This window comes from Choloepus didactylus, chromosome 4 (assembly GCF_015220235.1).
Source record: "Choloepus didactylus isolate mChoDid1 chromosome 4, mChoDid1.pri, whole genome shotgun sequence".
NCBI classification, from domain to species: Eukaryota; Metazoa; Chordata; class Mammalia; order Pilosa; family Megalonychidae; genus Choloepus; species Choloepus didactylus.
This window is the reverse complement of record NC_051310.1, coordinates 78,921,958-79,043,853: the sequence shown is the minus strand read 5'-3', so window position 1 is coordinate 79,043,853 and position 121,896 is coordinate 78,921,958. Positions and strand designations below refer to the sequence as shown.

The 121,896-nt window shown below is 40.2% G+C and overlaps 2 protein-coding genes across 10 annotated transcripts; one reads left to right on the top strand and one right to left on the bottom strand.

The window, feature by feature from the left end:
• Nucleotides 1–532: 532 nt before the first annotated feature.
• On the bottom strand, nt 533–23,903 carry LINS1 (lines homolog 1). Of its 9 annotated transcripts, none has more exons than XM_037832900.1 (8): nt 23,559–23,903; nt 10,484–10,989; nt 10,283–10,372; nt 9,252–9,393; nt 8,235–8,825; nt 3,771–3,942; nt 3,138–3,182; nt 533–1,943 (listed from the first exon to the last, which is right to left on the bottom strand). In XM_037832900.1, the coding sequence occupies exons 2-8, from the start codon at nt 10,880–10,882 to the stop codon at nt 1,061–1,063; spliced, it is 2,322 nt and encodes a 773-aa protein (XP_037688828.1). In that variant the 5' UTR covers nt 10,883–10,989; nt 23,559–23,903; the 3' UTR covers nt 533–1,060. The 9 variants fall into 9 exon arrangements, with proteins under 9 accessions (XP_037688828.1, XP_037688826.1, XP_037688832.1 ...); XM_037832898.1 differs by having other exon boundaries at nt 23,576–23,903; XM_037832904.1 differs by having other exon boundaries at nt 10,484–10,740; nt 23,576–23,782.
• Nucleotides 23,904–24,018: 115 nt separating this feature from the next.
• ASB7 (ankyrin repeat and SOCS box containing 7) lies at nt 24,019–77,773 on the top strand. Its single transcript, XM_037832906.1, has 6 exons — nt 24,019–24,502; nt 24,679–24,777; nt 31,449–31,571; nt 33,500–33,761; nt 59,533–60,138; nt 74,402–77,773. The coding sequence occupies exons 4-6, from the start codon at nt 33,551–33,553 to the stop codon at nt 74,539–74,541; spliced, it is 957 nt and encodes a 318-aa protein (XP_037688834.1). The 5' UTR covers nt 24,019–24,502; nt 24,679–24,777; nt 31,449–31,571; nt 33,500–33,550; the 3' UTR covers nt 74,542–77,773.
• Nucleotides 77,774–121,896: the final 44,123 nt, after the last annotated feature.

Here is a 121,896-nt window from a genome sequence, read left to right as displayed (position 1 = left end):
TGACAAACAGAAGGAACTCAGAGCAACTGAGAGAGACATTTTGAAGATGGCCATTGAAAGCAGACTTTGGCTCTGGAGAAGCTAACAGAGGACAAATGCCCCAAGAGCAACATTTTGAAGAACTCACAGCAACTGAAAGAGGAGCTAGAACACAATACGGGATCAGCAGGTGCCAGCCACGTGCATTCCCAGCCTAGAAGTTTTACTGGATGCTACTGGCCTTCGTTCGATGAAGGTATCCGATTGTTGATGCCTTACCTTGGACACTTTGTGGCCTTAAGACTATAACTGTGTAATGAAATAAACCCCCTTTATAAAAGCCAATCCAATTCTGGTATTTTGCTTAATGGCAGCATTAGCAAACCAGAACGCATGGCATCTTCTTATTTTAATTAGTAACCCTCTTTGGCTGATCTTTCCATTTCTATGTGAGTACTAAACCATTTTGCTTATCATAGCCTTAAAATATATTTTAAGGTCTGGTAGGTGTCCCCCTGCCCCCTGCCTGAAAAAAAAAAAGACCACTTAAAAATATTTTAACAATAGCATTTCCATTTGCTTTAATAACAGACTCATCAGCAAAATAAGTGCTGCTCATGTTAATCAAATCCAATAAAAACATTATTTTAATTTACTGCCACCCCCAGGAAAGACAGAATTATTCATATCACAAACATTTAAACAGGAAAATCACCTAGTGATTTAAAAATTTTAAGAGACTCATGTTCATCGAATAGACCATGTACACAGAGCTATCACTTCTCTTGCAAAAACTGCTAAGATCTTAAATTTGTTACATATCACAAGACACTTAAATACCTCAGGGGAAATAATAACCATTCCAAATTTTGTGCAAGTTTGAATTACCATAAAGTTCATGTGGCGTAAACCTGGATCCCTGTCATTTGATGGATCTTTTTCAGTCATTAGGCTGTTTCCAATGAGGCAAAAAGACTTGACTTTAAAAACCCTTTTGAGCTAACTTTTTTTCTTTTACGATTATCTCATGAGGCAAATTTGTTATTAAGGGGAAATAGTTCCTGGAAGTAAAATGCCAGTTTTACAAAGCATTCTTACTCTTATATATTGTCTCAATAAGTTTTAACAACTTCAAAAGTGCTTTTGGGTTATATGGGAAAAGATTTTTTTTCTGCAAACGGTTAACAGCAGCTTGTAGTTCTTCAAAGCATTTAACTGTTCTGTAGGATATTCCCATTTCAGAAGCAATATTATTTGGAGCTACTTCATGGTCAATGGAGAAACAAGTTTCAGAGCCTTTTGGCACCAGAAGCCTTGACTCAGGCTCTAGTACAAACTCTTTATCCGTTCCTGACCCAGCTGTGTGTTGAATCTTCTTAATTGTCTCTTGGTGTAGAGATGTCTGTTTGCTGTTTGCTAAATGCTGATCTGTGGATTCCACTTCAGAATCATCAGAGCTGTCATAATCCACCAGACTTTGAGAAGTTTGAGGGGAAGTCAGGCTATCAGCCTGGAGAAGGGTGGGGGTCTCCTGAGATGTCACAACCTGGTTGGGCGGTTCAGAAAAATCAGAGGCCCAGGAGCTCCAAGCATTAGCATGTATGTGACCATCAAGAGCAGTCAAATAGAGTGGTTCCATTTGGTTGGTATTCCTTTCTTGGATAAGTGAAGGCAAACAACCACAAACATCAAAGTCATCTTCAGATTCAGTTGCATCAAAGTACTTGGAAATGGTGAAAAAATTACCCCAGTCTTTTTGGAGTAATTTTAAATATCTAACAAAATATTCAAGAAAACAGGTTTCTGATGAAATCAAAAAGTCAAGAAGAACGGTAGAATCAAATCCTATATTTTTTAAGAAGAATAAGAAAATACAGTGAGGATTATAGCCATTTTCATGTGTGTGATGGTTCCACCTTACTTTTTCTTGGGTCAGGCTTCTTTCAGTAGCTTTACAGCAGTCTCTGAGATTAAAGATGATGGAGAACCAGATTAATTACCAAAAAAAAAAAAACCCAACACAGCAGCTTTAACAGATGTACTTTACATATAATGTAATTATTCACCCACCAGATTATGTTTTAATCTACTAAAAAAAAAAAACTTGTTGAATTTTTTTTCAAAACCAATTTCTTTCCCCACACACTCTAAATAAATCTGTTTCAGTAAAACAAATGAAGTCCACTGACTTTTGGTAGCTCTACTTTTTGCCTACCCTTCTTCCTGATAACAGACTCTCTCCTTTTTCTGGGTAACTAATCCCATGTGGTACAGTGGGACTGGAGTTTAACTTCCTCCACTCCTTCCACACCCCCCAGGAGGGATGGGCCTATGACCCAGAGTGACCGATGGGCTCCTGGCCACAATGATTGGTTCCGATAGGAAATCTGTGACCCAAGCCAGGCTAATCACATCTTCCCTGGGACTTTTGCTGGAGCTATTGAAAATAACTATAAGACCTGTTGTCTGAGAATGAATTAAGAGATGTGAGGTGGAGAAAAGGAGGAAGATTAATCAATTATATGACTGAACCTCTATATACAAAGTTATGTCTGATGTCAACTTGAGACTCCTTGGAATTACCAAATCACAAGCAATAAATTCCTTTTCTTTCTACTTATACTAGTTTAAGTGTATTTCTATCATTTACAACCAAAGAATTTTAACTAATACAACTAAGTTAAAAAGAAAACACACACAAACACGACACAAGGACATGTTTCTTTGGACATGATGAATTATGTTCAGAAAGTTAGAAATCCATCTATAAAGTGAATTTAATTCAGAGGCTTCACATTTCCTGAGGAGAAAGAAGCCAATTTTGAGTACAACTAAGATATATTCTAAAAGCTTGTGCCTTGTCATACTAAATTTGTATTTGACTGGTTTTTGAGCCTAATTCAAATCACATGCAGGAATTTTGTGTTCTTGATTAGAACTTTTTGAATATTGGCCTCCAACATTTACAGTTTGAAAGCAGCCATTGCCAGCATTGTCATAATACAAGTACTGGCAGCAAAATACTGCACCACCAATCATTAGTAAGAAATCCCTATTTCCCAGGCCAAGAAAGAAATGAAAATAAAGCAAATGCTTTAGGGTTTTAATAAAGCAGAAGCAGAAATAGTGTAAAAGGTCATCAGTTATTAACTTCATACCCAATTATAGTTATCTGCCACAAGAAGATATTACCCCAAATATACCTGTTTTAATAAAACAGAAACAGCATCAGTATAAAAGGTCAATCAGTAATACTATAACTTCATAACCAGTTTGGGATATTTCCCTAAACAATATATTAGCTCCAATTCAACTGTATATTCAAATGAAAATCTGGAACAATTCCCTTGATCACCTACAAGTATGTACTCACCATAAAGGTAAAAATCAAAATTCATGTTTGTAGAAGCTCAGTACAGAAAAGTAAGTCTTAGAGGTGCAAAGAGCTCTTAAACACCAATTAAATTAAGATCTGGAGAAGTATTTATTAACTTACTCCTGATCACACAGGTAAACCAGAGGCAGAGAATAAACCAGAACCCAGGTTTTCTGATTCCAGTCTAGTTCTACTTCCCCAAATCTGCCCAGCCAGCCAAGTTTTCATAATGAGAACTCAATGTAATCTCATTTTCACGTAGGCAGGATTAATGAAAGGAACTGGAATTCATAAGGAAACCACAATAATTTTCCTTAACTATGGAAACTAAATAATATACCCAGCTCATTATTAAAAATGCTTTCTGCTTTCCTGGCAGGTAGGTGGCACAACAATTACTTTAAAAAACACCAACTTGGTCAACTTGAGGTAGATGCCCAGGGATGCCTTGGCAGCCTCCAGCATGTCATCGTCTTGTTCTATGAAGACCCTGGACAGCCACTCACAGGGATTGTGCAATTGCAGAGAGGGCTGGAGATGAGGCTTTAAGAAGGTCAGTAACTCAGACATCAATCTCTGTAAATCAACTTCAAAAAATGCAAATTTCAAAGTGTAGGCAATAGTAAAGAATATATTAGTAACACCTTGCCTATATATAAAATTATAGTGTCTAAGGTACTTTAAGATGCATTAGGAGAGTTCACACTTTGCAAAAGTCCTGTGAATTAGGGATTATCTCTATATTGCACAGAAGAGAACATTATGAAGCTCAGAGAAAAGTGACTTGCCCAAGAGTATATAGTAAAAAAGGGCAGCCATGCTGTCTATTTGCTACAGATGCCAAACAACTAATTATCTCTGAGAAATAAAAGTATACCCATTATGTAAATTGTTGCTAAAAGCATACGAATAAATGAGTAGACAATGGAAATAACTTCACTGGATGTTACGACTGTCTGTTAATTAGAGGCAACAATGCAACCAAACAAAAATAACTTTGCCTTAAATCATTGGAAAAAGATTGTTCTGTTTATTTGTTTAAAGCATTAAGATAATGGGCACAAAAAACAAACAGGTATCAGGGAGTTTTAATTGCAACTTAAAACTCTGAATTGCATGACACATGCCACCTAGTGTTGTAAATTATAACTGCACAGAATTATAACTAAAGTATAGTTATTAAAAGCTAAACGATAGGTGCTTTCTGCTCTTCACTTGAGCTCCTGTAAGAAAGGCCTGTGGTTGTGCAGTCCAGCTCTGACTTTATGAACAGGAGTAATGCTCTGAAATTGATCATGGTGATGAATGTACAACTATATGATGATACTGTGAGCCACTGACTGTATGCTTCAAATGGATTGTATGGTATATGAATATATCTCAATAAAACTGCATTTAAAAACAAACAAACAAAAATAAAACAAAACAAAAAACCTCCCAATAAAGAAAAGCCCACGATCAGATGGCTTCCTTGGTTAACTTTACCAACACTCCAAGAATACACCAATCCTGCTCAGACAATTCAAAAAAACTGAAGAGGAGGGAACACTTCCTAACTCATTCTATGAGGCCAACATCACCCTAATACCAAAGGCAGATAAAGATACTGCAAGAAAATTACAGATCAGTATACCTTATGCATAATGATCCAAAAACTCTCAACAAAATACTAGCAAACAGAATCCAACAGCACATTAAAAGAATTATACGACATGATCAAGAGGGGTTTATCCTAGGTAGGTAAGGGTGGTCAACATAAGAAAATCAATTAATGTAATACACTACTTTAAGAACAAAGGGAAAAAACCACTAATCATCTCAATTGTTGCAGAAAAGGCATATGACAAAATCCAGCACCCCTTCTTGGTAAAAACACTTGGATAACTGGGAATAGAAGGAAACTTTCTCAACATGATAAACAGCATATATGAAAAATCCACTGCTAACATCATACTCAACGGTGAAATATGAAAAGCTTTCCTTCTAAGATCAGGAACAAGACAAGGATGTCTACTCTCACCACTGTTATTCAACATTATACTGGGAGTTGTAGTCAGAGCAATTAGGCAAGAGAAATAAAGGCATCCAAACTGGAAAAGAAGAAGTAAAATGTCCCTTATTTGCAAGCAATATGATCCTATATAGAGGAAATGCTGAAAAATCCACAGAAAAGCTACTAGAACTAATAATAAGAGAAATAGAGCAACATGGCCAGACACAAGATGAACCCACAACAATCAGTAATGTTTCTATATAGTAATAATAAACAATCTGAAGAGCAAATCAAGAAATTCCATTTGCAGTAGCAACTAAAAGAATCAAATATCTAGAGATAATTCTAACCAAGGAAGTAAAGAATCTGTACACAAAAAAAATGTAAAATACTGCTAAGAGAAATCAAAGTAGACCTAAATAAATGGGAGGACATTCCATGTTCATGGATTGGCAGACTAAATATTAAGATGTCAGTTCTAGCCAAAGCAATTGACAGATTCAACACAATCCCAATCAAATTCCAACAGCCTTCTTTGCAGAAATGGAAAAGTCAATCCTCAAATTTATATGGAAGGGTCAGGGACCTGAATAGCCAAAGACACCTTGAAAAAAATGACATGGGAGGACTCAGATTTCCTGATCTTAAAGCTTATTATAAAGCCAAGGCAATCAAAACAGCATGATACTGGCATAGAGACACATACAGACAAATGGAATCAAACTGAGAGTTCAGGAAATCAACCCTCACATCTATGGTTACTTGATTTTTGACAAGGCTGCCGAGCCCACTCAACAGGGAAAGAAGAGTCTCTTCAACAAATGGTGCTAAGAAAAGTGGATACCATATGTAAAAGAATGAAGGTGGACTCCCTATCTCACACTGTATACAAAATTCAACTCAAAATGGATCAAAGTCCTAAATATAAGAACCAGAAGTATAAAATTCCTAGAAGAAAACATTGGGAAGCATCTTTAGGACCTTGTGTTAGGCAATGGTTTCTTAGACTACACCAAAAGCACAACCAACAAAGGAGAAAAACTGATAAATGGGACTTCATCAAAATTAGAAACTTTTTTGTGCATCAAAGGACTTTAATCATGAAAGCAAAAAAAGACAACCTGCAGAATGGAGAAAAATATTGGAAAACCACCTATCTGATAAGGGTTTAATATTCAGAGTGTATATTAAAAACTCAACAACAAAAAGACAACACAAGTAATTGGCAAAAGACTTGAACAGACATTTCTCCAAAGAAGCTATACAAATGGCCACATAGCACATGCAGAAATGCAAATCAAAACCACAATGAGATACCATTTCATACCATTAGAATGGGTACTATTAAGAAAAATGGAAAATAAATGTTGGAGTAGATGGCAAGAAATAGGAATACTCATTCACTGTTTGTGGGAATGTAAAATATTACAGCCACACAGGAAAACAGTCTGGCGGTTCTTCAGAAAGTTAAGTATAGAATTACTACATAACCTGGCAATCCCACTTCTAGGCATAAACCCAAAAGAACTGAAAGCAGACTTGAACAGATATTTGCACACCAATGTTCATAGTGGCACTATTCACAATTGCTCACAGCTGGAAACAACCCAAGTGTTTATCAACTGATGAATGGATAAACAAAACATGAAATATGCATACAATGTACAATAGAATACAGCTGTGAAAAAGAATGAAGTTCTGATATATGTAACATGGATGAACCTTAAAGACATCATGTTGAGTGAAATAAGCCAGACAGAGAAGGACAAATACTGTATGATCATACTGACATGAAAGTAAGAATATGCAAATTCATAGAGTCAGAAACTAGAATACAGTTATCTGGAGATGGGTGGGGTAGGGAGTGGGAAGTTAATGCTTAATGGGTGCAGAGTTTCTGTTTGGGGTCATGGAAAATTTTGTAATGGACAATGGTGGTGGTAGCACAACATTACGAATGTAATTAACTTCACTGAATAACACATTTGAATGTGTGCCAAATGGGAAATTTTAGGTTATATATATGTAAACCAGAATAAATTAAAAAAAAAAATGACTGTACAAGGCAAATAGTGAACCCTGATGTAAACTGTAGTTAATAGCATAATTATATAATATTGTTTCATCAGTTGTAACAAAGGTACCACACTAACACAAAATGTTAATAAGGAGAAGAGCAGATGTGAGAGGGGATTAAGGGAACTCTGTATTTTCTGCAAACCTACAACTTCTCTAGTAAAATTAAAAAAAAAAAAAAAAAAAAAAGGCTAAATGATATCCAAAGCAACTCAGGAAAGTCACTGCTTACAATTCGAATAAACTTTACATTGGATATGTAGGAAGCTTATTTAGAGCTGTTTACTCTTCATTTTTCTCAGGAGAAATGGAGAACATGACTTCCCCAACGCCTAAATCTAATACCCTATTTTAAATGGCTCTTGTGGAATTTAACTCAGAAAAATCATTTCCAATTAACATTCCGGAAATTATATGCAACAATTTCTTTGCCAATTTAACTTCTCACACATTAGTTTCAATTCAATTTCAAATTATCAATAACCTTTACTAGTAGGTATACTAATTTTATGAAGGTCAATTTAAGTAATACACTATAAAAATCTGAATACGAATTGACTTACATCACTTATTTGAGGTGACTCGACAGCAATTTCTTTTTTTTTTTTTTTACCTACATCATTCACAATCGCAGTTTAGCCTAGAAAAATTGAACATGCTCCTTAAAGTAATTCCAGATCTCTATTTTGTTTTAAGAAAATTTAATAAATTCTAACTAGGATAACACATAGCTTAAATAAATTAGTGACATTTACACTAGTCCTGAGATTTGGTAATTATGAATTATTTTACTTAAGTTTGGATAATTACCTTCCATTTCATTTGCTGGAGTACAATTCTGAAACTTGATTTCTAAGGATTTAATTAAAACTAAGCTCACTGCTCTAAGGATTGCTTGATCTTGACCAGAGATACTTTTACATCCAGGCTGAACTTCATCGCCACCAAAGAAGGAAGGTTTTCCATGAACAGACAATGTTCTCAACAACCCCAAATTCACAGCTTCCAAAACGGCATTAGCTAAAGCCAACATGTCCACATCCAAATGAAGATCTGGTGGCATTACGGCAGGGGCAGATCCAGGAAAGAGGTCTTCACCCACTTTACAAAGAAGGCACTTTTTAACAAATAGGATGAACTTCCTTTTGACGAAAGCCTGAACTGGCCAGGTAATAATGTCTAACACACAAGAAGGTCTAAAAAATAAAATCCTCTGGCAAGCGAAATGCAATTTCAGGTAGATTCTGGAGGCTATAAGAAGTTCAAGCAACTCCAGGAAACTCATCAAGCTGTTTATTATTTTAGAAGTATCTTGGCAGTTTTCAAAATGCTGAGAAAATAGGGAGTTGTAAAATACTTCAAAAACACTGTCAAAAGGAGCCAGGAACTGCTTTAGAATTTCTGGAATTATAAACAACAGGGAAAACAAAGACTTCTTAAAACACAGTATTACACTTTAATTTTCATAAATATTATCACTTTACAGGATGAAGAAATAGATTTGGATTGTTTACCTCTAACATGAACAAATAAGTATACAAAGAGTAACTGTTAATAACTACCATTAACATAAATTTTTACAAATATAAACAGATCAAACCATGCAAGGGATAAATATACATATATAATAATAATGAAAAGCTTTAACGTTTTTCCTAGTAACTTTTTTTTTCTTTTAAAAAGGCACCTTCAATTAACAAATAAGGGGAGAGATTCTGACAAGACAGACCAGACATTGTAAAATAAATTTTATTCTTCATTATAAATATAATGCTCCTTGGGAGCAAGATAATGGTGGTTGTTTATGGGGTAACATATAATTCCTACCTGTTTTTTGTGAACATGTATCTTTAAAGATTTCTTTTATTACCATTGTAAGAGTCCAGAGACAGGATGCTATCTTATCACTCTCAGTGTACTCAGAAAGATTTTTTTGACAAAAAGCTATCCAGGAATTACTTAATGTTATCTATAAGTAAGAAAACAAAAAAAGGTAGTAAGTTATGACACAGCATTTTCATTACAATTACAAATTAGCTATTATACACAATGACTTCATACAACATTGTTCACATAATAACATACCCACTTGCAAAAATACGTATGACACATTTTGATAAAACGAGAAAGAACAGAAATATCCTAGCATTCTTTAAGTCAGGAAATTCAATATGCCATAGAAATAAATGAACAGAAGGAAACATGAAAATATTAGTAGTGTTCATCTCTAGGTGGTGGCATGATGTGTAATTTTTATTTTATGCTTTATACTTTTTCTCATTTTTCAAATTTTCTACTATAAATTCCACCTCTTATATTCAGGAAAAAAATGTTACTTTAAAAGAAAGAAGCAATTATAGCTGAAAGAAGTCAGAAAATGCTTAGATTTGTTTATTAACTGATTTAAAAGAGAAAAATCTGATGGTGCATTCGTTTATATTGTTTTTCACCACACTGAGGACCATTCTTAGACTTTATTTGTATCAAATCTGTGAAAATGATTTTGGTCTCAAGCAGGAGATCTGAACATTTTTTTTTTTTGGCAGGGATGGGGGAGTGCTACCCACTCCTTTGAGAATCTAAACAAATTCCTGGACTCTTGACCTAAAGATACGTACTGCTCCCTTGACACTCACACCTTGGGTTAAGAATCTGATTTATCATGATTTACAATAAATTTAAGACTCTAATCCTTGTTACCTTATTCCATTTTTCCACTTTTGTGGATTTACACATGTATCATGTGAGCAAAACATTCTATTAATACAAGGATCTGAAGGATAAAATCAAATGCCAAAGAGCAGTTTTAAAGAAACTGTAAGAACAATAATAATGCCTAATGTTATTACTTATCTTACCTCCTCTCTCAGTTGGAAATACAGAAGCAACGCAAGGCACTTTGCAGTCATGTGGGATAACAATTTATCTGAATTCTGGAACAGAGAGATCTGCAGAAGAGCAAATACTTAACTGCTATTGCTGTTTTTAAAACTTTTATTTTAAAATCTACATCTCAAAAACAGAAAAAACAAACAAACAAAAAGAAGCAAATGGCTTACCAATTTAGAATCCACTTCAGATGATTTTAAAAGAATTTTAACAATATCGCTGTATTTCTCCTTTGTGTGGAACTCAGTTTTGCTAGACACTATTCTGGTTATCATCACTTTGATCACTGTCAACTGAAGCAGTGTAATCTCTCGGGCACTGCCCATCTGGGGCTGTCTCTTCAGACATTTGGGAGCCACACAAGAGGCAGCCAAGTGGGCAAAGTGTGGCTGGTTCTTCTCCTGGCTCCCACGGGTGTCCGGCCATTCTAGGGAGGCAGATGGAGAGAAATCTTGATCGGAAAACGCGGGATTGAGATAGAAGACGTACTCCTGGCTGTGTTTTTCAAGTGAGGCTCCAATTAGTACCTTTTTGTATAACTGTTCTAAAACTTCACTGAAAGCTTTCATTTCGACTTCTAAAATGTATCTTTTATAAGAAGGTTGACAACTCCAAATTGTAAGTACTATGGATCCTGGAAATGAGATGACTCTCTAAGACACTTCTTCAGTAAAACCTAAAATAGGAAAAACACTTTTAAGATATTCATTATATTACAGAGGCGACCATTTCTATTTAATCACCAACTCCCTCCAGTTAAAAGAAATGCTGATTGTTTAATTTATTAAATGGAAAATTGGTAATAAGAATCTTATTTTAAGACCATAAAAATGATATGTTTGCTTTCCATACAAAGTTGCAAACATAAAATTACTTTTCATTTTATCACTACTGAAACTTCAGCTTTCCTCTTCGGTTTCTCAAACTCTGCCCTATTAACATATTAGGATGGGTAACTCTTTGTGGTGGGGGACTGTCCTGTATATCACAAGATGCTTAGCAGCCTCCTGGCCTGGAACCCACCACATGCAGGTAGCACTCATGACCTCTCCTTCCCCCCCATCAGCTATGAAATCCAAAAATGGTCTGCAGATATTATCAAATTCCCCTTTAGGGTCAAAAGTTCCCTTGGTTGAGAACCACTGGGCTAACTCTAAGTCATTAACCTTCATTCCCGATTTATAAAATCTCAAGTTATACTGCTATGTGGTCAAAGGTATAAACTTCAAAAAGTATTAACTGTATTATGGCTATTGATTAATTTCCAATTTAAAATTATATTATAGAAAGAACCCTTGGTCATCACCTATACCATTAAATATTTACAAAATGCCACCCTGAGAAAAGTTGTTAACCAAAAACAATCCAAATATCAACAAACTGCACTTGTAGCTGAATGCAAATTTAGGTATTCTGGTTGTGCTGAACTCCCCACATGAAGGGGACTTATAAGAGTGGGGAGAAGGGAATGGTCATTTAGGTTCAGGCATGGCTTTTAAAGCAGAGAATGTGGGCAATCAACTGCTATAAATCAGTATCAGAGGAAGCAGGCAATTACTACAGAGGAACTATGTTAAGGAGACATTTAAGACTCCGGAATAAGCAAAAGAAGGTCAATGGAATGCTGGAACCTAAGGGAAGTAACTGATCCTATGGGGCTCAGCTCTTTCACTGCCTTATCTATTTTATAGCTCTGTAAATTGTAGACAACTGAAAGCAGTGCAAATAATTCTTGTTTAAAGATATGCAAATAACTTGTCTAATAGAGGGATAATTCTCCTTCCAGTGGAAAAAGCCAGTTTTGCTTCCACTTGTAAATTCATTTCAGCATTCCTTTATTCCATATAAATTCATAGTTTTGACTTCTCTTTTGAAAAGGTTGTGACATTTGCCTGGTTCCTTAATTAATTAATGAGTGTGGCGGTATCCCTGATATGTGCTCATTTTACAAGTCATGATTTTCTGTTCTCTTAAAATTTATCCCTTAACAAATTTGCTACCCCGACCCGTTTATAAATGCCCTGCCCATTTTTAACCTCCTTCCTCATAGGAAGAGATGCGAGAGGGCAATCTTAATATTGGGTCTCATTTCTACAATATGGCCCACTGACCTAGCCTTGGTCTTTAACCTCTTTCCACTAGCTTCTTCCTCTTGTTTAGCTTCTAAAGAATTTCAGTTGCTGATCACTATCACCAGATAATGCTGCCTTGTCTCAATTCTCTAGTGCAGAAATAAAGAAAACTACAGATTTTGATTCAAAGTTACGAGTGAAACTCTTGGTAACTTTTCAGTGAATCCTATTTTCAAACTGTAATGTATATTCCACATAATTAGCACAATTAATGAGTAATTTGCACAACTAAATATTGGTAACTTTGTTCCACCTGATAATGTTGAACTTGACCTGAGCTCGGTCTCCAAGGGATGAGCACAAAGGACCAGCTGGTCTTCCATCTTCTCAGATAAGACCCACCTGCGCCATTCCTCAATGACTACACTGTTTTATAAAATCCCCAGTTTTCTCTTCTTTGGGAAGTTCCTTACCCATAGATGTTCTCCCTATGGCAAGATCCTGAATAAAATCATCGCTCTAATTGTTTGGTACATTCTTGGTCTTTCAGTTTTGATGTCCTGACTCGGATGAGACTTATGAGATTGGTCTTTGCCTCTGGATCCACACTTACTCCGCCCAGATCAGGAGGCCTCTTGGGGCCCTTTCTGCTCCGTTCCTGACTGGCAGACTCAGGACCCATTGGTGAGTCCAGTTCTTGTTCCTGTGCTTTGCATTCACGTCCGCTGGTAACATGGTAAGAATCTGATCTTGATTCTTTTTGAGTCCTTTATTGATATTTTGTGCCAGCATCTTTTGGTTTTATAGATTATTTGATGACCTCTGTAAGTGGATTAATGGGTTACCTTGTCTCTGTTGGGTGAGACAGGACAGCGAATCTGGTTTGTTAGTCTTGCCTATTTTGAGCTAATATCAATTAAGAACTTCAAGCTCATTGGGGAGTGGATATATGGATTGGGGAGCTTTGTATTTCTATGTTTATGCTTAACTCATGGCTGAAATTTTAGAATTGAAGCTATAAGCTATCTGCTTTACCTCTAATTATGTGACTGTGTTATATTTTCCTACCTCTGGATGGCATTAGCAAATTAAACGTAAAAATCTCTTAAAGGAGCTCTATTTTGATTAGTTTACAAATAAATAAGCACTTACATAAATTAAATTCAACAGTAATTATGTCAGCTTGCAGATAATTTCCAAGTTCTTTATGTAACTTAAAACCTCAGACTTCTACTAAATTGGGTTAATTAATGGATAGTTATTTGATACATAAATCATTTCTAAGTAAGACAATACTGAAACACTGATTACTAAACATGATTCAAGTTTACACACTTTGCTTCTTAATTTTATGTGCTACAGAGAGGCTATCTATTTGCATCTGCTAATGAAAATGTTCATTTTTGCCACTTTCAGAAGTTGGGCTGTAAGGGCTGTGTATGAGATGTTCATATGCTCTGTCAGCCAGCTGCAAATGCTGGTGTTTGACAGTTCACAATTTACTGCCTCCTACTTTTCCCTGTGAAACAGAAGTGGCTGGGTTACAAGTTAAAATCAATACATGTGAATGAGACTAACTAGAAGCAATGGTGGCAGTACTGTGTATGCAAGGTATGCAGAATGCCTATCTGTTAAGGAAAAAGGCTTCCATGTCTTACTAGAACAACCTTCTCTGGTTTATGTTGAGTTTATGCCCTTGATTTAAGAAAACAAGCATGGCTCACATAGAAAGACCTAAGGTTCTTTACAATCATGTTACCACCTCTGTTTACTTTTAAAATCTTATTCTGTCAATTTGGTTAAACAGGTAGCCATATGTTGTTGGTCAGTAACTGACGATCCAATTCCTATCTCAAATGTCAAATCTGGCAACTTTTGATATTTTGCCTTCCCAAAACTGAATCCTAAATTATATCTTTTGCACCTAAAATTGTCTTTGAGATTTCCCAGAGGGTCCTGGAAAATCAGAACGGATTTGTTCTTTCACTTTGTAAAAAGGGAAGTGCTGGAAATAACTAGATGTATTTAATATGTGACACGGGAAGAGCTGTCAAATCAAAACAGATGCTCAGCCTTCATTAGGTAAATCGTAGGGGTAAAATGTTAAATATATATAAAATTTCAGAAATTGTATGAGGCATGAAAAGTTCCTGGAGAACTTCTAATGTCCTTGTTGCCTGTGATCCTCATCAGGGTCCTGATGCTGTTTTGCCTGAACAGTTCCCTCAATAATAATGATCAATAATGATTTATGATCAATAATGATTTATGATCAATAATGACTGATGATCAATTAATGATCAATAATGGTCAACAGTTCCTTCAATAATAATGATCAATTATCAATCATAATCTCAGTTACTTTCTAAGATGTTAACTTGATGGCAACTTCATTTTATCTGAAGCTTGCATTTCATGGGCCAGTGGTTTTTAGCAGTGGATTCACATCACTCACTGCTGGAATTTTATTAATATATAGATTTTTTGGAACTACTCCAGACTTAGTGAATCTCTTTACTCAATATTCTCCATATATTCTTGGTATATTCCAACCATATGCTTGGTATATTCATGGAATATTATGCCAGGATTACAATATGTTAAATCTGAAGATTTTTTTCCTTTGTAAAGATTATGTTCAAACATTTTTATAAATTAATTATAATATCCATTCTTTGAAAATGGGATTATTCATTATGCTTAAAGAGATTATATATATTATATACAGACATTATATATTTTGTCTAAAATTTTTTTTTGGATTGACTTCTGTCTTGTTTTGCTTGCCACAGAAACAGCTAAATTTTCTCATCAGTTGCATTATTCTTGTAATGAACTCTCATCACATCTTTCGTTTTTGAAAATTATCAGTAATAAATTAACCACATCCATTAAAAGTCTTTTGTCATTTACAGATAATTTTTTAAATTTACTCTGATGCTTTTCTGAAAGTACCTGCAATCAGCTACAGCCAGTCTTCAACAAAGGACTGTGGAAAAGGACTATACCAGTTTTGGCATTGTTTAAACAATTTTGAGAACATACCAGTGGACTGAGTTAGGATTTCTAGAACTGTAATTGAGAAGCAGATGGGTCCCTGAGATTACAAACCCAAGATCAAGTAGAACAAGAATTATTACATATTAATGATCATCTGAATGATCTGATGAGGAATGATTATGGCTTTTCATTATGAATATTGTTGATATTTTAATGTTTTATTTCCTGGGTATATAAGGAATTCCTTTACCTTTTTTCTTAAGCTATCTATAACTCACAAGAATTTTAGTAGAGTATGCTCTTGCAAACAGAAATGAACAGAATTTCACTGGAGAGGGTATAGAGGTAGGCAATAAGCACATGAAAAGAAATCATTAGCCATGGGGGAAATGCAAATTAAAAACATGAGATACCACTACATACCTATCAGAATGGCTAAAATAAAAAATAGGGACACCAAATGCTAGTGAGGATGCCGAAAAACAAGCTCACTCATAGATTGTTGGCAGGAATGTAAAATAGTGTAGTCACTCGGGAAAACACAGTTTGGCAGTTTCTTTAAAAAGTAAACATGCATCTACATATGACTCAGCCATTACACTCCTAGGCATTTCTCCCAGAGAGACGAAAACTTAGGTTCTCACAAAAACCTATACATGAATGTTTACAGAACGTTTATTCATAATTGCCAAAAACTGGAACCTACCCAGATGTCCTTCCATGGGTGAAAGCAAAATTTGGTATGCTCCTACCATAAAAAGGCAACGACTTAGATGGATTACAACAGCATTAGGCTGAGTGAAGAAAAAAAAAAAAACCTCACAAATCTAAAAGGTAACATAGTATATGACCCCATTTATAAACGTTATTAAAATGACAAAATTAGGTAGATGGAGAGCAGATTATTGGTTGTCAGGGGCTAGGGTTATAAGGGGCAGAACAACGGATCCTAGTGATTATAAAACTGTCCTATATCTTGACTGGTGGCAGACATGCTAACCTATATGTGATACAATTGCAAAGAACTAAATATACACTATATACAAGTGAGTACAAGTAAAACTGGGGAAATCTGAATAAGATCAGCACTATGTATCAAGGTCAATATCCGGGTTGTGATTTGTACTATAGTTTGGAAGATGCTATCACTGGGGCAAACTGGGTAAAGGCTCTCTATGCATGTGACTCTATAGTCTTCTCAAAATAAAAAGTTTAATGAAAAAAATAATTTCAGCTACAGATTTTAGCCTTCTGATCCCTAGCGTTAACATGCATAGAATTTCATAAGATTAAATGGAAACATAAACATATTGTAATTTTAAAACTCTCTGGTCAAAAACTGAACAGATTGGTAATTTAAGAATATATTAAAAACGTCTTCTTTTAAGACACATTTCTAAGTAAGAAACAAGTAGAACTTCTAAGTGCACATTCTATTTATCCAGAAACATTCTCCCATCATTTAACTTCAAAATTATCAAAGAACAAGTTGCTAGTATGTGTGAAGGGGGGGAGGAAAGAGATGCCACTACTATGTGGTTTTCTTTAGATAAACTCCACATTTATAAATTCGGGATACAGAAGAATTACTATCATGATTAATATTATAAAGTGAAAAAATTACTTTTCTTTATATGAATTACCTATTACAGTTTGCTAATAGATTGGGAAACCCTCAATACTGGATTTGAGCCTAATTCAACAATAATCTCAAATCTGCCCAGCCTGAGAAGCTACTTAATTTATTCTGCTCCATTAAGGAGGATGTTGTAATACTTGAGGCAGAAGTTGCACTCACTTCCTTTGCTCTGCCAGTTTCAGTCTTCATTCCTCTCCACCCCCAAGAGGCTCCAACAGGAAATGCGAGGGAGGAAGGAGGGTGGTTCTCATGGGCTTGGTTACCTTGAGCTGTTCTTTCAAGTCTCCTCTCCTTACCTGCAGGCTTGCACTATCCCAAGTAGATTTCCTTAAAACAATGGTGCTCAAACTAGCTTGCATCAGAATCCCCTGAGGCTTGTAGAAACAGGACACAGGGCCCTGCCTCAGGAGTTTCAGATGCAGTCGAGGTTACTGCCGAGACACTGAGAACCCTGCCACAGTAAATTATCCTCCATTAAGTTAGGTTTCTGACACAGGCCCCCAATTCCTCTTGGTATGAAGGTAAAGCCTGCTAGTCAACAATTACAGATAGAAACAGTGGTTATCAGATTCTTGATAAAGAATGCAAAAAGAATCAGCTAACAAATATTGGGCCTCTGGAGGGGGGGAGGGACAGAGGAGTGGGGCGTGGTCACAAAGATAAGAAAGTACAAAAGCAGCCCAATTTGACAACTTGCATTTAATTGAGAAGGCTGCAAGTATCAAAAAATGCCGCACTGCTTGATTCACGCAGAGCCTGGATTGGTACTGAAATAGTTTTGTTCTCAGGGGACTGGAATAACTGAGGGATCTCAGCATTTAACATAAATCTGAGCACTGGAAAATATCCATGAGTATCTTTCCCAGATGGCTCTATTGAAATGACCACTTCAGGTGAAAACTTTTTTTTTTTTTTTTTTACACAGTGCTTATTGATGCTGGACATTAGAATCCTAACAATTTAGTACCAGAAGACACCTCAGAGATAATCTGGACCAGTGGTTCTTCAACTCTAGCAACAGGATAGCTTGGAAATCTTGCTAGAACACAGACGGTTGGCCCCCATCCCCCAGAGATTCTGATTTGGCAACTCTGGGAAGGGTCTGAGAACTGGACTGGGAATTGAGAACCACTGACCTATCTGCTCAACTTTACTAATAAGGAGTCTGAGCTCATTAGGCTTATATTACATTGCGCTAATGCTAAGCCTTTTTTATCCCCCATGGAAAATTTCCTGTCTATCAATAGGAAAACCTTTTCATCCTCAATGGTTAAAATATGGTTTTATGTTTTTAGCGGTGCTTCAGAATAAAATGTTTAACTGAAAGGTTTTCTTTAATCTTTCCTCTTCACCAATCTAGGCTCTACCCATCCCCACCCCCCCCCACTCCCAGCCCCATTTCAAATATCCGCACCAGTCGCTGGGTTTAGCGAATGTCTAAAGATACAAGAACATTATTATACAGATTTTACCAAACTAATCTGAATTTTGTACCCATAGCCAGACAATAAGATTTGGTTTCCAGTTCAGAAAATAAGGTTATCCACCCTACCTAAGCAAAGTAGCACCCTCTCAAACGATTTGCAAAAAGTACAAGTCTCATATGGTGAAAAACATTTATACAACTTAAGTAGGAGGAAACCAATACTCCTTTATTGAATCATCTTGAGAGGTTCCTTCCTGACCTTGTTGCTCCCTCTGCTTAGAAAGCTCTTCTACCCACTTTTCCTTTCGGTTTAAGCTTACTTATGACTTTCTCACTTTCTCAGGAAGTCCTGAGCCATACACTCGATCTCACAGCACAGTGCTTTGTCTTAGGGAACACGCCACAATTGTAATTCAGTAATCCGTGCCAAGATTCAAACACATCTCCCATGCTAGAGTGTAAACTCTCTAAGAGAATTGTTGTCAGTTTTGGTCATTGCTTCTTCCCCAGCTCCTAGCACAGCCCTGACATACAGCAGCTACTTAATAAACACTTGTTGAATGCATTTGTGCCTGAAGATATTGTTTTGGTCAAGCTCTCAGTCTTCATTAACTTTAGTCATTTAAGGCCAGTTGAGTAGTAGTGTATGTATCTTAAAAACTCTAAAATTAGTTCCAAAGTATTTTAGTACTACTATGATATCAAAAGATTGAAACATTCCATGTGATTTTTATCTTCTGAATTTTAAATTACAGTAACAATTTCATGTCGAAAAATCCTAAATAATGTCCACACTGTCCATAGTACGAATTGAATTCTAAGCTTATTCACTCTTTTCCTATATACTTGACAAAGTGCTCAACAGAAGCTGCACCAGTTGAAGTCACATCTTATAAAAAAGTGAAAGGAAAGTGAAAATGAAAATTACCCTTGAAGAAAAAAAAAAAATCCCTTAAATTACCAGGGCAAGAGTTACACAGAAGTTGAAAAGCCACCGATTAGCTTCCTTTCTTTTGTTAGCATCCGTTTTGCTGGGGCAGTGGGCCAAGGTTTATGTAAAGTGGAATGTCTCCCCTTTCCTGCCAGGTAGAGCTGAACTGGATGAGGCTAAAGGGCAGATGATGGGGCTCCACCATGCTGTACCCATGTCCCTGGCGGCTGTATCACAACACCCAGGTCTGGAACCCCCTCTGTGGTCCCAGGAACAGTGTCTGCTGACATCTAGGCATGGAGAGCTCCTCTTTCCACCATGAAGCACTGGAAGAGCCAGGACACAACCCCTGGGTGGCAGGGGTTCTCAACTGCAGTCACACACTGAAGTCACTGGGGTGCTGGGAAAATCTCATTGAGCTTGGACCACTGGCCACCAATGGAATCAGAATCCAATGTTAAAGTTTCTTTCTACTCAGGGTATAAGCTTGATTCTGATTGAGGCAGGGTTTTATGAATTGAAACATCATAAACATTTATGCTGAATTACTTCATGCATATGTTGTAAAATTAGTTTCAAATTTTTGTGCTTTTGAGATTTACTTAAATGAGGGGGCAATGAAGTTGACTGTTAAAATCTAATCAATTTTAACTTGTTTAAAAAGCATTTTGCAATCTAAACTGCTCTTAAAGAAATGAAAAGTTATCATTTAAGAATTATCAAACTTGATAGCATCAATTAAAAAAAGCAATTTAGAATTATCTGGCAGCACATCCTGTGAAATTTTGGCAATATGATGTTCTGGGTATAATATAATTATATCCCCCAATAATTAAAAAAATTGTTTTAAACTTGAACAAGGGATTTTAAGTGAAAACAAATGGCCAGAGATTTCAAAGAGCTGGGATTTAGGAGACAACTCTCAGTTTCCTCACTAAGAAGCCCCGAGACCCTCATCTCTTGGTTGAACAAGCATTTAGCAAACATTCCACCCGAACTGACTGGGTGCTTGGCTGACAATGTTCTCCACAACTAGTTAGTTAGTTTGTTCTCTCTCTCGTTTGCATTTTTGGAGTTCAAAACAGCCTGATTCTATAATTAATAAGTGTTATAAACTGAACTTGTAGGTTAAACACATGATACTACAATACCACTTTTAACATTTTTTTTTAATTGGCGTTTCAATGCTAAGAAAATTTCAAAATCGCTGGCTAGATGAATCCTAAAGCCTCTTGCAACTCTGAAATTCCATAACCCTAAAAGGAATGGTGATATGATGTGATCAAGGTTCCCACTAAGAAAGGGTCAACTACTTTAGGTGGAACTTGCAGGTTACGTCTAGGAAAAAATGTGTTTAAAGACAAAAAGAAGTGTAAAAACAAAGCTGGTAGTTGTATTAATTGAAATATTATAGGTGTTTCCCAAACTTTATGTGATGTTATTTTGTTTTTATAATAAGCCAGGAAGAAATCATGGTACAGTTGAAAAATCAAAAGCTGCTAAAATATAATACCATTTAATATTCCTGAATATAACTGGTTTCTAATTATAATTCTGTTATATACTTGGAGGAGAAAGGGACATTTAGTAATTAATATGAAATATGATTGCTTAGAGTATAAAGGAAAACAAAATAACTGCTTAATAAATAGCAGAAATTGTACATCCAAAAAATGTGTGGTATCCTTCAAAGTAGCTTCTTTAGGAAGTTACTTTATTCCAAATAGAGTATCATTGTTCCAGACTCTTGTTGAAACTTCTCTTGAAACTGCTGAGGCTGGCACAGATTATTTTGAATATATGGCCAGATAACTATACTTTCTGGATGGATTTGGCTTATAGAAACAGTGAGAATCGATTAAAAATTTTCCTTTTATGTTTAGCAACCTGGCTCTGAATGAAACAAAACTTTCATTTTTCACTGATTCAAGCAGATGTTCAGCAAGAATGTTCTTTTAAGCATTTTTACACAGAACAAGGGAAAGAAACCTTTGAAGTTCTCCAGATGGTGGAATATTAATTTATTCATTATTATTATTATTATTCTCTATGGTGAGGGTTCAGACTTTAAAATGCACCTCTTACTCTCCTCCCCCTACAGCCTTTTTGTTTTTTTTATCTTTAAAAGAGGTTCCCCTCTTACAATATCATCAGTAGATTTACTGGCCAAAGGGGTAAATTCATTAAGGTGACTTCTTTTGGCATTCCTTCTCCTCTGGAGGTTCCTTCTCAGTCCCATTGCTAGATCCTTTGCCTTTGTTAGTCTCTTAAATGTTGGGAGCCTCTATCCTTAGAGCAATTTCATGGTCTCTTAATATCTTTAAATACTATCTCCATGCTAACGATCCCGGAATTCACAGTTATGGTCTAGCTCTCAGTTAAAGGCCTCCTAGAGAGCTCCACTAGGAAGTCTCACAGGAATCTTCAGCACAAATTCAACTCATTGTATCCCCCCAGCCCCCAAACTTGCTTTCTCTTACACTCACCATCTCAGTATGTGGCATCTGTATCTCCTAGTTACCTAAGCTAGGAATCTGGGAATCTTCATGGACCCCTTCTCACCCCACTGTTCTCCATCCTCACTGCCACTACTATGGTACCTTGCTCCTGCCTTGGATAAGTGCAACAGATTCAAAGTGGTTGTTTCTTGCCCACCATACACCCACTTCTTTCCGAAAAAACCTCTCCATTTTAAGATAAATGCCAAACCCCTAAACATGGCTTACCAGGCCCTTCAAGATCTGACTCTTGGGGTCTTCTCACCTCTGTGATCTTCACAAACTCTGGGTAGTTTTAGGACTTCTGGCCTTTGCTCAGGCGATTCTCTGGAACTGTACTCAATCTTCTTCTCTCCCTTAACCTTTAACATGGAAACCTCCAGCTCCAGTATGCCTTCCACATATCTAAGACAGGATTAGGGGGCCTTGCCAAGTGCTCTCCTAGAATTAAATATCACAGTACTGATCTCATTTCAATGTCCCTAATCATTTTCTAGTTTGGTTCCCCCACACTCAACTGTGAGCTTCCTTGTATTGAGCCCAGGGTCCTTTCAGGTACAGAAGGCACCAAACAAATAATCCTGAACAAAAGACTGGTAATGTGAAGGAAAACGTCAGGGGGGAAACTGAACACTTATGACACCCACTCTCCCAAAACATCTTAATATACTTTATAACATAAAAGAAGTTGCATATTCAAATATTTCTTTTTTATACAATTAGGTAGGCCTTTCTGGGAAACCTACCCATGAGAATGTCATCTGGACTACTACAACTTTCCATGTTTGCATTAGTTCCACTTCTCTGTACAGTCTTCTCCATTGAGCAGCCAGATTATTTTGGAAAGTAAATAAGATACTGCAACTCCCCTATCACAGCCTATAAGGTTTTAGGAGATCTGCAGTTTGCCCCACAGGACCCAACCTCATTGCCAATCATTCTCCCCTCTATTCTCTCTGCTAACTCACACTGGCCTTCTTTCTTGCAGTTCCTGTGAACAGCCAAGCCTATTCTAGCATCACAAGCGTTGCACTTTTGATTCGCTCTGCCAGGAAAATTCTTCCCCCAGATGTTGGCATGTCTGGCTCCACCTCATTCAGATCGCTGCTCAAATGTCACTTCTTCAGGGACCTCTCCTGCCTCTCAAAAGCAGTCCATCATCTACCTCCTAACCAAACTCTATCCCATGATTCTGCTTTATTTTCTTCAACTCTATCTGACAATCTGCCTCTCTTGTTATAGGGAAAGCTCACGAGGACAAGCGATTGCATGCATCGTTGCATCTGTTGTCTCCCCAACGACTAGAACAGTGCCTGGCCACTCAACAATTACTGAATAAATGCGCTTAATAAATCTTGCCTTAAAATCTCCACCTCGCATTTGCCCCACTCCTCCTTTCTATTCAATCACAGGAACCCGTGAATGCTGCTATCCTTTAACGAGCACCACCATCACAGAGAGTCCCTTCTTCCACGCCAAGTCAGGCACCCCCCCAAGCCTGGTCGCTAGCAGGGCCTCAGGGACCGAGAGACACGCGGAAGGACCGGGCACTACGTCCGAGAAGCGCTGAGATGGGACGGCGGAATACGGCGCCCTTTTCCAAGGCCCCCCCCAACCTCAGGTTCCTGGAACAGTCCCTCAGTCTGCAGCACACACGCGTTCCCCGCTGCAGAGCTCACCGGCCGTTCCCCGTTACCTGCCAAGGATCTGGTTGGCCCATGCCACTTGGTCTTTGCACCGCCATTCCAGGGAACACTTGCCTCCTCTGGGCCACCGTAGTTCACGGAGAGTACCAGCTGGTCCTCTCCTTCCGCATGCGCAGTGACCCCCGTTCGGCGTACGGCGTCTCTTAGCAACGGCGTCGTGTCCCCCTGCCAGGGGCGGGGCTTCGGAAGACACAGCGGGGAAGCCTAGGGGAAAGAGAGACCAACCGGAGACGAGTCCTAGTCCGGATCGGCACGCCTTCTCTAACTGTCGTGAATGCGCAGGCAGCTTTACGGCAGTCAGCGGGTGGGGGCTGCTGAGGGGAAGGAGGGGAGAAGGAAGCAACCAACCAACCAAGTCGTACCCACCCCCCCACCTCCACCCACCCCGGACCTGGTTTACGGCTCCGGGCTTAGACTCCAGTGCGGCCGCTGATTGGCTGTTGAAGGCTTGGTCCCATCCCAGTGACCCCGAAGTGCTGGAGGGAGGGGGTGGGGTGGCCCAGTGCAAAGTGCATCCCGAAAGCCCCCTGCCCAGAGCCCCCGCGACTGGCACTTCGGACCCTGTATGACCCGGGACTTCGCTGCCCCGAGACTGCCTGCGTCCCCCCGTAGCTGCGAGTCTCCGGCCGGGAGAGCGACAGTCCCCTGCTCCGAGCCCCCAGACCGGGACTCCCTCCCCCTCTCCCCCGAGCCGGGACTTCCTCCCTGCACCCCTGCCCCGAGCTTGCCCGGCGGCCGGGACCGCCCGCTCCCGCCTGCTCGGCTGTCTGGATGCTCTCCGGGCTGGGGCCGTGAGGCGCTCTAGGAGGAGCAGGGCTACCCGTGTCCGGCCCTGCCTGGGGTGTTTCTTCAATGGAGAAGTTGGTGAGTGTGGAGGAGGCTGAAAGGAGGAAGAGGAGCAGCAACTGAGGAGACAGGTAAAGTCAGTTACCTCCCCTGAGGGTAAGGGGGCCAGCTGGGAGGGTGGGGAATCACTGCTCCTCCCTGCCTACCCTTGCCACTTCCCAGCCCCTTCCTCTGCCTCCCCCTCCTCAGAGCCTGCCTCCTCTTCGCCCCTGGGGTACTGCACCACTTACTCATTTCTGTTTTCCAGGTTTAAGCTGGCTGGAGGAGACGAGATTGCTGGAAGAGCTCTGCCTATTCACCGGAGAAGCAGCAGGCAGGGTGCCTCTGACCAGCATCCTCTGTAAAGGTAATGATCGCAGACCTCCCCTCCCCCATTGTTTATTTCTGTCCCCTACCTCATTAAGCAGTGCTTTATTTTCCGAGTGGTACCTTTAAGAGCCCCCAGCTTTTGAGCAGAAACAATAACACTGTCTGTGCTGCCCTGATCCTTCTCATCCAGTAACTTTTCTATCTCAGAGACGAATTTCACCCCCCTTCCTCTCTGTACGGTGCGTTTCCGTGTTTTGCGTTATTTTTTGGTACACTGTGTCGTTTACCTTGCTCTGAGGTCTCAAAGCCCCACCCCCCCGCCCCCTCTTGTTCTCATAGGAATACCACAATTCCTTGTTAATTGCTTGTTAATTCTGAATGACTCTGCTTTTTAATTAAACTACAATTTGCTGTTTTCTCCCATAATTCCTCTCATCACCTTTCCTTTCCTTCCATTAGGAAATCTTTTGATCTACTTAAGTGACAAGGATTTGGTAAGGGAAAGTAAAAGAATGGGTTCGAATTTATGCGTTTCAGGGGAAAAAAATGTTTTCCCAGTAAAAAGTAAACCGGTATACCTACTGGTATGAAGGCAATATCCGCTCCAGAAACATTTACATATAATTAACTGTTTGAGTGCTTATTGTGTGTGACAGATGTGGATGTGCTCTGTAACTGTTACAAGAAGATAATATTCGATACACTTCAAGTTTTCTAAAACATTTACACACTTTTGCTAACAATAATTTGCCGTTCAGGAATTCAAAAACAAAAGATGCTTTGGTGTGTTTGGAAATCTGGGCCTTTTTTTGCGTAGTCTTCGTAAATAAGATATCTTATTTCAAAACTCTGTACAGAGAATTTGCTAGAACAAAATTAAGCGACTAATTCATGTGGTCACATTTCTGCCCTACTTTGTTGCCGCCTCTGAAAATGCACTAAAGGTAAGTTTAGGAATTGAATGTAATTCCTAAGGAGGGCATATGAGTCAGGAAATTATACTACAAGAGTTAACTTGGAAATTGGTCAAATGAATGGCTTGTTTAGCATCCACATGACCTGAGAGTAAAGTGATTTGCTAATTTCAAAGTTATTTTAATGTCTTAGATTGTTCAGGAAATTTTAGGAACAAAGATGCACTTAAAATAACAGAAGTTATTAAGGAGTCTTTGATTTACTTAGTTCCACTAGATTTTCTGCCCTCCACAAAAAGAAATTATGTCCTTATTGATCCTTCTAATTGTGAGGACCCAGCTAAAAATAACTTCTAAGGGGATTCCCTTCTGAGGGCTTGCATATTCTTGAGAGCTGGAACTGGTCACCAAAGGGAGCTTGTATTCTACTGAATGGGATTTAGGATCAGCATCTGCTAATATTCTTTTATGGTGAAAATTTAGGGCAGCCTTTGTATGTATGCAGAAGTAATGAAAGGTAATTGACCACTTCAGTAAATGCTAGGCAGAAGTTAAAGGCTGAATTTCATTATTTGAATGTGGAAGCCACCAGACTGATAACTAATGATTACTTTAGGACTTAAAAAATGCCAAAATATTTAAAATGTGCCTTTGTGATCAAAAGAAAATACGTATTTTCTTTTCAGGCCTTATCAGGTAAATGTTTTTGTCTGATATAGGTTTAACCCTAGGATGTTTTCATTTCTGAAGGGTCTTTTCACCTGAGATGGTAAGGGAGTTGGCTAGAGTCAAGCATGTGAAGTAAAGAGAGGTTTCCAGCCTGTTCATTTGCATTGCTTAAATAATATTTCATTGATCCTCTCAGCCTTTAATAGTGTTTCTAAGATTAGGGAGTGTATATAAATTGTTGTCAGATATATGTTCCTCGTATTAGCATGTTTGAGAGTGTTTGATCTAGGTTTTGCCAAGCATTTAAAGTATTCACTTGGAGTATATATTTGCCAACATAGGTTGTTTATATTTTTCACTCTGGCAAAAATTAACTTTGTGTTAATTCTGTTGGCAGTCACATGGTTTTGAAAAAAAAAAAAAAGATACATTTTTTAAACAAATACAGATTTATAATCAGGGAGAATAATTGATTTTAATTGATGACAGTAGTGATGAATTTTCAGTACCCTATGCCAGTACTTAATTTCTTTACACCTGAAGTGATGACTTTCACAGATATTTAATGTTAGTGCATGTACAGTATCTCTGTATTTATTTTGTTTACATTTAACTTTGGTAACATGGAGGTTACACACCACTTATAACAAGTCTAAAGTAATAAACAGTTTATATAAGCATATCTAATACCTGACTTTAAGCCTTTCACTTCATTCACACTGAATGTACTCCCTAAGCATGATTATCTCCTTTCCTAGCAAACTTTGCAGGCACTGGCAAATGAAGCTGCTAAGATGATGCCTCCAGACATAGGTTAAAAAGATGATACTGATTTAAACTTTGAGTTTGGGTCTATAAAAGTGAATTATAGAATTTCCTCGATTGCCTCATTCACATTTCATGAAAATTGTGATTCTTTTTCTATTGTGAGTTGTATGTGAGTTATAGATAAGCTGTGCATGATGATAAATCCTTATGTAATATAGAGGTCCAGTAATCTGGAGGAAATAAGAATGCCCTTATTTGTTTTGGAATATAAACACTATGTTGACGATGTTGAGTTGTACTAAAATAACACTTCTAATTTATTTTGGGTCCTAGGCTGGTAATCACACAAGTAGAGCTCATCCTTGTACATGTCAGATACCTTGCACCCCTTAATTCTGCCTTGTAGTGTTCTGCATCAATCTTTTTCCTCTTACGTCTTGTGAGCCATTGGTGGATTTTTCTTATCAGGGCCAATATTGGAGTTGCTGATTTTATTTCCTTACCATCCTTTATCTTTGTTTACTCTGCAAAGAAATGCTTATTTCTTTTTTTGAGTAGCAAGCTGTTAGCTTGTTTCTAGTTTGTGTGAAATCAGAAAGCACAGTTCCAATTTGCATCACTTAATCAAAAATGTGTGGACTTTTGGTGAAAATAATATGCAAATAGCTATTAATGACTAATCACTTATGCCGAAGGAAACTGGGGAAGTGTGGTAAAATTTGGCGAGAATTAATTTTAGACAGGTCTTAAACATATTTTGTTTTAAGGTTATTTTATTTTTCACTCTCTTCTAAGACTATAGACTTCTTTTTTTAACTGTGTGAAGTGAGAAGTTTTTGTTTTAGCTCAATGAAGTTCACTTGGTATCTATATGGATTATTTATTTTAATTCTTAAATATGTAGTTTCTAATACGATGAATAGTACAAAAGTTTAGAAGCCTGGATTGCTTTCCTTGAGTCCCATGTAGAGTGGAAAAGATGAATTAGCCAAGTTTAAAAATAGTATTAATATTAGGCTAAATGACCTTCCCATATAGAAATGATAGATTTGGAGAAATGGTTCATTTTGATACATGATTCTGAAATCTTGCTTGATTGCATGCTTTTATCTTTTTCTTGACTGTGAAACCTGGAGTGGAATTTGTAAAGACTGCCCCCTCGGAGTTATCAGTGGTTCTGAGTCCATAAGTCATCATTATTTTAAAATAACTTACATTGAACATATTATTTAGGCAATTACCTCCTTAGCCACATTCCTTTATTTTACAGGTGATCTTCATGAACTGTCATATTTTAGACTTGCATTCCCTGAGGGGAAATAGGCTTTTTCCATTCTCATTCTTATCTTTTTACTAACTTTGTCGTTTTCAGTAGCCATCTCTACCACTTGACATTGTGTTTACTTTTCAAGTTCAGTAGATATTTAAAATTTTTATTTGTACATACACAATAGCTATACTTTATTAGGTACTGCTCTCATAAAACAACACCAAGAGAGAAACTTGCTTTGGACTCCTGATATATTTTGATAATAAATCATTGTCCTTCATAATTACATACGATGTAGCTGACCTGTCAGTGTGTCAGTGGTGTGTGTATGGTGTATGTGTGTGTGTGATTTTTTTCCTGTAAAGATCACCGTACCAGGTACATGTAAGTAGTGCTTTTTTGGGAGGGTGTTTAAACCGATGGTTGTCATTTATAGCACTTGGTGGTGTTGGAAAAGGGAAAAAAAACCCTTAAAATTCTAGGATTATTTGATTTAAGTATGCAGAACTTTTTATTAAAATATCACCCACAGGTCCTACCTGTGGCCAAGTTCTAGCACTGGACCAAGCATGTCAGGTCTTCAGTAGGCATTCGGTTGTCTGACATATCTCATTTGGAATTATCATGGGCTGCCATCGTTTGTACATCTTTCTTGTGGTGAGAAATAATTTAGGTACTTCATTTAAAAATAAGACACATTTTCTTGATATTATCAATAAATTAATAAATACCATTTTATATTCTCCTCTACTCTCAGGTCTTTGGTCCTCCTCCCTGCCGCCCCCACTGCCCCCATGGAAGAGGCGATGGGTGGAGGGAAGCCACCATCGCCAAGAATTCTTAAAGGCTTGAAACCATATGGGGTCATTTCTGTTCCTCTTGGGAGCAGGTTGCTGAGGACACTTAGAAATAAGGCATCCAGCATTTTTCATTCTCTAGATATACCTGCAGCTCCTGTGGAAAATGATCACAGGTTCTGTTGGAAATGCTTGAGGCCCATCTTTGGGGCCTTAGTTTACATTTTTTAAATAAACTTGGTTGCAGTGTAAGTTTAGATTTATAGAAAAGTTGCAACAATAGTACAGAGCTCTCATATACGCCCCACCCCCAGCTTCCCTCTTATTAACATCTTACATTGATAAATATTTTATTACAATTAACAAACGATACTAATGCATTATTATTAACTGCAGTCCAGACTTTATTCAGATTGCCTTAGTTTTCACCTGATGCCCTTTTTCTGGTCCCAGACCCCATCCAGACACCACATTACATTTAGTCATCATGTCTCCTTTTGGCTGTGACAGTTTCTCAGACTTTTCTTGTTTTTGATGACCCTGACAGTTTTGAGGAGTGCTGGTTAGATATTTTGTAGAATGTCCCTCAATTGAGATTTGTCTGATGTTTTTCTCGTGATTTGCCCCAAGTTACGGGTATAAGGGAGAAGGACCACAGAGGTGAGGTGAGGTGCCCTTCTCATCACATCATATGAAAGAAACATACTCTCAGCATAACTTATTGGTGGTGTTGACCTTGATCACCTGGCCGAGGTAGTGTTTGTTAGATTTCTTCATTGTAAAGTTTTCTTTTTTCACCCCTTTTCCTCTTTGAAAGGTAGTCACTTTGTGCAGCCCACACTTAAGGATCAGGGATTTATGCTCTACCTCCTTGCAGAGAGTTGTCTAATTACTTGGAATTCTTTGTCATGGGAGGTTTAGTTTTTGTCCCCCATTCATTCATTCATTCATTGATTTATAACAATGTGGACTCGATACTTATTTTATACTTTAGGTTACAATACAGTACTACTTTATTTAATTGCTCAAATTATTCCATCTTTGCCATTGATAGCTCTTTCAGTTGGCCCTTCTGTCTGACTGACATATCCCTATCATTGTGTTTCAGTTGAGCACTTCTTTACTTTCTGGCAATACAAGATACCCCGGGCTCATGTCGCATATTTCCTGCTTTAGTCTTAGAATCATCCATGTCTGTAAGGATGATTCTCCTGCAGCTTGCCCTGTAAGAGTTGTTCTGGTCATGTCTAAATCATTTCTTTAGAAACAGAAATTCAAATTTTACTTCCAAGTGAAAATCGGCAAAACCTTTGTCTTCTTTGAAGAAGTTTGACAAAAATAAGGTGCTAAAAAAAGGAAAGAGTAGAAATAGAGTACGGTAATTTGGATAGGCTGAAAATTCTGTTGTGCAGCCAGCAGCACCTGTGAGTACCCCTTTTGCCCACAGCACATCAGGTTGTTAGGGGACTGACCTTTCCTTGTCTGAAGGGTGTCTGTGGTGGAGGATTGGTTTCACTTAACAACCACTCACAAGAGGTGGCAGTTCCTTCCCCATTTCTTCTTCCCAGTAATTGCTAGAGTGATTGTGGTGTGTTGTGTGGAAGTCAGTTTCTTTGTATGCGTCCTTGATGGAATTCAATTGACATGGACAAAGAGTCCTGTTTTTTTAGTGGTAGAGAGTCTCTTCAGAACTGATGTGGGGAAGCTGGCAAGTCTTGCTGTTGTATTCACCTAGTTTGCTGTAGGCATAACAGTTTCAAAATGATTAACATGATGCCTTTAGGGCATAAGAAGAATGAGCCAATTTCCTTTTAGTGTTGGACCTTATCATCTACTGTATTGAATGCACACACATTCTCACATTAGTCTTGTATAAAAAGAGCAAGTGACTGTGTCAGTTTGATAATATTTCAAGTCTGAAAATAAGCAAGTCTGAAAATATATTCTGAATAGAAGAAAAAGAATCTGCTTGCATCTATGTTCCAAATGTGTGATTTATTCATTTCTTTGTTTACTCTTTTAAAAAAATATAAACACTAAACAAAAACGTCCTTTTCAGGAAAAAAGAAAATTCCTGAAAAGAAATCATATTAGATACTACCTTGAAGATTAAATGTAGGTAATGAGATTGTTTTCTTTAAGAATTGATCTGAGGTGTTTTTCTACTCTAGATTTTCTTTTTTAAGTGCTGGAATTTAAGCTCATCAAATTGTAGATTATGCCGGCAGCTAGGATTCTTTTTTCTTTTTTGAGGAGTTTTCTTATTATTTATTTTTTTTTTTATCTTTAGGTTAAGAAAGCTTGTTTACTCTGCAGCCTAGACACACACTGAACCCCCTTCCTCATGATGCTGTATGTGCACCATGGTTATTAGACAATCCATACATCAAGAGAAGGGACACTCTTCCGAAAGGTAAGTGTTAGAGCTGGGCTTGGCGTCACCCCTGCAGTTCTGGAGGGAAACCTACTCAAGCTTTTATTTTTCTCCTTTAAATCAGCTGCCATATTCTAACCACAGCTCGCCAAAAGAAAATCCAGGTTTGTTTGACATTGTTTGAATAATTTCCTTGTATGGTAGACCTCATTTAAGTGCAAAGACAATCATCCCATTAAAATAAAAGCTGTTAAAGGTGATTATTATGAGCATATGAGCATATAATAATAGGTTCAATTGATTTCCTTCTCAAGATCATCAACCTTTTTTTTCTTATAGCATTAAAAATCAGCAAAAAACTTATTCCAAAAGGATTCTTGGTTTTAAAATTTCTAAGACAAGTGACTTTGGTGGCAATTGAAAAGAATATAATTAAGTGAAGAAACGGGGAAATCATGTTTATTAAAATTGTCAGGGAATCTCTCATTTCCCAATTTTCTCTGAGGAAATAGCTATTTGTAGCAGTAGGCTATTTTTTTCTTAATTACATCACTTAGTAGTATTACTTATGAATTTGTAATGATACTATTTTCTATACATAAAACAAACTAGACATTGTACTGTTACGTTGTGATGATTTGACCTAAACTAGGCTTGGTACAATCTATAATGAGCAGTTTTACAAGATAAATTATTATTGGTAACAGGATTTTCCCAAGATGTCTAACCTACATATGAGAATAAAAATGTCTTTAAGGAGCTTTATCACATAAGTTTTTTTATTTTTAGAAATGGAAGCTACTAATTAAGAGATGAATCTAATCTATTCCTTAAAATTAGCCCAGATGGAATGAATTCCTAAAAGCTTGTTAGTTTAAGTTTCTATATGTACTTGAAGCTTAAAAAATGCACTAAAGCAGTGTTTGTACACAGACACGTAAGATGTAAATTTTCACCAAATCAATTTGGACTTTTCCTATTTGCATGAAGAGATGGTCTCATTTTATTTTGGTTTTGAGTATATACCCCTTTTGTGACCTAATAGAGAGTGTAGGAATTCAGTATACTACTTTTCCGTTAAAATATTTTTTTTCTTGTGGTTATCCAAACAGGTTGTTTTGATTCTTACAAATATTAAATATTTTACATGCTCTTGATAGTTTGAATATTTAGAGTGAAATTTTGGAAAACCTGAAATTAGAAAAGTGAAAAAAGAGGATTGGGTAACAAAAGAGGGATAGTAAACGTAACTCAAATGACATAAAATGGGGGAGGATAGAGAGAGGAGCAGAAATAAACAAAAGAAATGTGACTGTAATCCAAACATTTTACTCTAATATATTTACCCCCTCAACTCTCCTCTTTCTCCTCCCTGTCAAACCTCCCATCCTTGGACCAAAAATAAAATAAGGTTGAATAACTTTAGGGAATCAGCTTCAAGTTTTTTGCCTTTTTTTTTTTTTAAACTCCTTCTCATAATGTAGGATCAGGGTCTTTAGCTTTTGTAGTCTATGAATTGTCCAGTTATGAAATCCTTGAATGGTTTAATACTTAAATCTTAGGGGTGCATCAAGTAAATCAGAACTTCTACAACAGTAGTCATCTGACCCATCTTCTGCATTCCATCTTTTAGCTGCCCAGCTTCACCTCCCATGTTACCCAGAATCACACTGTTACGTTCATGGATCCTTTGCTTTGAGTGTCAAAGGGCTACAGAAGAAATGTCCTTTCTTGGGAGTTTTGAGATTTATGCCTGGCTTTCTTTCTGCAATCCTTTAAGATCTTAGGGAAATTAAAGTTTTGGTCTTAAAAGATACGTTTATTAATATTGATTAGTATTAATTAGTTGTGGTATGAACTGTTACAACTAGGGTTTACATGATTTAGCAATGGAAAATTCTGTGATATTTAGTGGACTCAGTATCAGGAGCCAACTATTCTAAATTTCATGCTTTCTGTCTTCAAAGGCTGATCCCTGTGACCTAATGAATCCTTTGTAAAAAGCGGACTCAGCTAGGATGTTACACCACCATTGCCGAAGGAACCCTGAACTCCAGGAAGAATTGCAGATTCAGGCTGCAGTGGCTGCTGGGGATGTTCACACAGTACGGAAGATGCTAGAGCAAGGGTATTCTCCAAATGGCCGAGATGCTAATGGCTGGACCCTGCTTCATTTCTCTGCAGCAAGAGGAAAGGAGAGATGTGTTCGAGTGTTTCTAGAACACGGAGGTAAGTTTAGTAGGGAGAAACCTTTTTTCCCCGAGTAGAAACTTAAAATGAAATTACATTTAGTTTAAAGTGGGTGTGTGTGTGGAATTTTTAATGCTTTCCTTTCATTAGTACTCAACATCTTATTTTCTCTTCTTTGTGAAGATTTGCTCTAATTTCCCTGAGTTTTGTTTAAAACCAGATTGTTTGAAAGTTCTGTTTGGTGAGTGTTCTTTTTTCCTGTAACTGTAGTTTATATACAGCCAGGTTTTTCCTCCCTTATTTCAATTTAGCTACCCTTAGGTTTGTCTAGTTGCTTTTGTTTCAAAAGCAGAAGTGCCTGTGGTACCCACAATTAGGGAATTGCACAAGTTTCCCCCCACTGACAGTTGCTCAAGCAGACAGACCTAGCCAAGGCCCTTTTAAACATTATAGCCTACTGATACCCTATCCTTGGAATTTATCTCTTTTTTTGAGGTCTCCTTTTGTTATTATTGTTTGAGAGCACGATTTTTCCAGAATTGTACATAAGCTCTCTGAGGTCTAATTTTATTTAAATACAGGCAGTTGGAAACTTCATTTGACATTATGTTTTTGCTTGGAAGGACTCTCCATTCCCATAAATTTTTTTAAACTGTAATTTGTCCTAACTTAATCTACCCTTTCCCACAGTTGAATTTCAATTTACTTTATTTTCCTAAAGATGGATTATGTGTATCTTATCATTGATACCCACATTTTCTTTCTAAATTGTGTAAAGCAGCTTTGTTGGGGTTCAAGTTATATATGTGCCGTTCTGGGGCCTTAATTGCTCATCAGCCGTAATTCATTTTTATTTCTAGTGTGTACTTTGTTAGAACAGCCAAGCTTCCTTACAGAATGAAGTACATAAAATGTTAGAAATTGCACAGCTCTCAGATATAAATACTAAGGATGTGAGCATGGACTAATTGCAAGGTGGTGCTGAATCTGAGACTGGGGGTAGGCACATGGCCAGGGGGCCCTGAAATGGAAATTATAGGCCAGAAATAGTTGACTTTTTGCCAGGACCCAGCATTCGCTGACCTGTGCTTTCTTTATAGCTGTCTTCTATCATCCCTGCCTCTCTTGCTCATAATTCATTTCACCTTAAAACTTAAGCTATCATCAACCCCAGTTTTCTGACTTTAATAAGGAAAAATATAAGAGGAATGCCTGGAAAAGATATGAAAAAACTAAAAGGTGGGTCTAGGATTGGAACACTTAAAATTCTGGCAAAGTAAAATTAAGGTCAAGATCAGAACTCAAAATCACGCGTCCCTGTCTGCCAGCCTCACTTTAAAAAAAAAAATAATTAAAACCAAATGTTTGGTTACTCAGGTAATACATGGATATTATCTCCTTTAAACAAAACAATTTCTCAAAAATTATAAATAAAGTCAAAGTCCCCCTTGACCATCTCCCAGTCCTGGTCTTCGCAGCCCTGATCAGAAGTAACCATGGTTTTGAGTTTGGTTTGTGTTTGTCCTTCTGGATCATCTGATACTATTTCATATACTCAGAAAATATGAAGTATTATGTTGTGTGTGTTTTTAACATAAATGGTGTCTTAGTGACCATATTATCCTACAACTTTTGTTTTTCACTGAACCTTATGACTTGAAGATATTTTTATTTCTGGGATTGGCAAACTTTTTCTGGCCAGATAGAAAATATTTTAAGCTTTCCTGGCCAGTGTAGTCACAGCTGTTCAGCCCTGTGATTGTAGTGGTGAAAACAGGCACAGACAATATGCAAACAAAGGAGTATGACTGTGTTCCAATAATACTTTATTTACAAAAACAGATGCAGGGCCGGATTTGGCCTTTGGACTACAATTTGCTGAACCCTGTTCTACAGCTATATGCCAAGTATCGTTTCTTTGTAAGTTGTCTAAACAAGTCTTTGTGTAGGTGCCGTAATAACTAATTTGTTCCTCATAAAATGCTGCCTTCTCATTAAGTGCATTCAGGGTCTGCCGATGTTTTGCCAGTTCAGCTTTTCAAGAATGTCTTATATATATGCAGGTATATATATGTGTATATACATAACAACTTTATTGAGAAATAATACTGCCATACAATTCACCCATTTAAAATGTACACTTCAGTGCTTTTAGTATATTCAGCACCACAAGAGTTTGGTTAATTGCTAGAAGTGCAATTGCCAAGTCAAAGAGATGTAAAATTCTTTTTGATGGATTATTGACAAATTGTCCTCCAAAGAGGCTGTGTAATGCTTATGTCCTTACTAACCAGGTGGGATGGGGCCCTTTTCTCCATCTTTGCAAGGAGTATGTAACCAGATGATATGCTCTTCTCCTTGTGTGATATGCTGCCTTCTCTTTCTTTTTTTTCCAAAAATGACATATACAATTAACAAGACTTTGCAAGACTGAGCTGTTTGCCTTTTTCTTCTTGATTTGCAGAAATTGTTTTTATGTTTTCCTTTGTTATCTGGTGCAATGATCTCTCAGTTTTTAGCTCTTTCAGAGTTGATGTTGTTTGTTGTTGCTGACCAGAAGTCTACATTTTAATGAAGGTGAATTTTATTATTGTTTCACTTTCTGGTTTGTGCTTTTTTTGTCTTGTTTAAGAAACCCATCATACTCTAAGGTCATTATTTGCCTATATTTTCTCCTAAAAAAATTTGTGACGTTTAGGTCTTTATCCAGATTTTAATTTTGTGTATAATGTGAAGTGGTAGGGGGTAGAATGTCACTTTTTTTTTCCCCCATAAAAATTTTCTCTTCTCTTCTAAATCTTTTCTTCTCTCACTGCTGGCACTGCTGGCTCAGATACCAAGTTTTCATACATGTGTAGTTCCATTTCTGGTATCTATGGGTCAGGATAATCTTGTCTTAATTACTTTTGCTCTGTAACAAGTTCTGATATTTGGTGGGCAAATCCCCACCTCCTTATGGCTGTCCTGTCTATTCTTTACTCTTCACACTTCCATATTCACTTTTTTTGCCATTTTTATAAATTTTTAAAAAATTGTGGCACAGTATACATAATATAAAAACCATTTTAACCATTTTTGTATGTACAATTCTATGACATTAAGTACATTAACAATGTTGCATAACTTTCACCACTATCCATATACATTTTTAAAACAACAATTTATAACATTCCGGAGAAGTCCTGCGTTTCTTCTTGTGTAGTACCTTTTACCTACTCCCCTTACCCTTGCTGAATAAGTTTCAGGGAGTATTTTTCCTAACACATTCTGAGTCAAGCTGAAAAAGTTAGCAGGACAGAAAACTGCCTTCTCCCCCTATCCCATGGCCATGTGTGATGATTAGCCTCATTAAGTATCCAGCCCCAGAGCTGCCTTCTGATGTCTAGACCTGTGCATCCAGCTGTCTCTTCTACTCTTCACTCTGATAGCTCATGGACATCATAAGCACAGCACCCACTGTGGAGTTAATGGCTCCACTGTCTCTGATTGCCATGTTAGAAATCTAGAAACCATCCTTGACACCTGCTCCCTCACCTCCTATAAGATCCATTGCTAAGTCTTGTTATTCCAGTTCCTAAATACTGTAGTTGTAAAATCTTGTCTTTAAGTTGGAGACCCTGCTCCTGCCTTGTGCAAGGTGACATCACCCCTCACCTGACTGATTGCAGGAGTCTCCTGCATGCCTGCATCCAGTCTGAACCCCCTCCAAGCCAGTCTCCAAATCATGTCATCTTTTTAATATGAGAGTTGAAATATTTCCTTTTAAAAATCCACTGACGGCTTCCCGTTTTTCTCAAGAAAAAATTCAAAGTCCTTAATGCCATCTACAAGGCCCTGCAGTCTGGCTCCTCTTACCTTTCCCACTTTGAAGATCTTGGAGCTGTAGCCCCCCTGCCTCCTCCAACGGTATTCCTTCCGACTGTCTGAACTCAGGAGCTTTTGCCCAGGACCTGCCTGGGTCCCCTCGTGCTCACCCCTCCCCCGACCCCTTTGCCTTGGCCTTTGCACCTTGGCCTTTGCGCCTTGTCCATGGCTACTCTTCCCTCCCAGCTCACTTACCTTTCCTTAGAGAAATCTTCTCTTACCACCCAGACTAGGGCACATTCCTCTGTTTGATAATATTGGTGTCCCTGTATCTTATTGTTGCACCTTTCACAAGCATAGTGAATTTTCTTGTTACTTTTCAGTTTAGTATCTTTATCTCCAGTTAGTCTGAAGTGTCATGAGGGTGGAGCCTATGTTTGTTTTTGTTCCCAGGGAGTGAGTGAAAGAGTGAGAGAAGAAGGACTTACATGATAATTGCTCCCCAGTCTCGCAGAGGAGACTGCACCTTTCTTTTATAAAATAATGATTAAAAGTGAGTCAGCCCTATGGTGGGATTTAAAAGGTGCCTGAATTCCTAACATCTGCTCTTTTTGTAAAATCACCTAGTTTCTTTAAGAGCTTGTAAACTCCCAGTGAGACTGGCTGCTTCTGTTCATAAACTTATTTGTGACTGACAGTAAACTGAAATGAAGACAAAGGTCCAAATAGAGGAGTGAGTGAAATCACCCAAGAAACAACGGTGCACTTTTTCTCTCTTTCTATGTCTGTGTGTATGTGTTTGCGTGAATGTATGAGAGAGAGAGAGCGATAAAAAATACAAGGAAAGAGAATTCATAGAAATAGATGAGGTAGCCACTTGGTCTTCTATAAGTCATTTATTCATATCTTTATCCAGCAGATATTTATTGAGCACTTAATATATGCCAGGGTCTGTTCTAGCCACTGAGATACAGAAATGAGCAAACTAACAAACTAACATGGTGCCAGCCCCTTGGCACTTCACAGTCTAGTGGGTAGATTGATTTACAGCCAAAGTTTTTGAAGTATTTAATATATACCTAATTCCTCATAGTAACTCTGTGAGAGTAGGCACAGATTGTTATTTTTGCCAGTTCCCAACTGAGAAAACCGAGGCGCAGTATAATTTAAGTGATTTTTAGCCCAAGGCCATTCACTTTGTAAATAGTGGACCTGGGATCCAAACCCGTTTCTTAACTGTGATTCTGTTTTGCCTGTCAGAAACAGGGTAATTCCAAACGAGTGAGACAGGTACCAGGTTTCATAAGGACCCCTCTCACTATCTGCTGGCAAGGGGTGGAGATGGTCAGCAAGGAAGCCTTCCTAGAGAAAGCAAGCTTTGAATTGAGATCTTGAACGGCAAGAGGCAGGGCTGGAGAGCTGGAAAGATGGAGTTGTGGAATTATTACAGGCAAATAGGATACTGATTGTGAAAGGTTATAAGAGAGAGGGAGCATGATTAGTTTTAGAAACTCAAAAGAGCTCAGTGAGTTTGGAGCACATCCAGTGATTTATTCTAGGAACAGTGCTAAGCTGGTGAAGCATTAGTAAGAGAGGGTTAGAGAAAACGGCCTTGTGTTTTAGGAAGTTCACTCGTTCTAGCGTGTGACTGTACTGGAAGAGTCCAAAACCTAAGGCAAGAAGAGCAGGTAGGGGGGCTGATGCCTGGTGAGGACTGTGGTCTTGTTTCTTTCTCTACACCCCGTGGTGAATGCCTCTTGACTGTATGCCTAGTATGGATGTGCCAGGCACTGTTCTGAGGGCGGAGAACGCGGTAACAAAATAAAGTCCCTGCTGTCATGGCACTTCCACTCCTACTGGGGAGAGACAGATGATAAATAAATGCACAAGATTTGGTTGTAATAAGCACCATGTAGAAAATGAAGCAGAGAAAGGGGATGTTCTAGTTTGCTAATGCTGCTGGAATGCAAAACACCAGAGATGGATTGGCTTTTATAAAAGAGGGTTTATTTGGTTACAGTTACAGTCTTAAGGCCATAAAGTGTCCAAGGTAACACATCAGCAATCGGGTACCTTCACTGGAGGATGGCCAACGGTGTCCGGAAAACCTCTGTTAGCTGGGAAGGCACGTGGCTGGCATGTGCTCCAAAGTTCTGGTTTCAAAATGGCTTTCTCCCAGGACATTCCTCTCTAGGTTGCAGTTCCTCAAAAATGTCACTCTTATTTGCACTTGAGATATTTGTCCTCTCTCACCTTCTCTGGAGCAAGAGTCTGCTTTTAGCAGCTGTCTTCAAACTGTCTCTCATCTGCAGCTCCAAGTATCCCTCTTGGCTGTAGCTTCTCTTCAAAATGTCACTCACAGCTGCACTGAGTTCCCTCTGCCCGTCAGCTCATTTATATGGCTCCACTGATCAAGGCCCACCCTGAATGGGTGGGGCCATGCCTCCAGGGAAATATCTCATCAGAGTTATCTCCTACAGTTGGGTGGGGCGTATTTCCATGCAAATCTAATCAGATCCAAAACGTCTGCCCAAAGAATATGGCGTTTTCTGGGGGACATAATACATTCAAACCAGCACAGGGGATAAACAGGTACAGGCTGCTCTTTTAAATAAGGTGTTCAGGGAAGATGTTGAATGTGACATCCGAGCCCTGGCCTGAAAGAAATGGAGACCAAGAAGCCATGAGTATCTGGGAGAAAGGTGTTAGAGGTAAAGGGGTCAGCAAGTGCTGCAAAGGCCCTAGGAGGAGATGGTGCTTTGGGTTTTGGACAAAGAGCAAGGAAGACAGTGCAGCTCAAGCAGAATGATGGGGTGAGGGGAAAGTGGGGTTCAAGAGACAGCGTGTTATTAGGTCCTTGAATGCTCAGCAAATGACTTTAGACTTTGTTTTGAGTGAGAATGGGAAGCCATTGAATGCCTTACAACCAAAGAATGATATGAACTTTAAAAAAGCTCATGTTGGGTCTCCTGTGGAAAAGAGATTGTAGGGGAACAAAGGAAAAATAGGAAGACCTTTAGAAAGCTTCAGAATAGTTCCAGCAAAAGATGATGGTGGCTTGGTCTAGATGATGGCAGTGGGGATGGGGGCAAGGGGGTCGGGTAGGGGGCGGGAGGGTGTGCAGTTAGATTCTGGGTATATTTTGAAAGTGGAGCCAACAGGATTTGCTGATGGATTGGCTGTGAGATGGGAGTAAAGGAAATCAAGAATAACTCTTGAGATTTTTGACCTGAGAATCAGGAAGAAAAGAGCTGCCATTTACTGAAATGGTAAATATTAGGAGGGAAGCAAGTTTCTAGGGGAAGGTTAACCAGATGCAATTTTAAAAAATGAGACAGTTGTTTAATACAGGCCATTCAGTGAACTAGAAGAACTAGAAGTTATTTCAAATATATGAAAGGGCCAGATTTAGCGGCTGTCAGATATATTCACCTGCATAGTCATGCCACGGGTAGGCCATCATAATGAAACTAAGAGCTGAGAGCCTGCCTGTGACCTTGCAGTATGGTGAGTGGTGATAATAATGGTTACACAGGAGAACCTGATGGGAGAGCTCTGCAAAGCCATACTAGCTACTGCTGTGGGGAACCCAGTTTCTCCAAGATGAGCAAGTTTGAGTTGGATAACTGGTACTGTGTTTATTTAGGGGAGGAAAAAAAAAAAAAAAAAGTAAGACACTCTCTGGTTTAATCTAAACCTGGGCAGGTGTGGCTATTTAAATTGAAATTAAAATGAAGTTAAATAAAAAGTTCAGTTCTTCAGTCACACAAGCCACACATGACTATCAGCTACGTATTGGATAACAGATGCAAAACACTCCCATCAGTGCAGAAAGTTCTGCTGGTCATCGCTGACTGATGATGTTAGGCTGCTTTATTTTCAAACATCCTATTTCTAAAGGATGAAAACTTCTAGGGTTTTGTAGTGTCCAAAAGTATTTTAGTTTTTTAAAACACAAATAGGATTCATGTTTCCAATATTCATAGCTGTGTACAAATCCTAGTCATGTTTCTGACCATAGCAGTGCACTATTGTAGTTAATGGAGGAAGAGTATTATGACAGTGGGAATTATAAGAAACTCATTATTTTCCCATTTTGAATCTTTCTAAAAATTCCAAGACCATGTTGAACTTTTCAAGAAAAGAAGATAAGGAGACCATTATCTTGGTGCATTCCTTTATCTTCAGATTCCATTAATCTGCAAATTGACCTGAAGTGCAGTTCTCAGAGCTCTCCAGGCTGTCTGTCCCGGAAATTCCTATAGGAGCCTGACAAAAGCATCTCAGTTCTCATTTTGATAAAGTGGATAAAATCCTCTAGGTGGAGCACATGGACATAGGTAAAAGAGATAAGAGAGTAATCAAAAACATCCAAGATAGAATAGTGATAAACTATTTTTAGCTTTTCAGAAATCAAATATTTTGGAAATAACACCCTTAAATGTGACGAAGGTAATTTGAGGGTGGGAATTTGTGAGAGCACTTTTGGAAAGCAGTTTGGTAGTATGTTTTAGAGTCTTTAAAATGGTAGATCCTTTTCCCCGATAATTTCCACTTCTATTAATCTCTCCGAAGGAAAGAATCTTAAATGCAGGAAATACTTTCTGTATAGAATTTTTACTCCTCATATATAATTTAAAAAATGAAGACATTCTCAATCCCCAAATATAGAGAAAAGGTTAAGTAAATCAGAGTATGATTACAGTTATATATAATTTCTAAAAAATGTATAGAAGAAAAGCTGAAAGTCATCAGTGCTGACAGTTGTTATTAGGCAGTGCTGTGTGTGGGTTTTTTTCCTTGCAGCTTTTCTAAAATTTCACTTTTTCATTAATGAAAGAGTATTATTTTTGTAGTGGGGTGCCTGTTTGGAAAGAATAGCCTATGACTTTCCGACTCCTTATTTTCTGCTCACTGGTTAACAAAGTTTTAGGTGTTTGTCTACATTTTTTTTTCTGAGTCACTTTTGCTTTTCTTTCCTATAATAGTACTTATGACCTAATACGTAAGTACTTTTGAAACCTCCAAGTAGCTCCTGAGAGCATTTTTACTTAGTTAATGGCATTTGGTACTTCCCAAAACTTTTAAAAAGAGTAATCACATATGAAGCAAACTAAGGTACAGTGCTTATACATGGGCAATTCCCACTATCAAATTGCCTTGACTTTTATAAGAACTGTAAAACAAACAAATCAATAATTCAGGCCCAATTTCCATATCACTCTGCCTGATGACAGAGTTACCATGCATGATAACAAGCTTGATTATTTTTGCATTTCTAATTTTGTTAAGTACAAAATAAATGTATTTATTTTCTGGAAATAATTCTTACATAATTATGTTCATTAAAAAGTGTAAATCACCCTCCTTCCCTTTTCCCCTTTGGCAGTTTGCATTTTTGTTTGTACCATAGAGAAAAATCTGAAAGGGCATATACTCCAGGCCTTTCTCTATGGCACAAATCAATGTTTGTTTCCTCAAAAACAGTCTTTATTCTGCAGCTTGCTTTATTCTACTCAACTGTACGTTATAGACATCCTTCCAGTTGATCACATATGGAAATACCTTAGGAAGGCCTTTCTCATTCCAAGATTATAGACATTCTTAACTGTATTTTCCTTTCGTATTTCCTCAATTTTATTTTTTAAATATTCAGTCTACTAATCTGGGTTCTTTTTTGTATATATGTGTGTATGAATGCTTGAAAAGTATATTCTTCCTTTCTGTAAAATTCCCACATATTAATTCCTTTGTTTATTCAGTAGGTGCTTATTTGTCATTTATCATGCTACAGGTACTATTTTAGCTACATGGATCTAATTCTGGAGTCTTTATTCTGTTTCACTGGTCTATTTGTCTCTTGCTGTGCCAACTCTCTTATTTAGTCTTACTTTAAAATAAGTATTGCTATCTCCTAGGTAAGTCCCCCTTATTTTTCTGCCTTTATACAACATGTTCTTGGCTAGTCGTGTACTTTTTTTCATTCAGATATATTTTGGGGTTAGCACAAAAATCCTTCTAGGATTTTGTTTGGATTATATGATTTTACAGAGTTAGGAAAAATTGAGTTTACTCATCCAGGAATGTATTAAATATCTCCATTTATTCAGACCTTTTGATCTCAAGAACATTTATTTCACAGATATTTATGGAGCATCTATCATCTGTAAGCTACCATTCTAGGAGGTAGATGGTATAGCATTGGACAAAATTCACAGATCCCTGCTGTCAGAAAGCTTTTTAAATCCATCTCCCTAGTGAGAGGAGATGGATTTTAAAAATGGAAAAACAGATAGATATATCTGGTAGGAAATGTGCTAATTATATAAGTAAAAATAAAGCTGGGACTTATTCTTTTGTTAGTGGCAACTGGATCTACTCTCTCAAGGATAATTTAATACTGCAACCAGCTATCTTAAAGTACTGAAGAATGAATAGAAGAGGGCAAATTCTATTCAGGGGCCCACAGTCTAAGGAGAGGAGTTACATAGAGTGAATGCCCTGTTTTAACTGCTTTTAACTTGTAGGCAGGAGCAGTTGGTGTCATGTCAGGCAGAGGCGGGTAGGAACCAGTGGAAACTATGGTCATTCTGGCCTGGAGAATCCCTAGAAGCCTGAGCCATTGGCAGCCACAGCTGCATTGGAGGTGTTCTAGTTTGCTAATGCTGCTGGAATGCAAAACACCAGAGATGGACTGGCTTTTATAAAAGGGGGTTTATTTGGCTACACAGTTACAGTCTGAAGGCCATAAAGTGTCCAAGGTAACACATCAGCAATCAGATACCTTCACTTGAGGATGGCCAATGGTGTCCGGAAAACCTCTGTTAGCTGGGGAAGGCATGTGGCTGGTGTCTGCTCCAAAGTTCCAGTTTCAAAATGGCTTTCTCCCAGGGTGTTCCTCTCTAGGCTGCAGTTCCTCAAAAATGTCACTCTTAGTTGCACTTGGGGTATTTGTCCTCTCTCAGCTTCTTCAGAGCAAGAGTCTGCTTCCAACGGCCGTCTTTATACTCTCTCTCATCTACAGTTACTCTCTCAGCTTCCGTGCATTCTTCAAAGTGTCCCTCTTGACTGTAGCTCCTCTTCAGAACATCACTCACAGCTGCACTGAGTTCCCTCTGCCCATCAGCTCATTTATATGGCTACACTGATCAAGGCCCAACCTAAATGGGTGTGGCATGCCTCCATGGAAATCTCCAACAGTGTCATCACTCACAGCTGGGTGGGGTGCATCTCCAAAGAAACACTCAAAGAAATCTAATCAAAACTGATAACGTCTGCCCACACAAGATTACATCAAAGATAATGGCTTTTGGGGGACATAATACTTTCAGACTGGCACAGGAGGGAAGTTAACCAGAAGGGAATAGTCAAAGAGGGTATCCCGAATTCTGTCTTTTCCATCTGGCTGACCCTAAAACACCATAGAGCAGCCGCAAAGTGGCATAAAGCAGCTGTTACATATATCCTTAATGATGTAAAAGAAAATGTGTTCACAATGACTGAGAAGCTAGGAAATATCAGATATTGAAATGATAAAAAGGAGCAAGATGGAAATTCTAGGACAGAAAAGTAGGAGATCTGAAATTTAAAAAAAATAATAATTTGACACACTCAGAGGCAGAATGGAGATGACAGATGAAAGAGACAGTAAACTTCAGGATAATTTGATAGAAATTATCCAATCTAAAGAACAGTGGGGGTGGGGAGATTTTTATAATGACAGAGCCTCTAGGGTCTATTAGATAATATCAAATGGTCTAACGTATATAATTGGAGTTCCACGAGGAGAGGAGAGAGAGAAATAGGGCAGAAAAAAATATTTGGAGGAAATTTGATGGTGGCCTAAGTTTACACATTTAAGCTGCTCAATAAATCCCAAGCTGGATAAACATAAAGCCTGGGCACCTCTTAGTCAAACTGTTGAAAGCCAAAGACAGAGAACAGATCTTTAAAATAGAGAATAATGATTATATTCAAGGGAGACACCAATTCAGTTAACTGTCTTCTCATTAGAAACTATGGAATCCAGAAAAGAGTGGAACATCATCTTCAAAGTGGGGAAAGAAGGGGAAAAAAAGAAAAGGTTAACTTGGGATTCTATATTTAGTGGAAATGTGCTTCAAGAATGAAGGCAAAATAAGGCATTTTCAGATAAAAGGAAACCAAGAGTTTATCATAAGCAGACCTGAACTATAAGAAATGCCGAAGGAAGTTAGTTCTTCAGGCTGGTGGAAAATGATAACATATGGAAACTTGGACACTCAGAAAGGAATGAAGAGCGTTAGTAATGGTTACTTACATGTGTCAGCTTGGCCAGGTTATGGTGCCCAGTTGTTTGGTCAAGTAAGCACTGGCCTTATTGTTACTGTGAGGACATTTGATGGATTTAAATCGTCATTAAGTTGATTACATCTATGGCTGAGCAACTGAAACGATTGCTTTCAACAGTGAGAGAAGTCTCATCCAGTCAGTTGAACACCTTAAAAGGAGAAGTGATGATTTCAGCCACCAGAAGAGAAAATTTCCATCTCTACTTTAGCCACCCAGCTTCTTCTGGGGAATTCATCAAAAACCTTCCTCAGAGTTCCCGGCTTGCAGCCTGCCCTATGGAATTTGAACTTGCCCATCCCTACAGTTGTGTGAGACAATTATTATAAAAATCTTAAAATGTTTACTGATACCTCTTGTTGGTTCTGTTTTCCCTAGAGAACCCTGAGTAATACAGCTGTGGTACTGGGAATGGTTCTTTAGAAACAATCCTAAGGCTGAGATTTCTGAATTGCTTCTAGGGTTTTGAAATTGGTTCTCTAATTTGATTAGATTCAAAGAAATTCTATTTCCAACAGTTAAGACTGCACTTAACAGTATATGCAAAATATCGCCACTGGATACAACTACTCAGATGCTTATAAGAGGCAAGGGTTTCGGTGAGAGTGTTTTTGAAACCTTAACAGAGTTTTGTGTAGTATAATGATCTTGTTTGCTTGTTCCTAAATATGCTGGATACAGTTGTAAAAGAAAGGGATGAGCTCAAGACTTCCAATTTCCAACTTAAGCACCACATGAAGGATGTGAAAGTTTCTATGTGTGTCTTGAAAGAAAGTCTTATTTCTTGTAGCTGCAGACTTGAGTTTTCTGAAAACCAGACCCAGAATCTTATTTTGCCAGTGGCTGAATTACAATGTTAATTAAATTCCCAACCTGGCGAGGTGTCTGCTGTTAAAGTAAGGGCATTGATTGGAAAAGAATGGGATCCTGAAAATTGGAATAGGGACATTTAGTTTGATAATGATGGCGGTAGCCACTTTGAAACTCTAGATTTTGCTGAGTCTTTGCCAGACAAACCTGTACTGGTCTGCCCTAAGGAACCAGCCTTGACCTCCATTCTACCATGAGGAATCTGCTATCAAAAGATTAGCTCTGCTGTGCCTGTTAAACCTGTAATACCTCCCCTGAGCAATCAGTCCTCATTCCTCTGTCTGGAGAGAGAAATCCTATTTCACCAGACAAAACTGCACTGGAAGCCCTTAGGTAGTTGGCATGCAAGACACTTCTAAATCTTCTCTTCACCCAACCCCACCACCCCTCTTTTCTTCCAGGACTGAAGTCCCAACAGCCCCCAAAAGGTGAGGTACAAAGTGTGACCCATGAGGGAGTACACTGTACTCCAAAAGAACTGCATAATTTTTCCAGTTGATACAAACAGAAATCAAGGGGAGTATGTGTGGGAATGGATATTAAGGGTGTGAGATAATGGATAAAGGAAAATAAAGTCAGATCAAGCTGAGTTTATTGATATGGGCCCACTAAGCAGAGATTCTGGATATAATGTTGTAGCTTGAGGGGTTAGAAAGGGCTCTGACAGTTTGTTCCCATGGTTGACTAAAACATGGACCAAAAGGTGGCCTGTATTGTCTGAGGTTGAAAAGCCAGAACTGCCTGGTTTAATATAAATGAGGGGATCCAAAAGTTGAGAGAGATTGGAATGTTTGAGTAGGTTTTTCATATAAGACTTGCTCACCCAACCCAAGAATGTCTAGAGGATACACCTTTCACCAGGACTCTGAGGAATAAATAAATTCACCAGGACTCTGAGACAGATTCTATCAACCCTGAAGAGCTCTGTGGTCACTCTTCTCTGTAGGTCATATATTTCTGTGGGAACTGCTGTCACTGAACTTGGATCCTTAAACACAATAGGCATCAGATCTTGGGTTGGCAGAGGCCATGTGGCAGCGTTTAATCACCAGTACAAGGTGGGCATGGCTACCATAATGGACAGCAATCAAAATAGTCTAACTCGCAGAGATCTGTGGTGCTGGCTAAGTAGATCATGGGGTACCTCAAAGTAAAATAGATGGGCAGTCTACCAAATTCTTGCTTGATCTGTATAAGTGGAAGAGTTCTATGTCAAGTGAACAAAAGTGAAACTCTCAGACTTGAGACTGTTTACAGACCCAGAGCCCTTTTAAGGGAGGGCTGGGTCCCTTGGGGAAGGATCCTGCTATACAGCCAAAAATTTGTACTGGTACTCTTCCTCCCAGCCTTCCCCAAAGGGATCTAGGGCCTTTCACCAGGGTAACTGTGCATTGGGGAAAAAGGAAATGATTAGACATCTTGGAAATTATTAGGCACTGTCTCAGAAATGACATTTATTTCAGGGACCCAAAACATCACTCTGGTCCACCAGTCACAGTAGGGGCTTATGGAGGTCAGGTGATCGCTGTAGTTTTAGCTCAGGTCCGTCTCACAGTGGATTCCTGGACCCATTCTGTGGTTATTTCCCCAGTTCTGAAATGCATGCTTGGAATAGACATACTCAGCAACTGGCAGAATCCCCACATTGGTTCCCTGACTTATGGAGTGATGGTTTAATTGGTAGGAAAGGCCAAGTGGAAGCCACTAGAACTGCCCCTACCTCTAGAAAAATAGTAAATTAAAAGCAATACTTGGATTCCCGGAGGGGTTGCAGAGATTAGTGCCACCATCAGGAATTTGAAGGATAAAGGGTGGTGATTCACACCACATCCCCACTCAGCTCTCCTATTTGGCCAGATGGATCTTGGAGGATAACATTGGATTATTGTAAACTTAAGCAGGTGGTGACTCCAGTTGCAATTGCAGCTGCTGTTCCAGATGTGGTATTGTTGCTTGAGCAAATCAGTACATGCCCTGGTACCTGGTATGCAGCTATATATCTAGCAAATGCTTTTTACTCAATTGCTGTTAGTAAAGACCACCAGAAACAGTTTGCTTCCAGCTGGCAAAGCCAGCAATATACCTTCACTGTCCTAACTCAGGAGTATATCAACTCTGCAGCCCTATGTCATAATCTAAGCTTCAGAGACTTTGATCATCTCTCCCTTCCATAAGACATCACTGGCCCATTATACTGGTGATATCATGTTGACTGGATTTAGGGAGCAGGAAGTAGCAACTACTCTAGACTTACTGGTAAGTCATTTATGTGTCAGAGGGGATTTTGGTGCAAAGTATTGCCATCCTCTGCAGATATGTACTCTTCTTTGAAGAAACAGCTTTTGGCCTGATACTGGACCTTAGTTGAGACCAAACGCTTAACCATGGGCAGCCAGGTTACTATGAGACCTCAGTTGCCTCTCATGAACTAGGTGTTGTCTAGTCCACCAAGACATAAAGTTGCGTGTCCACAGCATCACTCCATAATCAAATGGAAGTGGTACATATGAGGCAGGGCTCCAGCAGGTCCTGAAGGCACAAGTAAGTTATATGAGAAAGTGACCTAATTGTCCAAGGCTTCCACTCCTGCCACATTACCTTCTCTTTCCCAGCCCATAGCTATGGCCTCATGGAGTGTTCCTTAGAATCAGTTGACTGAGGAAGAGAAAACTTGGGCCTGGATTGCATATGGTTCTGCACGATGTGCAGGTACCATCTGAAAGTGGACAGATGGAGCACTGTAGCCCCTTTCTGAGAAATCCCTGAAGAATGGTGGTGAAGGGAAATCCTTGCAGTGGGCAGAACTTTGAGCAGTGTACCTTGTTGTTTATTTTGCTTGGAAGGAGAAACAGCTGGAGATTCGTTTGTATATTGATTCATGGGCTGTCGCCATTAGTTTGGCTGGATGGTCAGGGACTTGGAAGGAACATGATTGGAAAATTGGTGACAAAGAGGTCTGGGAAAGAGGTATGTGGTTAGACCTCTCTGGGCAAAAACATAAAGATAATTGTGTCCCACATGAATGTTCACTAGAGGGTGACTTCAACAGAGGGAGATTTTAATAAGTGGATCAGATGACCTGTTCTGTGGATATTAGTTGGGTTCTTTCCCCAGCCACTCCTGTCATTGCCCAGTGGGCTCACAAAGTGGCCATACTTGTAGGGATGGAGGTTATTCTTGGGCTCAGCAACACAGACTTCCACTCACCAAGCCCGACCTGGCCACAGCCACTGCTCAGTGCCCAACCTACCAGCCGCAGAGACCAACACTTAGTCCCTGATATTTTCCGAGGTGATCAACCTCCTACCTGGTGGTAGCTTGATTACATTGGACCACTTCCATCACGGAATGTGCAGCATTTTGTTTAGACATATGCTTCAGATACGGGTTTGTCTTCCCCGCACACAATGTTTCTGCCCAAACTGTCATCTATGGACTTACCAAATGCCTTATCCACCATCATGGTATTCCACATAGCATTGCTTCTTATCAAGGAACCTTCACAGCAAACGGAGAGCAAGAATGAGTGCATGCTCATGGAATTCACTGATCTTACCATGTTCTCCATCATCCTGAAGCAGCTGGATTGATAGAACAGTTAACTGGCCTTTTGAAGACTTAATTACAGTGCCAACTAGGTGACAGTACTTTGCAGGGCTGTGGCAGTGTTTTCCAGGAGACAGTGTATGCCCTGAATCAGCACCCACTCTGGTGCTGTTTCTCCATAGCCAGGATTCACAGGTCTAGGAATCAAGGGGTGGAAATGGGAGTGGCACCACTCACTACTGCTCCTACTGATCCACTAGAAAAATTTTTGCTTTCTGTCTCTGCAACTTTAAGCTCTGCCAGTATGTAGATCTTAGTTACAAAAGGAGGAATGCTTCTACCAGGAGACTGATTCCTTTGAACTGGAAGTTAAAACTTCCTCATGGCCACTTTGGACTCCTCATGCCTCTGAATCATCAAAGAAGGGAATTACTGTACTGGCTGGGGTGATTCATTCTGACAATTAAGGGGGAAAAGGACTGCTACTACACAGTAGAGGTAAAGAAGAGTTTGCTTGGAATACAGGAGATCCCGTTGGGCATCCTTAGTACTACCGTTCTCTGTGATTAAAGTCGATGGAAAACTGCAACAACCCAATCCAGGCAGGACTGATGGCCCAGAAACTTCAGGAATGAAGGTTTGGGTCACCTCATCAGGTGAAGAACCATGGTTAGCTGAGGTACTTGCTGAGAGTAAAGGGAATATGGAATGGGTAGTGGAAGAAGGTAGTTATAAATAACAGCTACAACTGTGATCAGTTACAGAAACGAGGACTGTATTGGTTATGAATATCTCTTGTTTTGTTACGAGTATGCATATATATATATATACACACACACATATATATATGTATGTATGTATAAAGCAAAAATCTTTGTTTTCCTTCCCATCTTATCCCCTTATCATATGACATAATTTGTACTAAATATAGTATTTAAGTATAGGACATCAAGTTTAAGAGTGACTGTTACCCAAGAACTCGCACTCTCTTCTGAGGAAAAGTTAGTGCATTTCTGACTGTACACAATACAACTGAGTGTTACTACCCAAAAATATGAATATGTTTGTTTTTGTTTAGAGATGAAGTATGCTTTAGGAGATATTCATAGGTGCCAAGTTGACAAAAGGTGGACTGTGATAATTAAGTTCATGTGTCAACTTGCCCAGGTTATTGTGTCCAGTTTGGTCAAGCAAGCACTGACCTGGTTGTTACTGTGGGGTTATTTCATGGATTTAAATCATCAGTAAGTTGATTATATCCACAATCAACTGAGGAGAGATTGCCTTCAACAAGGGAAGACATCTCATCCAATCAGTTGAAGGCTTTAAAAGGAGAAGTGATGGCTTCAGCAGTTAGAAGAGAGACTTTCCATCTCTGCTTCAGTCACCTAGCTTCTCCTTGGGAATTTATCTAAAACCTTCATTGGAGTTCCCAGCTTGTGGCCTGCCTTATGGAATTGGGACTTGCCCCTCCTCACAGTCATATGAGACAATTCTTATAAAAATCTCATAATATTTACTTTGCATAATATATATATGTATATGTGTTATATACATATATCTGCTGTCAGTTCTGTTTCCCTACAGAACCCTGGCTAACATTATTAGAAATGGTAAATATCTGGGTATACAAAAGACACAGTATTTTCTTTAAGGGTGTTAGCCTTACTGGCTCAAGATGCTTTAAGCACAACCTATAAACCAAACATGTGTCATGTTGACCACAAGGAACCTGTAAGAAGCCAGGCTTTAATAATAACAACAGCTGAGCAGAGACAAAAATGACTGGACACTGCAGGGGAGACATATGCTATAGAATTAGTCTAGGCAATTTACAAAACCAACAGATAGTTTTAGCAGCTACCCAAAGGGTTGGGAGGAGGGATAGGGATCAAAATTCAGAGTTTCCACAATATACTATGTAAAATCTCCAGTTTTTGATAAAAAATTATAAAGCAAGCAAAGAAAAAGTGTAGTTTACATATAGGGAAAAAAATTTTCAATAGAAACTTTTTGAGGAGACCCAGATGTTGGACTTAATAAAGAGTTTAGAACAGTTATTATAAATATGTTTAAATAATTACAGAAGCAATGTTCAAAAAAATCAAAAGAAAGCATGACAGTAGAATCACCAAAGAGAGAATGTCAGTAAAGGAATAGAAATTTTAAAAATAAAAAGAAAGAAACAACAAATTGAAATTCTGGACTTGAAAATTACAGTATCTGAAATGCAGAATTTATCAGAGGGGTTCAGTAGCAGATTTTAGCTGGTAGAAGGATGAATCAGAAAATTTTAAAATAGATCAACAGAGATTATCCAGTCTGTGGAACAGAAAGAAAAAAGGATAAAGAAAAACGAAGAATATCGGAAACCTGTGGGACACCATCAATCAACAATACATGCATAATGGAAATCCTGAAAAGAGAGGAGACAAAGGGGCAGAAAAAAATATTTGGAGAAATAATGACTGAAAACTAAATATAGTTGATGATCACAATGAACTCCACCTGCATAAATTCACTTACGCACATCATAGACAGAGTGAGTCATGATGTACAAGGGATCCTCAGTAAGATTAACAGTGGATTTCTCAGAAACAACAGAGGTCAGAAGGTAGTGGGTTGGCATATTCCAGTTGCTAAAGGGAAGGAAAAACAAACAAACAAAAAAACAAACTGGTCAACTAAGAATTCTAAACCTAGCAAAACTGTCATTCAAAGTGAAGGTCCATATAATCGATAAATCTCTTGCTAGACTGATGAAGAAAACCAGAGAAAAGACACAATTATCAACATCAAGAATGAAAAAAGAAACAGGATGTCCCTATATTTCCTTCAGATATTAAAATAATAATAAGGGATATATGAACATCTTTATGTCATTTAAATGAAATGGACAGATTTTTTGAAAGACACAAATTGCCAAGACTAATTGTCTTACTTTGCCAGGCTGCTGTGATAAATACCACACAATGGGTTGTTTAAACAATGGGAATTTATTGGCTCGATTTTTGAGGCTAAGAGACGTCCAAAATCAAGGCCAGAGCAAGGCAATGCTTTCTGCTTAAAGTCTGTAACGTTCTGGTGCTGGCATTTCGTGGGGTTCCTTGTCTTGCATCTGTGCTTCCCGTCATTACATGGCGGTGTCCTTTCCTTTCACTTTCAGGTTCTGTTGTCTTCTGGTTCTGGCTCCCTGTCATGGATTTCTCTCACTGTGTCTGAATTTCTTCTGCTTACACAGGACTCCAATAGTCCACCTCAGGGCCTATCCTCATTTGGGCCACATGTTAACTAAAATAACATCTTCAAGAGATCCTATTTTCAGTGGGTTCATACCCACAGGAATGCAGATTAAGAACATGTCTAAATCCAGCTACACAGTTCAATCTACCATACTGAGAAGGAAAACAGAAAAATTTAATAGCCCTGTGTGCCAGTTTGATACTGTTATGAACCCCAGAAGAGACATGATCTTTAAATCCAATCTTGATGGGTGGAACCTTTTGATAAGATTCACCCTGCTGTGGGTGAGACCTTTGATTGAATTATTTCCATGGACATGTGACCCCACCCATTCTGGGTGAGTCTTATTTAGATCACTAGAGTCCTTTAAGAGAGCTCACAGAAACAAGCAGCTCAGAGAAACTAAGAGAGAGATTTTAGAGTGAAGGGAAGATATGTAATCCAGAGTTTGCCCCCAGGAGAAGCTTAGAGCTGACACACACCCAGATGCTTGGAGACGCTGGAAGATGCAGACTGAAGAACATTTGGAGATTCTAAGCTAAGAGATGAAGCCCAGAGTTTGCCTCAGAGAGGCTAAGAGAGGACTCCCAGATAAGTATCTGAGTAAAGAGAAACACCCTAGGAGAACCAAGCAGAAAACTGAGAGAAGGTAACAGAGACAGAAGCCCAGAGATGTTTTGGAGAAAGCCGTTTTGAAATGCAACCTGAGAGCAAAGGACTGGAAGATGCCTGCCATGTGCCTTCCCAGCTGACAGAGGTATTCCAGACATCATCGGCCTTTCTTCAGTGAAGGTGTGCTCTTGTTGATGCTTTAGTTTGGACACTTTTTGGCCTTAGAACTAGAAATTTGTAACCTAATAAAAGTCAATCCATTTCTGGTATTTTGCATAATGGCATATTTAGCAAACTGGAACACTCTATATCTATTTAAGAGATTTAATTCATAATTGAAAGTGTCCACTATAAGAAAACTTTAGTTCAGATGGTTCCATCGGTGAGTTATTTCAAATATTAAAAGCATAAATAATAATAATCGTACACAAACTCTTTGAAAAATACAGGCAGAAACACTTTTGTGTTAGTATTGCCCTGATAGAAAAACCAAACTAAGACATAACAAGAAAAGAAAACCACAGACCAATATCCTTCATAATAGTAGGTATAAAAATATTTAAAATATTAGCAAATCCAATCCTCAATATATAAAACATGTATTACATCAAAATCAAATGTGTTTATTCCAGAAACTTGTTTAATATCCAAAAAATAAAGGATTAATATTAAATAATTATTTCAATAGATGCAGAAGATGCATATGACAAAGTTAAACACCATTTATTATAAAGATTCTCAGCAAACCAGAAGTAAAATGTAACTTTCAAAACCTAAGAGAGGGCATCTATGAAAAACTACAGCATACATTATACTCAGTGGTGAATGATTGAATGTCTTTTCCCTAAGAACAGGAACAAGACCAGGATATATGCTTTTACCACTTTTATTTAATATTCTACTGTAAGTACTAGCCAGTGGAGTCAGGAAGGACAATAAATAAAAGGCATATGGATTGAAAAGAAGAATTAAAACAGTCTTTATTAATTGTGTACGTAGAAAATAAGAAATCTACAAAAATGTGTGCTATAAAAGTCCAAGCTACATGGGTCCATATACAAAAATCAGTTTAATTTCTCTATACCAGCAATGAATAATTGGAAATTTTTTTAGAAAAATGAATTATTATAATAGCAACAGAAATTAAAATCTTCAGAATAAACTTAACGAAACGTGTGCATGACCTGAACCCTGAAACTTACTGTTCTAGTTTGCTAATGCTGCCGGAATGCAAAACACCAGAAATGGATTGGCTTTTATAAGGAGGGTTTATTTGCTTACACGGTTACAGTCTTAAGGCCATAAAGTGTCCAAGGTATCGCATCAACAACAGGGTACCTTCACTGAAGGTTGGCTGATGGCGTCTTGAAAACCTCTGTTAGCTGGGAAGGCACGTGGCTGGCATCTGCTCCAAAGTTCCAGTTTCAAAATGGCCCTCTCCCAGGACGTTCCTCTCTAGGCTGCAGTTCCTCAAAAATGTCACTCTTAGTTGCCCTTGGGGTGTTTGTCCTCTCTTAGCTTCTCCGGAGCAAGAGTCTGCCCTCCACAGCCATCTTCGAACTGTCTCTCATCTGCAGCTACTCACTCAGCTTCCGTGTATTCCCCAAAGTGTCCCTCTTGGCTGTAGCTCCTCTTCAAAATGTCACTCCCAGCTGCACTGAGTTTCTTCTGTTTGTCAACTCATCCATATGGCTCCAGTGATTCAATTCAGACCCACCCTGAATGGGTGGGGTAACACCTCCATGGAAATTATCCAGTCAGAGTCATCACCCACAGTTGGGTGGAGTGCATCTCCACGGAAACACTCAAAGAGTTTGTGTACGATTATTGTTATTTATGCCCACACAAGATTACACCAAAGATAATGGCGTCCCGGGGGACACAATACATTCAAACCAGCACACTTACAAAATATTGCTGAGGGAAATTTAAGAAGACCTAAATAAATGAAGAGATGTTCCATGTTGGAACAGTCAGCCACTGGGGAAGTGTTAAGTCTTTTCACCAAATGTTCTGGGACAATTAGATATCTACATGGAAAATAATGAACCCTGAGCTTGCTTCACATTGTACACAAAAAATTAACAATGGACCATTAATCTTAATAAATGAGTAAAACATCTAAAAGAAAACATAGAAAATGTTTGTGTCATTGTTTTTGAGCAAAGATTTCTTAAACAGAACACAAAAAGAGAAAACCATAAAAGAACAAAATGCTAATGGAGTTCATCAAAATTTAGAACTTGCTCACCAAGAGACACAGTTTAGAAAACAAAAAAAGGCAAGTCAGAGACTAGGAGAAAGTATCTGCAAAACACATCTGACAAAGGGCTTATATCCACAATGTTCAAAAAATTCTTATAACTCAATAATTAGGAGACAAACAACCCAAGAAAAACAGGTAAGGTTTGAACAGACACTTCACACCTCATACAAATAAGCCTAACATTTCTCTCTTCTGAGAAAGTTAAAGCCACAATCAGCTACTACTTCACAGTTACTAGAATTAGTAAAATTAGAACTACTGATGATGCCAGATATTGATGAAGATGTGGAATAGCTGGAAGTCTTCATATATTGCTGGTGGAAATGTAAAACAGCATAGCTACTTAGGAAAACATTTTGGCAGTTTCTTCTAAATAGCTGGGTCTTAACATATAACCCAGCAGTTTTCTCCCAGGTATATACCCAAGTGAAATGAAAACATGTCCACACACAGACTTCTACACCAATGTTCATAGTAGCATTATTCATCATAGCCTCAAACTGGCAATTAGCTCAAAATGTCCATCAGTTGATGAGTGGGTAAAACATGTATCTGTATTAAGAAGCACTATTCAATAAACAGGAATGTACTATTGATGCACCCAACAATATGGATGAATTTCAAAACCACAGAAGTCTATATATCAGAGGGTTCCAGTTATGTAAAATGCTAGGCAAGGCAAAACGTCAGTGACAGAAAGTGGATCAGTGGTTATCTGGGACCTATAATCAGGGCAGAGTATTCACTGTAAAGAGCCACAAAGGGACTTCTTGAGGTGATGGAAGTGTTCTATATCATGGTAGTTGTGGTAGTTATACCTTGTACCCGGGGTGGGGGTGGGTGAGAAATGCTTGCTAAGGGGACAAAGGAATGGGGTTGGTGGAGCTTTCAGAAGAAAACATTTGAGCAAACATGGATAAAATGAGTTGAGTTCAGTCAATGAATTCTTCATATGTGTGTCTTGCACATTTCTCACTGAATTTATAACTAGGTGTGTTGTAGTTTCTTTTATTAAAAATTGGATTTTTTCTTATCTTACTGCATTATCTTAAGAATAATTCTTAAATTAATTTTTGTCAGAATCTTGATTTGCCTTTATCTCCCATTTTGTTGTCAATTTCTTGAGGACAGTAGCTATATATATTTTATGCCCTGTAACCCTGCAACTCTTCATTGTATGCGATGTCCCCAGCGTTTGCTCAGTTAATGCATTTTTAAATGTTTTTTACTGAGACTAAAGAGGCCATTGCTGTGTTTGACAAGCTGTGTTTTACCTAAGTCAGTGTAGCACCAAAATGTAGGTAGAACTGAAGTAAGACCTAAAGTGGGAAACCAAAGATGGAAGTGCAATTTCATATAACATGATTTTCATTTCACTGCCAAGTAGAGATGAGTATAAGATGCAAATAGGGATGTTGGCTGACACCTTTAATAGCACCCCGGTGGATCAAAGAACTGGGGGGAGTGGAAAGAAGGTTTTCTTGAATTTCACTAACAGATTTAGAGGCAATGTGTGGAAACAATGAATTGGTCAGATATTAGAAGTGGTCTTCTTGGCAGGATTCACTGTTTCATTTGAATAGGAGGGAATCTTTTAGATTTTGTGCCTGCCTTTATTACTCGGCTTTAGATGAGGGAGAGATCTGAAACAGATCTGACTGACTTGAGGTCTGAGCATCACCTATCAGGAACCACTTGTAGCTCATGGTCATGACTTACCAGTAGATGGCAGCAAAATACTTCATTAAATTGGCTTGCCTTAATTATTTTTTTTAAGTCACATAGTAAATACTGTATATTTTTCTTTAGTTATGACTAAGACAGATATGACATCCTCATTTTCTTTAAATGGATAAAATCATATAACCATGTATACTGTCAATTTGTATTAAATGTTTTTAGAAATTCATTGATGTAGCTTACCTGAAATGTTACTTTTTATACTTTTTGTTGGCAACTACTTCTTAACTGAAATTTTTATTTACCATATCATTAATATTTTACATATAAATTTCTGCCTCATAGATTTTTCTAAGAGAACCTGGCCATCACAATATGTTCTAGAATTAAATAACATTTTACTGGAAAATACATATTTAATTATATAACTTTGAAGACTGTTTTTTGATTCATGATTTTTCTTTTTTCATGAACAAAACGCAAGGGTATCTTTTATAGGAAGAAAATGTTTGAATCCTACGTAGTTAGATTTGATTAGTTTATCTCTACATCAGATTGCTGTCTTCCAGAAAGTGACCTAGGTAACATGGAGATGCAGTTCTTGCCACCTAGTCCATCTGTGTCCAGGGAATGCAAGTGGAATTAGACAAGAATTGATGGACAACTTATGAAAAGATCAGGGGACAGGTGACAAAAATCTGTCACTTGAGGGGTCATAGCAGATAGATTATTGTAGTTTCTTTTTCCTTGTTTTTTTTTTTTTTTTCCCCAGAAATCAAGTCAATTTAGTAGAGGCTTTTTGAACTATTTTAGAATATAATATTTATGCAGTGCTGAGATTTCTTCGAACTTTTCACATGATACGCTGCTTAATTCCTATAATTTCCATTGTTCTTGTAAAACTAATAATTCAGAATAGATTTTTACCTTATGAAAACATGCTTCAGCAGGATCCCAACATATATTTTATATGCTTTGCAGTTTTTACAGGCCACAGGAAAACTTTTTTTCCCTAATACACCCTGAAAGGACACGGTCTGCCAGACCACAGTACATCTGTAGTTTAGAACAGCTGATATTGCTCCACATGCATCTCTTTAAGACCAAGAACCAGCACAAGAGAAAATAAGTTTAAAATATGAGGAATATGAAACAATACATAGATAAGGAGGTCGACTAGCCCAAAGCAGTTGATTAACTTAGCAAGAGAAGATGTGGCCATCAGAAGTTTGTTTTATATATACATTCTCATTCTGTTAACTCAGGCTTGATAACCTTCTAAAGCAGAATATCTCCCACTGGAACTGGACTTCAAATCAGCTGAAGAAAGAAGTACTTGCTGTTCCTTATTTGATTATTTCAAGTTTCATATGAGAATTGACTCAAATGTGCGGTGCCATGGTGAATGTTGTTGTGTTGTCTTGGAGTCCGCTAATGTTCTCATTTTCGTTTTAACTCTAGCTGATCCCACGGTTAAGGACTTAATCGGAGGCTTCACTGCTCTTCATTATGCAGCCATGCACGGCCGGGCCCGGATTGCACGTTTGATGTTGGAGTCCGACTACCGGAGTGACATCATCAATGCAAAAAGCAACGACGGCTGGACTCCCCTCCATGTGGCGGCCCACTACGGTAGGGACTCATTTGTCCGACTCCTGCTCGAGTTCAAGGCTGAGGTCGACCCGCTCAGTGATAAAGGTACCACGCCACTGCAGCTAGCCATTATCCGAGAGCGCTCAAGCTGTGTGAAGATCCTTCTGGACCACAACGCCAACATCGACATTCAGAACGGTTTCCTGTTGCGATATGCTGTGATCAAAAGCAATCACTCTTACTGCCGAATGTTCCTTCAGAGAGGAGCAGACACAAACTTGGGTCGCTTAGAAGACGGACAGACTCCTTTACACTTGTCTGCCCTTAGGGATGATGTGCTTTGCGCACGGATGTTATATAATTATGGAGCGGACATGAACACGAGGAACTATGAAGGACAGACCCCACTGGCTGTTTCAATAAGTATTTCTGGAAGTAGTCGACCATGTTTGGATTTCTTACAAGAAGTAACAAGTATGTAATATAATTATTACTATTATTGCATCTTTTTTTTTTTTAATCTGCATCTTCTTTTTATTACTTAAAATGACTAGACATTAATCTCTCGTATAAGCCCTGCTTGGTAAGTAATCCCTTATTCATCCAAAATAAAAATAAAGTTCTACATCACAGGATTACATAAAAAATGCATAATGTCACTAAAAATGGTAGCAGCCGCCAATAAATGTGAGAGAAGAAATAGAGAAAAGGACAGAGAGAGGGGAATTTAAAAATGAATAAAGATCTTTCTGAGAACAAGGCAGTTCCCCCTGGTCATGAGAATAGTCTTTCCAGTCTTACTTGGACTTCATATTGAGTCCAAATTCAATTCCAATTGAGGAATTAGAAGGAGGACTTGGGGATGCCCTAGAATTTGCACTTCATTGTTCAGCTGTTGTTCACATTTTTTCATGGCTTTCTTGCTTCATTATAATGTGAACCTAAGTGAACTGAAACAGCGTTACTTATTTAAGTATCCCCTTCATGGAGGTCAAGGAGTCAAGAAATTGCCTTAAAAAAATATTGCTGGCAGTGGGAAGTTGGTGCTGCTATTCCTGGTCCGTGTGGCTTCATTGTGCCTAACCTGTTTTTGTGAGGGTGCTTTTTAAAAAAAAGCCAGAAAGCGCCTGACTCTCCTTGAGTAGCAGTGCCGATGTCTGAGCTGTTTTTCCGATGGGGTGATCAGTTGGTATGGACGTAAGCCTCACTCTTGTCAGTCTTGCGACCATTCGAGGATGTGTCACACACATCCATCACGTGGAGCTAGTCTGTAAACCAAAAATTTGAGTTTGTTATTTGCTGCACTTTTTAATGAATTCCTTTTCCCTCCCTTCACTTTTAACTCGTGGTCATTATTCTGAAAGAAGCAATATTATTCTTCTGTACTGAGGTACAAGGGATTTAATTGACCTCCTTAAGAATAATCCATCTACCCTTTGGAATTGAATTTTGCTATAAAAATTTACTTTCCAAAGAAATGAAATAGAATCTGGATTTTGTGTATTCATAAAGGGGCAAAGATAAAATTATCACCACTAAATATTTTCAGGTTAAAGCATAAAAAGAAATGATGGTCAGGGTCCAACTCAGGGCTGTCCCATAGAACCTTCGGTGATGGTGGAAACAGCCTCTCCCTGTGCTGTCGGGTAGGGCGGCCGCTAGCCCCATGTGCCAGTTGAGTACTTGATATGTGGGTAGTGTAACTGAGGAATTGAATTTTGAGTTTTATTTCATTGTGATTCATTTAAATGTAGGTGAATGGCTGGTGGCCCCCATGTTGGGCAGTACAGATCTATCTGTCTTGGATGCAGTATTTTGGGCTGTCTGGTAGGTCGTCCCTTGCCAAAAGCTTTTGTACCCACAGAGAAGTAGCCAAAGATGGGAGGGTGTTGTGCAAGTGGGGCTGCAGCTGCCATGTCCTCTCTCTTTCACCCCAACTCTTCAAATCTGCATTTTAGGAAGAGTCTAGAATGAAACTTCACATGCTGATTCTCTGAGCACATTTTCTAGCAGTCTTTATTTACAGCACTGGTAGGGATGTTGGTGTTGTGAAAGAAAAGATTGTAGTTATCCCATCCACATTGCAACTTTCCCCATCGTGGTTTCAGTATATCATGGGTTGGCATAAGAAATTAAATGGGAATTTTGGGGAAGCCGCAGACATTTGAAGAAATTCGCAAAGCTGTTGCAGCTGCACCAACAACTGCAAAGCATTTGCGTAAACCATAAGCTCTGTGTCCCTCTCCTGTAAAAATGCAACATTATTTTGGGTGTAGGATTGTTATAGAAAAGGCACTCCAGTAAACTCTGGCATCATATAAGAAAAGGCTGAGTTTTTATATAATTCCCTAAAGGAAAATCGAGATCTACCCATATGGATTTTCAGGCCAGCAAAGGCTGGTTTGAAAATTTTGAAAGAAGGTTTAGCCCATGCAGTTAAAAGTAATGGGAGAGGCAGTGTTTGCTGATCAAGAGGCAACTAGGGAGTTTCCTGAAACACCAGGAAAAAAAAGTTTTTATGCAGATTTTCCAGCATCCAGGGGTGCCACACCCCTAACCCCCTCAATGTGGAAGGGATAACTGTACTCTTGAAATCAAGTTTAGGATTGTGTCATGGAGTATGTCCTATAAACTATTATCTTATTCTTAATAAATTTTCCGTGTGTTCTTCTTGTTTTAACTTTTGCACTAGAGACTCTTGGTTCAATTAACATGGCTACTTTCAGGAAGGCATGTTACCTACCCACAGAAATGCCACGGCCCCTTTTGGTAACATTTTGCTCAGAGGCTAGCAGCATGGACTAGAGCTAGACTCCCCGAATTGGAACCCTAACCTACCATATACCAGCTGTAACCTTGAGCGGGTTCTCTAACCTTTCTGTGTCTCAGTGTCTGCATCTTAAAATTAGGATGGTAACAATACCTTAGATTATAGGCTTGTTATGACAATTCAATATGTTAATATAATGTACTTAGAATAGTACTTTGGCACATTTTAAGTGCTATTTAAATATTCTTTAAAATAATGTGTTTTACTGCTAAAATGAGGGTAGATGAACAGCAAGTGCTGGTTTGCTCCTAACAGAGTCAATTTCTTCAACTATTACTCTCTCTGAGCCTGTTTCCAACCCTGCAGAGTCTGTAGTATGAAGCAGTCTGGAGACAGGCAATGGTTTGGAATTGAGCTGCCGCTGAGTAGGAAAAGCCAGCAAGCAGCTTCCCCTTTATCCCTAAGCCCTGGGAGCTGTGAGTTCAAGCACAGCAGTGTGGCTGGGGAGCAAAAATACTCACTTTAAAAAAAAAACCTCACATGTTCCCTATAAACTTAGGGGCAGATAGAACAATGGACAGGGCTGCCTTCTTTGTTCATGTTTGTGTTCTCTGGTGCACCTGGCAGGACCTGTGTAAGCATCAATCAGCTGATGGGCTGCATAGGGGCCATGCACAAACGTGGGTTGCTTCTCAGAAGTGAGGGACCATCTGTGTTTTTAAGGCCAAAGTCATCCTTTGTCTTCAAGTGCCTCACCTGAATATCATTCGTAAACTTCTTGACTCTCTACCATTCTTTTCTGCCAAAAGCAAACTTAGTGTTTCCGCTTCACCTATTGCATCATTTGGCTCTAATAGCTTTTTCCCCTAGTGAACAGTTGTGTGCTAGAAGGACCAACTGTAGCTAATGCTCTTTAGAATTCTCCATGATGCTCTCTCTGGAAAACTGGAGTGAAAGAAGGCCAGGTAGTTCGGGGAGCGACGAACTCAGATCTGTGAGCTCCTTCCAGCCTTGCTGAGCCAAGCACCTGAGCTCCAGGCACTGAGCTGTCAGTTTATAATCTGAGAGCTCAGGCTCCCAAGGTGTAAGGAGAGCAGAGCTGCCACTTGGTGATCTTTATGCAGGACCATTTTGCTGTTCATTGCACCATTTTGACTAGAAGCATATTGTTTAAATTGGAAGCGATCAAGAAAATCATAATCCTGGGAATTTAAAAACTGCCAAGGCTTTTGGAAAAATTACCATAAAAATTCTGAAAATAGGAATTTCAGAGGAAGCAGAGCTGATATACACTGCGTAAAAACAGAGCAGATCCAGTGTCTTGGTAACAAAGTAGTATCTGTTGGTGCCTTGTTGATGATGAATGGTGGGAGAAGCCACGAAGTCCTGCTGGTCACCTATAGCCAGACCATGCTGTCCAGATTTCCAGAAACCTCCACCTTCTAGAGTGGCTTAAACTCAACGTGGCCTCCCTAAAAGCCAGTGAAGTGAACGAGTGGCTTCTCAGTGCCCAGGAACAATAAACATGGATTAAAAAAAAGGCCAGAGATGGTACCTGACTAATGAGGATCACCTTGTAGAAAGAAAGATGCTTCCTGTTGGGTTGACCTGGCTTTGTTTTTGTTTTACTTAAAAGCAAAAATCAGGGAGTGGTGCCAATAAAACTAAAAGGAGAGGAGAGAGGACAAGAGTGGTGGGTCACAGGTAGACAGGGAGTAAGGACAGAAGGCAGCAGACATTCTAATGGAGGCCTCCTGAGAGTTGACACTCCCCGGGTCAGGAGTTCAACAGCCTCTTGCCACCAGGGCTGGCTCTAGGCCGAGACCATCAAGGTACCTTACTTGCAGGACCCTGAAAGTGACTTAAGAGTAGAATAACATGTATAATGGTTTTCTACAAACAACACAGTAGAGCTGAGTGTATCCTGGAAGCTTTGTCATGGAATGTGTCTGCCTAATTGAAAAGAGAAAAGTAATATGTAAGCACAAGAAAATGTTAAAGAGGTACATTATTGTAACTTTGTGAAAGAATTTTCAGAACTGAAACAACCTCAAGATATGATTAGGTAGTAATAGAACTCACCCTGAAGATTCGGAGTGTAATTTTTTGATTCTTTTTCCATCATCTCCTCACCCCACAATGGAAACTCCCCTAATCAATGCATGAACAAAGTTGAACTCCAAATATGAAATCTTTTTTAAGAGAGAGAGAAATTCCATGAGAAAGGTGAACTATCAGGCAGTGACTAGTAAGAACCTTGAATCTAATCCAAATTTTTCAAAAAAGGTGGGAGGATTTTAATGATCTGCGTACCTGGCATTTTGTTGAAGGAAAGTTTTAAAGAACTTACAACTTTGGGGGAAAGTTCGTCTCTGAATGTGCAAGCACAAATTATGGATGTGGTAAAAGTAAGGACTACTCTTCACCTGGCCACTCTACCCAGCAAGCAGAGTGGGAGAATTGAAAAGAGCTGGTACCTGCAATTAGTTGTGTAAATGGTATGGAAATCGGAGGAAAATTTTAGATAACACAAGTAAAGTCAGACATTGAGATGACAGTAAATGAGATGGTTGTCTGCTAGAGAATGCTGCTTGAAAGAAGACAGCTTCCTTGTTTGATCAGCTGCTTAATTTGTAGAAAACGTGCCATGTTATTATGCTTACTGAGGAAATCCTTTAATTATATGGCTTTACCCTTTATGGCGAAGGTGGAAATGTTTAAAAATGAAAGTGAAGTCAAAGACCTGTTTAAGGAGACAAGGTCGAAGGCTGTTGGAGAGGTCAGTTTGTTATCCGTTCCTCCCGTCGGATGCTCAGGCATCTGTATCTGTACTCACTGTGGTCAGGTGTGGAAACTTGACCTCCATGGAGCTACTGTTTTGTTAAGGCATTAGGTAGCCAGGATTTTACTATTACCATGTAATATTTTCATTAGTTTTAAATAGTAATCATAGTTATTTTAAATTCCCTGTCTGATAATTCCAACATCTGTGTGATATCTGATCTAGTTCTGATTCTTCCTTTGTCCCTTCAGACTGTGTTTTTTCTTGCCTTTAGCATGCCTGGTAACTTTTTTTTGTTGTTGAAAGCCAGGCGTGATGTATTAGATTATAGGAACTGAAGTAAATAGGTTAGGAGTTGAGCTGTGTTTAATGTTTGATGTAATTGTAGGTACCAGAGGCTTCCAATTCCTCTAGCGTCCTTGTTTTTTCCTTCCCTCTTGACTTTGGGCTTCCCTAAGTACTCCTCCTCAGAGAGAATCTGCGTCTTGCAGCTCTCTCAGCTGTAAGCCACTGTTGTTATACTGGAGCTCAGTTGTGTGGTGGTGTGGTGTGGGAGAGGGGAAGTGTTCCATAATCCTGTGGTTAAATCGCAGGCTCTTAGTGAGCCTGTGTCTCTGGATTATGACCTTACATGTGTCTCTTAACTTCCCCCCTCCCCCTTTCTTGCTGAGACAGAAAGGCTAGAGTCAGAGAAATGTCCTTCCCCCAGGTGGCATAAGACTGTGGTGCAGAAGTCTTCCCCCTGGAGAGTGGGCCTTTGTGATGGGGAAGGCTCTGGGTATATTTCACAATGGCTTCCCACCACCACCACCACCACCAGAGCCACAAGGGGATTTTTCCTGACTCTCTTCTGTGGGGTTCCTGGAGGTAAAATTCACGAACATGTGGGAGCCACACTTAGACTGAGGCTGTCACTCTCAGGCTAGACCATATATACAGCCTCCAACAGTTGGTCAAAATGACCATTTAAGTGTCCCTACCAGTTTATGGCTCCAGTGGCTTCTTCTCCAAGTCAGCAGATCTTGGCTGCAACTCTCTAGATCCACCTCTCTCCTGATTTTGGAGTAGCAGTTTGCCCTGCCACCTGTTTTCTGGTGGGTCTAAGATGGATCCATTGATTTTCAGTTTCATTTTTTTCTTGTTGTGAGGAATGGAGTGATGACTTCCAAGCTGTTTACTTGCTGGAGCTGAAACCAGAAATCTTTTAATTAGTTTTATCATTTTTACTTAAAATGTAAAAAACACATATATCCTATCCATGTTCCATTGAGCTCAGTAGTGTTTTGCATCCTGGGACTTCAGAAGTTTGTATCCCATCTGGAAGATGTCTCCGCGGGGCCTGTGTCAGAGATGCTGTCAGATCAGCAGAATGGGGTGGTAGAGGGAGCCACCAGTGTTCTTGACCCAGTGTGTGATTTGCTTTATAAACTTAGTTATACTGATTACCCCCCAGGATCTCAATTTTCTCCTCTGGAAAATGGGTGAATTGGGCCATTGCCTGCAAGGTCCCTTTCCTTTTTATTGTGCTTGCCAGGAAGCACTCATAAAAGGGCTGATTTTCTGCCACTTGTGTTTTTTTTTAAATCTTTTTTAAATTCATGTAGAACAGTAGTTTTCAAAGTGTGGACTCCTGCCTGGGTGTCCTCAAGACCATTTAACTACCCATGAAGTCAAAACTAATTTCATGATAATACTAAGATGTCATTTGCCTTTTCCACCTTTTTGGATCCTACTACTTAGGATCTGTAGATCTGTACTGATGATGTAAGAGCAGTGGTGGGTAAAACCTGCTGGTGCCTGGGCACAAATCAAGCCAGTGGCACCAAACGGTACAAGTAGTCATTGTGTTCTTCAGCACCAAGCACACTCAGTAAAAAGTACCCAGTTCCTTTGAGAATGTCCTTAATGACAAGGTGATAATTAACTTAAGTCCCGTTCCTTTAGTACATACCTTCTTAATATTCTGTGTGATGGAAATGGAAAGTATTCTTACTGGATACCAAATTGCCTCTGTTGACTTGAGGAAAGCCCTTTGTGTGATTTTTCGAGCTGAACTGGCAGCTTTTCTCATGAAACCTCATTTTTACTCAACTGATTGATTGATGGCCAAACTATAGCTATTTCGTCTTGGGTATATTTGGCAGACATTTTCTTGGAATGAATGAACTTGTTACTTTAAGGAAAACGATTACTAGTTTTTGTGGTCGATCATACAATTTGAACTTACACATGAAAATTAGACCTTTGGAAAACTTGTATTTGCTACTGTAAGACTGACTGTTGCTCAGCATGTAAAGACTTTCCTGAGGAGAAAAAAAAGTGATTATTTTGAAATCATATGATAAAATGGATAAACATTTATAAGATGTGCATAACACAGAGAACCAATGTTTTCCAAATGATTAATGCATAATGTTACAAAATCACACATGGATAAGAAATCCACTCAAAGTGCAAGATAGACCAAAGGGTCTTAATATAAAAGAATGTAAAAGAGTACAGGGTTCATTATTTGATTTCAGATGCCACATTGCAACCAACCTTTAAGGAACCACCACTTTTCAAGTTTTGGTGGAGTATCAAAGAGGACCCACAGTTTTCTGGAAAAGGCTGTTAAAATACTCCTTCCTTTTCCAGCTACGTATCTGAGTGGAGCTGGGTTTTCTCTAGGTACTTTAATCATGACAGTGTATTGTAGTAGATCGAATGCAGAAGCAGAGATGAAAATCCAGCTATCTTCTGTGAAGTTAGGCATTAAAGAGATTTGCAGAAAGATAAAACAGTGCCACTCTTAGGAAGTTTTTTTTTTTCTTTTTTTGGAAATCAAGTTTTATTTTTCCATAAAAATTTATTTTAACTGATAATGAATTTATTACTTTTATTTTTAAATGAATCAATATATATTTTTTAAATTTCTCAATTTTAATTTCTAAATACAGTAAATGTAGATAGGTATAGCCCATAAAGCAAAAACTCTTCTGAGGTCCTGCAATTTTTAGAGTGTGTAGGGATCCTGAAACAAAAAAGTTGAAATGTACAATTTCTACCTTCAGATGTTTGAAGGTACTCTGTTAACCTAGTATTTTAGAATTTGATGAACTTCTAACATTTCTCTTGTTTACAATCTGTGGATAAAAATGAAATGTTTTAAGTTACACTTGCCTGGTATTCCTAGTGTATTTACTACTTGGAATCTGTAAAGATCAGTTATTCCTGATCTCTGTAAAATTGTGGTTCCACCAGGTGTTGTAGGATAAAATGGATTCATTATTCAAGTCTATTTGGAAGACTAATGCCCTGGATCTTAGATCCCAGTTTTACAGTTTTCACAAAACACAGTAGCAAATCAAAGGCTCTGAGAAGTCCCTCATTAAATAAACCATTGAACGTTGTTTACTTGTATAAAGAGCTTACTTTTATAGCTTATATTTACACAGCATCTTTCCTATGGCCAAGTCTAGTATAGGTTATCCTTTGGGCCAAGAATGTGCTAGTTGGGTTTGTATTTAATATCCAAATGAGTTTGAATTGATGCCGTAATTTGTATTTCTAGCAGACACTGTTCAAAGACTTGAAGCAGTCACTCAGTGTGCTTCAGTGGTGTGTAAAAGGTAGGGATGTTTGGTATTTTGATTTGTATGTTTTAAGGAATTAAGTGACACATATTTCTTAAAGAAAAAGATTAGGTAGCTGGAAACTGATTTGTGTAAATTGTTTTGCGTGAATCTGTTAAGTGTTTAGGCTACTTGCTTTCTAGAGCATTGATTGCATGTTTAAAAATACAATTTCATAAATACTGTGGTAACTTGAAGTATTTTTGTTTAAATTGCAGCAGTAGTCAAGTGCTGTGTTTTAGCTGCAAACAAAACTTTAAAACAAGGTTTTAAACTTTTTTGAAAATGAAAGAAAAATAAGTAAAAATCATGATACCTCTTTTTTAATTTTAAGAAAGTGAACCTTAAGCTGTGGCTTTCTCAGCTGAATCCATGTGTGCCTCTACCTCAAGTGATAGTAACTCTTACTCTTTCAGATTCTTCTTTGATTGATTTCTTTGATTTTTGTAGGGTGATATATCAGAACAGTGTTCCATAGCATAACTCCTTGGGGAAAGAATTTGTATAATGCATTTTAACTAAGGTAATTTCAGATTATTGATTTTTTAAAATAAGTTGGGTATTTTGCCAGACCAGCTACATTGTATTTTATTAGATTTTTCAGCTCCAATTAATTAAATCACTTTTAGAAAAAAATAAGTAAATAGTATGGAATTTTTAGGCAAATTACATCACTTTTTAGCATTCTTTAATATAGGAAATGTTACCTTGTTCTGAATTTGTTTCATAGTATTTATATTACTTTCTATGTTTAATGTAGGCTTCTAGAGAATTTTTTGTCTTTTGCTAGGAAATTATGTATGGTTTTATTTATTTTAAAGCAGATGGAAAATATAGGCCAAAGATCATTTGCCTATGAAAAAAATGTAACCAATAGACCAGTGTTATTAAGGTTGGTATTGTATATATTTGGATTCTATCTAACAATTAAATCAGAGGAATCTTTTATTTTAGAATACCATGCTTTTTATTTTGAAGGGAGCCTTTGTCCTATAAAGTAAGGTTTATTTAACATGTTTCATACTAAATCCCTGTGAAGGAAATTCTGAAACAAGAGCAAAGAAATAAAATGTGTTTAGGGTTGGATTTTAAAATGGGAAAACTGAGATAAAGAGGTATTAGGAGACCATTCCAGATGTTGACCTAAGATGTAGAAGGCTCTGGAAGGAACAATAGTCGGATTGTATAAAGCAATCCAGAAGAGGTTGTCTTTCTCTTTTTGTTTCTTTACACCCTCTTTTCCATCCGCCAGCATTACCCCCTCCAACCACAAAAAAACAAACCTGAAGCCTTGTTTTGCTTTCATTTTGTTCATTTTGATTATTTCCAAATGTTTTGCCTCTCTGTCTAGTGCTGTGAATCCAGATATTTTTATCTAAATAATTTCATCCTACCAAATACAGTGGTGATAATGATAAAGGGAGATGGTTTAGAATATTTCATTTTCTAAATTAGACTGCTGACTCTGGTTTTGTAATTTAAACTAGACCAGGCCCTTCAAAAACTGATTTCCTGTTTTATACCAGCCCAATTATTACTAATAATGGACTTCTTTGCAAAATGGAAAGACTAATAACCCTTTGAACTATTGTGTAATTCCACTGAAGTTGATTAGTAGGTATACCTTGTAGTTTTCCTGCATCCCCCCAAATGTTTATAATTCCTTAAATTATATTCTTTTGTGAGGTGTTCCCCCAAGTTCCCCTTGTTATAATCCGATGGTCAAGGCATTAGTTATCTAACAGTGTAGGGATTAATTTTCCAAGCCACCTAGTAAGCAGTGTGCACATTTGTGTTGATTTTTAAGTTTCATTTCCTTTATCCTCTCTCTCTGCCTTCTCTTCCTCAGCTGCTGCTGCCGCCTCTTCCCTTGGCCCTTTAATCTCGGGGATAGGGCACTGTTGAGTGCCATAGTAGGTGCTCGGCAAATACTTTTGTGTTATGTTGATAAGAAAATAAGTACTCTTTCATTCATAACCTTCTGTTCCTAAAATGACAATCCTTGAAAAATAGCTCATGGACATTAGAATCAGTAGTTCTTATTACTCTTTATTGTTATTTAGCCAGCTTTTCACTCAGCAGTGCTGATACACAGCAAGATGAGGAAGTACCTGAGTGTGTGTGGAGTTTCAGAATAGTGACATCACTCACTTCATCACTGCATGTTTTTTTATACAGGTAACAGTCCTTGCACGTCAGCCTGATTCAGTCAGGCAGTGGGTGATTTCAGAAACATGATTCCCACTGATTTGCCCAGGACTGTTTCCCAGTAACGTAATAAGAATTGCTCCCTTGCTGTTAAGCTGTGACCTTGGGCAGCTAAGTCAGTCTCTGTGAGCCTCCGTTTCTTCACTTGTCCTGTCCTCCCTGCCATCCTTCTGGTCTTGAGGGGCAAAGCATCTTGTCGCATCAACCGCACCACCTGCAGTGCGACCATCCTGTGGAAGTTTGGGTCCGGGGAGTAACTTGCAGTCACCTTCCTTTCTGTACCTTGATTTTCTTCCTAGGAGTGAGGATTGCACATGCAGAGCATTTTGAATCATGTATTTTATGAAATGAAATGAAGATTTTCACAAAAGCTTTTATGACTTTTTTGCCTCAGATACAGTGTTTTGTCTATTGTCATGTTAACCCCATCTCTGTCCCACAGTATGGACAGAAAGTCAAAACTTGGAGCAGGCTCTCCCACTGCCCTCTCTGGGACCTTTAATAATCGATCTTTTTTTGTATTTGTTGTCTCATCTTTTTAAAAAAGGAGGGGTTAAAAACTGACCCACCTCAGAAGTCTGTTGTCAGATTGACTAATTAATAATTTGGAAATCGCGGAGTGCTATTAACATGTAAATTTTTCTTACTGTCTTAACACCAGGAAGACCTGCCTTCCAAGAAGGGACCCTCTACTTTAAGTACTTTTCCAAAATTAACTCCCTTAATGCTTGTAAAACCCACAAGGCAGGTATTATCATTATCCTCCATTCATAGATGACGAAACTGAGGCAGGAGTGGTGTGCCCAAGATCACACAAATGTGAATAAGTGGTGGAGCCAGGATTTAAGCCCAGGCAGACTGGCTCCAAAGTTTATGCCTTTAACCACTATGATACACCTTTCAAAGAAGATAATTCATTGTCAGGAAATCTTTAAAGACCAGATTCTCCTAAAATATTAGAAGGACTGCCACAAAACACTGTTTAAGGAGAAAAAAAATCAATAGCAAATTGAGTAAAACCTTCAAATACTATTTAGGCTTAGAAAGTGCATTTTTCCTTAGGAAAGGCTCATGCAGAGATAAGTAACTTCTGAAGGTGGTAGTATTTCTGCAGCTGCTTCTGGTTAATTGAAGTTTTATCGATTTGATTTTGTGAACAATTTTTCCATATTTAATAACTGTAGTTTATTATTTATTTCAAATTATTTCTGAAACAGGAAATTGGCTTTTCAAATTCTGGGTTGGGGATTTTTTTTTTCCAAGATAGAATGCCTCTCTGATCTTTGGTTTTGTTTTTACTAGAGCATTAAAGTTAAGTACTCATTTAAAATATCTTTTCCAAAAGTGAGAAAAAGAGTCAGCATTTGTTTTTTTCTCAATATCCAGTTTCTGCACATGTTCTGTGTTTGTTAAAATAAGATTTCCCCAATGTTGGTCTGTAATCCTTTTTCCCCTTTTATTTGGATGCAGCCAAGAGTGAATGAATGATCTAACCATTTCTAACATGACCAGAAACCACTGAGTTACCCTAGCCGATACCACCAGGGCACAACTGAGCTGTCCCCATTTAGCTCTACCAGGACCTAAAACTGGAAATAACTCTTTTGTTAGCATAGTGTTATCTGCCTCCTTGAAGATGATACCTGATCCATTCATTCTTTATCCCCAAAGAAATCACAAGACATGGATTAGCAGTTGATTCTAAAATAATACTTCTCACCTTGAATAGAGGTAAATGGGTACTGGATTTTCAAGTCATAAAACTTTTAACTCACTTCAACCAAGCAATCTTAAAAAAAGTTCAGTCCTTACCCTGATTTAAAAAAAAAAAGTTTTATCATCACTTTATTTACCAGTGAGGATTTAGTAGTTAAATATTTCAGAACCTTTTAAAAAACAATAATTTAAATTCATTATTTTAAGAGACTGAATCATAGTCCTAGTTAGAATGCATCCAGGTGGTAACATATTCCTGTTATCTGGTGCTGCATAAATAACCATGCTAAAAGTTAGCAGCTTGAAACAGTCATTATTTTGCTCATGAGTCTAGAGTTTGGGTAGAGGTAAATGGGAACAGCTCAACTATGTCTGTGTGGTGTCAGCTAGGATAACGTGCCTGGAGGCTGAAGAATCCACTTTCGAGCAGGTTAACTCATGTGGCTGGCATGTTGGTGCTGGCTGTTGGCTGGCAGCTCACTGGTGCTATGTACAGATCTTGGTTCCTTTCCACATGGGCCTTTCTGTGGGCTGCTTGGTCTTCATGACATGGTGGCTATGTTTCAATCGTGAGTGTCCCAAGAGAGGCAGATGGAACCTGTATTTCCTTTTATAATCTAATCTTGTAAGTCATAGAGCATCACTTTTTGCTACAACTGCCCAGATTCAAGAGGAGGAAATAATAGACCCCACCTCTCGGTAGTGGAAATGTCAGTCACATTGTGACATGAGCATATGGGATGGAAGATGTTGTGGTCATCTTTGGAAAGTACAAGCTGCCACAGTCCACCCTCTGGACATAACAATTCTCATCTCTTCCATGTGCGAAATGCACTGATGCCCTCACCCAGGCCCCCCAGGTCTCATCGCAATGTAGCATCAGCTCAAATTCAGAATCTCATCATTTATATCAGATTGAGATATGGATGAGGCTTCTTGGGTGTACTTCTATAAAAACAGCTCCTTGAGTATCATTCCTCTCAATCTGAAGAGCTAGCGACTAAAAAGGCAACTTCTCTGCTCCCCACCCACCCAGTATACAATGGTAGGGAGGCATAGGGTAGCCACTATAGACATTCCCATTTAAAAAGGGGGGGATGTGGGAAGCTCACAGCAGAACTGGTCCATAGCAGTTCTGAAAGCCAGCCGGATACATGTTGCCAGTTTCTCAGTCGTGGCTCTCTGTCCTGGGAGTTATTCTCTGTAGCTGTTTTTGGTTCTGCAAATATGTAACCCATATCTGCAATTGAGTAGTTTTCTCAGCCTGCTTCCTGCCCATAGACTTTTGGGGGTCCAAAGGCCTTATTTCATTTTGTGCTGTCCTGGTTCCTTTTAATCTAAGCTCCATGTTTGGATCATTGTCCAGACACCTGTAGGTAATAGACATTTCCTGGAAGGCACTAGTTTCTGTTGGCAATTCTCTAGAGAGACCACATCCCAGGGTTGTGAAAGGAACAAATAAGAACAGCCCATGAAGGGAACTAGGGTGAAACTTCCTTTTAGTTGCCATCTTTCCAATTCTTTGCACGTTAAGTTATTACATAGACACTTCCCAGTGAAATAAATATTTTTTTACAGGACCCAAAACCCCACCTTAAATTTTATGCTTTGTAGCTTTATAACATTTTCTTTTTTCTGTCTTTTTAGGGCAGCCCAGAAACTTGCAGGACCTGTGCCGAATTAAAATTCGACAATGTATAGGCCTTCAAAACTTAAAACTACTTGATGAACTACCAATTGCCAAGGTCATGAAAGACTACTTAAAACACAAATTTGATGATATCTGATATCCACAGAACTGTGAGCAAGATTAGAAGTTATATTCCAGAAACTTAAAAGGCTTTTTGCCTTGCACAAAGTATATCCTATGCAATTTCTGATTTGCTGTGAAGTCAGAAAGCAGGTATACACTTTTAGGTTTTATTTTGTTTGTTGGTTGGTTTTCATTGTAGGGGAGGGATTTTTATATATATAAACACACACACACACACACACACACACACACACACACACACACACCCCCCACATGCTTGAAGGTCTTAATTTGGTTTCTTGGTCCAAGTTTAAGAGGTCCAAGCTTTCTATATGATACCGCATTTAGAAAAATTGTTTTTCTAAAATGAAGCAGGCAGGTTTGGCATGGAGAATTTACCCTTTTCAAATTGTTTATGGTTTCACTGGCATGCGCTATTATAAGCCAGCAGAGCACTTGTTAAAGTAAGGTTTGGAGGCACAGTGTCACCCAGGGTGTCCTGGGTTGTGCTGGAAAATGTCCTAAGAAATTCTAAAAGTAATGCCTGTCACCTCATTCATTTTTAATGAGTAAAAATTGGCTGATTCATACTGTTCTTTTCCTAATTAATGTAGCTTTCGGATGATTTAAATCCCGTACCTCTGCTTCCCTGTTGGCGTGCTCTTGTTTTTAACTTATTTTTTTAACAGCCGTGATACACTACCCAGAGACCCTGTGTCTCAACCTCTGTCCCTCATTGAATTGTGCTTTTAAATAACATTGATGGGAAAGAAAATAACTCTGTGAAGCCAGTGTGTTCTGTTTTTAAAACAGTGCCTCCAGTGCAATGTGCTTTCTGGTGTATTTCATCCATTGTTTCCCTCAATGTTCATCATTCCACAGCCAACTTGAGCATGCCCATGAGAACAGGAACCGCCACTTTAATTTTCATTGCAGAACCATGGTATGTCAGTTGCAATTTCCATTTTCATCATTGTTTTTTACTTCACTTTGAACAGAAAATTGTATATCCTAGTGGTAAAGTATTCCTTAAAAATAGCCCACAATATTGTTCAACCATTTGGCTTTGATGGTTAAACAATTTGGGGTGATTTCATGGTGTTTTTTTTCTTCCCTGTTTAAAAGAAAAAAATTCTAATGGGTGCACATTTGTAAGCCTGGTTAGATCCTAATATTGCTAATTCAACATTTACTGTTTATTTTAAGGTTGTATGCAGCAAAGACCTTCAAGAGAGTTATTTTATTTTCTGGGTTCATTGGGTATGTTTGCAGTGTAGGCACAAATTGATAGTGTCTGTAACAACGGAAGAGTTTCCAGAGGCATCGGGATATAATACCCTTGGAAGTATTTTCCTGTGCTTGATTTGGCATTATATTAATTTCGGAAGAACCTTTTCAAATGCCCAGTATTGTTCTTAGTGTTTGGGGAGATGTCAGAATATTTACACGCTAGTAATAAATTTGTCATCAGACATTTACAAGCTAAGCCGAAGGCCTTCTCTTTACTTCTCTGAATTCTAGTTTAAGTCATCGGTAGGAAATTCTTTTAACTGAGAAGCATAACTGAGATCAGAATTACGAGTCTCTTCTGGACTCATGTTTCTCCAGAGCCATCAGCAAGGTGGCTTTAGCGTTGGAGTATCTCATCTGCTTGTGCCTAGGCAGGATTTCTGAAGAATGGGCAGTTTTGGAGAAAAGGAGTCCAGGAGATGGCTGGCATGGTACATAGACTGTCTCACAGGCAGCCATCAGTGTCTGGCCAGTTTTGTAATCATCTCGAAACTATAACTTGAGCCTAATGAGATGGGTGTTCTGTCCTTTTCCCACTAAAAAGTATCTTCAAAAAATTACCACCCAAGAGAGTCCCTTGTGAAGATAAGAGCTGAACTATGTTCTCATTCTTTCAACCAATTCCCAGGCCAGGGCTAAGACCCATGAGCAGTGTCAGGGCCATGGCATGGCTGAGAATGAATTGAGTGTTTCTTCCTAAAACCCGGGATCCAAGGAGGTGAGGAGACAGGAGGGTGCCGGGGGGTGAGGTGGGGACACCTGCATTCTGAACAGCAATGTTGGTGTTTCATTAGCACAGGGCTCATTCCCCTCAGAGGTGTGTATTAATTTATTCAGTTGGTTTAAAATGATTTTCTTTCCCCAACCATTCAAAAGTTTCCAAACTAAGTTAGCCACTGAGTGTGAGCCAGGAATTCCAAGTGAAAAGGTCAGATTAAGGTAAATTCTTTGTTCGGTATCGCTGCTGTGACTTCAGAAAAAAATTATGAGAGCTCTTCTGGAATTGAAATTTCTATTTAATGAAGAAGTGTATAATTCCATTATTTTTTGTTTGAGGTTTGATTTATCTGGAAACTTAAAAAGAATGCTTTATTTTTGTTGTTAATACAATCCCAGTCACATATCGTATTTCACTATATCTAAAATGTCTTTAAGTTGGTAATTGGTGGATTACAGTGCTGATCGAACAGGTCTGTATTTGAATTTGATTGACAGAGAAGCATTCTATGGTCACATAATGACTAGAAAGGACAAGCATTTTCAGAAAATCAACTGATTGGGTTTTCCAGAATCTTGACTAAAATGTTCAGAACATCAAATTTGTCACTGATCCTTCTTTGTTTCTTTTGAAATTTATTATTTAAGCCTATTACTAAACCTTTATAAAAGTATATTTGGCAAGTACACCAAAGAAACCAGCTCATAAAAGATTATGATCATTAATGAACTGCAAACCTCATCTTTTGAAAACAGAATTGTTGCTTTGTAAATATTTGTGTTTATAAATGTACAGCAGAGTAAGAGTGTTTTTTAGATTATTTAATTCCCATATTTCTAAACTATTTACTACAGAATAATCCATGCTTGTTAGTTTGGAAGACTCAACTGTTTTGTTTTTTAATTCATTATTGGTCATGCTTGGAACAGCATTTCCCCTAGAGAATTCAGTGTTCTGGCAGTAGCAAGAGTACACAGCTGCAGCACAAGGGAGACTAGCGTGATTTGTCAGATGCACACCCTACGAGACAAGAATGTGTAGTTTAATTAACCAGAGCGGACCAGATGAAAATTGAGGTTCTAACTTTCCTGCAAAATTGCTCATTAGCCCAGAATGTGATTGCAATGAGGACGTTTGCCCACAAATTTAGCTTTCATGTAACTCCTAGTGTGTTATTATCATAACATATTTTGTTCTTCCTTTGTAATGTATGTTTTGCTTTGGGTCAATTTGAATTAAAAAAAAAATTTAATCTGGTTTAAAACATGCTGGAATGGTGTTTTATTTCTAGTTTGCCCTAACTTTTTAAATCTTTACAGCTACTTGGTGAAAGGGAACAAAAAGTCTGTTCTTCATTCATTAGCATTTTAATTTTAGATTATTGGGAATTGTGTGAGAATGGGATACAGAAAACATCACCACTTTAGATAGTCATCAGAGAAGCCAGTTCTTAACCTCAGGTTTTTGGTTTTTTGTTTTTTGTTTTTTTAAGGCATTCTGCAAATACCAGTCCACAAAAGACCATTGCGCTCTTGAGACAACTCAATGTTGATCCTGCCCTGAGCCTTTTGAGCAGTCCTCACCTCCTGCCTCATGCATTCCACACCTTGACTGAAGTTGGGGTTTGAATCACAGGGTTTCTTAACACAGAAGAGTAAATGTAGTCAGAGCAATGACTTGGAGGTAGTTTATTAGCCTGCAGGAGATAGAAGCAAAATAACTTTAAGTTTACACTTCCTGTATATAACATAAACACAGCTTGCTTTGGGAGAGACTTCAGAATAATATCAGTGATGACGTGTTAAGAGAAAGGGAGGACAGACCAACACCCCATGCAGAAATCCCACATTTTGGAACTTTTAACCTTGTCACAGACTTGTCCCTGGTTTGGCACAAATGAAGGCCTAGGATGGGACATTTGAAACTGTTTCTAATGATCAGCAGGGGAGTTCAGACTTGAAAAATAGCTGTGTTGCTTAGAAATCTTGAGGTCATTCCTTTTCCAACATGATTTAAGTAGTGTATTGTTTTTTCAGCTGAAAGACAGTTTACAAAACTGCTTTACTAGCTATTGACAAAACAGATTAGCTACTTGATTAAAAAACAAGATTTCTATCTCATGTAGTTGAGTATCAAGGATGAAAGAAAACAGATTTGTATTATCTGTCTGTAGTGAATAACTACGTGTAATTCTATGTCCTCCTAAGTGTGAGAAATGAGGTTTTACAAATCTTGATGTTAAACTTTATATTTGCTAAATACCAGTAAAGATTTCAAACATTCACTGCCAGATTCTGAGGTAGGCCTGAGTTGCTGTAGACTATTAGGATCCAAAGATAATTTTTCTTCATTCTATCATTAGCTATTCTTCCGGTACCCGTTGGGTTTCTTAAGTCTTAGATAATGAAAGCAAAGGGTCATCCAGCATATGCCACTTTTTAGTCCTATGTCTTTCCCTATACATTGGTAAATGCTGTTCAGTGTTTTGTCATACATTTCTTGGAAGATCTTGGTGCATTTTATAGATATTTCTTTTATCTTCCAGAAGAACTCGATGATTCTCAGCAGTTAATATTGTACATCACATGTGAAAAGATGGGGGCAATTTGCACGTGGTCCTATGAGAGGCCATTGGTGTGGGAATAAAACCCTGAGCTCCTGGCCCTGTTGCTGCAATGCTGATCTCTTGCTGTCCTTGGGCTTGTCTTAAATAGAAGTATTCAGGTGTGTTCTTAGTTTTTCATTCAGCTATATCCAGAGTACCTTGAATACTTAATATTGGGTTCTTAGATCCTTACCTTAGATCAGTTGTGAATCTCACAAGCTAAGTTATCTGTCATTTCCAAGACCCATTAAGTTAAAGAAAATTATTGCTCTTCTGTTGCAGATATGGCCTTTGTTTAAAGAAATCATGTAATTATTTCTAAATATACTTTAAATTAAATCTTGATTTGTTCCAGTAGCTTGGAAATCTCACTTAGAACCCTTTTTTTGCTTCTAAAATGTACTTTTAATTAGGAAATTGTTTTAATTTAATAGAATTTCTTTTGTATTACATTAAATAGACATGAAGTGATTCACTTTTCTGTGAAATGGTATTTTATGAATCAGAAAAGGGATGGCTGAATTTGGACAATGGGATTCAGTTGAAGTTGAGAAGTCAGGTTTTGTGATGAGTAGACCGACCCTTTGTGACTGACACAGAGGTAATCCAGTTGCAGATATTTCCTATTTTATCTGGCAAATGGAGTCATATTTTTCTTGTTGCTCTGTCTTGACCTAGCATTGCTTTTCTTCCTCTCTGATAGTTTTCGGTAAGTTCACTACTCAGTTTTCTTTTTCTTTACCAGGAAAAAAGAACGGTCATAGGGAATGGACTTACTGTACATGACCATTTCAGATTTCTCTAGAGATTTCCTAAATCTCTCTTTTCTTAATTCAGCTTGTTTAACACTTTTGTGTAATACAAGTTTGTTCACAAAGTACAAACTCGGCCTCACCAAGTCACTTTAGTATCCCTGAATTGAGTTCCTGAATTGCTTGCTTTCCTTTGCCCTATCTGGAAGGAGATATAGCGCAATATCATTTTGGAAGAATGCCTAGTAAATTAGCCCTGGGCACATCCATTTTCCACCTTGGGTATCACCACAGAGAAGCAAATTGCATTTCTTCCTGGTTTACCTCCAATTTGCCATGAGTCTGCAAGGCTACAAGCTCCTTGAGGGCAGACCCTGGGCTGTACTTGCCCAACTTTAAAACAGTATTTGCTGAAAGAACTGGCTTACCATGTCTTTAGCTACATGTGACAGTAGATTGTCAGCCCATAACTTTGTTCCTTCAAATCTCCAAGGAACCCAGGGACCAAGTAAAGGACGGCATCAGCATTTCCTAGTTCCACATCTCAGGTAAGTATTGTCTTAACATCTGCCAGCATTGCCTTTTGCTGTTCCTTCTTCCCTCTGCCCTTCCCTCCTCATTCTTGCCCCCTGCCCCCATCATAGTCACTGGGCTGGTGGACCCTTGGTCACCTGATGCATTGACACCGGGATGGCAACTTCCAAAGCAGTGGCCCCTTAACTCTGGTTGCAGGGAATTTTATCAGTCAGGAGTCTCCCTCCCTGAGCTCCCATAATGCTGCTAGCCTCCCAAGGGAAGGATTATATTCTGCCTCAAGGCAGGGCACACCCCAGTGAAGGTCTAGCCAGGGCTTCCCATGGCTCACTGGTGTCTCCTGTGCATGACAGCTGTGCCCAGTCCTCAGGGCAGCTGGGTGGGGCCTGAAGCAAGTGGAGCTCCTGGCCCGTCACCACCCCACAGCCTCTTCTCCCAGTTTCCCACATACTGCACAAACATTAACCATTTTTATATGCTAAGAAAGCACTGGCATGGTGTGTCCTAATTGTCTATTATTGGTGTCTTCTGGAAACAGATCTTCTTTATCCTTTTCTGTTCTCCATAGCAGCCCTGGAGACTAAGGCATTGATTTTCTATCCCAAAAGGTACCGTTGGCTCACATCTACAATCTGTAGAGCATTCTGAGGTCCTGTGGTTTAAATTGCAATGGACATGCCACTAAGAGGTAGTCATTTCCAACTTCCTTTGAGACCCCACACACAGTAGATTTGAAAGTAGAGTTCTTTGTTTCCACCCCAACCTGGCACAAAGCATTATGGTTTAGGGCCTGCCACCTGCTGGGGTCTTACCAGGGGGGGGAGAGATGACAGTCCCTTGCTTCATGTCCGTTCTTGATGGGAGAGCCAGCTCTGAGATGGAGAGGGCTAGAAGCACGGCCAGGGTCTGATGACAGACTCTGAAGGAGGCACCTGGAGCCTAGAAATGAGGCTGAGGCAGAATCAGATCAGTTGTGTCTTGGCCTCAGAGGCCCTCAAAGAATAGGGGACAGTGCCTCTCCTGGAACCAGGAGAGTGTTGCCACTTGGTCCTGCATTCACTGCGGGACTGAAGAGAGGCGCCTTCTTTGCAGCAGCCTGTTTAGAACACTCAACTTTATTCCCCTTTCCTGTTAAATCAGAGTCATCCTTATGTAAAGTATACATGACAAATGAGTGTCCCCACCTCCTTCCAGTCCCCTGTGGCATTTGTTGTTAGTAAGTATTGAAATAGAGCCTTAGATGAAAAGGAATGAGAGTCTGATAAAGATGTTGGGGAGGAAACTAGGGCTCTATCCCTCCCCATGGAGATGAGTCTAAGCTTGCGGGCACTCTCCAGAGAAGCCAGGTAGGATTGCCTGTAACCAGGAGGGCCTGTGGTATTTTAGCAACGTGGGTTCATCAGGTGTAGAATCATCAAGTTCATCAATTGGGTTCATCAAGTCGAGAAAGACAAGCTTCCTCTTCCTGATGGGGAAGCTGGTTTGCATGTCTGCCCCCACGTACTACACTTTAAGCCTCCGAGGGCAGGACCTTGCTTTGGGCATTGGGACCCAATGGCTTAGGACCAGGGCCTGCAGGGAGTCACTGGCTTGACCGCTGTTAGGCGAGTGAGGGAATTGGAGGGACCCTGCCCACAGCCCTGAAACTGGGCAAGAAAACCGGAAGAGAACCAACATTTGGGCTTGTTTGAGTGCCTGCCCTGTTCAGCTGTTTTGCATTTGTTCTTACTTATTTCTGACTACCACCATGCAGGGTTAAGGATCGTGACCATTTTTATAGATGAAGAGGCTGAAGTGGAGGCTGCTTCCCCACTCCAGCTCTCCCTGTCAGACTCCCTGCATGGCCCCACCCTTCCAGTGACTTCTCACCAGGGAAGGCTTCCAGCAGCCTCTGAGCTGGAATTACTCACCCTTCCTTGGGTTCCCACAGACTTCCCTTATTACCTCTGTTAAGACACGTCTCACCCACCCTCGTGTTCTTTGTGTGTACTTGTGTTCCTCAGGGTTCTTATTCAGAACCTGGGAACCCTTCTCAGCTATGTGCAGAATTTTGTACATGCGCACATATGACTTTTTTTGGAAAGAGGATCTGTGGCATCCTCGAGTTGTCCAAGGGGTCAGCAGTCCCAGCGATGTCAGAAGCAGCACGTTAAGTGATGCATCCCATAGTCACTGCCTGCTCTCCAGGGCTCAGTCTGTGCTTGGCCTCCCTTCCACGTGCAAGGCATCGAATCAGGCGTGTGTGTGCACACACCACCTCCCGCCTCCTGCAACCGCTGAGGCCCCCAGTTGGCCCTGCCTCGGGGTTTGCTCCCTTGTTCTCTGCTCTCTCCTCTGCCTTTCTTTACATTTCTTCATTAAACATGTCTTCACAGGTCACTAATGTCTGTCGTAAATGATTCGAGTTAAGCTAGAAGGGATCCCAGGATATCCAGCTGCCGCATTTTAGTGGACAGAAGAGGTTAGAGGGGCTTACACACGCTTCTCAGCTGTGATGGTGCTGGGGCCAGCTCTGGGCCTCTTAGTTGCCAGTCCACTGTGGTTTCCTTTGCCCAGCTTCTCGCAGGCTCTCATGTTGTTACAACACCCAGCCTGCTTCCTTATGCAGAAAGTTACTTAACTGTTTCATCTGATAGGGAGAAAAGAGTTGCCAAGAAAGACTCTGAGAGCTTCCATGGGAAACAGCACCAAGTGTTGCATAGCCGAGATGATGGGCTGGCACGTTCTTGTTCATGAGTGTCTCACCTACCTGGAGCACCCTTGAGAGGGCCCCTGTGGAACAGGCTGGGAAAGCCGGCAGCTGAGTTCACGGCTCTTCGTTGCCTCATCATTGGGCCAGGCTGGCTCCCCAAGGTGTTTAACTCCCCCTCGTCTTCTCTTCTGGACACCTTTGTGCATAAAGATAAAAGGGCTCGTATATAGGCTCCAGTGCAGAACATCTAAACCCGATATTATACAAGGATCCTAACAATTCCTTTGAGAATTCTGTAGACGCACTTACTCATAAAGCCTATAATTAAGTAACTTTGGCTGGCTTCGTGGAAATGCTTGATGTTTAGGAAGTTATTAGGCAGTTCAAAAAAAAAAAAAAAAAAACCGCAAGATTAACCGATACCATTACTTTCTACTCCATTTAATATTTTTTTTAAAATTAAGTGCTTTAATCACCTTCTGTTCTAATGGCTAATAATAAAACACCTGCATGATAGAGGTCAAAATAGTCCTCAGGTCAGAGTCTGTCCCCTGAAAACAATATAATAAAGGTCCTGAGGGGAGACCATTTGTCCTAACACAAACATAACCCCAGTTTAATTCTGCACAGTAAGATTGCTTCTGTGACATTTTACAGACTCCAAATTTGTGTTTGCTACTGAGCATGTTTGCAGAATCCTGGAAAAGTTTAGAAATGGTCCAGTTAAGGATCGCTTGCTCTTTTGACACATACTTACTGAGTGTCTACAATGCAAGACCAAAATAGTGGCCACATTCAGAAGGAGCCAACATGGGACAAAGGGGTAGCGGGGAGAGGAAAAGCCAGGTTGGTCTGGGGAGACTGTACTGTGCAGAAATCAGGGGTGGGGTCCTCACCAGCCAAGGAGATCCGCTTCCAAGTTCAAAATGTCTGCAATTCCTGTAGTGTGGAGTTACAAGGCTGTGTATATATTAGGGCGGTGGGGCTCAAACTTCCGCGAGCATCAGAAACCCCTGGAGAGCTTGTTAAAACAGATCACTGGGTCCTAGCCCTAAAGTTTTCTGATGCAGTTAAGTCTAGGATGGGGCCTGAGAGTTTGCATTTGTAACAGGGGCCCAGGTGATACTGTCACAATTGGTCTGAGGACCTCACTTAGAGAACCATTGGGTTAGGGTATTTGGGCTTTTCCATGGCAAAACAGAGAAAGGAAAAAGACAGATGGGAGGGAGGAAGGAAGGGAGGAAGGCACAAAGGAAGAATACGGAGATTGGAAAAGAAAGAAATCCAACAGTAACTATGAGATGTTACAGAAATCTAACTACTTGTTGACCTTGAGTTGTGAATAAAAATTCTAGTGATCTTCAGTGCCCAGGTGTAAAAATGAGTCTCCTTATCTTACGGGCCAGGCTTGCCTGCTCCTGTATGTGTTACGGTAACAAAGAATACAAATCTCTCTTGCCACATTACAAACTGACTATATATCTAGGCCTTATCTTTTGCAACTACTACATTTAAGTTAGGTACAGGAAAAACCAGTAGCCTGTAGTTCTGTTATCCAGCTATTATTGTTCTCCAGCCTAGTTTAGCAACTCATAAATAGTATGCCTGCTAAACATTAATAATGACAGCGGTCACCCCGAGTTCCCTCGGAAGGGAGACAGGGACGCTAGCTGTCTCGGCCAGAATGCGCATTGGCCCTGCCCAGAAAAAGAGGAATTGGCATTGCCCTGAGTCTGATGGCAGATAGGAAACATCTTGCCAGATAGAGCATTTGCAGCATTTGCAGCTCAATTCCCAAGAGCAGCCTAATGGAACCACAGCACCCACCCATGCTTTGCCAACCCCTTAATGCAGCCTGGGATTCCTGGGGGCCAAGCTAGTGTCACCTTGGTAGGAGGTGAGTGCCCTAGTTGCAGTTGCTCCTGGACCAAGGGCCACTTTGAGAATCCCTGACGTGGAGAAATCTCTGGATGGGCTCTGCCTGCTAAAATGAAGAACCAGTTCTTATCAAAGTGGAAGAACAGGCAACTTGGAGGAAAAGGAATGTCCAGAGTTTCTCCTGGAAGGACGTTACTTTCCTACATAACTTCCCTGCCAGTTCCAGGACCTATAACGAGTAACAAATAGCGCTCTCAAGACTCCAGTCTAAAGAGACAGGTGGCTGGGGGTGGGGGAAGCAGGCTGGGACACGTGTGGCAGGGACAGTAATGTGTTCCCAGAGGTCTTGGGGGAACTTGCGGAGGGAAATCCAGCCGACCCCTGACTCCAAAGCCTGGTTGGGTGGGTCTCCGGGTGGGTGACTGTGGTCTGCCTGCCCCACCCCATCAAGTTTCATAGTCATCTCCAAACAAGCACACGCTCTTCTGTGACATAAAGTGGAGAAGGAATCAGAAACTGTTCATCGGGAAAAGGTGCTCAATAAAATGTTTAGGTTCTCTGTTTTAGACTTTGACAGAAATGGTCCTATTCTCCAGTCCCTGTTCCCCCTGCCTTGTCTAATTGAATACTTCTCTAAAGGGAAAATATGCCTAAATTCCTAGCCTGGTGGTCCAGGATCACAACCAATTCCTGGCTTGCTATAGTATTGGTTGTGTTTGTTTGTGTGGGGCTGGAAGGAGCAAGCTAACTGACAAAATAGATGCCTGTGTCATGAGTAGATGGGTGTTTGCGCCATTACCCTCTGTGCCTTAATTTTGATATGCTTCTTAAGAACAAAAAGAAAAATTGTCTTCTGGATTCCAGCACATTGCAAACATCCAGTCATGACTTGGAAGTTTTATTCTCTTTGATTTTAGTTGAGGAAACTTTGCTCATCAGTTCAGTTACCTTGGTTATTAATGTAGAGAGAGTTCTTTCTTTCTTGCAGCAGAATTGTATCCAGTGCACCCCAGGTATCTAGTGTAGTCAGAGAGATGTGAGACCAGAAACCTGCCTTCCAAATGTATAGACTCTTTGATACAATGGGAAAACCCTAAGGGCCACAGAAAATTTCCAGAGGAAGGGCTGCTGTAGAACACTCCTTATTTGGACTTCCAACATCTAGCTCCATTTTCTTTCCGTTCAGCTTGCTAAAGCCAAAACAGATTAGTGACTTGGACATCACAAGGCCTGGGGTTAAAAATCTGGCTTTGCCACTCTCTGGTGATGTGACTCAGGGCAGGTCATTAGCCGAGGGTTAGAGGAGATGAGCTAAAGGCTCCTCAACCTGTAGTGCTGTGTGATTCTAATGTTACCGTAGCCAGAAGGGCACCCAGACCAAAAGAGCAAGCTGCACCCCTAATTGCAGTTGTATGTTTATCTTCTCCCCTCCCCGCTCCACCCATTCCATTACCACAGCTTATTAGAAGGGTTTCATGAAAAAGCTCTAATCCATGCTCCTGGGTCTTGGCCACTCGGATGGAAGGTTTAGAACCAGAAAACTCACTTTGTACAAGTGCAGCGGCTGTGATAAATCAGCTTAAGTCTCCGTAATCACTTTTTCACTTTTACCAATTACGCGAGGCTGCTTTGCGACCGAAGTTAAAACCAAGGAGGAATTTAAAGAAGCCTCATTTTCCTTGTCTCATTAAATTAAAAACTTGAAAGGTGATTCACATGGTGGTTCCCCCCACCCCCATTAGTCAACCGAAAATTACAGGGCCTTTTAGGAGCTCAAGGCACGTGATTCACCCTTCACCCTTGCATGATCCACTGCCCACAAGGCCCTGGGATCCCTTGCCCAGGCCCTTCCCTGCCGTCATCCCACCCACTGCTTTTTGTGCAGGGTCGTCCATGGTGGGTCTCCTGGACTCAGTCCGGGAGAATTTAGGGCGTGCTTATTCTCTTCTAACACTTTCACAAAGTATTAGATTAGTACGAGATGCCTTTGTTTTCCGGGCTCTAAGATTCTCCACGGGAAGCAGGTCTCTCTAGGGTGAGAAACAAAAAGGAGAGCTAGCCTCGTACTTTCTTTTTGTTGCAAACCATTAACAGACTTCACCTGCGCTGAAAGTTCATCTTGCCAGCATCTCTAATTTTCCTCCATAGGGAAAGATCTGGATGAGTTAGGCTCTAGCGGATCCTGGTACAGTTTCTTTGGTACCACCAGGATACTGGAACTTGAAAGCTGATACTTCTCTTTGCCTTTTTGTCTGATTTTATGTTTTCTGCCTTTTGCTTCTGAGGCAACACCTGTGTGTTCGAAACCATAACGTGCTCTACACATGTATTTCCTTGGATGCACGAGAGGCCTCAGCAGGTGGCAGCAAGCCTGGCTGGTGGCCTCATGTGTGAGTGACTTACTTTGCTTGAACTTTCAAAGCTTCATCTCCTGTAAAATGATCTTGTCTTGTGTAGGTCTCCTGAATGAATCACATTATCCACCGAAATTCACGCACCATTTCCAGGTCAGCCCTAGTGATGCACCTAGTCATTTTGTGCATCTTTTGAAAAGTCCTTTTTACTGCAAAATGAATAGAGACCCTTAAAATGTAAACCATAAACATGTACAGGCATACCTCGTTTTATTGCACTTCACAGATACTGTGGTTTTGGCAACGCTGTGTTGGCACCATTTTTCCAACAGCATGTGCTCACTTAGCGTCTGTGTGTCACATTTTAATTAAGGTATGTGCATTGTGTTTTTAAACATAATGCTACTGCACACTTAATCCACCTCGCACCCCTCCCGATTACATAGCTGCTCATTCTCTCATCCCCATCTCTGCCCAAAGGGAACCTTCTAGGAGAGCTTGTCCCTGACCCTGGAGGGACTTCCCTTTCCCGAAGTCCTTTAGCACACTGCTTTTTTGTTTTTCTTCATAACATTTGACATTTTAAGAATCTATATGTCTCTACCTCTCTCTCTATCTGGACATAGCAGACCTTCAGTAAATATTTGTGGATTGAATATATAAGCGAGTGAACCCAAACATCACTCTGTATGACTGTTTTACTTCAGTATCCAGAGGGCCAAAAGCTCGGACATGACAACTTTTTCCCATCATTTGCACAACCACATACAGGAATTGGGCAGTATTTGATTTTACTGAGTTTCAAGCTATCATCATTGGCCCGTGCATGCCTTTAATTTTGTTTATTCATTTATGAATAATATGTTACACCCGTGAAGGTACACACCACCTGAGAATCAGAATACTGACAACTTTCATTTGTATCTGAGCTCCTCTGCCTGCCCCTCCCCTGAGAAGTCAGTTGCATTTTACCCTGCTCTTGTTTCTTTTTGCTTTAGTTATAGTTTTGCAACAGATATGCACATACTGGCAGTTTGCTACATACATTATGCTTTTCAGAAGGCTAAGTAGAATGCATCATTTCTAATTGGAATGAAATTTTCCTCAAGCCTGTTTTTTCATTTTTAAAATATTCTTTCTTTTCTTTGTTTTCATTGCTTTTGTTTTCTCAGTCTTTATTTTTCTTTTGCTGTTTATTCCTTTTCCCAGATTTTTTTATTCAGTTTTATTGAGATATATTCACATATCATTCAGTCATCTGTGGTGTACAATCAGCTATTCACAGTACTATTATATAGTTGTGCATTCATCACTCCAATTTATTTTGTGAACATTTTCCTTATACCAGAAAAAGTAAGAATAAAAAATGAAAGTAAAAAAGAACACTCAAATCATCCCCCCCACCCTATTTTTTATTTAGTTTTTGTCCCCATTTTTCTACTCATCCATCCATACACTGGATAAAGGGAATCTGATCCACAAGGTTTTCACAATCACACTGTCACCCCTTGTAAGCTACACTGTTATACAATCATCTTCAAGATTCAAAGCTACTGGGTTGCAGTTTGATAGTTTCAGGTATTTACTTCTAGCTATTGCAATACATTAAAACCTGGAAAGAGTTATCTATATAGTGTGTAAGAATGCCCACCCGAGTGACCTCTCGACTCCGTTTGGAATCTCTCAGCCACTGAAACTTTATTTTGTTTCATTTCACATCCCCGTTTTGGTCAAGATGTTCTCAATCCCATGATGCCGGGTCCAGATTCATTCCTGGGAGCCATATCCCACATTGCCAGGGAGATTTACACCCCTTTTTCTCAGCTTTTTAATATGAAAATTTCCAAGAAGATAAATTGAAAGGATAATACGTGGAATACCTGTGTACTCTCCATTTAGATTCAATAATTGTTAAAATGTGAACATATTTGCTTTATCTCTGCAGGATACATATATATATATACATACATATATATCATTTTTCCATACCAATTAAAAAGTAAGTTACAGACATTGTGACATTCAATCCCTAAATACTTCATTCAGCCTGCATCCAAGAATAAAGACATTCTCCAATAGAATCACAATGTCAATATCATTCCTGAGAAATTAATGCTCATTCCATAATCTGATATGATATCCAGTCCAGATTCAAATTTCTCCAGTGGCCATGAGAAAGTCTGTCATAACAGCTTTGAGGCTGTTATATTTTATATTTGTAACCAGGATTGCATCTAGGTTTACCCATTGCATTTGGTTATCTCTCTTTGGTCTACTTTGGTTTAGAACAATGCCCCCTACCTTTGTTTTTTTTCTTAACAACAACAACAGAAAAAGCTCATGAGATTGGCTGAAAAGTCTCAAACAGCTGTCATGGAGAACGTCCCAAATTCTGTTTTGACTCAACTGTTTATTCCTGGGGGTCCCTCAGCCCAATCCTCTCTCTTCGGTATTTCCTGTATGCTGGAATCCTGTCTGACAGTGGGGCTGGATTCAGAGTAGACATTCTTGGCAAGCGTGTGTCATAGATGAGCCTGTGCTCTAGAATAAATGTTCAGAGTCCCATGTCTAAAGGCTGTTGCAAGTAGACAGTTCCCAGGCCTAGCAGAGTGATTACTAATCTACTGGAGCATTAAATAGGCAAGAATCATTTCTGCCCTAGGAAAGTCCTAATGAGGAAAACATCTGGCCACTTAGCAGAAGCTGGGAAATGCTTGCCGGCCTTCCTGGAACTAGCTAGTGTTTGGGATGCCCGGCCCTTTATCCCATGTGTGTTTTCCTCCCCCTATATGTTTACTGTACTGAAGTGAGGTGAGGCATCGGGGCAGGATGTCCTGGCTGTGTCTGTTTGTTTTTGTTTGGATGGAGGATTTTGTTCCTCATTTCTTTACACCATGGTGGGATTTTTTTTTTTCCTCTCTCTCTCTAATCCCATATTTCATTTTGCAGGCCAACAACTGACTAACAAATTCAGTAAATGGCTCAAGTTGGTTGGTCCCATAGAAGTTGGAGCTAAAAAGACTCACTTGAAAATTCCCTTCTTTAGATTTTGATTTCTGTGACTCAGACTTGTCTTTAAATGCACACCCACACAAACACATACACCAACACATACAAAACCCTCACAAGTTTCCCACCTCACAGGGTGGGAAAGCAGTGGACTGAGAGTTGTTATGTCTGCTGTGGGTTCCACCCCACATACGGGGCCATTTCTAGATGCCATTTCAAAACTGTTTCCTTCCTGTAATAAGAAGCTCATGTATGAGAGAAAACAGCCTTCCCTGACATTGTGAATTATTAGGGTGAGTGTATGTAGTGCCCCGAGCTCTGTGGGAAGGTCATGAGGCTGTGTCTTGGGGAGAGGGAGGCCCACCCCAAAGCCAGTGTCTGCTCCACCCTGGGCCTTCCCCTCGGGCCTGTGTTTCCTCGTCTGGACTGGATGATGTGTTGAAGCCCTGCCAGCTCGAATGTCTGGAAAGCTGTGATCATGGAAAGCTATTTGCCAGTTGGGTGTGTGGGAGCATGCATCAGTACCTGACACGAACATTCTGTATGTCATTTAATCCTTTGCAGTGACACAGTGAGGCAGGGACTACGTTACCCTCAGGGTAAAGATGAGGAAACAGAGGCACCGAGAGGTGAAGTGACTTGCCCAGAGTCACTTGTCAAGGAAGTGGCGGAGGTGGCATACCCACCCACGTCTGTCTGTAGTCACTCTCAGGGTCTCCTCCATGGGCCACACAGCACTACATTAGCTGATGGAACCCTTGGCGACTTGGCTGCAGAATATTTAAGCCATTCACCCAGAGGCAGGGGATGTGCTTCGAAGCACAAGCCACGATAGGTTTGACATGGGCACATTTCATGGTGACTTGTTTCCACCAATCAGTCCATCAAGCTGAGGCTTCTGGTTGACTCTCTGGCATTGCACGCCTTGCCTGGAGCTGTTTGGTTCCTTGTCAACCAGTTTGGTGTAGGGTGAGGTAAGGGCATGAGTTGCTCAGTCTCTGAAACCTAAAGCACGCAGCACCAACCCACCCCAAAACCACGGTATCCTGGCTTGGAGAACTTCTCAGTGAATACCATGCAGAGTTCCAATTTTCCGAATGTATCCATTGAAATTAGCTGCTTTATTAAAATTCTATGAATGGTGTCACCATGATCTAATAACAACCCCCGGGGGTTCAGGCACAGGCAAGCAGAGATTTGGCGATGAGGAGCAGGTCCCTGATGTTCGAAGGAGCTCATCTGACGTGAGCCTTCTGGAAGGCCTGCCCTCCTGGGGGCTGTTCACAGCCTCAGTGCAAAGGACCCAGCTCCGAGGGCAGGAAGGGACACCTGGAAGCCAGGAACCTCTCTGCAGACACTGGTCTACTCTCCCAGGGCTTCAAGCCTTCTCCTGAGAGGCTCAGCCAAGTCTGTTGGCACAACAGGGCTTGGTTGGGGCTTCCGTGGGGCAGGCCATGCCCCAGATATTGTCACATGTGTCTGGAGAGCAGCAGAAACCCTGATGCTTCCTGGCTGGATAAACCGAGTCCTAAATGACGACAGCCCCCTGGGGATACAGCTGCAAAATTTGGTGACTGCCTTAGTTTCCTCAGGCTGCCAGAGTTCCACAGACTGGGTGGCTTGAAACAATGGAAGTGTCTTCTCTCTCAGTTCTGGAGGCTGGAAGTCAGAAATCAAGGTGTGGGCCGGGCCACGCTCCCTCTGGAGGCTCTTGGGGCGAGTCCTTCCTGGCCATCCTAACTTCTGGTGTTTGCGGGCAACCCTTGACCTTCCTTGGGTTGCAACTGCATCCCTCCAATCTCTGCCGCCATCATTGGTGGCCTTTTCTCTATGTGTCTCTCTCTGTGTCTCCTCTTATAAGGACTCCACTCGTAGTGGATTAAGGGCCCAGTCTACTCCAGTGTGACCTCATCTTGATTGAACAAATCCCCTCTGCAATGACCCTGTTTCCAAATAAGGTCACATTCTGAGGTCCTGGGTTAGGACTTCAGTATATCTCTTGGAGGGACACAGTTCAACCCGGAATGGTGACCTTATTTCTGAACCTTCCATCTGGGTCTCTCAAAGGGTTTTTAAGGCTGTGTGGAGGTCGGGGAGACCACTGGAAGAGGACATCTTCTAGCGGAAATATTGGAATTTCTGGGACATTTTGACAGCTTATGAAGACTGGGGTTTAGAACACGTAGAATTGTGACTTTTCTGGAGAATTCGGGGTATGTGGTCACAGACGTCTGGTCTAGTCTAGCATCACACTTCATATCTTCGGACACATGGTCTAGATGGGAAGGGTGCTTTAGTGAGAGAGGAGGATAACCAACTGGAGAAAAAGAGAGGGAAAAAGAGACAGAGGGAGAGGGAGAGAGAGGGAGAGAGAGGGGAGAGAGAGAGGGAGAGATAGGTAGATAGATAGATAGATAGATAGATAGATGGATAGATAAAGAGATTTATTATAGGAATTGGCTTATGTGGCCATGGGGATGAGCAAATCCTAATTTTATAGGCAGGCTGTAAGCTGGAAACTCCAATGAAGGTGAAGTTGAATTCCCCAGGAGAAGCATGCTGGCTGAAGATGAGGCAGAAATTTTGCTGTCTGATTGGTGAAATCCTCAATTCTGCTTTTAGACCTCCAACTGATTGAAAGGGGAGACTCTTCTCATTGCTGAGGGCAATTTTCTTTGCTGATTGTAGATGCAATTAGCTGTAGACACACTCAACTAAATCCTTCTTCAAAATTCCTTCACAATTGTTTTGTTCTCTTCCACTGAACTATATAGGTTATAGTTAACCTACCTCTGTTGTAAGTGCAATACTAGTGATCAACAAGAGAGAGGGGTAAGGGATATGGGATGTTTGGGGGTCTTCTTTTTTGTTTTTATTTCTTTTTCTGGAGTAATGAAAATGTTCTAAAAATGACCATGGTGATGAATGCACAAATAGGTGATGATTCTGTGAAAGTGAGCCCCCTGCAAGACTTCCTGAGTTGCCAGATCTAACCCTACCCCCAACTCCTTCTCCTCCTCTTCCCCTCCTTCCCAGCTCCGTCCATAGAGGGAGAGGTCTGGAGGGCGCAACAGTAGATGCTGGTGCTGGCAGCCTCGTGGGGAGGGATAGGCTTTGTGCTCTCCCCCAACCCCAGCCAAGGAGGTGGGCTCTGGAGACTCCTGCTCAAGCCTGGGGGTGCCCAAGAGAAGGGGAGCCTGGCACCTCTGCCCAGCTGGTCACTTGCTGACCTATAGGACATCCTGCATGGGATGATAAGGAGTTTGGGCAATACCCAACCTTGAGACAGGAACCTGTTCCTGGCTGAGATTTGGGAGAAGACTTCAGGAATCACAGCCTGGGAAAAGGTGGAGGCCGGTCCCTCTCTATCCAGATCTTTGCATCAGAAGAGACCTAGGTATTCTAATTTGTTAATGCTGCCAGAATGCAAAACACCAGAAATGGATTGGCTTCTATAAAAGGGGGTTTATTTGGTTACACAGTTACGCTCTTAAGGCCATAAAGTGTCCATGGTAACACATCAACAACTGGGTACCTTCACTGGAGGATGGCCAATGGTGTCCGGAAAACCTCTGTTAGCTGGGAAGGCACATGGCTGGCATCTGCTCCAGAGTTCTGGTTTCAAAATAGGTTTCTCCCAGACATTCCTCCCTAGGCTTCGGCTCCTCAAAAATGTCACTCTTAGTTGCTCTTGGGGCGTTTGTCCTGTCTTAGCATCTCTAGAGTAAAAGCCTGCTTTCCGAGTCCATCTCCAAAATGTCTCTGTAAGCTGAAGCTCCTCTCTCAGCTCCTGTGCATTCTTCAGTGTCCCTCTTGGCTGTAGCAAGCTCACTCCTTCTGTCTGAGCTTATATAGTGCTCCAGTAAACTCATCAAGGCCCACACTGAATGGGTGGGGCCACACATCCATGGAAATTATCCAGTGAAAGATCTCACCCACAGTTGAGTGATCACATCTCCACGGAAACATCCCGTCAAAAGTCTCTAACCCAATCAACACCAATACGTTTCCTGCCCACACAAGACTGCATCAAAGATAATAGTGTTTTGGGGGAGATAATACATCCAAACCAGCACACTAGGCCAAACCAGGAGAAGGTCCAGACACTTCCCTGTCCATCCACCTTGCCCCCAGCCTCCAGGAGATGCGGAGGCGAAGGTGGAGGGGTGAAAGGAGCAGACCTCTCTCAGTCCCTCTGCCACCAGCAGCCACATTTGAATATCCATAAGTCACCAGAAAGGGGCAGGCCCTGCCAAGGGGGTTTCTAAAGGGGCCACTACCCAGCACATCTTTGGGGACAGAGAATGAAAGCAAGAAAACTGTTTCCTGAGCTTACCCCAGACTAGCAGCTCCTCTTTAACACGGAAGAGCTAAGCTTGCAGTGGGGAGGTGAGTTCTGCTTGCCAGTTTCCAGTAAGAAGAACTTTAAAAAGAAGCTAATTCACATCTTGGTTTAAAGTCCCTGGGAGCCAGTGCCCCACTGCTCTCAGGAATCTCTTTGTGCATTCAATTACATGGTGGCATCGAGTGGGTCACCTCCCTGCCACATCTGGATAGACGGTGTGCAGTGCAGTACCTGGGGGCGGGAGTAGAGGGGTCCCCAGGCCCCATCACACAGCAGCCAGCAAATTACACACATTGTGGCCAGCCAAAATGCTCTTCTCCACGCTGGGAACTCTGCCCTTATCTGCACCAGTCTCTATTCTGCTGGGGTCATTTGTTCCCCCTGCAAAACTCATAGGGGTGGATGCAAAAGGCACCCCCTAAAATAGTTGTGACCCTCATTCCTGTAACTTCCAGATATGCCTCATTCTTTTTTTCTTTTTGAAAGGAATTACACAATAGAGCCAGGAATTTGTTTATCAGTGGTTATTCGTGCACATCCGCAAAAGGGGAGACCAGTTGGAGACAGCAGTACTTTAAAAAAAAAAAGCACAAGTGTGTTATTTTTTTAACAAGCCACAGTCATTACAGCATGATCCCTTGGGCCCTTGAATTCCCGAATATTCTAGAGTCTAAGGCTCCAGGTTGTAATTTTAGTAAGAGCTTTTCAGGGGGCAAGATCACCACCTTCAATCTTCGCATGGACTGTAAGAAGTGTCTGATTTCAGAAACATTAAAATGCGGTTACCCTGCAAACAGGGAAATGTGGCATGTGGGGGACGAGCCTCCCACGTACGTGGCTTGCTAAGGTTTGGGAGACGGCAGCGATGGTCGGGGGCTGCTGTCGAGGTGGGTTTTATGCCACAAAGGCACCTCTGTGGGGCCGGGACCCTCAGAGGCATACAATGGGCTCAAATACTTCCCTTTAGAAAAAACTGGGGTTATAGCTTTCATCTGTCCGTCCCCACTCTGCCAGCCGTTTTCTGGACTCTTTTTTTGTTTTTTAAATTGAGATTGTTCACATTCCATACAATTATCCAAAGATCCAAAGTGTACAATCAATTGCCCACGGTACCATCATACAGCTGTGCATCCATCATCACAATTAATTTTTTTTTTAATTTTTAGAACATTTTTATTACTCCAGAAAAAAAATACAGACAAAAAAAAAAAAAAAAGTAACTTAAATCCTCCCATACCCTTAACCAAGCCCCCTCCATTATTGACTTATAGTATTGGTATAGTCCATTTGTTACTATTGATGAAGGAATGTTAAAATACTACTAACTGTAGTATATAGTTTGCAATAGGTATGCTTTTCTCCCCATATGCCCCTCTATTATTAACTTCTAGTTATAGTGTCATACATTTGTTCCAGTTCATGAAAGAGATTTCTAATATTTGTACAGTTAATCAAGGACATTGCCCACTACAGCATTCACTGTTTTATACATTCTCATCTTTTAACCTCTAAGTTTCCTTCTGATGACATACATGACTCTGAGCTTACCCTTTCCACCACATTCACACACCATTCAGCACTGTTAAATTATTCTCAAAACATGCTACCGTCGCCTCTGTCCATTTTCAAACACCTAGTTGAACATTCTGCTCACAATAAGCAACCGCTCCCCATTCTTTAGTCTTATTCTATATCCTGGTAACTCATATTTCATGTCTAGGAGTTTCCATATTATAATTAGTTCATATCAGTGAGACCCTGCAATATTTGTCCCTATGTGTCCGACTTATTTCACTCAATATAGTGTCCTCAAGTTTTCTTCATCAACCGATTTTTTAAAGATGGTTTTGTTCACACACCATACATTCTGTCCTAAGTAAACAATCGATGGTTCCCTGTATAGTAACGTATTTATGTATTCACCACCATCGTCACTATCTATATAAGGACATCTCCATTTCTTCCACAAAGAAGGAGAAAGAGTCAAAGAAGTTAGACAAAAGAAGAAGAAAAAAGAAAGACAAAACAAAACAAAACAAAACATGACAGGAAGCAACAAAGGAAAGATAACATTAAACTAAAATAGAGTAAAGAGTCAGACAACATCACTAATGCCAAGAGTCCCATACCCCTCCCTTATGTCCCCCTCTTACATGCATTTAGCTTTGGTAACTTGCCTTTATTACATTAAAGGAAGCATAATACAATGTTTCTGTTAATTATAGTCTCTAGTTTGCATTGATTGTATTTTCCCCCAATACCACCTATTTTTAACACCTTGCAATGTTGACATTCATTTGTTCTCCTTCATGTAAAACATATTTGTACATTTTATCACAATTGTTGAGCCCTCTAGGTTTCACTGAATTAATACAGTCCCAGTCTTTATCTTTCCTCTTTCCTTCTGGTGTCCCATATGCTCCTAACTTCCCTCTTCCAACCATGCTCACAGTCATCTTTGTTCAGTTTACTTACATTGCTGTGCTACCATCACCCAAGATTGTGTTCCAAACCGCTCACTCCTGTCTTTTCCTATCTGTAGTGCTCCCTTTAGTATTTCCTTTGGAGCAGGTATCCTGTTCACAAACTCTGTAATTGTCTGTTTTTCAGAGAATATGTTAAGCTCTCCCTCATATTTGAAGGACAGTTTTGCCAGATATAGGATTCTTGTTGGTGATTTTTCTCTTTCAGTATCTTAAATATATCACACCACTTCCTTCTTGCCTCCATGGTTTCTATTGAGAAATCCACACATTAAACCAAAGTAGTGATGGATTGCTTTTCTCTTGCTGCTTTCAGGATTCTCTCTTTATCTTTGACGCTTGAAAATCTGATTATTAAGTGTCTTGGTGTAGGCCTATTCAGATCTATTCCGTTTGGCATACGCTGTGCTTCTTGGGTCTGTAATTTTATGTCTTTCACAAGAGATGGGAAATTTTCATTGATTATTTCTTCTATCATTGCTTCTGCCCCTTTTCCCTTCTCCTCTTCTTCTGGGACACCCATGACACCTACATTTATGCATTTCACATTGTCGTTCAATTCCCTGAGATGTTGCTCATATTTTTCCACTCTTTTCTCTGTCTGTTCTTTTGTGTGGAGGATTTCAGGTGTCTTGTTCTCCAGTTCCTGAGGGTTTTCTTCTGCCTCTTGAGATCTGCTGTTGTATGTCTCCATTGTGTCTTTCATCTCTTGTGTTGTGCCTTTCATTTCCATATATCCTGTTGTTTTTTTTGAACTTTTGATTTCTGCCTTATATTCGCCCGGTGTTTTTGTTATACACCTCATCTCTTTTGCCATATCTTCCCTAAACTTTTTGAATTGATTTAACATTAGTTGTTTAAATTCCTGTATCTCAGTTGAAATGTAAGTTTGTTCCTTTGACTGGGCCATAACTTCATTTTTCTTAGTGTAGGTTGTAGTTTTCTGTTGTCTAGGCATCTGTTTCCTTGGTTACCCCAATCAGGTTTTCCCAGACCAGAATGGGCTCAGTTCCCAGAAGGGGATAATATTCAGTATCAGGTTTCCCTGAGGGTGTGTCTTAGAAGATTGACACACTCTGTGAGGCCTCAAGCCACTGTGCTTTTCCTAACCTGCCCAACAGGTGGTGCCTGTCAGCCTGTCACTCCTGACGGGTGTAAGGAGGTGTGGCCCCCTTAGTCCTTAGTTTCTATTTTGGCCGTTTTCCCCCAGAATGGGAGGCAGGTAATAGGGCTGGGCACCACCTCCTTCCTTGTAGGGAAGATAGACCCCTAGGGAGTTTTCATTTGCATTTAAATAGCCTCTGTGTCTCTCTGACTCTGCTATCTCCACCCTTGTCTGGGTCAGAGAGTTGTGAACTGAAAATAGCTGTGACTTTCTTCACTGAGGTGCCCAAGTTGAGAGAGAGAAAAACGGACAGAAAGCCCCCCTTCAGGGCCAGTCCATGGTCCCCCCAGCTTTACCTACTGGCCAGAGATAGTACCTGGTCATCTGGGCTCCCCCTCCCAGCACAGAGAAGTCCGCCAGCTCTTGTAAGGGCAGTCATCACTAAAAGCCTCTCTCTGCTTGTTGGGGATTTGTAGCTTGTATTGAGCAGTCCACGTTTGTTAATCAAAGCCCCAGTTGGAGCTGGACTGAAGTATTTTCACTTATTCAGAGAGTGCTGCTCTCTATCACAGCGAGGCTTTGCAGTTCAGGCTGCTGTGAGGGGAGGGGGCTCCTGGAGCGGGTCCACAGTTTTTACTGACAGACTTTATGCTGTGATCTCAGGCATTCCTCCCAATCCAGGTTGGTGCATGATGTGTGGACAGTCACGTTTGTCCCCCAGCAGTTATTCCAGATTATTTACTCGTTGTTCCTGTTTGTTATTAGTTGGGGGACTAACTAACTTCCACTTCTCTCTATGCCACCATCTTCTTTCTCCTTTTGTTTGTTTATTTTTAAGGTAGGCCTTGAAGTTTACTTGATTCTGGTTTGGGGTGGAAAAAATGTGGAGGGCAGGAATCAAAAGGACACACTGTTGTCCCCCAAAGTGGCACTGCATGTGGTCTGCCATCCCCACACAGGCCTGCCTCCCAGCTTTTTCCTGGGGTGGCCCTGAGCTCATATTATTTCTTCTCCACCTCCCATGTTCTATATAGACAGTGCTTCACCTTCTAATGTTTCTGAGAAGGTTATAGCTTAAAATCAATGGCATCTTGGAAACACAGTAATAAACTCATCCTGCACTCACACCAGGTCTTGCAAATGACATTGCCTGTGGAATGTTCATACTCCTTGTGGGCTGTGGGCCCTGCATGTTCTGTGCTCTGCTCACCCTCAGCCGCAGCAGGGCCAGTTCCTCCAGCGCAGCATCCTCTCCCATTTCAGGGTCCGCTCCTGCTCTTTCTGCAGCCTGGGGATGGTGCGAGTGCCATCCGGCTCCCTATCCCACTTGCAGTCCCCTCTCATCCCTTGGCCAAGTCCTAATGTACTTCAGGTCTCACCGGAGGCATTGCTTACTTCCAGGAAGCCTTTTCTGACCCCCCTCCCCGTCTTAATTCCTTTCGCCCTGTACCCTTGTATTTGTTGGTTATTGGACTCTACCTCCCACAGAGCGTCTGCTTCAGGAAGAGAGGCCCTGTGTCTCTTGTTCCCCCAGCACCCAATGCATCACAAAATTTTCTTAAAAAGATGAGTGACCATCACGACCATTGGGCAATAACATTAGGGGAAGAATAGAATTATAATATTGTTTCATCACTTGTAATAGAGTGCAAAAACAATGTGACCTAGTGAAAAACATGAATAATAGGGAAAAACTGTGTGTGTGTATGTGTGTGTGTGTGTATGTAGGGGGGTATTTGGGAACTCTGTACTTTCTGCAGGATTTTTCTGTAAACCTACAACTGCTGAACTAAAGAACAAAATGCCCCACAGGCAAGTTCTAAGAGAGTAATCCATTATCTAGAAGCCCTCATAGACCATGATCAGATTAGGGGATAGAGAAGAAAAAGACAAGGCCAGGGGGTAGGGATGGCGTCACCCCCTTTTCGTCTACCTGCCCTGCCTCTTACAACATGCATATCCTCCCAACCACCTTCTTTCCAACCTCTTTCACAGACCATATGACATGTCCTCCCAACATGTCATCTGGGTACCATTCAGCATTTGCCTGTCTTAAGCAGAAGAATTACAAATTGAGAAACTTGAGGTGCAAGGCCTAGCCTTGAATAGAGGTGCATATGGAGTGGCTTGAAACATACTTGGGGTGTAAATTTCTTCCCCTGGCTGGAGGCATTCAGGTGTATGCTTTTTCTTCAAGGGATGAGGGGAGCAGGTCAGAAGCCTTAGAACAGCTCCAGTAATGGATCTCCTTGCTCAAAGGTCAGTCCCTGACAAAGGAGGCTATGTCAGTTTGGATATATTATGTCCCCCAAAAGCCATATTCTTTAATGCAATCTTGTGGGGGCAGATGTATTCATGTTGATTAGGTTGGAATCTGACTGTTTCCATGGAGATGTGACTCAATCAACTGTGGGCGAAACATTTGATTAAATTATTTTCTTGGTGATATGGACTCCACCCATTCAAGGTGGGTCTTGATTTAATCACCAGAGTCCTATAAAAGAGCTCACAAACAGAAGGAGCAAAGAGCAGCTGAGTGGGGCATTCTGGAGAAAAACTAAGAGCTGACACTGAGTGACACTTGGAGATGCTTGGAAATATTTGGAGATACTTGGAGACGTTTGGAGATGCTAGCCCAAAGTTTGCTCTGGAGAAGCTAAGAGAGGACATTGATGCTTAGATGCACTAGAGCTGAAGAAGCTAAGAGAGACCCAGAGACATTTTGGAGAAAGCCATTTTGAAATGCAACGTGGGTGCAAAGGAACCGCAGATGCCAGCCATGTGCCTTCCCAGCTGACAGAGGTGTTCCAGACACCATCAGCCTTTCTTCAGTGAAGGGATCATCTTGTTGATGCCTTAATTTGGACACTTTTATGGCCTTAGAACTACGACTTGTAAATTAATAAATCTCCTTTTATAAAAGACAATCCATTTCTGATACTTCGCACAAAGGCAGCATTAGCAAACCAGAACAGAGGCCTTTAAGTTTCACTGGTGTTTGCTAATGAAGCAGTTGGTGACTGGGCCTTACCTGAGAATTCAGCCTCTATCAAAACCCTCTGAAGTCTAAAATGGTTTTGCACCATCGACAACAACAACGAGTCAAGAGTGCTGAAAACACTCATTAGCATTCAGTTGCATGAAAGAATATTTTAATGAAGAGCTGGGCCTATAATTTTAGAGGCAGCTGGTATTTCCACCTAAGTATTGCGCTAGCCCTGAACTCTAAATCTAAACTGCCTCATGTCTTCAAGAGATATTTTATTGTGGATTCTAATAAAGTCTTTTCTAAATGTCAAAGTCACTTGCCGGCCATCTGGTCAGGTGGGGTGGGTTTCCTGTGCACCCTGCCCTGGTGCAGACTTTACCAGTGGGTCTTAAAGCCTGTAAGGGGTTCTGGGGGAGCAGATCTTCTTAAAGACCCCTTTTTTCCCTGCCTCTGCCATGCAGAGCAGCACTTGACACATGACTTCTTCTTTCCCCTGCTTCAAACACTCATTACCCTCTTGCCCTTTGGAGACCTAGCTGGAGCATGGGCACCAGTGACAGTGCCTCCCTCTACAGAGAAGAAAGAACAGCCAAGGGTTCCCCCTATCCATACTCAAAAGATGCTCATGATTTTGCCATGTGGATCTGGAAGAGAATCTGGGCTCATTGTTCCAGAAACATGACAGTGAGCACCTGCCATCAGAAGTTGGCTTCTCATTTTCTATTCTGGGACCTGAAAGTGGAACCAGGCCAGTCCTTTTGGAAAGAGCTGCCTTGATGAAACACTTTTTTAGGGCAAGGTGGGGAAGCAACTTCTTTGTTTCTCCCCTCACTCCTGAGTCCTGATCCTTTTGAGAAGAAGAGATTGATAACGAGCACCCTGAGCTCCCCCAAGTCCACATGTATATATAAGAAATGGTGATTTCCCTTGTGAACTCCAGGTCTAAATGAAGTGAATTAGTCTTCCCCAAACTGAGCTTCTGTTGGCCGCCATTCAGAAGCTATCAGTGCTTGGGGAAGAGTAGAGGGCTGACATAAACCTATGGCATCCCATTCTACTTTAAACCAGAGGTGCTGAAGTACATTTTAGTGTGACCAGAAACATCAAAAGGACTTTGGTTTCTTGACTGTGTTTTGGGGGGTGCTCACCTTATGGAGAAACAAAGTGAAGTTCAGGGCAAGCCATCATCCCCTGTTTCAACAAAGGCTAGAGCCTTGGGCAGGATGACAGGTAACAGAGCCCTGGGTGCCAGCGGATGCTCTTGTTGAGGGCAGGACAAGATATTTTATCATGGATTCTGCTTCCTTGGGATGCCCCAATTGGACTGGACTGCCCAGGTGCCGGAAGACATGTGGAGGAGAGAGGCGGAGAAAGGGAAAGTCCAGGCCTCCGAGGACAGGAGGGTTGGAGCACATCCAGGGAAAGAGCCATTGTGTTCCTCTCTTTGTCAGACAGCTGGCTGGAGAGTAGCTGTGGGGTTTCCAGAGTGAAGCCCTGGACCACATCCAGGTAAATTAAAGGTTAGCTGGGGGAGCTGGTTCGGCATCAAAGATGGGAGGGAGCCATACACCCAGGAGGAGCTGTTTTAAATGAGCTCTTTGGAACAGCTCCCTTCCTGTCTTCAGGGGAGCAGTAGGTGTGGGATGAAGGGGTGGGGGTGGAAAGCCTGGGGTTCCCACAGGCACCTCTGCACACCCCCTGCAGGCCCTCCTGGGGCTCCCAACACGATGGGCCTGGGATGGCCTTACTGATCGGTCACTAGCTGACTCCAACCCCTGGCCCAGACCTCTCACCTTCCTGGAATGCTGAAAGGCCTGGTGAGCTCTCCCCCTACCAGGAAGGGCACAGCCAGGAGTGACCTGCCAGGTCTCACTGGGCTGTCTCGGGTGTGTAGAGGGTTTTCCCTCTTCACTTCTCTAGGTGTTCTTCAGCCAGGAAGCTAAGGCTTTGTGTCTGAATCCCCTCCTCAGAAAGGAAGGCAGAAGGGAGCTAACATTTCCTGGGCTCTCCCTGTGTCCAGGTGCTTTAGGTGCCTTATCCTTGAGAGCCTCACAGTTACTGTCTTATCTGCCAGGGCTGCTATGACAAACACCACACACTGGCTGCTCAACAAGAATTTATTGTGTCACAGTTTTAGAGGCTACGAGTCTCAAATCAAGGCACTGGCAAGTCTATGCTTTCTTTCCAAAACCTGTAGCATTCTGACACTGGCATGCTGCAATCCTTGGGGTTCCTGGGCTGCCATCTCTGCCTCCATCACATGGCAACTCTCTCCCCTTGTGCCTGCTCCTCCGGTTTCCACTGACCTCCAGCTTCTTCCTGTGGCATTCCCTGACCGATTGGGTCTGAATTTCTTCTGCTCGTAAAGGACTCCAACAATATGGATGATGGCCCACCCTGATTCAGTTGATTCAACTGAGCCACTCCTAAACAGGATCTTAGACGATCCTATGCACAAATGAACCCACATCTTAACTTATAACGCATCTTCAAGGGGTCCTATTTACAAATGTTCACAGGCACAGGAACGCAGGTTAAGATTAAGCACCCATCTTTGGATGGGGTACGTGATTCAATCTACCATGGATCCCCAATGGGCAAATGTCATTATCCTATTTAACTGGCAGGACTGAGGGAGAGACCTGGTAGGGAACCTGTCCCATCAAGGTGAAGAGTAGCACCTGGTGGAACTGACCCCTATATCACCCCACATCACCCCTCCCGAGGAGTGGCCCCAAGTTGAGTCCTCCTACAGCACCCCAGATGGCACCCATTGGACATCCCTTTGGGTAGAGAGAGAAACTGGTTGGGGATAAACCTGAAGAGAAAGGAGAAGTCATCTCACCAAAATATTTGGATGCTCTGTACTGCCATAACCTCTGGCTCTCGGACTGTGGGTTTCGTGAGGCAATTTGGCCTTGCCAGACCTCTGTTAGAGGGGGGGTGGCAGTGGGATGGGTGGTCACCCCTGGCGAGTTTTCTGACAGGAACAGAGCAGCTCCAGATGGGAGGGGAGGCCATTTGTTCCGGTTTGCTAATGGTGCCATCATGCAAAAAAAAAAAAAAAACAGAAATGGATTGGCTTTTATAAAGGGGATTTATTTGGCTACAAATTCACAGTCTAAAGGCCATGAAAATGTCCAAATTAAGGCATCAAGATGAGTATATCTTCACCGAAGGAAGGCCAATGGCATCCGGAACACCTCTGTTAGCTGGGAAGGCATGTGGCTGGCATCTGCTGATCCCGGGTTGTGTTCTAGCTCTTCTGTGTCCTTCAAAATGTTGGTCTTGGGGTGTGTTGTCCTCTCTTAGCTTCTCTGGAGCAAACTCTGGGCTAGCATTTCCAAAGTGCCAGTAAAAGTCTGCTTTCAATGGCTGTCTTCAAAATCTCTCCCTCAGCTGTTCTCCAAAATGTCCCTCTCAGTTGCTCTGAGGTTCTTCTGTCTGTGAGCTCTTTTAGAGGATTCCAGTGATTAAATGAAGACCCACCCTGAATGGGCAGGGTCCATATCTCCATGGAAATAATTTAATCAAATGATTCTCCCACAGTTATTGAGTCACAGCTCCATGGAAACAGTCAGATTCCAACCTAATCAACATGAATACATCTGCCCCCACAAGATTGCATTAAAGAATATGGCTTTTGGGTGGGTGGTGAGGTTCATGGTGCTACCGCTGAAGATCCTCTGATCTCTAGAGATGCCATGGGCTAAAGGAAGCTCCAAATTTGACTTTGCTATAACTTCACCGCCATTCCCCATAATACCCCATCTCCCTTCCTATTCGTCATTCCCCAACTGGGGTCCCCTGGTCTAAGTCTGCTCCCTTGGGGTTCCAGAAGGCTGGAGCAGGACAATAGCCCACAGGTGCCTCAGGCATAGGGTCCCACCCTCCTGCCCAGGTGTCAGCACCCACAGAACCCCCTGACCAGGACCATGGAATGTGCTTCAAACCCTCCCTTGAAGACAGTTGGCCCATGGGCAACTGAGTCCTCAGTTCTGGATGGGAAAGTGGGTGGTTCTGGGGTCCTCATAGCAGGTGTCAGCTACAGCTCCTCTAGGTTCTTCTCTGACTGGTGGCTTGGAAATGGTCACCCACAAATCCACCAAGAAAAGGGAAGGAATATCCAACAGGTGACGTTGACTTGGGATTTGAATTGTAGACTATGGAAACTTTGGAAATCTGGGCGAGTCATTTGGATTTTAAACTTTTAACATATTTTGCAAATGATTAATGTTCTATTTTCCAGTGCCTAGGACCAACCTGTCTATTGCCTATTGGTTTCTGGGATATTCAAAAGGCAGATTTTAGACAAGTTACAAAACAAAACCCATCTATAACTCAAGTAGGAGGTGATTACGGTATGAGTAAGATTTTATGAGGGCAGGGCCAATGGAAGGGACCCTGAAAAACAAATAGATTTATGGAAAGGAATAAATATCTGTCCTTGAAAGAAAAATTAATGTTCAAATACACTGAGAGCCAACATGAATAAACTGTATCTTTAAAACCTTCTACAGACCCACACACAAACATAGCCAAAAATGATACAATGCGTAAAGCCAAAAACTTGAGTGGGAGAGAAAGTTAATAACGATAATTAAATGGGTAAATATGTGTTCTGCCAAAAGTTTAGCAATGTTGTAATCAATTAAGAGTTTCTCAGAGGTACTCCATGTGAAACCTCTGGTTCTTAAGGAAATATGGTTAGCTTTCAACTCGAACAGTGCAAGCAAAAGAAAAGTATTTGTGGCGTCTGGCTTTATTCCCAAAGTCTCCGGATGGAATAAAAGGGTGATGGAAAGGGAGAACAACAAGGAATACAAAGGAAACTTCGGCTGGGCCAAAGGCTTCAAAATGGTCTGCCAAAGAAATCTTTACAGGAAGCAGTAGTCAAAGGTGACATCGCTCCACGCTGGATTACAAGAGTAGGACGAGCAAATTACAGGAAGAGTGGGTTATGCCGACTCTTCATGCTGTTACGAAGCAAAGAAGGTAGCCCTATGACTGCAAAAACGTCCAGCTCTTCCTCCCCAGCTAGCATGCCTGGCGAGAAGGAGCTGTCAATTTAAGGGACTCAACCAGGTCTAAAGAGCAGATATATTAACGGCAAGGGATGGAGCGTAGCAGAGAAATAGAGGCTTTTAGGGAAATAAAGTTGAGCCTGGGGATGGGTAAGGGGCACAGAGCCCTTTTACTGTAAACCAAGCCCCCCAAATAAATCCAGCAATACTGAGAGGATGAAGCAGCCAACTCAACGAGTCTAGGAGCAGAGGATTTGCTCCAAACCCCCTGGGCTGATGACCCCAGGGCCTTAGCTCAGCGGATCCTGTGGGCAAGGGCTGCTTTGTAAAGGTGAAGACACCGCCCCTAGGAACCTCCTCTGCTGATTGGCCCAGAGTGTGAAGACTGGGCTACTTGGGTCTGAGCCCCAGCAAGCCCTGATCTCCCACCTTGGTTTTGGGTGGGGCATTGGGATGGCAGCGCTCTGCTCAGGCAACATGTCTAAAACCACGGAACCCCAAAACTCATGCAAGCCTCTCTTCACACCTCCACACTGCCTCCCTGTCCTTCTGATTCCTTCCCAGTGAGCCACAGGAAGAAGGAAATAGGTGCACTTGCCTCTGTGGCCCCCACAGAGGGTGAGACCCTGCTCAGGGTTCCTAAGGCCAGACAGAACAGAGTATGGCTGGTGCCCAGTATCCATCCAACACATCAGGAACCTCAGGCAAGGGGGTGCTGCTGACATACGTACCCCAGGAGTAGGATGGGGAGAGGTCTGCAGACCCCAGAGACTCCCAGGAGAGGCGATCTCCCAATAGGGGGCAGCACCTGGCACCCCAGAAGCACATTCTGTAGAGGAAGAGCATGTTTCCTTCATATTTTTACTTTTTCATAACCCTACTTCACTCTGTGATTTGGGGCACAGGCACTGAGTACGACAGACCAAAGCTGAAACTTGTTCCTGGCCTTCCTAGAGAGATGACCGTGGGCAAATCACTATACCTGAGTCTCAGATTTCTCGGGCGAATGGTGGTTGGAGGCTAGCTTCCGAGTTGTCGAGATCGGTGCTCCACTCTCTCGGAACACATGGAAGGGTTCCATTTTCCTGCTTCCTTAGGCAGGGTTGTACATCTCCTTCTGACTCAAAGGGCTGTGACACAAAGGTGAGATGTGTCTCTTCTGGGTCATATCATTGAAAGATTTGTTTTGTTTTGTCTTCTTCACAATTCGCTTGAGGGAAGAACTGGTTCAGGTGTGTAGAGCTGTGCCTAGGTGAACCCAACTGGCCATTAAAATGGCTTGTAAACACATGGCATTCACATGTTCGTGTGCACACACACACGCACACACACACAGCAGTTCCGGAATGGGATCTGATGGGGACCATCCCTGATTTGAGTACTGCTAGGTAGCCCTGGCTTATACATGCCTGGCTGGTCATTCCTGTTAGTATTTTAGAAGTGCCCATGAGCCCTTGGGACAAATGGGCCTGGTCAGGGTGGATGGATGGCTCCAAATAACAAATAGGCATGGCAGATTTCCCCGGGGCAAATTAGGGAGTGGCTAAAACATACCTCTACTGTGATTAGAATATTTCCATTGGTTCCCAGAGAGGGATTGGCCCCTGGCACTGAAGTTCTTGGGAAATGGACCTGCACCCACCCTTAGTTCACAGGTCATGAATAGAGCTTGCTTTAGCACAGAGGTTCCAAACTGGGTTCTATGGGTTGCTTTGAGTGTCCTTCCAAATAAATGTAAATTGCGTGCCAACAGGAATTTTTGGTGGAGAGTATAGATAGCTCTATTGGCGTCTCAAAGGAAATCTATGACCCCCTCCTCCAAAGTTTAAGAGCAAGTAGATCAAGAGGTTAATGCATTTTAGGGAAGAAGGATTTTGGGTCAAACGAGCAAAGAAACTGAGCAAAGATACTCTTTGCCAATTGTTGCATAGATAGGCTGTGTGAAGCCAATTCTAGTCACTTGATTAAAATTATCATTACTTTCCTTGCAATCCTTGGACCAAATTTTCCCTTGTTACCACTTTTTCTAGCCAAATGGTGCTTTCTTCCAAGTGCCTGGAGGTGCCTCTCAAATTTTGGAGGGTGGCCAATGCCACGACTTCGAGAACATACTTACTCTTTCCGGGCATGACAAGGGCCGGGAGGGGGTAGCTTATCACCATGTCCCCTTGTTTTTCCCACATTGTTCTGTGGAGTGTTACAGATTTTCATGTTTTATTTTGTTCTGTATCTCATTTCCAAAAAGGATTTGAAGTCTCTGATTTTGTCAAGATGCAGGGTATGAATACTTTGTAGATCTTACAAATGTTATTTCACCAGAATGTTCAGGGAAGGCCTAGGATACCCAAGAATCTGTTAACAAAATTGCCTAATTTGCTAAGGATTAACCAGAGAAACTTTTCCATTTGCTTCATTGTGGAAAATCCAAAAGGCATGTGTTTGTGTTCTGCCTTGGAAAATAAGGACAGGCTCCACAATGGATTATTTTATTGGAGGGTTGGGATGGTTTCCTTGAAATTTGGATGGTCTTTGGGCAACCATTGTAGGGTCTGCCTCCTCTCTGGTGACAGGAGCGTGGGCTGTTTCAGTTTACAGTGGTTTTTGCTGCTGTTGTTTAATTACATTATTTTTTAAAATTTATTTTGAAATAACTTCAAACTTACAGGAAAATTGCAAAAATAATACATAAACTTACATAGAACTCCAATATACCCCCTCAACCAGATACACAGATTTACTAACTTTTAGCATTTTGTGACATTTATTATATCATTCATCCTTTATACTTCCTGAGAACAAGGACACTCACTATGTAACCACCTTGTATACAACTGTCAAGTACAAGATATTTAACGTTGATATAAAGCATACAGCCCATAGTCCATTTTTTTTCAGTTTTCCAATATCCTTTTTCCTGGGTTGGAAGATTTTTTTTTAAAAAATTATTTTGGCAACATATATGCAACCTAAAATTTCCTTCTTTAACTATATTCATATATATAATTCACAATGTTGTGCTACCATCATCATCCTCTACCATCCTCACCATACTGACCAAAACTTTTCAGTCACCTCCAATAGAAATTCTGTACCAATTAAGGTTCAACTCCCCATTCCCTACCCCTCCCCAGTGCCTAAGAACTGGATTCTAGTTTCTGACCCTATGAATTTGCTTATTCTAATGATTTCATATCAGTGAAATCATGCATTATTTGTCCTTTTGTGTGGGGCTTATTTCACTCAACATGATTTCTTCAAGGTTCATCCATGTTGATTGAGGTATCAGAACTCTGCTACTTGTCACAGCTGCAGAATATTCCAATGTATGTACACACCGCATTTTGTTTAGTCATTCATCAGTTGATGAAAACTTGGGTTGCTACCATCTTTGGGCAAGTGTGAATAATGCCATGATGAACATCAGTGTGCAAATATCTGTTTGAGTCCCTGTTTTCAATTCTTTTGGGTATGTACCTAGAAATGGGATTGCCAGGTCATATGGTAATTCTATACTTAACTTTCTGAGGGAGCGCTAAACTATTTTTCACAATGGCTACACCATTTTACATTCCCAACAGCTATGAATGAGTGTTCCTATTTTTCCACATCATCTCCAACACTTGTTTTGTTTTTTGTTTTTTGTTTTTTTTTTTAATAGTAACCATTCTAGGGGTTTTGATTTGCATTTTCCTAATAGCTAATGATGTTGAGCACCTTCTCATGTGCTTTTTGGACCTTTGTATACCTTCTTTGAATATATGCCTATTTAAATCTTTTGTCCATTTTTTCATTGGTTTGTTTGTCTTTTTGTTATTGAGTTGTAGGATTTTTAAAATAAATTCTGGACATCAAGCCCTTGTCAGATATGTGGTTTGCAAATATTTTCTCCCATTCTATAGGTTGTCTTTTCATTTTCATGATAAAATATTTTGATGCACAAAAGTTTTTAATTTTAATGAGGTCCTATTTATCTATTTATTTTTTGTTTTGTTGCTTGGGCTTTTGGTGTAAGGTCTAAGTTATGTACATTCTTGATATGAGTTTGTTTAATTGTGGTAACTCTCTTTTTCATTACAGGAGAATCTTACCCCCAAGATGAGCTTTTTTTTATTAAGTTGCAGTTGGTTAAGATTTTTTGCTATGGTACAACCTTGGAGCTGAAGAGGCCAGAAGCATGAGGACTACAAGCTCCTGCTGGCCCCTGATAGGAACACACTTGCCTACATTGGCTGGGGATGGGTTTAAGATAGAAATACACTTCTCCACATTAAAGCTAGACTTCTCTAGCTCCCAAAGAGGGAGGCTGTTTGCCCTTGTCCAGGGGGTCTCCTCTAACCTATGTCTTTTGGATTGTTTTCCCCAGGAGTGTAAATAAGGATGGTTCTCAGACCATAGCTTCTGAGTCCTTGTATTGAGAGGTGTGTCAGTGTCTCACACAATCATGTCTCTATGCCCGTTTCCTCTCTAGCTTCCTGGCTCAATGCAGTAACAGCCACTCTTCTCTGAGCACAGGAACCAGAGTTGTCCCTTGTCATTGCTCACCTTAGTCTTCTCAGAGAACATCAGGTGCTGCCCAGTGAAGTCTAGGAGCTAAAGACATTGCAACTTCTCTGCTCTGGCCATCGTGTCACAGGCAACCATCTGACCCACTCAGCTCAAAGCCCTGGTGAGCCAGCCTTGTCCTAGGGCCTGTGATCTGAGTCAGTGGAGCTACGAAGAAGGGGAGATCCAGAAGGTGGATTAGCAGATGACAGGAGTCAGGAGCAGAGCTTGAACCAAGGTCCAAACTCAGAAACATAAACTTGGGTGGATGGAAACCTGTCAGGTGGATCTATGGTGAGTGAGCAGCTGCTGGGCATCCTCAAGGTGCCTTCATGGATGATGGGGGTGAGGTGGGGAGGGGAGGTCTCTGGTTAAAAAGTCCAGCAGCCAAATAAACAAACACCAGCATGACCATTCTAACCACTTTGGATCTCTTGGGTCAAAGTCCATTGGAGGTTTAACTGGATCGTCATGGCGTACAAGTAGACATAATTAGAGCCCACTGTAGACCTTACAGCCCAATGATCTCATGCAATAGACAAGGAGATGGACACTCAGAGAAGCTGTGTGAGGTGTCCAGAAACCTCTCACCACTTGGTGGCACATCAGGTCCAATCTCCTCACTCCTGTCCAACTCTCTCTCCCCCACACAAGACGGTCCCATGTGCTGCATCAGCACATTGTCCCAAGTTTGATTATGGCCACTTTCTTGTCTTCAAAGCACAGCAGACTTAGTGACTTGTGCCTGGACTATTTTTCTGAGGAGTTTTAGAATATGTTTACTGGATCTTCTTAGACTTTTGGGGTATTCCTAACCTTAGTTCATCCCTCTCATCTGTTAGCCATCCCTTATGAGAAGTTACATCAACTTTCATTTTTTAGAGTCACCAGGAGAGTCACATCCTCCACTTTCATCAGCCAACCTCTTAGTGCCTGCTAATAGCCGATTTAAAGAGAGGGGGACCCAGGCATCAGATCCAGGCCAGCAAGCTTGGACTGGCCCTGTGTATCTGTAACACACATTTGATAAATGCTGTGAGGCTGTTCTCTGACTCCATCTTGGCCAAAATGTGACTACGAAAGACCACGGAACAAAGCCAAGTTAGGAAGACTCCAAGTTAACTGTGGTTTTAGTAGTACTGGACCAGAGCAAAACAAAAGGTGGCTAAGGATGGGGGGAAGAGACTGGGCTGTGATACTTCATTTCAGAGAGGCAGCATGTCAGCCCCCTTCTGTGCTGTTCATGTCTACAGGAGACATACCCTTGGTGAGATTCATGGAACACTTGTTTCTTCTCTCACCTTCTTCAGTGTGTGCACTACCTGAGGCCTCTTTTAGCACTTGCTTCCTCTCTGTCCTCAGCATCCAAGAACATTCAGGATTCAGAGAGGGTTGCCTCTGCAAGGCCCTCTTGCTTTGCTATTTCTCAGGAGCTCAGATTCAAAGACACTTTATGAGCTGAATGGAAGCAAGTCTCTGCCGACACAGTCTCAGTCTAGAAGAATGGAAACTAGTGCCTTGTCTTCAAGGACATTCTTAGGGGTGAACATCCAATCCACAGTGTGTATTGAGTGAGCACACAGTGTTGGAAGGAATAAAAAAAAAAGTCATGTAGCATTAATTGAGTTCCAACCCCATGCCACAATGCTAGGCACCTTACCCTATGGTGTCGTGTTTAATACTCACAAAAATCCTCTAAGTTAAGTGCCGTTATCACCCCTACTTGAGAGATGAGAAGACTGGGACTTAGCAGGGGTAAGCAACTGTCCCCAGGGCACATAGTACAGGGACCAGACGAGACTCAAACCTGGCTCTGGATTATCCCAGTGCCCATGTCCTTCACATGACATTGCCAGCCTCCTTGTGACAGATAATAATGGCTCTGAGGGTTCAGAGCAAGTGGTGGTTTTCAGGTGGGTGTAGAAGCAGGTCATATCTTAAAACCAGGTAAAAAATAAGCAGAGAAAATGGAGGGGAATTCCAGGTGGGGTGGAATAGCAGGATCAAAGACATGTAACTGGTTTGATGGACGGACAGTAAACAAGTTTCACCAGACTCAAGCAGTGTTTCTCTACAGGAGAACCCCTGGCATCGGGATGGATCATTGTTCAGTACGTGGGACTATCTGGGGGCATTTGAAGGCAAATCACATACCTGGAAACTGCCCACTAAATGCCAGTAGCCATCTCCATCATTGTGACAGCTAAACTGCTTCCACACATTTCCAAACACCCTCTAGGACACCCCTTGTTGAGAACCACCAAAGCAAATGACTATTAGAAATCAGGCTGGGACTGTTATTGGGATCAGACTAAAGAAGCCCTTGGAAGCCAGACAAACAGGATTGGCCTTGATCCCAAGGCTGATGGGAAGTCATGGAAGGTTTGTGAGCAACGAAGAGTGTGTGGGGCAGTGAGGAGAGGCGCTAGAGTGGAGGAGTTTCTGGAGAAGAGGAAACCCCAGACTCAAATGAGAGAAGATTCTCAAGTTTTGAGAACAGCTGTTAGTCACCTACTGCCTAAAGTACTGTGTGCAGTCTCGTATCCATATGAGAAAGAAGCCAACAACACAGTGAATAGAGGCGATACCAAGACAGAAACATAGGGGAACTCCTTAGTCAATCTCCAGAGGAATCTGGGGCTCAGGACATGATGGGGAATCAAGATGATATAATAAAGAAATATGCTACTCTGATATTATCAAGGAAGGAAGCAGGGAAGGAGGGGAGGAAGGAAGGGAGGATGGAAGGAAGGGAGGAAGGAAGGAAAGAAGGAAGGAAAGAACAGCAGGAGGGATGGAGGAGGGAAGGAGGGAGGGAAGGAAAGAAGGAGAGAGGGAGGGAGAGAAGGGGGAGAAAAGGAAGGAGGGAAGGGAGTAAAACTGGAGGAAAGATGACTGGGAGGCTTGCCAGTTATTATTTCTCTTGTGTTTTAGCCCAGTTTATTTAGACTGTCTCTGAGCCTGTAGTCTTTTGTCCAAGAGGTCATCACATTTTATTTCGTAAACTTCTTCTCAGGATGGATTTGCAAACAAGGAATGTGCTGTACCAGCTGTGAGCCTGAGACCTCAAGGAGCACACATCCACACTAACAGGTTCTCAGAAGCCACAACCCTTGAGCTGTGAGCTCGTCAGGCAGAGAAGAGCAAAGTCTCTGAGAGGAAGCATATGCCCTCTGGAGTCCACGTAGAGGCATGGGGCCAGATGTCTGAAGACATAGCTATTTCCATCAGATCCTTGGTTGTCCTTTGAGACTACTGGGCATCACTCTCTGGCCTGGAAAAGATGCTGCAGTTGCTTGTGTTGCAGTTATCAGGCAGCTTCAAGAATGATGTATAGTTTTGTTTATAAGGAAAAAATGCCAAGCCCCCAACAAACTTCCCAGAACAATGATTGTAACTCATGGCAAGACAGAGCATGTGAAGTTTTTCTGGCGCCTTGACTTAGGTTGTTGATGTAGAACTTTGTGGAATTTTCTTTTTCACCCTCTGAGAAAGTTACAGTTTTAACCAATAATTCTGATTTTAAAAAATGAAATTAATGTTCCTTTGGGGAGGATTCAAAGGAATCCTAACCTGAGATCAGTGTTTCTAAACAACCTCTTTCACTCCACTTCAGCTAAGTCATTATTTTGCATCCAAAGTGGAGCCTGATTTTGTAATGTGTTATTGTGCTGATATTGGTTTTCAACCCAGAGGGGATGGTGTGATCCTTGTGTAATAAAATTTTAATTTTCCCAAGTCCTAATAACTCTCACAACTATATGACAACAGAGCAAATTTCACTGTGTATTTAGTGAAGAACAACTCCTAGGAACATATTCCAAACTTTCATCATTTCTGAAATTTTTTTGACCATTATGTCTTCAAATACTGATTTTGTCCCATTCTTTTGCTTCTCTCCTTTGAATTCTGATTAGATGCATATTGATCTTCTCACTCCATCTTCCACATCTCTCAACCTCTCTTCCACATTTTCCATTGCTGGGATGTCTATTTTTTCATTCTAAATAATTTCCGCTTGCCTAGATTCCAGTTCTTAAATTCTTTCTTCAGCTTTTTCTAACCTTTTGTTAAACCTGTTCACTGAGTCCTAAATTTTGATTGTTCTATTTTTTAATATCTAGAAGTCTGTTTGGTTCTATTTTGAATCTGCTATGTCACTTTTTATTGTTTCCTATTCTCTGCAGATATTTTTAAGTTTTAATTTTTTTAACATTGCAAGTATAGTTATTTTATAATCTGTGTCCGATGACTCTAATATCTGACATTTTTGCAGGTCTTTTTCTGCTATCCACTGTTTCTACTGGATCTCACTCATGGTTCCTTGTTTCCTTATATGCTTGGCTATTTTTTATCAGGCTGCTCATTGTCTTTGAAAAATTATCTGTGGGATGACCTGCGTTCCTTCAGGATTTAAATTTCTTTCTGCCAGTTGCATAGTGTCACTATGAGTCAGGGATCACTTTAAACCAAATTCACATGAGATTAATTTGGGACCATCCTAGAAATGTGAATTTGGATGCAAACACATTTATGTTTGGAAATTCTTGGAGGATTTTCCCTCTTCTCTGCTCAGTGCCTCAACAACATTCATTAAGTTCACTGAGTTGGATGGGGGAGGAGAATTACTTCTAGATCACCCTTTTCCTGAGGGGATTGATTTTTAGGCTCATAGCTTAATGTGGGGAAACTCTCTTATTATAGTCCTCACTTTTAACTTTGCCCCCTCACCAAGATGGGATCAAGTGAACTTTGCCTGGATTGTCAAATGCCTTTGAAGCAAAAGCAGCTCCATTATTCCTCTTATCTTTCTGGGATCCCTCTTTACTGTAGATGAATTCTTACATTTGTTGACTTTTTGTTTCCTACCATTTTTGACCAGCAAAATGGCAAATTGAATACATCTAATAAGTCTAATATCTAGCCAGCCTTTGGATGCTTTAAAGAAAATGTTTCTTCTATTTTTATCCAGCATTATTAGCTGTCTTTAGCAGGATGGTTGGCCCAAATAATCTTTCTGTCTACTGGGGTGAGTAAAGCAGAAAACAGAAACACAACGAAAATAGGAAACAAGTGATCCAACACAGCAGAGAGGCAAAGGCTAATGTGAACAGAAGTCCGTGATTACAGTTATTAGTTGGCTTTCACAGCAACCAGTCCAGTTTGCAGCAAGAAGATAGAGGGTCATGGGAAAGAAATCTCCAAGAAAGAAAAAAAATGGAAAGATTATCTGGTGTTATTTAAATATATCAAGAAGAGAATGAATCCAGATGAAGGATAACAAACAAATTAAGCAAAACAAAATGAGGCAACACACAGGCATACATACACAAAACAACAACAACAACAACAAAAACCCCAAACACTGAAGCCATTGCTAACTCCAAGGGAAAAGCTCTACAGCCAAGAAAGATGGTTATAGCCATATGTGTATGGCTCAGCTATAAATAATATTTATATAATGACTATATGGATATGAAAATTGATTTATTCTGAAAAAATCATGTTAGAAAAATGGAGTCTATCCCCATACATGGGAGGGTGCTGTAAGAGAATTCAACTTTTATTTTCCATTGTAGGAAGTCAGAAGAAAATATTTAAAACTAAAAGATGTAGAGATGCCAGTATAAACATGACAGTTAGAAATATGAAAATGTCAGAAGAAACAGCTGCAGAAGAAACAGCTAAAAGTGGCAGCATCTGAGGAGACAGAATCAGAAATGAGTGTGGCAAGGAACTGCTGTTTTAAATTATAAGTCTTATGGTATTATTTCCCCTTGTAAACAATGTGCTTTTATAACTAAGATAAAGATAATAATTAAATTAAAAATGATTATTAGAAATAAAGGCAAAATTGTCTTTATATGCAGTTGTGATTGATAACATATCTTGAAAACCCATGAAATGAATTAAAATATTAGTATTGATAAGAAAATTTAGTGAGCTGACTGAATACAAGGTAAATATACCAAAAAAATAGCCTTTCTCTGTATTAAAAATGCAGAAATTAAAAAGGAAAGATCCCACTCATGTTACTGATAAAATTGTAAAATTCATAGTAATAAATCTAACAAAAAGGAGATAGCACCTATTGAAGAAAATTATGCAGTTTTATTGAAGGAATTAAAATAACTGTGGTAGAGACATACCGTGTTTCCACATATAAAAACAAAAGTGTGTAAAAATAAAAATAAAATGCAATTGCAAATGGAATTCCAAGGTTATATCTTGGAACTGAACGAATACACTTTAAAAGTAATATAATAAAATAACTGTCTGAGAATAGTCAAAGAACACTTTGTAAAAGAATGTTTTAGGTGGAATTATTTAGCTCATCAGCTGTTACAACTCACTAGAAAATTGCTTTAACAAAACAGTATAATATTGGCATAAAAATAATCACATAAATCAGTGAAACAAAATGAAGTTCAGAAATATTAACATTTTCTTTATCTTCTTTGGCTTGTTTCACTTATTGTATTAGGCTGTATTACTTCATGTTTTCAAAAATCTAATAAGGATAATTAAATAAAAATCCAATGATGTATTTTTATTTATGTACATTTTAATGTTTCTTTAGAAAAGCAACAGTATTTTTGTCAATGACTTTCTCTTTTACTGCATGTGTTCTTCTTTTCAAAATTCCAACACTCATTGTCAAGTATCCAATAACACAGAAATGTATTGAGAAAAATATGCAAGTCCCTCTTCAAGATCAAACTCCAGTTCCCTCCCCGGAGGCAATTTAGGGAGTATCCTTCCCATCGATTATTAAGATTGTTTTGCATGGTTTCAGCTTGCACAGTCATTTTTATGGTCCCTCACTTCCATACAAAGCAAGGCCTGTCTGTATATATATTTAAGGTGGTGTACTTTTAAAAGAATCATTCTGTGCTTATTGTTTTTCAACTTCTGATTTTTTAAATATAAACTTTTTAAAAATAATTCAACAGAAGTAAAGATTATTAAATGTCAAAATTCTTCATTCCCAATGCCAATCTTCCCACCTCACCTTCAATTTCATTTTTCTTGCCAGAGTAACACTTAGATGGGACTCATTCTGATTCTTTTCATTGCTAATAACTTACATAAATGATTCATTAAAAATGTATTATTTTGAGGCTCTGTGTTTTTCATTTAAGAATATGTCTGTGGAGAGAGGCTAAGCCTGCTTATGATTGTGCCAAAGAGTCTCCCCTGAGTACCTCTTTTGTTGCTCAGATGTAGCCTCTCTATCTAAGCCAAATCTGGAGGTGAACTCACTGCCCTCCCCCCTACGTGGGATCTAACACCCAGGGGTGTAAATCTCCCTGGCAATGTAGGATATGACTCCCAGGGATGAAACTGGACCTGGCATTGTGGGATTGAGAAAGTCTTCTTGACCAAAATGGGGAGGTGAAATGAAACAAAATAAAGTTTCAGGGGCTGAGAGATTTCAAATGGAGTTGAGAGGTCACTCTGTTAGGCATTTTAGCTTTTAGTGTATTGGAATAGCTAGAAGTAAATACCTGAAACTATCAAACTGCAATGATTGTATAACAGTGTAGCTTACAAGGGGTGACAGTGTGATTGTGAAAACCTTGTGGCTCACACTCCCTTTATCCAGTGTATGGATGGATGAGCAGAAAAATGGGGACAAAAACCAAATGAAAAATAGGGTGGGATGGGGGGGATGATTTGGGTGTTCTTTACTTTTATTTTTTATTCCCATTTTTATTCTTTCTGGTGTAAGGAAAATATTCAAAAATAGATTGAAGTGCTGAATGAACAACTATATGATGGTATTGTGGATGATCGTATGGTATATGAATATATCTCAATAAAACTGATTTTTTTAAAAAAATAATATATCTGCGGCGTCTTTCGACTTCCATATACTTAGAACCAATTCATTCTCGGGAAGGGCTGGAGATATTTCACAGTAGGAGCGCATCAACATTTATTTTGCCAGTCCCATCCTGATGGACATTTAGGTTACTCCAGTTCAGCTATTACCAGCTGCAGGGCAAGTCCAAGGACTGGGGTAAGCTTCATTTCTAACTGTGGGATTGCTGGCCCATTGGCTCAGTCCCCTCCAAACAAGGGGTCCCATTCTGCATTCCACCAACAGCACATGATGGGTAGATTTCCTCCGCACCCTCACCTACTCGGGGTGTCACCAATCTTTCAAATTTTTGCCCATACAACAGACTTAAAAATGTCACCTCATTGTTTCAATTGACACTTCTGTGAGCAAGTCTTCATTGTTTATTCACCACTTGTATTTTTTCTGTGAATTTCCTCTTGATATCTTCTGCCTATTTATTCTGCTGGGCTGTTATTTTTTCTTTCATCAATTTTCAGGGATTTATTATCATTTGTAACTTGAACATTGTCTTTTATATATTTTACAAATATTTTCTGAGTGTCCCTCATCATTAAACCTGGCAAATGATATCACCAATGTATAGAAGCTTTAAAAATTGCTGGTAGTCAAATCTGTCGATGTTTTCTTTTATGGATAATGCATGTGATACCTTGCTTAAAAAGACTTTTTGAATATCAAATATGAAGATATTTCCCTATACATTTTTCTTATGATTTTTTTCTATATTTAATTCTTTAATCCATCTGAATTTTATTTTTGTATATAGTTGTATATATTAGAGGTCAAAGTAATTTGTTTTTAAATACTAATCATCATGTCTTAATTTATTGAACATTCTATTCCGTCTCCACTAATTCAAAATGACACCTCTGTTATGTACTAAATTCCCAGATAGTCCTGAGTCTGTTTCAAGACTTGCTGTTCTTTTCCATCCATTTATTTGTCTATTCCAGTGCCAATATAACAATTTTTATATTGCTATAAACTTATAGAATATTTTAATATCTAGTATGTCAAGAAACCTTCATTTTTCTTATTTTTCAAACACTGTCAGATATATGTTACATAGACTCAGTTTTACAAATTCCTTTGGGATTTTGGTTGGGATTTTGTTGAATTTGTGACTCATTTTGGGGAGACCTAATCCCTTTAAAAATTGAGCATTTACATTCACGAGCAAGGAGTTATTTGGGCCTTTTTTTAAATGTCCTTCAGTTAATGTTTATAATTTTCTTCATGTAGACTTTATAATTTTCTATCTCCATGGGAGTTGTTTAATGTGTCATTTTCATGTTCTTTTGGACAGGGTTTTTCTTTCCCCTTTACAGTTCTAAGTGGTGATTCCTGACGCTCAGGAGTCCGTTGTTTTTCGTATGGATGCTTCTCTTAAAGTTCGTGAGATTTGCCCTCAGTTCTCCAGGTCTGATGAGTGAGCAGCTTGTTTCAGGTTCTGCACCATGGGGAAAGCAAAGAGGGGATGAGTCGGGGTGAGAAGTGGGAGCCTAAGGTCTCAAGTGGGAGCCTAAGAGCCTAAGGGTTGTTAGAAGCGTGGGATCTCTGGCCCTTCTCTAGATCTTCTGAGTCAGAACCTGCCCTGTAAAGAGCTCCCTAGGGGGATTTGTGTACACCCGGAAATCTGAGAAGCATTGGCTTATTCTATAGAGAATGTCTTCCAAATCAGGCTCTTATCCCTTGTTAGGTGACCCCCCTCTTGTGGGGTTGAGGTGCTGGGGGATGGCAATCAAAATGATTTCCTCACTTGTCTTCACGGAAGCTCTTGGACTTCCTCTTGACCCCCCTTCTTTTACAAAACAGAGTCATGGACACTACTTATAAATCTTCGCATTCTTTTGTTGTTTTATGATTCACTTACCAATTCAAAACTGAAGAGAGGGTGGATATACCTTCCTGGGAGGCACATCAAGGTACCTTGGGGACTGTAAAATCTATTATGAAATATTTCATACATGCCAAGAGTATGTAAATGTTGATGTATGCAATAAGGAATGACGTCGTGAATCCTCACGTACCCACCACCAAGCTCAAGGCATCCATATCTTTTAAGGACCTTCTCACATCTTCCTGATCTTGTTCTTTTCCTTCTTCTCCTCCGCCATATCTTGAATTGTATATCATTTCCCTACTTTTTATTATCTCTTTACTACATATGTATGTAGAGAGGCAATTTTTCAAAGAAACACACACCCATGGAGATTCTAACAGACTCCCCTTCCATCCCTTCCAGTGAGAATCTTGGCCATAATGAGCCAAGATTCCTGTTACTGCAGGAGTGTGTGGGGTACCCTAGGGTTTTGGAGTTGAAAACGGTTAAATCTTTATTGCTAATCCCAGAATTTATCTTATATTACAGTATTAGTTAGGGTTCTCCAGGGAAATATAACAGGCAGGATAAACACATATATGAAAATATTAAGAGATTTATTATAGATTGGTTCATGTTACCGTGGAAATTAGCAAGTCCCAATTCCAAAGAGCAGGCCACAATTTGGGAATTCCAGTGAAGGTTTTCCTTGAATTCCCCAGGAGAAGCTGACTGGCTGAAGTAGAGATGGAAATTCTCTCTTCTGACTCCTAAAATCCTCAGTTCTCCCTTGAAGGCCTTCAGCTGATTGGATGAGACATCTCTCACTGCTGAAAGCTATCTCCTTAGTTGATTTTAGATGGAATCAGCCATAGACACAATCAACCGACTGGTGATTTACATCCACGAAATATCTCCCAGTAACAATCAGGCCAGTGCTTGCTGGACCAAATAACTGGATACCATTACCTGCCAAGTTGACACGAGAACATAACCAACACAATTACTAAAGTACTTGGGTCTGTTTCTAGGCTTTTAAATTCTATTTCATCCATATGTTTATTTCTCCACTAGTACCTTGTTTTCTTAATGATTGTGGCTATAGGATGGGCTTGGCGTTAATATCTGATAATGAATCTTCCTTCTTTTTCAAAATTTTCTTGTTACTATAACCTTTTCTTTCTTTAAGAACTTTATATGAATGCTGTCAAGTCTCTCAGAAGACAGTTCTTGGAATTTTGATTGGAAGTACATTTATAAGTTAATTTGGGCAAAATTTTCATCTTTAAAGTATTGGATCTCCTCAACCTCAAACTCAGTGTGTTTCTTCATTTGTTCACATTTTATTTTATTTCTCAGTAGTGTTTTTTAGCTTTCTCA

Coding starts and splice junctions, on each gene's coding strand:
- ASB7 (XM_037832906.1), top strand. CDS start 33,551: ATGTTACACCACCATTGCCGAAGGAACCCTGAACTCCAGGAAGAATTG. Junction 33,762..59,532: donor AGTGTTTCTAGAACACGGAG/GTAAGTTTAGTA, acceptor TTTTAACTCTAG/CTGATCCCACGGTTAAGGAC. Junction 60,139..74,401: donor TTTCTTACAAGAAGTAACAA/GTATGTAATATA, acceptor CTGTCTTTTTAG/GGCAGCCCAGAAACTTGCAG.
- LINS1 (XM_037832900.1), bottom strand. CDS start 10,882: ATGAAAGCTTTCAGTGAAGTTTTAGAACAGTTATACAAAAAGGTACTA. Junction 9,394..10,282: donor ATTTCCAACTGAGAGAGGAG/GTAAGATAAGTA, acceptor TCTTACTTATAG/ATAACATTAAGTAATTCCTG. Junction 8,826..9,251: donor TACATGTTCACAAAAAACAG/GTAGGAATTATA, acceptor TTATAATTCCAG/AAATTCTAAAGCAGTTCCTG.